The sequence below is a fragment of the Zalophus californianus genome, chromosome 2, assembly GCF_009762305.2.
Source record: "Zalophus californianus isolate mZalCal1 chromosome 2, mZalCal1.pri.v2, whole genome shotgun sequence".
NCBI classification, from domain to species: domain Eukaryota; kingdom Metazoa; phylum Chordata; class Mammalia; order Carnivora; family Otariidae; genus Zalophus; species Zalophus californianus.
In genome coordinates this window covers 184,814,684-184,958,862 of record NC_045596.1, presented here as the reverse complement: position 1 = coordinate 184,958,862, position 144,179 = coordinate 184,814,684, and positions in this window count along the sequence as shown.

The window sequence follows — 144,179 nt, the reverse complement described above, 5'->3', positions numbered from 1 at the left end:
ACTCCACAAGGAGAGGGTAGTCTCCCTATGATCTAGTCTGCCAAACCTGCGAGTAGTAAGCAGGAAGTGAGAGAAGGGAATGTCTCAGGGACACTGTTAAGTTTACAAGTTTAAGAAAAATTATCTACCCCAGCAGAAGTTTTGATCTGCCTTGGTATAACTCCAAGATACATTTGTAATAATGTGGGCTATTGTGCAAGGAAAAAAAAAGAAAATTTAATTTTACTACTCATTCTTTTGTTCTCTTGCTAAAACTTCCAGCTATCCTCCATCCCAGGATTCTACTACCTACTTTCCCAACTCACATCATTTAGAGATTGTCTTCAGTTTTCCAGTGTGTTCCAAGTTTTCTCTTTCTTTCTTTTTTTCTTTTTTTCTTTGTTTCTTTGTTTCTTTGTTTCTTTGTTTCTTTCTTCCTTCCTTCCTTCCTTCCTTCCTTCCTTCCTTCCTTCCTTCCTTCCATTTTTCCTTCCATTTTTCCTTCCTTCCTTCCTTCCTTCCTTCCTTCCTTCCTTCCTTCCTTCCTTCCTTCCTTCCTTCCTTTCTTCTCCCTTTTTCTTTCCTTCTTTCTTTGGTCTTTCAACTTTCTTTTTTCTCTTCTCTCTCACTCGTTTTTTGTTCTGATATCTTTTATTTCTCTGCATCTGTAGTTTCTCCTGGATTGTTTTGGAGAAAGACCCGCATACCTGCCGGACCCACAGCTGCTGGGCCCAGGAGGGGTTTTCAATCAGTTGGTTGGCATTGGGAGGTAATTACAATCAGAATGCATTCAAACTATCATATCCCTAGAATCCTTTTGATTTTAATATTTAGTGCAATAATTTTGGTCTAGAAATTAGATCACTAGAGCAAGTTTCATGGTTATATCAGGAAGCCAAATCATGGAACTTTTCTTGGCTTCCAGCATCTATTTTTGGTGAATGCTAGCATGTGTCTTACTAGATGGCTCTTGTTGAAAGCAACTGCAGAGATTAAGGCATACAGAATACTAAGTTCTGGAACATACTATCTTTCAAATGCAAACTAAAGATATATTGTCTTTGTCCAGAAATCCTAATTTAAGATCAAATAGTACCAGTATTTTTCTTCTTTGTTTTCCTAAACCACAAGATAAATAATCCATAAAATAACTTTTGGTTTTGAGCCTTTCCTGGTCCCTACTTGTGTCTCTTGTTTTGCTTTCCACTACTTACAGTCTCTAACTGTACCCTCCAGGCATAATCCCTAAATGGTTTCCCTAAACAGCTGATACTCTCCTTCACTTCCAGGTGCTTGCAGATTCACCCTCTGTATGGAATACTCTGCTTTTTTCTATGTTACTTCATTTTTCTGCCTATCATCTGCTCATGCTGAAGAGACTCTGATGCTTTTTTATGTGGCCTCCTCTAGCAAGCATACCCTCATTCATCTTTCCCAGCTGGGTTTCACAGTCAAGTTTCCCTGCATGTTACCATCATACTCTGTGTGATTTTCTAAAGTAATTTTCGACTTTCCTTCCATAGGAATGTAGAGTCTTTGAAGTCAGGGGCTGTGTGTCTTGTACACTTTTACACCGATCCTTAGCCCCAAATAGTTATTGGGCAATTGCTGAAGGGTAGTAACCATTCTTTGGGTTTCATTGGAAGTCTGTTCTAAAACACAGTTGAATTTAATGACCAAGAGCTTGGGCTCTAGTGTCAAATCGGGGTTCAAATCGCTCCTCCGTTACTTACTAGTTGAATAACTGTATGGCTATCTTATTTAATCTTAGTCAACTCTCTGAGTTTGCATTTTCTCAAAAGCAAAATGAGGCTAAGTAGACTTAATATAACCAAATTTTAAGAATTAAAAGATAATTCATGTAAAGTGCCAAGCATTTTGGTCTGTAACACAGTAAGTTATCAGTAAAGATTAGCTATTATCATTTGATCCACTCAGGTTCCTTCCATGAAAAAAAAGTGAAATGGATTAGATTAATCTTTGGTATTCTCAAAACTCTTTTCAGCAACTTCTCTGTGTTTTCATGTGACTCTAGATACCTTTTGTCAGGGGAGAAAATAATCTAATAAAAGATTAAATTTGTATAAAGGCATACACGAGAATGACTTAATAAATTGTCTTTGTTAGTATAGTCAATGCTAATCGAAAGGAGAAAATCCCTAGTGCTGGAATTTCAAGCATCAATATCAAATAAGCTACTGGAAATAGTTTTGGGCAAGATGGCCTCTTGGGACTCACACTAGAAATTTTACTATGTAAAGAATCTGCTTATGTATTTATTCATTTAGTTGAAAATGTGTACTGAATTCTTTCTGTATCCAATATCCTATTGGGGGTGTAGAAATATAAAGATTTATATTACTTATTCTTATCCCCAAAGATGCTTATAATGTAGTAGAGCAGATAACACCTTGTACTGATATTGCTTTAACATACATTATCTTGTTTACTTATAACACCTGTCTTGTGATGAAGGTTGCAAGTTTTATTCTCAATATGTATATTTGGGGAAATTATCAAGCTTACCTCAGGTCACACAGTTAGGAAGAGGCAAAGTCTGGAATCAGAAGTGGTTGTCCTGAATAGAACTTCTTTTTCTTTTTTCTTTTTATACCACAATGCCTCTACAACTACAATCTAAATAAACTATAAGTATCATAAATAACAAAGTGGTAAAGACATTTATATGGGAGCAAAATTAATTTTTCTAATTAATTAGCAAGGGTTTCATAAACAAGGGGCATTTTTCAGTACATGGGGACTCGAAGTATGAACTGGATATTGATAGTAGAGGGGGTGGAAAGGACATTCCAGACTGCGACTTGACAGGTTATATTTGGAAAGCCAGAGGTCCTGACTGACTGAAATATAGGACATATGATGAAGTGATTTTGATAAGATTTAAAAGATAGATTGAAGCCAGATTACAGAGAACTGAAAGTGTGCACTTTTCTCCACAAGCCAATAGCTCTCAGCCCTGGCTGAGTATCAGAATCAATTTTACAGCTTTTTTGAAATGCCCATGTCCTGGCAACCCTCCCAGAGATTCTATTCATTAGTTCTCAGGGGCAGAGACATCTACGTATTTTAGAACTTGCCTATTGATTCTGCTCTATAGGCCCAGCAGAGATCAGTGACATGGGCACTGAAGTGGGGTCCACTCAACATGCTGTCTATGCATGGTGCTAGTCTTCAAACTGTTACCATCCGTGATGAGCACTGACAGTGGGAGTGTCAAAACTGTATAGCAATTTAATAGGTTTATTTTCTATCTGTTACAACATAGAACTTAAAAAGTGGTGCTGTACTTTGTCTTTTTTTTCTATTCTTGTATAATTCATTTTATTATATCTTATAAAGTTATTTTTTCTTGCAAATTGGAAATTAAAAACAAAACTGGCCTTCAACGCAAACAATTTAAGAAGTATTGCTCTGAGCCACGGTGCCCTCTGTGAATATGAAACAACATTTTGAAAGTGGTGTTTTCACATTAAAGAGGCTCTGCCATATCAGATAGAAGAAAGTGAGGGCAAGTAAGGCCAAGTGGTATGATGTGCTTGGATTCAGCTATGTCAATGGTAACAGAAAGAAGCGGAAAAGGAATCAGAGAAATATACAAAGAAGAAAAATTAGAAATTATCAATATAATTTAAGATAAAACAAATGGTCAAATGTAAACTGTTTCTGATATTTCATGCTTGAGAGACAGAAAAATTAAGTGCTACTGTTAAGAGATATGTGAATATCAGTAAGAAAATTTGGGGAGAGAAGTGCAGTGTGTGTGTGAGTGGGAGGGAGGATAACGATTTTGGTTGTAGAGCATGTTGAATTTAAATAAAGTGAGGGTTGCTGGAGGGGGAGGGGGTGGGGGGATGGAGTAAAGGGGAGAGTAGGTGTTGTAATGAGCACTGGGTATTATATAAGACTGATGAATCACAGACCTGTACCCCTGAAACAAATAATATATTACATGTTAATAAAAATAAAATAAAATAAAATAAAATAAAATTTAAAAAGTTTGAAACAAATCAAATGAAAATGTACGCAAGCCAATTGAAAATATGGGACTGGAACTTCTTAGAGAGGTGGAAGTTGGGGATAATGATAATAATAATAATAATAATAATAATAATCCAGTAATGCAATTGCTGGATCGTATGATAGCTCTATTTTCAACTTTTTGAGGAACTTCCATACTGTTTTCCAGAGTGGCTGCACCAGCTTGCATTCCCACCAACAGTGGAGGAGGGTTCCCCTTTCTCCACATCCCTGCCAACTTCTGTCGTTTCCTGACTTGTTAATTTTAGCCATTCTGACTGGTGTGAGGTGGTATCTCATTGAGGTTTTGATTTGGATTTCCCTGATGCCGAGCGATGTTGAGCACTTTTTCATGTGTCTGTTGGCCATTTGGATGTCTTCTTTGGAAAAATGTCTGTTCATGTCTTCTGCCCATTCTTGATTGGATTATTTGTTCTTTGGGTGTTGAGTTTGATAAGTTCTTTATAGATTTGGATACTAGCCCTTTATCTGATATGTCATTTGCTAATATTTTCTCCCATTCTGTCGGTTGTCTTTTGGTTTTGTTGACTGTTTCTTTTGCTGTGCAAAAGCTTTTTATCTTGATGAAATCCCAATAGTTCATTTTTGCCCTTGCCACTCTGGAAAACCGTATGGAGGTTCCTCAAAAAGTTGAAAATAGAACTACCATACGATCCAGCAATTGCACTACTGGGTATTTACCACAAAGACACAAATGTAGGGATCCGAAGGGGTACGTGCACTCCAATGTTTATAGCAGCAATGTCCATAATAGCCAAACTGTGGAAAGAGCCAAGATGTCCATCAACAGATGAATGGATATAGAAGATGTGGTATATATACACCATGGAATATTATGCAGCCATCAAAAGGAATGAGATCTTGCCATTTGCAATGACGTGGATGGAACTGGAGGGTGTTATGCTGAGTGAAATAAGTCAATCAGAGAAAGACATGTATCATATGACCTCACTGATATGAGGAATTCTTAATCTCAGGAAACAAACTGAGGGTTGCTGGAGTGGTGGGGGGTGGGAGGGATGGGGTGGCTGGGTGATAGACATTGGGGAGGGTATGTGCTATGGTGAGCACTGTGAATTGTGCAAGACTGTTGAATCACAGATCGGTACCTGTGAAACAAATAATGCAATATATGTTAAGAAAAAAAAAGAAGATAGCAGGAGGGGAAGACTAAAGGGGAGTAAATCGGAGGGGGAGATGAACCGTGAGAGACGATGGACTCTGAAAAACAAACTGAGGGTTCTAGAGGGGAGGGGGGTGGGGGGGATGGGTTAGCCTGGTGATGGGTATTAAGAAGGGCACGTTCTGTGTGGAGCACTGGGTGTTATGCACAAACAATGAATCATGGAACACTACATCAAAAACTAATGATGTAATGTATGGTGATTAACATCACAATAAAAAATAAAAAAAACTAATGATGTAATGTATGGTGATTAACATAACAATAAAAAATTTAAAGAAAAAAAATAATAAAGGTGCTATTCAACGTATCTAACGAATGGAGCACAGCTCCAAGAAGCCCGAAAGTACAAGGCCATACGCACATGGTACTTCCAGTGCCCACCAGGCTATGAGACCATGTGTAAGGGGTGAGTGGACAGTGGGATCTCTGGGGGAGAGATACAGAGAAGAGGAAGTTTGCGGATAACCTCTTAGGAACCATCCATACCTTGCAGATTTCAAGTGAAGAAGAGAAAGGGAGATATTGAAAAGATAAGAATGTGATAAGAAATTGATTTTCTCATAAAGGCAGGAAGAGGAGAAAGTTTAAGAGGGAAGAAAAAGATGATAAATTTTGCTGAATTCTACAGAGAAACTGAAGATGATGAGAAGCAAGAAAAAGCATTTGGATTTAGTGAACATGAATAAATAAAAAGCTCAAAGAAATCAGTTTTGGTATGATAGGAAAAAATTAAGATATAGAGCAACAAATAGTGATATTTGGAAAGAAAGTGTAGCCAGTGAATATAAATTCTTTCATAAATATTACCAAAGGAATGAAGCGAAAAGACAGAATTACAGTGTAAGAGGAGAGAGGGGAAGAAAGGCAATATTTGAAGAGGGAATGCTGAGAATTTTCTAGGATTGTTAAAAGACACCAACTCATAGATACTAGAAGCACAAGAAATTACAATCTAAAAAATCCACATTTTACTGAAACTGTAGAGTATCAAATACATTGAACTCTTAAAAGCAGCCAGAGATAAAAGACAGATCACATGTAAATGCTGCATAAACTGAAAATAGATTTCTCAGTAGAAACAATAGGAGCTGGAAAATAATGAATCATATTCTCAGATTACTAAAACTCAGAAATCCATAGCCAGCAAAAATCCTTGAATGGGAATGAAGGTAAAATAAAGATTTTCAGGTAAACAGAGTTGAGACAGCTTGCCACTAAAGAAAATTTTCCTGGTAGAAGGAAAATTATCCCAATTGGAAAGCTGTAGTTACAGAAAGGACTCAAAAACAACACTAGACTGGTAAATATGTAGAAAATTTAAATAAACACTAACTATATAAAGCTATAATTATGTCAGGTGGAGTTTAAAATATAGAGAAAGCAATTAAAGTACATGATAGCAGCACATAAGTCCTGAAGGGGGAAAGGTAGTTGAAGTGTTTTACAGTCCTTGAAAAAAAAAAAGAAAGAAAGAAAGAAAAAAAAAAAACTGACTGTGGAGGAACCAAGGCTTCTTAATGTTCTAGAAAGGTCAGCATTACCATGGTGGAGTCAAGGTGTAGGTAAAGCCAGTAGAAAACTAACACCTGGAAGAAGGAAATGTCAATGTCACCTTGAAAGCGAAGAGAGGAACTGTCATTATTAAAAGAAGAAACAAGTCCTGAGGAAGATGAATGCCATTGATCTAGCTTGGTCAAAGGGCTTTCTATATATTATCTTAAATTATTTAGTTCTGCTTACTATAAGGCATTTATTATTACCTCCATTTAACCTCACTGTGTGAGGTGAGCTAACTTATCGTGAAGAAAAGTAAATTTGCAAAGTAGGGATTGGTATGCCCCAATGCACCATCATCCCCTCTAGAAAGAAGTCTGTTTGGGGATGAGGGAAGAGATCCATGTTCACCATTCTTTGGGTATCAAGAGGTTCGGGCTTGCAGGGTAGGGTTATCCTGTTTCTTCTGGGCCCCAAGAAAATGAAAGCCAAATGTGTGAGGACAGAACACTTCTGAGGCTTTGACAAGTTTTGAGAAAGCCCCATTCTCTGGAATCCATTGATCATCCTGATGAATCATTTTTCCTCCCAGACAAAAATCCACATCTATCAACTACTCTTTTGTAGACTTCATTGCCCCAAATTTCCTCCCTCATTAGATTTCAAAAGTGGCCATCATCTTACCTACTTCCTTCTTTGTTGTTTTTTTCTTAGAAACTAAGTATCTCTGGTTTTCTTTTTAACCTTATAGTCACTTGCTTCATATTTATCCTACTTTCTCCTCCCTCTTTGTTTTCTTTCTCCAAGCAAATAAGACTTTGCTGCTGTTTAAAAAAAATTGCTATTCAACCAAAAGTCTAGGGTATTACTCTACCACATCTACAAGTTCTCAGGAATTTACTAGAAATATGCCAACTATTAAATGACACTTTATTTCTTGGCACAAGTAGGGGCTCCTGTTGCCCAAGCTCAGTCTGGCAGACAGAGGCAGGATTTTTAAATGTCCACTGCCAGCCACTCTCTCTGATGGATGCAGCTCAGCCAATATATCAGGAATATGATCATCCAAATTAAAGTCCATGTCTTATTATAATAGCTGTCCATCAATGACGATCCTCCACAGAGTTCTTTCATAAGAAAGAAAAAAAGTAAAAATTATACGTTCATTAGAAGAGGTAAGACATGGAGATATAGCTAGAAAAATATTTTTTTGTGTATGTTTTAGGAAATATGGTTAATTACCCAGTGTTTTAATTACTGTGAGGTTGGACCTTCAAACCAAAACTCATAATCTAATTAAGGAAGTCCATCATATAGACAGAGCATAAAGCAACATGCAATTAACATTTCCTAAAAAATGAAACTGATGCAAGAACATTTTGATTTACTCTAATTATACTGCTAATCCTGTACCTAATGCCTTCACATTAAAAAAAAAAAAAAGAGTCCAGGGCGCCTGGGTGGCTCAGATGGTTAAGCGTCTGCCTTCGGCTCAGGTCATGATCCCAGGTCCTGGGATCGAGTCCCGCATCGGGCTCCCTGCTCCTTGGGAGCCTACTTCTCCCTCTGCCTCTCTCTCTCTCTCTCTCTCTGTGTCTCTCATGAATAAATAAAAAAAATAAAAAAAAAAGTCCTTTAAAGGTCTTCCTCCAAATTGCAGTAGGCTTATATTTCTCTCACTGTAGCTGCTCGTAATGTACATGAAAGGGAGAATAACAAAGAATTCTCAATCCATGGATATTATAAAGTATAGATGACAGAAACCTGGCCCTGATCGTTCCCACAAGAAGAGTTTGCAGCAATCATACTACAAAGAGTTTTTATGATAGCACTTTGATCAATCTGCTTCATTCACCTGCATGTACTTTAAAGAAATGTCTTAGAAAGAGCTAAGAGCCAATATTCCTGAATTCCTAAATATAGGCTTGCTCTTGGCACCTGATATTGAGCCTTACTACAGTGCTATGAGCTCACGAACCCCCTCAGGCAGCACTTCTTTCTAAGCAAGGAGGTGAGTACTTTCCCTAACAGGATATACTATAGTATGTAAGTGACCATTTGGAAAGTTAATGAATTGCACGTCACTCCTGGTGTTCAAAGTTTCGAAAAGCAAAGATATTATTTTCCGAACTCTGAAGATTCAAAATGAATAAAGTGGAAGAGAACTTGAGGGATGACCTAATTGGTTCATTTTTACGAATGAGGAATATAACACCCGGGGAGGTAGGTGATTTTGCCTATTCCTGGAACAAAATTTCTACACCAGGTGGGAACCAAATCAGCTCTATTGACCTCTAAATGTTTGGAGTCAGAAAGATCTGGTTTTATTTTCTTCTTAAGGTTTATTCGTTTATTTATTTGAGAGAGAGCACGCATGTGTGAACAGGGGGCTAGGGAAGGAAAAGAGGAAGAGGGCGGGGGAGGAGCGAAGCAGCCTCCCTCCTGAGCACAGATTCCCAACACTGCTTGGGTGGTACTCCGGACCCTGAGATCATGACCTGAGGGGAAATCAAGAGTCAGACACTTAAACGACTGGGCCACCCAGGTGCCCCAGGAAGATCTGGTTTTAAAACTGACTTTTGCATTTAACATGTGGACATGAGCAAGTTACTTCCTTAACTCTTGGTTTCTTCATCTTTAAAATGGAGAAGGTAAAGTCACACCCATCAGATGTAATGATTTGTAATGTTCTTCCTTCTAATGTGGTACTCTAAGATGGTTATGAAGGAGCAAAATCTGAGGTAAAAATTTGTCAGATACTTGATCAAGAAGCAAACTAGAGGAGAACTTTCACATACTCAAAATCATAAAGTTGACATCTTATCTAAAGTACTCAAGTTGACTTTTCATATAAGCTGTAGAGCTGGGGCTTCATATTGCACTTCACTTTTTTTAGTGAAATAAGAGGAAAACTTATATTCCCAAATACAAATTTACTGTCAGTTCATGAGGTGAAATAGGATAAGTAATTTCTTTGGACATTAACCAAGAACTATACTAAGTAAGTAAAGAGAAGTTTGGGTGCTAAGTTAGAAAAACTAACCACAATTTTTTAGTTAATAATTATCCTACATCTGTCTGACACCTTAAGGAATATGTATAAGGCATTGTAACATCATAACTTAATTAGATATGCTGTGTATTGCATAGCCTGAAGAAAAGACCATATAAAAGATAATAAAAATAGGAATTTAATAATAGGACCCAGTATAAATATCTAATTGACTATCAATTCATGTATTAATTTTTAATAATGCATCTATTGAGTCCCTTCTTTGTGCCATAATTGTGCAAGTTTAGGGAATATAAAAATGAATAAAATATAATCCCAGCCGTTAAAGAATAAATGACTCTAGAATGATAAAGTAAAATCTTGTAGCACTGAGATATTTTCCTGGTGAGACTTTTCTGCTATAGAGTCCTTCTGCCAATATTGCAATGCCACTGTCAAAGTTCATACAAAATCAGAACATATTTAAAAAAGAAAATAAATACTCATATTTCACACCCACACTCAAACAAATACCATTTCTCTAGTAAGTATAGGGGTTTTCAGATGTCTTGAGTTAATAGTCTTTCACAATAAATTGTTTACAAAAAAACTCATTAACTTACACAAATTTCTTTTGTAAATAAAATAAAATATTATTTCAAAGAGTCTCAATTTTGATACACGTATTTTACATAATTATACTCACAGGGTACATGCAATTTTGTGGCACTTGTTATATACCTAGTTCTTTATTTTAAACTTGTCTCCAAGTGATAAATTACTGTTCATTTTAGGGCTGCACTATATTCAATTTAAGTAATTATTTACTTAATATCTCCTTATTACTGATTATTTAGAATTCTTCTGCTTCGTCGTTATAATAAACAATGTAATTGGTACAAAGTTTTAAAATGAGAGTACTTTGGCCTTAATTTCACTGAGGTCCCTAAATAGTAGATATCATATTCCAAAATGAAGTGCAAGAAACCACGAAGGGCTTGTAAACAAAGGGTCCAAGGGGTTTGGAAGATTAGGGGAAGAGAAATGGATTTTTGGAAGTGGAAAGTGCTGTCATGAGCTATGACATCTCCCTGCACCCCATGGATAAAGGTGAGGGTGTTTTCTCCTCACCTCAAGCCAAGGAAAGGGATCAGAGAGCTTGCTATGAGGTCGCTGGAGTTTGGGATCCAGTAGCCTGATCTGACTCAGACATGAACAATCGAAAATACAAGAGACTATGGCTGGCAAGGAGAGGTTCCTGCATTGTTGGGCAAAGGATATGTGAGAATTATCTTAAGTACCCTCTAGAGAATGTCAAAAAGAGAAAGACTGCTGGATGCTTCAAAGGTTAGGAAAATAATCAGCGATCTGTCATTAAAGATACTTCACCAATATCAAGAGAACTCTAAGTAAGAGACTCTTAGAAGTAAGAGAGTCTTCCAAAAAGCCACGTGAACACTCATTGAGAGATGTGTCAATTGAAAGGCCTGCCGAGCCCAAGGAGGGTATATGTCTTCTCATAACAGTATTGGTCAAGGAAGACATTTTGTGCCCCCTTTTAAATGAAAGATGGTGTGTGAAGGACAGGAGAGGAAAACTAGATGCGAAAAGGAAGGAAAGGAAGACAAAATCTGGCATGCCCCCCCACTTTCCATACCAGGATTGAGATTGGGGAGAAGAGAAATAATAATCTTGAATAAATATGGAGTTGTAATTATTATACTAAATTAATTTCTAAAATAAAATGATAGAAATTTTTAAGACATAATTTTGAAATTATTTTTATTTGTTTTTGTAAAGTCAGTAGGACTTCATTACCTAAAAATGGCTGGGAGAATCAAGGGACCTGAGCTAATTACCATCCAAGAAGATGGCAAGAATTAGTCTCACAAAACAATTTCAATAATTTGATATCTGATTATATCCCATGAGTCTTGCTTCTCCAATATAGCGGTTAGACTATAATAAAAAATTGTTTTGCAATTAAATTTTGCATTCTTTTAGTATGTCTTCTTTGGATAAATTCTCACAAATAAGAATGCTGAGGATTTCTTGTAGGTGCTGCAATTTGCTTAAACAAACCCCATTTGTGACTGTTCTGGGTTTTTTATTTATTTTTATAATCATGATCAATGACACTGAAATAGAAGTAGTTTTATATAATAGCTATTTCCTACTTTTGAATTATATAATTAAAATAATACCGATAGTGAGGTTTATGGGCCAGTGGCTGTGCATTATTTTTGCTCTTGATATGTATTACCAAACTGCTTTCTAAAGAGATTTCACAACCTTTACTACTATCAGTGGCCTATGAGCATGTCTTTTACTAGAATTAGATGTTACTACTTTAAATGCAAGATTAAGGTTAAATGCAAGGTTAATAGATATAAAATAATACCTATCTTTTAAAGCTGAATCTTTTTAATTACCACAAAATAGTCTCCCATACATTTACCATTTATAATTTCTCCTCTGTGGAGTGGTTTATGGTTTTGCCAATTCACGCCAATGGCATTTTCTGAGGACAGGATGCTCATGTGTTACACCAGCCCCTCTAGTTGCATTTCTGTCATCAGGAAGGAAAGGGTATTGTAGGGGGTAAGACAGTCATAAATATTTATAGAAATGCCACTGCCCTATTCCCCAGGGCACTAGCACTTAATGCTTAGTGAAAGACAACAGAATTTTTAGAAAGACCCTCTTCTCTTCTTGGGAAAAAAAATTAATTTCTTTTCTTTTGTAAAATATGTAATACTTTTAGGCATGATTTAGATCAAAGATGGAAAAAGAAAAGGGAATTTTTCATTTTGCCTGTAAAGTGCTTCTGATACATTTTATCAATCTTAGAATTATTGACTTCTTTTCAGAGAGAGTTGAAGTAGGACACTGACCTAAAGTAAAACTAAAGTAAAAATTTATTATGAAAGAATACTAACTAAAACAGAACAAGAAAACTCTTTTAGAGCTATTAGAAATTCTGCTTTCTTAAGGATAGTTTTGGTTTTGATTATTAAACATAACTTTGCACTTTTCTAAAAGTGAAGATATGTTTTTCATCTAAACAAGAGGCACTTTTATGGAAACATTTAAATATTGAACCATTGCAAATATTAAGAACACAATTCTCACAGAAAAATGCAAAAATTGCAGAGAAAACAGATAATGATAGCCACACACGCATACACACACAATGGTTAGAAAGGTATTTCACGGTAACGAACAACATAAATATTTAGTTGTAATAATCATAAAGAAGAACTATATTATCAAAATCAGTGATATTTACCAAACATTTAAGTCTTAGTTAATAATACATTTCTAGTCAAATGAGCTTTGCAATTATATCTATATGACAGTTGCCAAATTGGCCTGGAAGGGAATTTGGCTGATATGATTTACAAGAGTTCACCCATTTAGTTTAAGCAAATAGCAAGAACTAGAAATATAGACTCAGGACATATCTGATTGCAAAGAGCAATTCACACTGATCAGTATTTTCTTCTACTCAGACCTGCATGGTTTTGTAACTTTGGGCTAGGATATAATCATAGAGGCTTTGACTTCAACTGGCATGGGGTTTGAAGTGTAAGATGCCAGTCCTCTTACAGTGGAAACTGCCACTTTCCTCACGGGCATCAGAGGAAGGTCAGAAAGAAGAGAAAAACACAGTTTCCTCTCCTTGGTCTCCTTTGGTTCCTAAGAGCTTCCCCCTTTTCTCCAGTATTCCTGATGCTCGTTCTACCCTCCTACCTAATTTCTTTGACCTTTATTTCATACTCTGACCTGGCATACTCATTATGAGTCTTAGAAATAAGAATTCTAGAGAATTATTTGATAAAATCCACCCTCTTCAATCTTTCTGCACTATTGGTAGGATTGTAAATCCAGCCACCATGGAAAACAGTATGGAGCTTCCTCAAAAGCATTAAAAATGTAACTACCATATGAACCAGAAATTCCACTTCTGAGTACATATCCAAAGAAAACAAAATCACTATCTCAAAAAGATACCTTCACCCCCATCTGTGTGTGTATGTGTATGTGTGTATATTTCTCAGCAATATAAAAATAATGAAACCCTGCCATTTGTGACAACATGGATAGACATTGAGAGCATTATGCTAAGTCAAATAAGTCAGAGAAAGACAAATGTATGATCTCACTTATGTAAAAATCTTTTAAAAACCCACAAAACACAAATAGATACAGAGAACAGATGGGTGATTGCCAGAGGTATGGTAGGGGTCAAGGAAATGGGTGAAAGTGGTCAAAAGGTATAAACTTTTAATTATAAGATACATAAGTTCTGGGGATGTAATGTACAATATGGTACCTACAGTTAACAATACTGTTGTATATTTGAAATTTGTTGAGAGTAGATCTTAAAAGTTCTCATGGCAAGAAAAAATATTGTAACTGTGAGGTGATAGATGTTAACTAAACTTATTTGGTAATTATTTTGTAATATATTCATATATTAAATCATTATGTTATACACCTTAAACTAATACAATGTTATATATCAATTATATCTCAATAAAACTGGCAGGAAAAATCCACTCTCCTTCCTTAATGCAAACAAATAAACTGGCAAACCAGCAAACAAATTTAGCAAACAAAAATAGGGGACAACTTCTTTACAAAGTGTAGATACAGTAATATTTAATCTGCATCATACTTAGCTAGAAACATTAGAAGCACTCTTAATAATATCCCCAAAACAAGATATAAATACTCACTATTATTAGTGCCACTCTTCAACACTGTACAGGAAGTCCTGCCAAATAAAATACAAGACAAATACATTTGTGAGAGAATCATTGGAAACAAAGAAAAAAAAAATCTACCTAGAAAAGTCAAGAAAATTGACTGACAAAATCAGTGATTTTGGCCAGCTCACCATACAAAATAAAAGCAGACAAAAATTAATAACGATAACAATAGCAATAGTCAATTTGAAAATATCAGTAAAAATACTCAATCACACTAGCAACACACATATTTAATTAGTTAGGAATAAATCTAATGAGAATAATGTGAGTCCTGTTTAAAGAAAACCATAAAATTGTATTTAAGACCATAAAGGAAGATGTATATAGTCTGATCCAACAATTCCATTTCTTAGGGTCTGCCCTAGATAATACTCTAATCTTGCAAAAAGATATTGTTTATAACTGGGGAGGTAGAGAAAACTCTAAATGCCCATAAATATAGCTAAATGAATAATGGTTCATGGTCCAATTCAACTGTTGAATAAAAGAACAAGGTGTATCTATACACACTGCCAAAGAAATTTCAAAGTCAAACCATTTAATTTAAAAATAAATTGAAGAACAATACATAAAAATTGATCCCACACATTTTAAAGCCCACAATATCGAACAGTATGATACATAATTTATATATACACATATACTATATAGAGTATATTTAGAGGACACGTGTAAAACTATATATACATGCATGTATGTATAAAACACATGAAAACAGTGGTTAATTCTGGGGGACAGCATGTAGATGTGGTTATAGGAAAAGAATTTTATTGAGGTTGATTTTTATTTTCTGTGTATTAACTGAGTAATACACAATGAGAATGCATTCACTTCTTGATTGTGAAATTTTGAAATTTAATAAAAATAATGAGACCTGGCATATAGAAAGCACTCAATAAATACTTGTTGTAGATATGAATACAACCATCTTAAAACTGTGTACTAGTCTCTTGCTCTCAAGGCACCGAGAGCCCATTTTCTGACCACCAGACTGCCACTCAAAGCCCTAAACACATTTTTCAAACCAGTTTTATATCACTAAAGCAAAATGGAAGCTTGCATACTTTCCAAGTGACCAGGAGCAGCTGTCTAGATTGATTTAAGATGAGAGAAAAGCTTCAGTCCTCTCTCCTTCAGGAGACCTGGCCCAACTAACACAGAGCTTGGTACCTGCGGAGAGAAGCACACTTTGAGATATAAAGAGCAAGAAGAGAATTTACATTTTAAAGGTTGTGTCTTTTTCTATCTTATTTACTTACACTTTATCTTCATTTGAAAAAAATGAATCTTGTTAATATGTTACATCTGTGTAGCTGACAGAAATGTAATATATTTGAGAAAGACAAAAACAAATTGTCACAGTGTTTTAATTTTGACTGTTAAAAATAGGATACAGCTAATGCTGATTTGAAACCTCAGAAGACAGATTCTGCAAAATTCAAATTATATTCAGATAAAATGTTACATTTTTCTATGACAAGTTTATATCACAGAAGCATCAGTAACTTTGGGTCTGCCCTTCGGCTCACTTCACTGAAATTTCAGTCTTGGTCTGTCCTTCAGTAATAGAGGTAAGGTCAACAGTTTGGTCTATTATACTTAATGTAATGGTTGTATCTAATTTATCCCTTTCTCATCTAATGCTAATTCTTATTAATGTAACTTATGTGGAATAGATGGAGTCAGGCCATTCCTGAACTCCCTTGACTGTAGTTATGAGATATGCTCAACTTCCTAATGATGGCAAGTCATATCTGGAAATTCTGAGGGTATCTTCAACTTGGAAGTTAACATCTTTGAGTAAATTAGGATTGTCCTTGGCAAATGGTGAAGGACCTCACTAAATGAAATGCATAATTAGATTTACACTGACAGAAATGTATTTCTTTATGCCTCAATTTATTCAATTGTAAAATGAGATGGATTAGATGATCTAATCCTTTCTTCCAGTTACAAAAAAACCCTCTAAATCTAAATATGAGATTTCCTTATAATCATTCCATATAAAATTACACCTATTGTGAATAAATGTTAAAGAAGTAAATAGAATATAGATATATCCTTGATGAAATTCCAGAACAGATTATCAAAGATGTGGTTCGCTACTACTTGACAAAGAAAAGTAAAATGATAATAATGATTTAACAAGGGTTGCATAAGAAATTTTATCAAACAATAGTTTCCTTTTGAAGGAGGGCAACTGGACTAATCCATGAAGAAATAGCTGGAATCATTACCTGCCTTCAAGTTGTTATCAAGATGAAGGCAGGTAATAATTCCAGCTATTTCTTAAAAAAAAAAAAAGATACCTGAAGATTTTTAATATGAAAATTGAAAAATGCAGACATTGAGGTCTTCTTGTGGCTGTGAGATTGATTGCTGGTTCCTTTCCAAGTTGAAGTTCATTACCATTTTCAAGGGTTAGTTATTGTTTCATTATGTTTTTTCTTTTGAAGGTCTTGCCCATGGTCTTGACCAAGTTCACATTTTTATAAATCAGTAGCTTGTAGATATAGATCAAATTTATAAATCATTTAAATCAAGGAAGCATGACTAACTGTATGTACATCCAGTGACAAAAACATGATTCCAAAAACTTAATGGCCTAAAATGATGAAATTAAAACAATGAGATGAAATGTGGAAAAGATAAAAATCTTGCCTAGCAGGAAAAAGAAAAAAAATTCTAGCTGATCAATAGTCCCTAGGAATAAGACATAGTTCTACATTTTATATGTAGAGAACAATCTCAGTATGAGTCAGTAGTGTGATTGGCTGCCCTTCCTTCTCTTGCAAAATGACTGCAATTTAAATTCAGCTACTAGCGTTGTAAACATAAGTATAGAGAGGCACTTGTTTGGTTAGTCTACATTGGAAATCTTTGTTTAGTTCTGGTTACCATATTTGAAAGATAATGGTTACCTTTTTAGTTCTGGGTACCAAATTTAAAAGTATATTAGAAACACTTTTAGACAAAAGGTGATTTTAAATACAGTAACTCTATTGGGAACTGTGTCACATGGAAGAATTAAAGATGGTTTTAACTCAGAAATGTGCATTTGTGTTTGCATGCATGTTTTTTGGAGAGGAAGTAAAGGGGGCCATGACTATGTCAATATTTATAGGACTCTAAGAAAACAAACTTGTTTTATATTTACTTGTTTTTCTCCTGTCTTTCTTTTAAACAGAAACACTTAACAAAGAAATAAAGAAATATTAACATTATTTTTCACAGCCACCATTTTTATAATCAGGAAGAGAGAAGGGGCAAGAAAAGATACATAAGCTAAATCAAATCAAAACAAAACATTCTAATAGTGTTCATGTTTCTTCAGGTTTATTCATCTTTATGTATTCAGTGTCAAGTACATTGACAGGCAAATGGTAGATATGCAGTTAAATGAGTCCATAATGAAAGAATGAATACATAATTATGGAGCGAATGACTTGCGAGGTCCAGTCACTAGAAATGTCCCAAGCGAAGCTGGGTAACTATCTATCAGGGACCTCTTAGAAAGGACTCCTAAAAAAGAATGGATGGGCCTAGAGGACTTTTAAGATGTCTTTTACATGTAAAATCATTTAAGAGATCAAATAAGTAATTATTCTCTACAGTTCTGATGATTACTACAGGTTAAGCATTAGAATTTGCTCAAAGAAGCTTGCAAAACAAACTCTTATCTATCAAGGGGAGAGTGATATAAAAATAAAAAAAAGTTAAGATTTCTGCTAAGTAAATCTTGATAAAGCCTTTCGGTATATGTAAGTAGATTATGTTGATTTATTTTTATCTGCAAAATTAGAATGCCATTCAGAAAGCAAATAAAGTATTTAATTTGAATGGCAATGTACTATTCCACTTTTGTCATGAACTACTGAATGCTTTCAACAGTTTTGGCAATATACATAACAATTAAATTATAATATTTTTAAAATAATATATCTGTATTTCATTTGGCATCTTAACCATGTAGTTGTTTAAGTTTTTTCATTACAAACATTTTAATGCTATAACTCAAATGTTATATGCTATTAGTTTTATTTGTTAATAAAGAGAATTTTCTGTTCAAGTATTTAAAATTAACAAAACATATTACAGACATTGTTAGTTAAACAAGGGAAATATAACTTAAGATAACCAGAGGTTTTAACCATATCCTGTGGGATATTGAAAGGATTTATTTTTTTTAAGTACATTATTGAGACGTTGCATGGGTTTGGACATACAAAGGATAATAACTTTAATTTAATCAATAACAAAAATCAGTAATCTGAGAAGCTTTAGAAGAGAATAATTATGTAAAAAAAGACTGTCATTACACACATACAGTTTAATGATGTTTGTTTTTTGCTGGTGGGACTATGGGTGATTTTTTTTCCCCATTCTTTCTAGATTTCTACAATGAGTCTCAACTATTTTAACAAAAGGTAAAAATGGTTTATTTTACTTTTTTTGAAGAAAACCTCCATAAAGTAAGAGTAAAATAACACAGCAATAGTCTATTTAAAAAGCAAAATATTGATTTTATGCTCCCTACAAAATTATTATCTAGCTTGAATCTCTTTTGTGAAACTGATAAAAAGTTCTCCAATTGCACGTCTTAAAGAGACCTGGGTAGGGCGAAACTCAGCATCACTAGGAAATTAATGATCTCACTAACCTGAATTCTCTAAATTAGCAAAATCACTTTTTTAAGCAGTAAAATTGTTGGAATTAAATGAATTTGTAAATTTTTTTTCATAAATCATTTTAAGCTCCCTTCTTGCTCTCTTGATGTGATCAATGTCTTTCAAATTCCTCTTAATGACTCAGAGAGCCTTGTGACTATCAGTAACTCTGCACTGAGATACTTGGTGCCTGCTGTGGTGGAGGGGTCATTAACTATCAAGGCTTTGTTTTTTTACTTATAGTGTTTATTCTTGACAGAGTTTCTGTATTAGATATGATGACTTACTAGATATTATTACTTCTTTTTTTTAAATTTTTTATTGTTATGTTAATCACCATACATTACATCATTAATTCTTGATGTAGTGTTCCATGATTCATTGTTTGTGCATAACACCCAGTGCTCCACGCAGAATGTGCCCTCTTTAACACCCATCACCAGGCTAACCCATCCCCCCCCCCCCTCCCCTCTAAAACCCTCAGTTTGTTTTTCAGAGTCCATCGTCTCTCATGGTTCGTCTCCCCCTCTGACTTACTCCACTTCATTCTTCCCCTCCTGCTCTCTTCTTCTTCTTTTTTTTTCTTAACATATATTGCATTATTTGTTTCAGAGGTACAGATCTGTGATTCAACAGTCTTGCACAATTCACAGCACTCACCATAGCACATACCCTCCCCAATGTCGATCACCCAGCCACCCCATCCCTCCAACCCCCCACCACTCCAGCAACCCTCAGTTTGTTTCCTGAGATTAAGAATTCCTCATATCAGTGAGGTCATATGATACATGTCTTTCTCTGATTGACTTATTTCACTCAGCATAACACCCTCCAGCTCCATCCACGTCATTGCAAATGGCAAGATCTCATTCCTTTCGATGGCTGCATAATATTCCATTGTGTATATATACCACATCTTCTTTATCCATTCATCCGTCTTCTTAATAAATATTACTACCGTTACCATATCTTTCTCTAGGCTTCTCCTTTTTTTCCCTCAGCTTCCCCTGGTTTGTAGTTTCTAATATTCTGTGGTGTGAAAAATAAGTTAATAATGCTTATGGTTGTGTTTAATAATAACATTATTAATGTAGTCACCAATAAATATCTTGTAGAGCCAGGCACACTTGAGGGTCATTCACCAGCTGTGAATAGAATCAGGCTAGGCTTGAGAAAGTCTGAGTGGCCGGAGCAAAGTACAGACAGGGTGGTGTAGTAGATGATGAAATAAGGCCCACGTTACGTGGTGCATTGTAGGCCACATAAGGATTTTGGTCTTTAACTCTGAGTGGGGAGCCATTGAATGTTCTTAGACCAGGAAGTGATATGTCTGATGTAAGTTTTTAAATACTACTGTGATTTTTCTATAGTAAATATATTTTAAAGAAGTGGGAGTGGTAGACATGAAACAGATAGAAATAACAGAGGTTTGACTACGGTATATGGCAGATATCATGGCAAGTGCTAGCATATAATTTATGTTTTGAAAATCAGGCCCACAAGACTCCACTGGATTAGCCATGAGATAATGACAGAAAGAGAGAAAAAAAGATGCCACCCAGGTCTTTGGCCTGATTAATGGTGGTGCCACTTACTGAGAGCAATGCAGTGAGGAAAAGAATTTGGATGGGTAGAAACTGCTAGGAAATTGAGAGTTCTGACTTTGATATGTTAAATGTAAGTGCCTGCCAGACACGAGAGCAGGGTTAAAGGTACAATTTTGCAAGCCAAGTGGAAATTAAGACTGGAGGTATTAGTTGGGGAGCTATCACATTAGTAATAGAATTAAAACCCATAAGACCGGATGCTACCAGCTAGAGGTAAGTCAAGATAGAGAAAACCTAAGTATAAGGGAAAAAAAACCCCACAAAACTTGAGCAGTTCATTATTTAGATGTCATGTAGAGGAGGAAAATCCATCAAAGGAGATGGAAAAGATTCTAATGGGATAGGAAAAAAAAACAACAGCATGTGAGGTCCTTTAAGACAAGAGAAGAAATCCTTTAGAGATGGGGAAAACAGATGAGCTGTGTCATCCACAGCAAAGAGAATGAATGAGGTGAGTCTATGAAAATGGCCATTGTTCTAAGTTACAGAACCTGAGTCTGAAGGGTTCACACATAAGACTTAATATTTAAAATGTGTAATACTTAGATAATGTCTTATCCATCTCCTGAACTTTCTCCCAAATGCACGCTTCCTTCAGTTTTCCTGTCTCAGTAAGAGGCTCTTGCTGACCCATTTGTCTGTATTCATTATATGTATGTATGCATCACAAATCATGGTGGTTCTAACTTCCAAAATATGTTTCAAATCTAGTCCTTTCTCCCCATCTTCACTGTCACCATCCTGTGTGAACCATATCCTCCTCTGCAGGAACTACTGTATTTGCTTTTTAATTAATCTCCCAGTATCCATTCTTTCCACTCTTGGCCTTTAAAATCTGTCAGGTAGCACTCTCAAGATTTGTTGATGTGTTAATCATGAAGTATTACAGAAAAAAAGACATGTTTTGGTCTGACAATTGCATGACTGGTGGGGTCATTAGTAGAGACAGGGGCTCTGATGAAGATAAATCTGGTGAGGCCAAAGGTCAACATAATTTTGAAAAATAAGAATAAAGCTAAAGAACTTACACTCTTGAATTCAATACTTCCACAAAGGTATATCAGGAAGGTGTAATATTTATGTAAATACAGAAATAAAAATCAATGAAATAGGTTTGAGACTCTGGAAATAAACTCTTACATATAAGATCAATTAATTTTTGCCAATGTAATTCAATGGGGAAAGGATGGTTTTTCAACAAATGTGTTGGAACAACTGGATAACTTCATGCAAAAAGAAGAATTTAGACACTCTACTCACACACTACACAAAAACTAACTGAAAATGAAACATAGACCCAGATGTAAAAACTAAGATTATAAAATTTTTAGCAGAAAACAAGAAGAAATTTTTTGTGAACTTGAGCTGGACAGAGTTCTTAGATGTGACACTAAAAGCACACCCATAAAAGAGAAAAAATGACACATTGATCTTCATCAAAATTAAAAACTTTTATGCTTTCAAAACTCACTATCAGGAAATGAAAAGTTAACCTACAGGCAGGAAGAAAATATTTGCAAATCATATATCTGATAAAGAACTTGTTTCCAGAATATATAAAAGACTCTTACAAATATATAAGAACATAAGTAACTCAGTTAAAAGTGAGCAAAATTTGAATAGACATTCACTAAAGAAGGAATATGAATGGCTAATAAGCATATGAAAAGATACTTGATGTCATTAGTCAATCAGGGAAATTCAAATTAAAGCCACCAGGAGAAACTATTCGTTATACTTATTATAATAAAAAAAATTGAAAATGATAATATGATCCATACCATATGAACCAGCAATTCTACTCCTAGGAATTTATCCCAAGAAATGAAATATACAGCCACATAAAAATTTGTATGCAAATGTTCATACCAGGAAGAAATGGCAAACCTTATATACAGAGAAAGTAGATTAGATTAGTGGTTTCCCAGGGCTGGAGGAAAGGGGGAGGATTAACTGAAAATGGGCACTGGAGATCTTTTTGGAGTGAAAGAAAAGTTCTAAAATTGGATTTCAGTGATCACTGCATAAGTCTATAAATTTATAAAATTTATTGAATTGCACCCTTAACTCCAGAGAAGCTTATGGAATAAAATCACAGACCAATAATGTTTAAAAATATAACAGTCTTCCCACACAAATATAGTCAACTCATTATTGATAAAGGAATAAAAGCAATTCAGTTAAAAAAATAATCTCTTTAACAAATGGTGATGGAAAAATTAGACATCCATAAGCAAAAAAATTAATCTACACACTGACTTTACACCTTTCACAAAAGTTAACTCAAAACAAATCTTGAACGTGAATGTAAAACAAAATGCTAAAAAACTTCTAGCAGAAAACACAGGAGAAACATCTATGTGACTCAAGAGAATAAAAGATAAACCACAAACTGGAAGAAAATTTGCAAAAGGTGTATCTGATAAAAGACTATTATCCAAAATATACAAAGGGCTCTTAAGTTCAACAATAAGTAAACAAATAACCCAATTAAAAAATAGGCCACAGATCTTAACAGTACCTCACCAAACGAAGATATACATATAGCAAATAAGCATATAAAAAGATGTCCTACATCATATGTTTTCAGAGAAATCAAATTAAGACAGGAGTGAGATATCACTACATACTTACTAGCTTGGTCAAAATCCAGGATGCCTCCAAGGATGTGGAGCAACAGGAACTCCCATTCATTCCTGGTGGGAATGCAAAGTATATAGCCACTTTGGAAGACAGTTTGGTGGTTTCTTACAAGGTTAAGCGTACTCTTAGCATACAATTCAGCAATCATACTGCTTGGCATTTACCCAAAGGAGTTGAAAACACAGGTCCACACAAAAATCTGCACATGGATGTTTGCAGCAGCTTTATTTATGATTGCCAAATTTTAGAAGCAACCAGGATGTCCTTCAGTAGGTGAATGGATAAACAGCAGTACCTTCAGACTATAAAATATTATTCAGTGCTAAAAAGAAATATACTATCAAGCCATGAAAATACAAGAGGAACCTTAAATGCATATTATTAAGTGAAATAATCAAATCTGAAAAGGCTACATATTGGATTCCAACTAAATGACATTCTAGAAAAGACAAAACTCTGGAGACAGTAAAAACATCAGGGGTTGCTAGGGGTTAGGGAGGGAGGGATGAATAGGTGGAGCACAGAGGATTTTAAAGGACAGTGAAACTACTCTGTCTGACCCCATAATTACGGGCAGCTATCATTATACATGCACCCAAACCCATAGAATATACAACACCAGGAGTGAACCTTCATGTAAACCATGGATCCTGGGCGATTCTCATGTGTTGATGTAGATTCATCAGCTGTAACAAATGTACCACTCTGGGGGGGGTGATGAAAATGGAGGGGTCTATGATGTGTAGGGGCAGGGAATATATGGGAAATCTCTGTGTCTCCTGTTCAATATTGTTGCGAACCTAAAACTGCTCTACAAAATAAATTTCACTTAAAAAAAATCTGTGTTACCTTGAGTTTTTAGATACAGGACCAAAACATAATCACTGAAATTAGTAAGTTGGATTTTATTAAGATTAAAAATTTCTACTCTATGAAGATAGTTAAAAGAATGAAAAGACATGCCAGAGACTGAGAGAAAATAGATGCAAAACAGATATCATAACAAAGATCTGTATCTAAAATCTGGAAAGAACTCAACACTTAACAATAAGAAAAAAAGTGAAAAATGGAAACAATTTCTGAATAGATACCTCCTCCAAAAGAGATGGCAACTAAAACTAAACGTATGAAAAGACACTCAAAATCATGTCATTAGGGAATTGCGATTTAAAACAGCAAAGGGATACCTACTAGGGTGGCTAAAATCTAAAAACCAAAAACCAAAAATTTCACATTACTAAATGTTCATTAGAATGCAGAACAATAGGAATGCCTATTCATTTCTGGTGTGAATGAAAAAACGCATAGACACTTTAGAAGACGATTTGGCAAATTCTTACAAAGGGAAGCATACTCTTACCATATAATCCAGTAATTGTGCCCAATTTTAGTTCAAAACTTATATTCACACATAAACCTAAGTGTTAATGTTTATTACTGCTTTATTCACAATCACTAAAAACTGGAAGCAAATAAGTCTTTCTATAGGTGAATGGATAAACAAAATGTGCTATATCCGTGAATAGAATGATATTCAGGGATAAAAAGAAACAAGTTATCAAAATACAAAAAAAAAAATAGAAGAAATTTAAATGATACTGTAAGTGAAAGAAGCCAGTCTGAAAGGTTACATACTGTATGATTCCAATTATGTGACAAAAAGGCAAAACTACAGAGGCAGCAAAAAGAGCAGTGGTTGCCGGGAGAGGAAGAAAGGTGAATCAGCAAAGCACAGTGGATTTTTAGGAGGGTGAAACTATTCTGTAGGATACTGTAATCGTGGATGGGTAACAATGCAGTTGTTAAAACTCATAAAATTTTATAGCTTCAAGAGTGAACCTTAATGTATGCACATTTTTAAAAAATTGGAGGCCAGGGATCCCAGAAATAAATGCAAAATATGAGAAGAAAATCTTATTATAAATACATGATATTACCTCACTGAAGTGTGGGGGTCGGGGGAAGGTGCTGACCTAAGTGTCTTTGGAACTAAGTGGAGTCCATAAGACTAAAGGAAAAGGAACAGCACATAAGCACTTTATTCTGTTGATAAAGCTGTTTCCCATGAGGGTACAGTTGAACAATTCCTATACTGTTACACATGTTTACTGGAACTGAACATCTATGTAAATGGATCGTGAGAGGGGGAAGTCAGGTTTCTTTCTTTTTTTTTTAATATATTTATTTATTTTAGAGAGGGAGAGAGAGCACACACGTGTGTGAGTGTGCAAGCAGTGAAAGGGACGGAGAGAAAGAATCTCCCGCAGACTCTACACGGAGTGCGGAGCCTGATGCAGGGCTCCATCTCATGACCCTGAGATCATGACCTGAGCCAAAATCAAGAGTCAGACGCTTAGCCGACTAAGCCACCCAGGTGCGCCAGGAAGTCAGATTTCTTACAGCTGAGGTGAGAATTTACAGATAAGGAAGAGGAGGATAGAATGACGTATGTGCTAGTGGAGTTGGCAACATCAGTGTAAGGTCATGATTAGCTGAGTGTAGGTACAAATATATACATGCGTGAGGACATACACATATATTTCTGTGCTTTGTCAGCGGAGAAGATCTAACAGAAATAGCATTCCAGTAGCAATGAACACATCTAGCACCCAGATCTTGGCTTTCTGGTACCTTCTCCAATAAAAGGAACCAGGGCTTTGGGGTGAAATGGTTTCTTCTAGCACCATGGCAGGAAATATAGAGGGTGAGCCTGAAGCGTCTGGTACTAACAGAAACTAAAGAAGCACCCCCTCTGCCCAAAATGAAACTCCACAGTGTGAGTACATATTAAAGGGGCACAGAAGTCAACTTCCAATGTCCAAAACTGGAATAATTTCAGCAACACAATGAGTAAGGTAGTATTGGATTATAACCGAACGTATAAAATAAGTATCCAAGCGTCCTCACTGGTATAAATAAATGATTGAATAAATTAATAAATGGGGGAGTAGAGACAAATTTCCGATGCAGAATAACTCCAAATAATTTATGCAATTACTCTGCTCTGAAGGAGGTGAGGTATAACATCCTCTTCTAAGTGTGAGCTGCACATAAAGACTGCCTTCCAAAGAATGGATTATGGAAAGTGGGGGTAGGAGAAAAATAACTGTACAGAGGAAAAAGAAAAGTTGACAAAACCACCTCGGTCAGGTGATCAAAGTCACAATCAACAATCATAAATCACATTGAGAGTAAATGCGTATGATAAGATGTGATCAAAATTTAGCACATTACTTACGTGAGCTTCCTCCCAAAAAACAACCCCAGCCTAGTTGTGAGAAAAACATCAGAAACATTCCAGTAGAAGGCATCCTATAAAATTCCTGAGTAGCACACCTTAAAATTGTTAAGGTCATCAAAAACAAGGAAAGTCTCAGAAACTATTGCAGCTGAGAGAAGCCTAAGGCAATAAGACAAAGAAATATAATGTGGTATCTTGGACAGGATTCTGGAACACAAAATGGACATTAGGTAAATACTAAGGAAGCCTTAAAAAACAATGACATTTAGTAAGAATTTAATGGGGCGCCTGGTGGCTCAGTCGGCTAAGCGTCCAACTCTTGATCTCAGCTCAGGTCTTGATCTCAGGGTCATGATTTCAAGCCCTGCATAGGGCTCCATGCTGGGCATGAAGACTACTTTAAAAAAAAAAATTAACTTTAGATCATCAAATGTACCACACTAATGTAGGATTTTAATAACGGTGGGACTAGTTTGGAGTATATGGAAATGATCTGCAATATTTCTCAATTTTTAGTAAACCTGTAACTATTTTAAATAAATACATATATACATATACATGTATATATACACATGCACACTAAGTACATTTATCTCAGTCCTGCCTACTCTACATCCTCATCTTTGTACTTCTTTTTTTTTTAAAGATTTTATTTATTTGAGAGAGAGCACGAGAGGGAAGAGGGTCAGCAGGAGAAGCAGACTCCCCGCTGAGCAAGGAGCCCGATGCGGGACTCGATCCCGGAACTCCAGGGTCATGACCTGAGTCGAAGGCAGTCGCTTAACGAACTGAGCCACCCAGGCACCCTGTACTTTTTTCTCTCAAAACTTTGAGAAATTACTCCTCTGCCTGGAACGCTCTTTCCCTTGCTATTTGTATGACGTACCCCTGATCACTTTTTGGATCTCACCTTAAATTACATATTTTGTATGATCTATATGTTATTCATTGGTTGAAATATATCATTTCCATAAACTATGAGCTCTGTGAAAGCAAGGGCCATATTTGCTCCCAGTAACTAGCCTGAGAATAATATTCAGTATTCAACAATTTTAATGAAAAAATGAAAGAATAGCTGACTCTTGACCTCTCAAAGATTATTTACTTACTTTTGCTTCCCTTTTGGCAGTATACAGGGTTATTTATATTCTAAATTATTGATGGTGACTTCTATATAACCAATATGGTGTTATAAAAGACATTTTAACTAATTGTATATGACTCATATCTGGGATAACTAGGCATCAATGTCTAGTTGTTTAACCTCCATGAATACATAATATTTTGGTCCTTAATTTGTATTGTCATTGTGTCAGTACTTTATTGAAGCCATGTAAAATCTCTCAATTTTTAAAAAATCTGCCGAAAACTTTCCAACTAAAAAACAAATAAAAAATAATGGACTACCCAAGCAGCATACTGGTTAGTATGAAAAACAAACAACAAAACATCCAAATCAAAGTGGATAATATTTACTTCTTCGTTGATAATGACGTGTGCATCAACACAGTTGAGTAGTTCTTTAATCAACATTACAGCTACATAATAACAAAAAAACTTTATTGTGCATTTGTAATGGTTGGCAACAGGCAGTTCTTAAAGGCAGGTGACAGTAATAAATGAAATTGTGCTAAATGCAAAGTTTCTTCTATTATGAAAATATCAGGAAATTCCTGATGTCTGTGTAAAGAAAAAAATAAATGTAACCTCTTTTGAAAGAAGAAGGTAGTTTAAACTTCAACATTGCTTTGTTTAAAATTGAGCTAATTTAAATAAATGGCCCGTGATATAAAACTATCATTTCAGGGACTCTAAAGTTATTTCTTAAGCTCTCAAAGCAGGATTCCTTAAAACTGTCTAACTCCATGAACTAGTTTTGATGCCTTGAACTATGTGTCCTATTATTGTGAGAATAAGATATGGAGTAGAAGGAGGAGAAAGCTGTTGAACTTAATAGAAAATATAATATGGAAAATAATGTTATGATCACCTAAACAAGGTTGTAAACATTATTAAACACCAGAAAGATTTTTATATACCAGCTACTGAAAGAAATTCGAGATTAGTTGTGTATACACTACTGTCACTTGGCAGACCTTAAATCTGAACGTCAACTGATGGTTAGATTTGGCTGATATCAGGGCAGGAATTAAGGTTTAACACAGTTCAGTCAAACTGTCATTATGCCTACTTTTTTCTTAGACTTGACAAGCCTTCATTTAGAATCACTCATGACCAGAACGAGGACCAAAAATATAAATAAATCAACCCCTTCACTGGTTTGTTTGGCAAATGACCCATTGCTTGAGGTTTGCTTGTGAGATCAAAGAAGAAATACTGCCACACCAAAAGAATTTATAATGATTAATGTGAGCAAAATGAGCACCAAAGGAAGCGATAATAATCTGCTACTTGTAAATGTCACCCAGTTTTCCAGTGTGAACACATCACTGTTTGCTTCTGCAAGAGGAAAAGAGATGCAGGATATGTTTCTCTTTTCCTGAGAACGCTATGTTCCCATGATGAACACATTCAAGCCACTACCTGTGTCTCTCACCCACCTCACTCCTTTGCCTGGTCTCTAACTTGTGGAGAACTGATTCCCTGTCAATTCCGAAGCTGCATTCCTGGGGTGTCCCGCTCCTACCTGCTACCCTTTGGGCTAAATAACCTCTCTGCTCTTATGTCATAAGTTCTTTCCACAAAATTACCATGGTGTGTTTGCCAGCTAACCGTGCCTAAGGCTTCTGTTGCGCCTGCAGCAAAACTTTGTAAAATATTTGAGGATGAAATGGAGACTTTGAAGCTCCTGACGCTCAGTCAGCATTGAACAACTTTGGCAAAATAACGATTTGAAATTTGCCTACTCTTCAATTTAGGAGCAACTGTGATGATATATTATTTTAATGAGTTCTAAGTTCAAAGGTAGAAAAGAACTTTTTTCCTAGACAATGCTGGCGAGAAGGAGCATTAGCTGTTCCTCAATTCTTCCTGCCAATTAAGCCATATTTGAATTGTTCCTGCTTCATGTGATGTGAATGTCTAAAAATGCTAACAGAGTCATCCGTTTATTTTCAGAATTTGCAAAAGCCACAAATGTTGCTGCTGAAAGGTGGGTTCCCACAGGAATTCACGTAATTCTGTGGTACACCACTGACTTTAAATGGCCCCAAATACTTTCTTAAAATGCCCTGATGTGATCCGTATTTTTAGTAACCTTCTACATAAAGTGCTGGTACAGTGCAAAATATAAATATATACTTAATAGGAAGTTGCTAGCTTGAAAATGAGTGCCTTGCATATATGACACTGGATATATCAAGAAGCTCTCTTGCTTGGGCAGAAAACAAATTTTAAAAGTGAATGCATTATTTCAGGTAGCCAGATAACGCCAGTTTTTAGTAACATCAATTTCAGCTTAGAGATCTGAAATAAATCACATCGCATTCAGAGTTTTGCAGGTTATTATTTGGGCTACAGAGAAAAGGTTTTGATTGAAGGATCAAAGTGTGTCTACAGGCCATAGTGTAAGAGAGCTCCCCCAGGAAATGATTTCAGTAGTCATTAGTAATGATACTGCACATGTGATTCATAAAGTATGAAAGAGTCTATAGCAAGAACTGCTCATTCTATATTATAAGTTTTCTCTAGTTTGGAATCCCAGAGCCTGTTAGTTTTAAGTTATTTCTCAGAGTATGGCATTTGAAAACTTCCCCACAGGATTAATTTTCAATATATATGATGCATGTCCTTCCTTCTTGTAGAACCATATAATATACAATTTAAGGTTTTCAGTTAAAGACATTAGTATGGCTGACTTGTTGCCTTCAAGAGAAAAAAGCAGCACAACCATCAAAAAAATGTTGTATTTTTCTTCTTTTTTTTTCAAAGAAGGAATAATCATTATGAAAGACATAATGACTCTTTTTACTTTTAAAAAATACATTCCACTTTTCTGAGATTATCATAGTTTTGGTTACCATATTATTCCTTTACTCTCAAATTTTTACTTGCTATTTTGGAACTCATGTTTTATGTCTTTAAATAGCTATGACTGGGCAAAAATGCCTTGAATGTCTGTGCTTTCTTGTTTGTTTGTTTGCATTTTATACAGTAACATTTACCATAACCTTGGCCCTCATGGCAGATAATTGCTAGTTCTCCAGCTGTCTCTTCTATGTATATAAATAAATGCTGCCATCTGATATTCAAATCAACCAGTCTGATTTTTTGAAAGAACAATTTGCTGGATTTTAATTAGTATAAGGAAATAAATTCAGTTTTTCATGATTTTTAAAATTTTTCTTATGTTCTGGCCATCTATTATATAGCAACAAGAACAAAAACTTCAGCTATTTTGGGATTTTTTTTTTCAAAATTATACGAGTTTCTGAATTTGACCTGTTACTTCATCTTATTAATGGACACCATCCATAAATATTTTCAGTATTCTTAGTCCTAATGTCTATTCAATTTTCATTTGAGAAATATAAATTAACTTAGTTATTCCAGACAACAATTAAGCTACCTTTCATTTGCTTTTATGTTATTTTGGGCATATTTTAATACCACTTTGTCAGCTGACCCAAGTAATTTCCTTTCCATTATGTTTCAATGTCATAGTATGCACTGTCATTATAATTTACTGTAAGGTATATAACGACAACTTAGGGCACTGTAACTAATTCAAGGTCGTTTTTCAAAAATACAACTTTGCTTCAAAAACATTTTTACAAATATCTATCTATCTATCTATCTATCTATCTATCTGTCTATCATCTATCTCTATCTACTTATCATTGAACATGCTGTTTTAAATACCACCACAATAACCTATTGCTCAAGCAAAGCTGAGTTTACTGCTTGTGGTAATAAAAAATATCACTAACTTTTTTTTAAAGATTTGTTTATTTATTTGAGACAGAGAGAGAGAGAGAAGGAGAGAGAGAGAGAACACATGTGCAAGAGTGAGGCGAGGGGCAGAGTCAGAGGGAGAGAAATCCTCAAGCCGAGTCCCTGCTGAGGGCGGAGCCTGTGGAGGCGGGGCTTGATCCCAGGACACCAAAATCATGTCCTGAGCCAAATCAAGAGCCAAAAGCTCAACTGACTGAGCCACCCAGGCACCTCAAGAATATCACTAACTTGACAGAATCTTAGTATTTCTTGGAAGGGGCATAACAAAGATAAGGTATTTAAAAGATTTTGAAATAATTAGTGTAAGATGGGACTTTCAATACAGAGGCTTTATTAAGCGGTGAGTAGAGTTCATGATATAATAATTTAGAATAGTGGACACAGTGAGATGAGGCTGACTTGAGGTTACACCAGTCTTGGAAAATGAACAATCTTATGGGGCTGTGGATTGGAGGTTGAGAAGTCCAATGTTCTTAGAGTTTGAGGAAATTCCCTAAGTAAACCATACAGGTATTTATAATGTTTAATTTTTAGACAAGAGTTTCTTGAAAAAGTCACATCATGTTGAGAAAAACAGTTTGAATTCTTTGAGGCTAGAATTCAAATATATAACTGAACCTTTCAAATGAAGTACTATTTCTTTTTTAGGGTTACTCTAGAGGTTAATTTATCCAATATATCACCTAAATATGGTTTGTTTTCTAAAATTATAAGTTACTAAAGATAGAATCAAAATGTTTTTAAAGTCCTTATACATCATAGAGTTTAATTCCCTAAGCACAAAGCTTTTTCTCTTTTCCTTTCCTTTCCTTTCCTTTTCTTTTTCTCTTTCTTCTTTTTTTTTTTTTAATTGAGTGAATAGACAAACATTCTGATTCTGGGAAAGAGAAGCACATTTCCTTTATAAATGATGTGTATCTTACCAATGAAAAGCCCTCTCTATATTCTATGTATAAGCAGTATTGAATCGATGACTGACAACTCTCCAAAGTTCTTGTTCATCCTGGAACGATCTGGTTCTGTAATTCTCAGAGCAATCTTCATGTAATTATGGGATCTATGCTAAACTGAGTTGCAGGTTGGGATAAATACCAGTAGGTGGCAATGCTTTTCACTGCATACTCTTTCCCATGGATGTATGTTATTGATTATAGAGAACTCAGGAACATGTCTACACAAATATCCTCTTTGTCAACCCAAAGGATATAGATTAATCAAATAAATAGGTAAAGAAAACAATACTTGGAAACCGAAAAACAGTCTTAAAAGAGAAAAATCCTTCTTTAAGTTCTGCTTAATTGGCTACTTCATTTTATGGACTCTGCATCTGCCTTGCAGCCCCAAGTTTAGGCTTGGCAGCATCCCACAGGAGGTCCTAAGGTTTCATTGGTGTTCAAAACTTGGGAATAATCTCTTAAATTTTGTCGTAAAACCACTGAATTTATGCATCTTATCAAAGACAGTTTCACTAAAGGCAAAATAAATTCAGATTTAATTTAATCAGAGAGGCTCAAGAATTACTAACTTCTTCCTCAGTAGGCCCCCCTCCTACCTCACAAGCTCTGGAGTTAATAGTTTCTTTTTCCCTCCCCACTCCCCAACCCAGAATACCACAGTTAACAGAAAAATAGCAGGTTCTCAGGATTTTCAGATGGCCCCAGGAGTTCCTGATCCTTCAAGGAAGCATGCTATCACTCTAGTTTGGTGACATTCTCTCTCTTTCTGATATAGTCAAACTGATAAAAGATATGCACTGATTCAGGAATATTTGCTCTTCCATTAATGGCTTTATGAATTTAATCCAACATTCTGAAACGATGGAGGTTGATTATGTAGTCTTGAAGTTTCCTTTTTTACAAATATAGCCCCAAGATACTTGTCTATCTGTAACTTCTGCTCTTATTGTGAGCCTGTGGCTACACGGGCTTAATCAAGGGCTACTTGATTAAGATTACATTAGGATCCTTGTTCATGGAGGTTTGGCATTATGTCAAATGCTATTTCTGCTCTAAACCAGCTTGTCTTTGTAATGGAGCTCACCCCCTTTCTTCCCCATTTGAACAAATGTTAATATTTTAAGTGAACATAAGATGAACAGAGAATATTTTAAGTGATTAAATAGTGACTGCTATTGGGTGGAGTGGGAGGAAATTTATTCAAGTTAGGAGGTCTATGGAAATTTCATAAAATGGATAGCAGTTCTAAAATTAAAAGGCAAAAATCACTAGCATAGTTTATGCTCCAAGAATGATGAATTAAGTTAGATCTTAAAGGGAAGTTTCTGTTATAATGACCACTACTCAACTCTCATTTGTATTTTATATTTTCTGGTGGGGCCTCTAATAGTCCTATGATTTAAGTTTATATTTTATAGTATCCCCATTTTTTAGCTGGGGAATCTTGGGGGGAATGTTTAAATATCTCACCCAAGGACACACAGTTAATTCTTTGGCAAAGGCAGAAAAATTGCAACAAGTCTGCATTTCTGCAATGTATTAACCTGAATCACACTTTCTTGGAAGACTAACTCAATTATCGTAGTATTTCTGCTCTAATAGCTCACAGCAGACGGGAAAAAAAAGGTGAAAATCTGAAGTTAGACACACATCTTGGAATCCTTTAAAGTAAATGAAATATTTATAATAATTCAGGCTGAATCCAAATGAAGAAAACTGTTCTGTTAGCAGTTGGGATATTAGTCACAGGAAATGAGTGATGAGCAAGACGGCCAATGGCCACACAAGAAAATGAAAGCTAAATTAGAGTGGGATGGATTTTCATTGCGGCTGGCAGTAAGAAGTGCCTGGTGCAGAAGAGCTGAGACAGGAGTGCTGTGAGAGTGGCAGAATGACTCTTGCTTTCGATTTTAACACTCCCATTGGCACAGCACTGAGTTCCACTGTGAAGGTGGCAGCTCGCCTTCCCTCTTTTTCTTTTTATTTTTTTTTAATTTTTTATTTTTTTTATTATGTTATGTTAGTCACCATACAATACATCATTAGTTTTTGATGTGGTGATCCATAATTCATTGTTTGCATATAATACCCAGTGCTCCGTGCAGTACGTGCCCTCCTTAATACCCATCACCGGGCTAACCCATCCCCCCACCCCCTCCCCTCTAAAACCCTCAGTTTGTTTCTCAGAGTCCATCGTCTCTCATGGTTCGTCTCCCCCTCCGATTTCCCCCCCTTCATTTTTCCCTTCCTTCTCCTAATGTCCTCCAGCTATTCCTTATGTTCCACAAATAAGTGAAACCATATGATAATTGACTTTCTCTACTTGACTTATTTCATTTAGCATAATGCCCTCCAGTTCCATCCATGTCGATGCAAATCGTGGGTATTCATCCTTTTTGATGGCTGAGTAATATTCCGTTGTATAAATGGACCACATCTTCTTTATCCATTTGTCTGTTGAAGGGCATCTCGGCTCTTTCCACAGTTTGGCTATTGCGGACGTTGCTGCTATGAACGTTGGGGTGCATATGGCCCTTCTTTTCACTACATCTGTGTCTTTGGGGTAAATACCCAGGAGTGCAATTGCTGGGTCATAGGGTAGCTCTATTTTTAATTTTTTGAGGAACATCCACACTGTTTTCCAAAGTGGCTGTACCAACTTGCATTCCCACCAACAGTGTGAGAGGGTTCCCCTTTCTCCACAACCTCTCCAACATTTGTTGTTTCTCGCCTTGTCAATTTTTGCCATTCTAACTGGTGTAAGGTGGTATCTCAATGTGGTTTGGATTTGAATTTCCCTGATGTCTAATGATAATGAACATTTTTCATGTGTCTGTTAGCCATTTGTACACCTTCCCTCTTGACTGGAAAGAAGCTTATAGCAAACAACTGGAGGTTTCATGAGGGGAAATGTCAAGAGTTAGAGACTAGAGAATAGAATTCAACTGGAAAACAAGAAGCGAAGAAAAGTTCCCCTTGAAAATAAGTACATGAATATAAGTATGCTTTTATTTTATTTATTTATTTTATTATGTTCAGTTAGCCAGGATATAGTACATCATAAGTTTTTGTTGTAGTGTTCAATGATTCATTAGTTGCATATAACACCCAGTGTTGGGATCAGCACTGAGAGTTATAAGTATGCTTTTAAATGTGTGTAGATTTGTATTTTGTCTTAAGTAATTTTCTTTCTTTACAAAACTATTCAATAAATACTGTATCTTCTACATTTAATTCTTAACTGTCCTTAAAAGAGAACATCTTGTCTGAAAAATTTTACTTTTCTGAGATTTTCATATTTTACTTAAACATTTGATCAAATATTAGTCTTCCTCAATTATAAAATTGTTTTTAACAAGTCATTCAAAGTTACCAAATCATGCATACGATGATGATCATATTGAATTTTAAGACTGACAAGACATAAAAAATTGAAAACTATATATACACACATACACATTATTTTTATTGCAAACTCATAATAGATCAAAACTCTACAAAATTTAGATTTGTAATTTCTTTGCTTGTTAATTTGCAAAATCCCATAAAAATGCATCCCAATTTTATTTCACGTTTTACTTCATAACAGTTTTTTACTGATTTTATATTAGCAGATCAGCAAAAATAATGTGATATTCCAGCAGGAAACAGTGATTATTTTTTGTGCACTGGAACAAATGGAAACTTACTGATAGCTGTATTAAAAAGCCACTTTTGCATATAAAATACTTCTTTCACACTCCATCAAAAATATTACTGCTTTCTGTTATTTTATATAAAAGTCTTCTTTGAATACTTTTAGGTGGGATGATCAGTTATTTATCTTAAAATTTCTAGGTTTGTTTGTTAAAAAAAACAAGATTGCTGGTTAGATAATGGTTGAATTGTTTGCTCATTTTTATATTGAAAATAACAGGAAGAAGTTCTAAAGGGTTGGAGGAAGCAGAAAGAAGTTGTTCTCACAAAGTGCTTGTATTCATAATTGGGAAATCTGTTAAAACTGCTTGTCAAATGTCTTAATTGATATGAAAGTTGATTGGGTCCTGGGGGAAGTCATTTTCCCTGGATGATTTCTTAAAGAAATTCTTAAGTAAAGAATTGTACAAAATGTGAAGTTGAAGAGAAGCACGTAGAAGTGATCAGGTTGTGCCTTTGATGTGGAGCAAATCAAATAGTTAAGACTTTTATTGATAAAAGAGAATCAGCACAGGTGGATTGAAAGAAAAAAAATCTACTGAAAGTAAATTCTGCTTTTTAAAGTATTTGAACTTAAACAACAACATAGCTGAGCATAAACTGGTAGGAGGAAATAATGAAGCAAAATTGTAGCTGAGGCGATTTGTCTTCCAAATTTCTTCACTACTTTGCTGTGCAAACATGAGTTTAAATGACTGCAGGCAATTCTCTGCCGGAAAATTGGTGTCTTCATTTGTTGGTCATTCATTTGGGTGTACATTCTCCAGAGCCCTGATCTGCCTCAGGCACTGTGTCCAGACTCTCTCTACTCACATTTGTGCAACTGAAAGCTGAACCAATGAAATAAGATATATTTATGATAATTTCACAATGTACCTCAACCTTATAGGCTGGGGTAGGGAATCTAAGGATAAATTCTAAGGGGATGGATCACTTAGGGGCATATTAAGGAATAGGGGATGGGGAGAGGCAAGGAAAACAATTATTTTGTGAAAATAGAAGAGGCCATTTTAGGCATATAATTTCTTTCTTTCTTTCTTTCTTTTTTTTTTCCAAAAGAAATTCATGGGCAGGTAACTATAACAGAATCACAAACAAAGTAATGTGATTTAAAACTAGTTTACACAATGTGTCCTGGGGGAAAAAAAATCAAACAAACAGAGTGATAAACTACAGGGATCAGGCCCACACTCTGCATCTTTCAAAACTCACAGGTCTTCCCTTTGTGGGCCTCCTGGCTCCTATATGAGATGCCAGGGGAGAGTGGCAGCAATATTATCTTTGAGCAAATTTAGTTATGGCGACAGGATAGATAAACGTACCATATCAGGGGTTTATTCAGCTTTGTGACCATGGTGCTCAAGAAGGATTCAGTATCAGTGGTTGACTTATTTATTCCCTACCAGAAAAGGTGCTTTGGTTGCAGACTTCACATTTAGAAGAAACATGATCTTTTGGAAAATTTGCCACGAACTACTTAGTCTCCAGTTTCGATCTATCAATTGAACGATCTGTCCAGGCTTGTAATAATGTACTGCTGCTCTAGTCAGCCACTTGCCAGTTTTGCTATCTTATGACCTTTTAAAATTCTGAAAATAAAGTTGCAACTGTCTTGCTTTGTTAGCTCTTAAATCCCCAAATTTCTACATACCAAATTGTTCCAGCTAACCAATATTTAGCAAGGGATGTAGTATAGTGATAAATTAGTATTTCTTTCTTTTTTTTTTTTTAGTATTGCATTTAATTTTCTTTAAAAATAATTATAAGAAAGGTGGGACTTTTTTTTTTAATGTGAGTTCTTTTTTTTTTAAGATTTTATTTATTTATTTGACAGAGAGAGAGAGAGAGAGCACAAGTAGGCAGAACAGCAGGGAGAGGGAGAGGAAGAAGCATGCTCTCCGCTGAGCAGGGAGCCTGACGTGGGGCTCGATCCCAGGACCCTGGGATCATGACCTGAGCCGAAGGCAGCCGCTTAACCGACTGAGCCACCCAGGCGCCCCAGAAAAGGTGGGACTTTTGACCACAGCTAAGTGAGATCAGGAAATCCTCTCCAAAAAAAAAAAAGCAACTTGAAAGCTGAACAAAATTGACAAAAACATCCATTTCTGTCATCTAGAAACTGACAAAAGGCTTGCAGATTTTAAGAGGCATTGATGCTTTAAAAACTGCTGAACTAGTAAGAACAGTGGGAACCCATTATTTTGGCCTGGGCCTGCTCCCATTTCCCCCAGAGTGGGGCTCACTGTAGAGGCTGATAGATTTTCTGCTGTGGGTGAAGGGGGTTCCCCACATTTGGAGCACTGGGTGACACCCACATCCAGTAGTGTTGTTGATAGATTTGGGAGGATCAACAGCTCTACCTTGGCGATAGGCAATCGTTTTTCTGAAAGAATCAGATATAGTAGATATTTTGTGTTTTGTGGGCCATATAATGTATCTTTTTTCCCTTCTCCTTTTTCCTCCCTCTCCTCTCTCTCTCTTTTTTCTTTTTTAAGATTTATTTATTTTAGAGAGAGAGAGAGCAGATGGAGGGACAGAGGGAGAGGAAGAGAGCATTTCAGTCAGACTCCGTGCTGAGCACAGAGCCTCAAGTGGGGCTCAATCCCACAACCCTGAGATCATGACCTGAACTGAAATCAAGAGTCAGATTAACCAACTGAGTCACCCAGGCGCCCTTTCCCTTCCCCTCTTGCTATTCCTCCCCTTTTCCTTCTTCCTATTTCTTTTTCTCCTCATCACTTGAAAAATGTAACAACGGTTTTGAGTGCACAGGTCATACAAAAACAAGTCAAGGACTAGATTTGGCCCATGGGCCATCATTTACCTGTCGCTAGTCTTCTGGCCCAAGGTTGGCACAGTCAATGCACACAGCTGCCTGTAGGCGCGCTGGACACTAGAGAGGATTCAAACCAGCCAAACACTCCTCCCTGATCCCCACGCTGAACAAGCGTGACGTAAGAGATGTGAAAGGGTATTGAAAACAGTGAAAGGCAAAGTAGGCTTAGAAATTATTTGAACTCTGAATGTGTTTCTTTACCAACTCACAGATACAATGGCAGGGCAGAAAGCCTTCCTAAAACTAAGGGAAATACGATGAAATACTGTGAACAACCTTATGGTAACAAATTAAACTACTTAGATAAAATGTTATACATTTCTAAAAAGATACAAATTCCAAAACAGAGTCAAGAAGAAATAGAAAATCTGAATACAAGTATGGGAAATGCAGAAATTGAGCTAGGAATTAAAAATCTTCCCACCAAGGAAAGCCTATGCCCAGTAGCCTCAATGGTAAATTTTGTGAAATATTTACAGAAGAAATAACACCAATCCATCACTTAGCATGATGTTTCAGAATATAGTGGAGGGAGGAACAATTCCCAAATCATTTTATGAGGCTAGTATTAACCTAGCAAAGCTGAAGACATCACAAGTAAAGAAAACCACAGACAAATCTCTTTTATTAACATGGATATAAAAATCCCTCCCAAAATGCTTATAAAGTGAACCCAGCAAAATATCAAAAGGATTACATACCATGACCAAGTGAGGTTTTTTCCCAGAAACGCAAGGTTAATCTGACATCCCAAAACTAATTTAATGTAACGTATCAATCATATTGAGGTCTTAAAGGACAAAAGCCACATGATCATTTCGATAGATACAGGAAAAGAAATTTGACACGATTTATTCATGATTAAAAAATCTATTAAAAAGCTAGAAATAGAAGAGAACTTCATCAAATTGACAAAGGGAGTTTATGAAAACACTACAGACACCATACTTAATGGTTTAGGACTGAGAGTTGTCCCCTAAGATCAGTAGCAAGGAAAGGATGCCAAGTTCACTATTTCTATTCACACTTACATTGGCTTTTCCAGCAACTTCAAGGCTAGGGGGAAAAAAAAGAAAAAGAAAAAGAAAGAAAATATTAACCAACCAATTAGTTAGTTAATTAAATGCACCTATACTGGAAATAAAGAAGTAAACTGTCCTTAAAGAGTAAATGATTCTAAATGTGGAGAACCTCAAGGAATGCATAAAAAAAAAAAATACTAAGAAGTAATCAATGATTTTAGAAAGGTCTTGGGATAAAAGAACAATGCACAAAAATCAATTGTATTTCTATATACTAGCAATGAAAAGTACAAAAGTTAAATTAAGAACACAATTCCATTCATACTTGTATAAAAATATTAAATGTTTTAAAAAACCTTAACAATAGAAATTTAAGATTTATATACCGAAAACTATATAACACATTGCTGAAAGAAATTAAATAAGATCTAGAGACATTCCATGTTAGTGAGATGGAAGACTAATATCGTCAAAATGGCAATATTCTTCAAATTAATTTAGAAATTCAACATTTCTTTTATTTTTAAAGATTTATTTATTTATTTGAGAGAGAGAGCATGAGTGAGGTAAGGGGCAGAAGGAGAGGGGGAGAGAGCCAAGCCGACTCTCCACTGAGCAGAGAGTCTCACATGGGGCTCACTCTCATGACCCTGAGATCATGACTTGAGTCAAAATCAAGAGTCAGATGCTTACCCGACTGAGCCACCCAGGAGCCCCTAGAAATTCAACACAATTTCTATCAAAGCCCATCAGGCTTTCTATTTTGTTTTGGGGCAGCAATTGACAAGCTGATCCTAAAATTTATTGGGATATTTCCAGACCCCAGGTTATCCAAAATAATTTTGAAAACACAGTACTACCTGATTTTGAAAATTTACCTTAAAACCACAGTAAATAAATAAATAAATATAAATAAAACCGCAATAATTAAGCCAGTGTGATATTGGCATGGGCATAGTCATATAGATCAATGGAAAAAAATAGAGTCCAGAAATAAATTCATATATTTATGGAAGATTGACTTCCCACAAAAGTTACAAAACAATTCAATGGGGAAAGTATAGTCTTTTTTTTTTTTTAAGATTTTATTTATTTGACAGAGAGAGCACAAGCAGAGGGAGAGAGAGGGAGAAGCAGGCTCCCTGCTGAGCAAGGAGCCCAATGTGGGACTCGATCCCAGGACCCTGGGATTATGACCCGGGCCGAAGGCAGCCGTTTAACTGACTGAGCCACCCAGGCGTCCCAAGTATAGTCTTTTCAACAAATATTATTGGAACAATCGGATGTCCACCTACAAAAAAAAAAAAAAAGTATTTCCATACCTCACACTATGCACAAGAATTAACTCCAAATGGATCTTACCTAAACATCAGACCTAAAACTATAAATCCTCTAGTGGAAAATGTGGAAGAAAATCCCTGTGACTTTGGGCAGAGCAAAGAGTTCTTAGATCTGACCAAAAAAGCAGTCTATAACAGGAAAACATTGATACACTGTACTTCATCAAAATTAAAAGTTCTGTGCTTTAAAATACACACACAAAAGAAAAAGAATATATACATATATCTGATAAGCACATGAAAACATACTTAACACTGTAAGTCATTAGGGAAATATAAACTAAAACTACACTACTTTATATCCACTAGATGGGCAATAATCAAAATGCAGATAATAACAAGTAGAAAAACTATATCTTTTATACATTGCTAAAGGGAATTTAAAATAATATAACCATTTTGGAAAAAATTGGCCATTTCTTGCAAATTAAACATAAAATTACCTTATGACCCACTCCTAGGAATTTATGCAAGAGAAATGAAAATATATTTTCATACAAAGACATATGTGGAAATATTTATTGCAGGCTTGTTTATAATAGTCAACAACTGGATACAATCCAAATGTCTATTTAAACTGGCAAATGGATAAACAAAACACAGTATGTACAACCAATGGAAAATAGCCAATAATAAAGAGAATAAACTATACATACATGATAAACACGGATGAACCTCAAAAACATTATGCTAAATGAAAACAGCCAAATGCAAAAGACTAAATAATTTTTTGTTTTTATTTATAAGAAATGTCCTGTAAAGGCAAATTTATAAAGACAGAAAGCAAATCAGTGGCTGCCTAGAGCTGGGATCAGGAGTATATATACTAACTGGCACAAGGAAAATTTGGGGGAGTGATGAAATATATTCTATAATTGGTTTGGGTGATGGTTGTACAACTTTATAAATTTACTACTAATCACTGAATTGTGCACTTATGGTGTGTGATAGGCAGAATAAAGACCCCTCAAAGATGTTTACTTCCCAATCCCCTAAACCTGTGAATATGTTACTTTACGTGGCAAAAAAAGAAAATTGTGGATATGGTTATGCGGACAGACTTTAAGATGAAGAGATCATCCTAGATTATCTGGATGGGTTCATCTAATTGCTTAAGTCCTCAAAAGTTGAAAAGGAAAGCAGTACAGTGGGTAAGAGATACAACATGTTTGATCTTCCATATCAGGAGGACCATTTAAAGATAAAGAGTGTGCGGCACCGGGGTGGCTCAGTCAGGTAGGTCAGCTCAGGTCATGATCTCAGGTCATGGGACTGAGCCCCATGTTGGGCTCCATGCTCAGTGTGGAGTCTACTTCAGACTCTTTCTCCCTCCCCCTTTGTGCCTCCCTGCTTGCACTTGAACACTCTCTCTCAAATAAATAACAAAATTTTTTTAAAAATGCATAAAAATGAAGAAGGGGACCCATAAGCCAAGGACTGTGACAGCCTTGAGAAACTGGGAGTGCTTCTCAGCTGACAGTAAGAAAATGGAGACTATATTCCTATAACCATAATGAATTCAGTTCCGACACGAAACTGAATGAGATTGCCCCCTAGAGCCTTCAGCAAGGAATAGAGCTTGGGGACGTTCCAATTTTAGTTTGATGGGACCCATACCAGACTTTTCATCTACAGAAGTGTAAGATAATGAATTTGTGTTACTTTAAACCCCTAAGTTTGTGGTAAACTTGTTAAGACATCAATAGACAAGTAATATACAATAGGAGAAAAGTATAAATATAATTATATAAGGACTTATGTGAAGCATATTAAGGAAAATTATTTTGAAAAAGGGCAAAAAGATGGACATGTACTTTCAGTGTTGTACTGGAACATTCTAGAAGGTTGCGCCCATTTTGATTTTGCTAATTTTATTAAGAACTCAGATTCTCTGAAGTAACATACCAACTTGATAGTTTTTTGTTGTTAGAAAATAAATCTCCAAAGGTTATGTTTTCAATGCCCTGTAACCAGTTTTGTACTAACCTAGCAACCTATGTCAAACCTTTTAAAAAATGTCTATAAATACCTTGTCCTTTAAATGCTTTTAGAAACACTTTATATTTCACTAAATTGCTCATTCTTGAGTTGATAAATCTTGACATATATTAATTTTATATTCGAATGAGTCATATTTTTAACCTTTTTAAAGCATTGTAACAATTGGGCAGGTTTAAAGTATTACTTGTAGGGATAAAAATTGGGGGATATGCCAAATTAGACTTACTAGTGAAAAACAAATAATAAACATGAAAAAAGTTATTCCAACATCTGAATAAACAGACAGAGGATAAACAAGGACTATATAAAGGTTGACAGGAAAAGGCCTTGATAATTTTGAAATGTTACCTGATACAGGAATCAACTTTTGCTTTCATTTTTAATATACTCATTGCTATCAACATGAGATTTTTATTAGCATAGATATATATTGGGAATCTGAGGAAAAAGTGACATTGTTTTAAGTGAAGTTGGGAAATTTAATAGGAAGATTAGGAAAACATATAAGCTTTCCACTTAAGAACAGTATTTATAAGAAAGTTAAAATAAGGAAGCATGGTGATCCCTAATGTTAACAATGACAGTTTTGACAGAACTTCTCTGGAAATTGATCAGTAAATTTGTCCTAAATGTCCTAGAGACCTTATTGTAGTTGAAAATTTGAACAGATATGTAATAGTTTTTAAAGATGTTTTTATTGACATACATTTGGCATGGAACATTGTGTAAATTTAAGGTGTTCAACCTATTGATTTGATACATTATATATTATAATTCCCATTGTAGTGATGGTACCTCTATCACATCACATAATTTTTTTTTGTAGTGGAAATAATATCTGGCCTCTTAACAAGTTTAATTATTATAATACAATTGATTATGTTATAATACAATTATTATAATGATTATAATACAATATTGTTTCTACTATAGTATGCACTTGAGCTTCAGGACTTACATGAACACGAGTTGCAAGTTTGTACACTTAAACTACAGTTCTATTTTTATGAGCTTGGCTTTTTTAGATTCCACATATAAGTGGTATCACACAGTATTTGACTTTCTTTGTTCTGTCTTATCTCAGCATAATGTCCTCAAGTGATATTCTTCTTTCTCAAAGCTGAATAATAATTCCACTGTATGTGTGTGTGGGTATATATGTACATATGTATACACACATACACATATCACATCATCTTTATCCAGTCTTCTGAGGTTGTTTTCCATATTTTTGGCTATTGTGAACTATGCTGCAATTAATATGGGAGTGGTGATATGTCTTGAATATCTTATTTTCATTTCCTTTGGGTATATACCCAGAAGTGGAAATGCTGGATCATATGCTATTTCTGTTTATAATTTTTTGAGAAATCTCTACATTGTTATGCACAGTGGTTGAACCAATTTACATTCTCACCAACAGTATATAGTTTCCTTTTCTCCACATTCTTGCCAAATGTGTTAACTCTTGTCTTCTTTTTTTTTTAAGATTTTATTTGTCAGAGAGAGAGAGAGAGAGCGCGCATGCGAGAGAGCACAAGCAGGGGGAGCAGCAGGCAGAGGGAGAAGCAGGCTCCCCGCTTAGCAAGGAGCCCGATGCTGAACTCGATCCCAGGACCCTGGGACCATGACCTGAGCCGAAGGCAGACGCTTAAGCAACTGTGCCACTCAGGCGCCCCTACTCTTGTCTTTTTGATACTGGCCATTCTAACAGGTATGAGGTTATATCTCATTAAGCTTTTACTTTGCATTTCCCTGATAATGAACAATGCTGAGCATCTTTTGGAAAAATATCTATTTAGTTCCTCTGCCCATCTTTAAATCAGATTTTTTGTTGTTGTTGTTATTGAGCTGTGTGAATTATTTATATATTTTGGATCATAACCCCTTATTTGATAAATGGTTTACAAATTTTTCTCTCATTCTCCAGGTTTCCTTTTCATTTTATTGATCAATTCATTTGCTGTGCAGTGGAATTTTTTATGGTATTTCCATGGCTAATTCTTGTCTTAAAGATCTTCCAGGTAGAATTTTAAAGTTTAACACATCTCTGTAGCCAAGATTTTATTCTTCCTCAGACTAGATAGATTCTTGTGCCTAAAACAGTAGCTCTGTCAGAACATCTTATGTTTCATATTAATTCTATATTAATACAATGTTGCTCGAGTGATGGATGATGGGTTTTCCTGTTAAATTTAAAATTCTCCTCAATTTTGTAGCTGAGCCTCATGGTACTTTATATTTACATCACAATTACAGCTGAGAGAATAATAGCATAACTATGAGGGTCTAGGGATTGCCTCATTCTTCTACCAACTTAAAATAGTTTGGGAGCATTTTTAGTCCAAGATGTTGCATCGTATTGTCTATTTTCCTTGACTCAGTCTCTTGACTTGTCCTTTAGTCTTTGACAAAAATTATTCAAGCTAAATCAATATCATGAGTAAAACATGAGAAAATGAATTGTAATTTTAGTTGTTCAGTATGCCTCTTTGCCCAGTGAGCCTAGAAAATGGCCAGTCTTAGTTAATGCTTTTAAAATAAGTAACTAAGGACTGGGTGTTGACCCAAAGAAAGCAAAAACACTCATCTGAAAAGATATATGCACCCCTATGTGCATCTGAGGCATTTTTTATGGCAAAATGGCAAAATGACATTTTGCCATTTGCAACAACGTGGATGGACCCCCAGGGTATTATGCTAAGTGAAATAAGTCAGACAGGAAGAGACACATACTGTATGATCTCACTTCTATGTGGGATCTAAAGAACAAAACAAATGAACACACAAACAAAAGCAGAAACAGACCCATAAAAAACAAAGAAACAAACTGATGGTTGTCAGAAGGGAGGGAGGGAGGGGATAGGCCAAAAAGGTGAAGGGGAATGGGCGGTACAGACTCCCCGCTATGGAGTAAGTTACATGAATAAAAAGCACAGCACAGTGACTACAGTCAGTGGTATTGTAATGGTGTTACATGGTGACAGATGGGAGCTACACTCGTGGTGAGCACAGCATAGAGTTGTTGAATCACTATATTGTACACCTGAAACTAATACAAATTTGTGTGTCAAATATACTTGAATAAAAAAATAATAAATAAAATCAGCAGCTAAGAAAAAAAGGCAATTCATCTGTAAGCATTTCTTTTACTATAACCGAGCTTACATCACGCTTATGTGCTGTCATAAGTACGGCTTCCGGGGATATTACACACATTGGGGGCCTGTCTTAGACATTTTATGTACATTTCTAATCTTCGAAGCAAACTTAAAATATAGGAACAACTATCTCTATTTTTTTTTTTTTTTTATCACTAATGAGGAAAGATTGGCCCAGAGAAGTTAGGCAAGTTGTGTCTGAGGTCACAGAGTCAACATCCAAATCCACCTCTGTCTGAATCCTCAGGCTCTGTTCTTTCCACCAAAGGCAGTGATTGGGACACCTGAGTCTTAGCGCTGCTTTGTGACCTGGAATTAATCATTTTACTTCTTTAGTCCTTTGTTTCTTTAACAATAAGAGAATGTGGTCAGGCTAAGTCAATGCCAAGCATCTTTTCTAATTTGAAATGCAGATACAATGCATATTGCTTTGTTTACAATGTACTCGTAGTGCTCATCACTAGATCCTTTAAGGAAAAAAGGAAAAAGAAAAAAGTGGGTTCACCCCTCCTCTTAATTGCCTGGACAGCTTGTTTTCCTCTCTGGAAAGTATGCTATATCACAAAGCCATTTTCTTCCACATTGTTACCATATTAAAATTATCCTAGGATTGTACTATTGACCCCATAGACATGCATTGGGAAGACTCACATTTTGTTGTATGAACAGGTAATCTTAAACAAAAACACTGTTTTAAAATAAATGGTATTAATAATCACTTTAAAATCCATACCCATGAACATCTATAAATTGTTTGAAAGAAATATAATCCACTTTTTAAATATTTTCTCATTTAATTTGAGAGTTGATGTGTTTAATACACCCTCCATGAAGAACGCTTCTTATTTCCTTAAGAATTGTTCACAAAAGCATGTTAGGTAACTGGCAAACTCCGTGAAAATGAAATTAAAGCACTAAGAAATAGATAGTGGTAAAAATAAAGAATTCATTCTGGGGGGGGAGTTAAGATTGGACTTAAAATAATTTACATGTACCCACTCGGAGCTGAGTTTAACAAAATATGATTTATATGCAAAGCATTTTTTTGCTGCATAATTTATGAAGCAAAAATGTGGAATATAGTCAGCATATGGTGACTGGGGTTTTGGAAGAGAGATTTAAGCATAATAATTCAGCCTCTAGTTATGCCATATTTCAATAAAATATCTGGCTTCCTTTGGTCCCTCCCATCCCCAGCACTCAACCCACTACAGACACACATGCCATCACATCTTACACATTTTCTGCGTTGTTTTCTGTATTCATTGTTTTCAACCTTAGAAAAGCAATGGCTTCTTATTATGCACTTTGCTTTCACATACCTCGAGTTATAGCAGTATGCTTCACTGAAAATAAATAACTAGCGGGGCTGATTTGTTTTTATTTATTTATTTATTTATTTATTTATTTATTTATTTATTTATTTCAAATCCCAGCTTTCTTGGGGTCTTTTGTGAAGTAAAGAGAAGGAATAAGGAAAATAGGTCTGGCAACTCTGTTTCATTATTTCAGACATGCATGGCCTTCTATAGAATTTGCTTATTGATCTCAATAATGAAGACCAGAAAATTACATCCTCTCTTGTCTGTGCAGCTATGAATCACAGATTGCTCAACCGCTGTCAAATTAAACAACTTGCCTGTGCCTGATAAAGGATTCGCGTAGAAACTAAAGTGATCATCAGTCTTCTGTTTAACCCAGTATATCACTTATGTTAAATAGAGTTAGCCTCATGGTAGACAGCTGTGTCCCTCCTTCCAGTCAATTCAAGAAACTGTCTTCCTTCTGAACCACTGGTGTTTCCATAAGGTTTGAACCCTGTCTTTCTTGAAGATTATGCCCAATATCTCTTTTTACTGGACAATGGTGCTCAAAAACAAACAAAATAAAAACCAAGCCATACAAGGAGCACTGAAAGACTGTGGTTTCTGTCTGTAGGAAAGGTCCCAACTGGTACCAGAAATACTGTTTTTTAACTCTAATTGAATATCCAAGGCCATTCATAGATTTATTCCATCAAATCCTTACCATTAAATTCAGCCTGAGGTTGATCTTCAGAAGTAGGCTTTCATTCTAAATCACACAATTGTATCAAGAAGCTGAGTGTTTAAGGGGACAGACTGACAACGGCTATCTGGACTCCCAGTGTAACCGCACCTGGAAGTGTATTACTCATTCAAAATCCAAAAAAGGAGAGCAAGTTTATGAAACTTGATTTGGGGACTAAAAAGCTACCAATTTATCTGGGTCCACTCTTCTCTCTAAATGTGGGAATAATGATAGAAAATGCAATGTGCAATTTTAACGTGAATTTTGCTTAAAACCAGATAAATCATTTGGGACAAGTTTCTTAGACTTCTGACTTCACTTTCCTTATGTAAACCTGAGGGGTTTATAACATCTTAGATGATTTTTGTACTTTTAGCTTTCTATATTTTAGTGCCTAGATAATCTCTGAAGCCCATCTTTATACTGAAATTTAAATATATATGTATATTTTCTTAAAGATTTCAATGAGTTTGGATAAGTTCAAATTTACACTTAAATTTATTATGTAATTATTCACACAAATTTAAATGTGCTAGCTCTGCCTATGAGATCTTAAGTTGGGATATTCATCTAGGCTAGGTAAATATTTAAGTATTAACATACATCTGCCGAGACCCAAATGAAATTCAATATCAAACTTCTTTTGGTCAGGAAGTCCTCCTACTTTGTTGGTCTCAATTTTCTAAGTTTCTGCTCAAACATTCCTTATTGAAGACAAAGAATGTTAGTTGCCACCCTCTTTAAAATCCTTAAAATATAAATTTCAACAACTAATTTCTATAACCTTGTCTCATCAAAGTAATAGAGCATCATTTATTTAAATATAAAATCATTTGAATTTTTTTTCATGTCTTTTAAAAGGCAGAAGCTGCAATAGATAATATAGATGTCACGGTGTATATAAAGAACAATGTACACAAATTGGATTGACTCTTCATATGAATTATCAGCTGATTATACAAAGAGGGAAGCTGGAACATTAAGAAGAAAAATAATTATGAGGACTTTGTCCGTAGGTATGTCAGTAAATTCCCAGTTTTAAAAACAACAATGATATTTTTAAAAAAACTATTCAAAATGTTAATACCCACAAGTGAAATTATTCAAAGCATACACACCAACTTTTGTTATCTTTATCAAACAGCATCTTGTCTCCAGGTTAAAATGAAATTAAATTTATTTTCAAAAGGATGATTATTCTTTGGAGCTTAATTTTTTAGTTGCCTAGTGACATGATTGTTGTTCATATTTAAAAAGTAAACAAACCTCAAGTGTTATGTCATGGTGAGATATGCCATTAAATTACTATTAGAGATCGCTTATATGCAGTTTAAAGCCAGTTTTCACTAATGACTCTTGTGGAAAACATGAAACCAGCAAGGACTCCTTGTAGTAATGAATTTTTCCTAATTCTTAGATCACTACAAAACCAATGGGATGCTATTGTACACTGGCTACTGGAAGATTTTGATAAAACTTATGTTTTTCATGTTAGAATAAGGTTGTATATGCCTGTATAAAGCAAAAGCTCCCAAATTTCCCATGAAGAACTCATTTTATTATTTCATGTCTCTTTCATCTTCATCATGCCCAAGATATGATCAAGACTTCATGCTTTAACTAACATAAAACGCTTTCACCTTCCACTTCTTTCCTTTACTTTGGCATTAGCCTATAAAGACAATGTTATCATACCTATCTCCTAGGACACCACTAAGGGGGTAACCTCTGGAATTTAGAATAACTTATTTGTATATTTTAATCCCAGGTTAGGAGAAAATCTAACTGACCCTTGGTCTTCTTCTTTTTTGGGGGGGAGGGGCGGGTAAGATTTTATTTATTTATTTATTTATTTATTTATTTATTTATTTATTTATTTATTTGAGAAACAGAGAGAAAGAGTGCATGCACACATGCTCAAGAGCAGGGGGAGGGCCAGAGGGGTAGGTAGAGGAAGAGGGAAGGAATCCCAAACAGACTCTGCATGCTGAGTGTGGAGCCTGAGGCAGGGCTCCATCTCACGACCCAGAGAGCCTGACCTGAGCCAAAACCCCAAGAGTGGGATGTTTAACTGATTGAGCCTCCCAGGTGCCCTGATCCTTGGTCTTTTGAACTGTTTAGCCGGTTACCTTCAGGTTTGGCCTCCCGGTTTAGGACCATTATTTTTTTTAAAAACAATATACTCAATAGGGTGATTCTGTCTCAGTGTTTCAAGGTGATTTCTAATACTTACAACCTTGATAAGATATAAACTTTCAATAGGAAATGCCTGAGAATTCTCCCTCCTGCCCTTCCTTGTTACTCAGGGTGGCCTTAAATACTTTCCAGTTGCTATGCCCTTTCTTCAACATGGGACATGACAACCAGGAAATGTCCTTCCTGGCATCAAGGGACAAAACCACTAAATACGAAAAGACTGACTCCTCATCAGTGATGCTTTCAAGGAACAATCTTTATCTAAAAGGGAAAATGTGAGAATGAATAAAGAAAACCTCATTCAAAAGGGAGTCAGGAAGCCATGAAAAGGGAGCTCTTACCCACTACCACTAGTCACAGCTTACACAGTCTAGGAGGAAGAAGGAAGATTTTCTATTGGCCCGGCAACTGCAAGCTGCCCTCCCTTATAGCCAATGAGAAGCCACCACCACTTTGAACTCTCATTTTCCTCCCATGAACTTTTGTTCAAAACAACTTCTTCCAGATTCCTTCTTTCCTCTATAAAAGGATGCTCCCCTCTTTTGTTCTCCAGACTTGTTTAGGGTTTGCCATAGTTTGCGTGTCCTGAATTGCAATTTCTTTGCTATTCTCAAATAAACTCATTTGCAGCTCGATAACCTTTGTTGTTTAATTTTTAAGGTCTTACTGAAAATATATTTGATTTTTAGCACAGTGCAAAAAAACCCCACAAGCCCCCCAAAAAAGACCACCAAAAGCTTTAACATGCACACAACTTTTTTCTTATTTCATTTTGTTTTAAGCACATTTTAAATGTAGTTTCCTGACTTAGTAAGCATCGTCTAATTTATATAAAAATTAATAAAATAAAAAGAAATAGATAAAAGATTTAGAAAGGAAGAGACAAAATTGACAATATTAACATTCAATATAATTTTTGAAATAGATAACCCAAGAGACTATAAACATAAACTACTAAAACTTAGAAGAAGATTTGACATAGTTGCAGGATTATTACATAACTATGTGAAATGATATTATATAAAACAAATAGTCCTTTTATGTGCCTATAATAATTGAAAAAGGACTTCCACTTTGACAACAATGGAAAAAACTAGGACTAGATTAACCCTCCACCTAAAATCACTAGAAATCATACAAATACATGTTTTTAAAACCAGTTTCAGACTTTGAACAGCAGGTAGCAAGGACAGTCATCCTTAAGAAAAACAAAGGAAGATGCTTTAGGAGAGCCCCAGATCATTGCCTGTAGACAGTCAAAGCTGCAATATAAGGAGTAAAAACAAAATGGAGTCTAGTGGTTTTGCTGAGTTGAGGAGCAGGTTTTGGTGTTCAAGGCAGACTACTGGAAGAAGGGGGTGCTGCGAAGGAAGAGAATTCTGGAGTACTATATAAGGGTGTCCTCAGATGCCTGCTGAGTATAGGTCTGCTCATGCATGTACAGAAATTACACTGGATGAAGAAACAACCACCAAAAGAGAGTAGTGTAACAAGTCTGAGAATTCACAAAGCCAGAGTAGAAAAATTTGCTAATTAAGAGGCATTAGGCAGAGTCCTCAGAGGGAATTCCCTCAGTAATGGGGATGAATTAGCTCTAAATTAAAGATCTTTCTGCCTGATACTGCTGTAACAAAGCTTAGAAACAACCCTGAAGGGTCTAAACTGATTATAAGAAAATTAATTGTATCCCAGTATACAGACCACTATGTTTAAAGGAATACAATATTTTGTATAGTATATAATATATATACCATAGTACTACCTCAAGTTAGAATAAGAAGGTGAAGATGTATATTAGAAACTCCAGAGCAACCACTAATACTATAAAAAAAAACAAAAAACAAAAAAACTACAGCTAATAAGCAAATGGAGATAAGTTAGGATAGTAAAATATAATCAATCCAAAATAAGGCAAGGGATAGAAAATAAGCAAAACAACAGCAATAAAAACATGTGAGACAAGTCGAAACAGATTATAAGATGATAGGTTTCAATCTAATTATATTGTAATGACATTATATGTAATAGTTTACTCCAATTACAAAGCAGGGATTGTCAAGTGGGATAAAAAAAAAAAGACAAGAAATCCATTTTAGATTTAAAGACCAAACATGCAGTAATACAAATTATGGAAAAAGATACACCACATGTTAAAAATAAATGTCAGAAAAATTTATAACATGCTAAAACTAGTCAAAAAAGAGCTGGAATAGCTATATTAATATCAGAAAAAGTAAAAAGAAATCAGAAAAATTAGATTTCAGAGCAAAGAATATTACCAAAGATAAAGAGGTTGAATTCAGGGGCGCCTGGGTGGCTCAGATGGTTAGGCATCTGCCTTTGGCTCAGGTCATGATCCCAGGGTCCTGGGATTGGCCCCGTGTCGGGCTCCCTGCTCGGCGGGGAGCCTGTTTCTCCCCCTCCCTCTGCTTCTTGCTCTGCTCCTTGCTCTGCTCATGTTCTCTCTCTCTCTCTGTATCTCTGCTTTTCGAATGAATAAATAAAAAATCTTAAAAAAGAAAAAGAGGTTGAATTCATAATAAGTTAAATCATTGAGAAAAAAAAGCAATCAAGGTGCCTCGGTGGCTCAGTCAGTTGAGCAACCAACTCTTGATTTCGGCTCAGGTAATGATCTCAGGGTCCCGAGATCTGAGCCCCTTGTCAGGTTCCATGCTCAGCAGGGAGTTTGCTTGGGATTTTCTCTCTCTCTCTCTCTTTCCCTCTACCTCCCTACCCCTTGCTTGCATGCACGCACTCTCTCGCTCTCTCTAAAAAAAAAAAAAAATGTTAGAAAACCTGAATAGCTCCACTTTTATTAAATCAGTTGAATTTGTGGTTGAAAATCTTTCCAAAAACAGGAACGCCTGAGTGGCTCAGTCATTAAGCGTCTGCCTTTGGCTCAGGTCGTGATCCCAGGGTTCTGGGATCAAGCCCCACATCGGGCTCCCTGCTCGGCCAGGAGTCTGCTTCTCCCTCTCCCATTCCCCCTGCTTGTGTTCCCTCTCTTGCTCTCTCTCTGTCAAATAAATATATAAAAAATCTTTAAAAAAAATCTTTCCAAAAATAATTCCAGACTAGGGTGGATTCACAGGTGAATATATTTTAAAAAGAAATAAAACAAAGTGAATACATTTAAAGAAGAAATAAAATTAATTGTACACAAACTATTCCAGAAAACAGAAAAGGAAAATATTACTTCTCAATGCATTCTCTGAGTTGAAAAACATAAAAACTTTATAAGAAAATTAAAGACCAATATCTTTCAGAAACATAGAAACAAAATCCTCAATAAACTATTAAGAAATTGACTCAAGCAAACATAAAAATGATAATACATCACAACAAAGGAGGTTTATTCCAAGAATGCAAGACCATCTCAACATCTGAAAATCAATCAATGTAATTCACTGTTTTAACAGACCGTGTAAGAAAAAAACATATGATTATCTCAAGAGTTGCAAGAAAGGCATTTGACAAAATTTAACACCCACTCCTGATTTTAAAAAACAACCCCCAAAAAAATCTCTCAGCAAACTAATGAGAGATATCTATAAAAACAAACAACAACTTCAGCTAGTATCATACTTAATGTTGAAAGATTAAATGCTTTCTCCCTTAAATTAGGAACCAGGGTCATATGCTCTCACCACTCCTAGTCATCATGTTGCTGATGTTGTGCAATAGGCCAGAAAAAGAAATTAAAAATGCATAGATTGGAAAAGAATGTATAAAATGGTCTTTGTTCTCAGACAACATGACTATCTATATAGGAAATTACAAAGTATCTACAAAAAAGCTATTAGAATTAATAGGTGAATGGCAAGAATTAATAAGTGAATTAGCAAGATCACAGGATACAAGAATTCAAATACCAATTGTATCTTTATGTGATAGCAATGAACAATTTAAAAATGTATCTTAAATAAGTAACATTTACAATAGCATCAAAAAATGTCAACCATTATGTAGGGATAAATCTAACAACATATGTGTAAGATTTACATGCCAAAAACTATTAAAAAATGATAAAAGATTTCAAAGAGCTCATAAATGAAGAGATACTGTATTCATGGACCAGAGACTCAATATTGTTTGGATGTCAGTTCACACCAAATAGATCTACTGAGTCAGTTCAATGCCGATCAAAATCCCGAAAGACTTTTTTTTTCTAAGAAATTGATGAACTGGGGGTGCCTGGGTGGCTCAGTCGGTTAAGCTCTGCCTTCGGCTCAGGTCATAATCGCGGGGTCTTGGGATCAAGTCCCGCATCAGGCTCTCTGCTCAGTGAGAATCTGCTTCTCCCTTTGTCTGCTGCTGCCCCTGCTTGTACTCTCTCTCTAACAAATAAATAAATAAAATATTAAATGACACCCATCTTAATCATATTTTTTGGAAGGTGGTACATATCTTATTTGCACTGCATTATTCACAAAGAATAACTTCAGCCTCGTATAACTTTAATTATAAGTCCTCACTGTCCAGCATTGCTCAGGAGATTTATGAACCATTAATAAATAAATTAATTAATCAATCGTTCCTGTCTCTCCAGTAGGAGCCCTGCTGTTGGGGTTGGGCATGGCCAGCGAGTCATAGCTGGGTCAGCAATCTATGACTGCATCTGCCCGGGGAGGTCACTGCCAGCCCCTGTCTGGAGCCCCTTTCCCACATGAACTTGCTCTCTGCCATGTAGTTTATATTTTAAGTCAAATGATTCCAAACACATCCTTTAACATTTCTATAAAATCTGTCTAGTGCTTTTTTATTTTGTGACAGAAATACCAAGCAAAAATGTTTATTTATTCATGAGAGACAGAGAGAGGGAGAGAGAGGCAGAGGGAGAAGCAGGCTCCCAAGGAGCAGAGAGCCTGATGTGGGACTCGATCCCAGGACGCTGGGATCATGACCTGAGCCGAAGGCAGACGCTTAACCATCTGAGCCACCCAGGGGCCCTACCAAGCAAAAATGTTACATTTCTGCAAGTAGAGAGTCTTTACTCAGAGGCTTTTCTTTAATTCACAGTTACCCATATGCCAAGTTGATTTACTGTGCCTTATTCAGGGACTCTACTGTTTATGACTCAGATCATTTTTGCCCTCATGGAATTTGCTTACTGAACATTTGAGCGGCTCATTTGAACCCAATTATCTCCTTCTTACTAGTTTATATATTCTTTTCACCAAGTATGTCAAAATTATAAATGTTTCCTAAATTGCTCTTGATTTTATTAGTTGGAGGATATTCTTCATACTGTAAGAGTTAATTATAGTTAAGGAATGAGGACCTTTGTATCTTAAGTTTTAACTGCTCAACAGATTAACTTTAAAAATACATTTATGGAGATTTCTGATCTTCTCCACAAGCTTTATCAAATGGGCATGATAATATTCCTTCCTTGATTTATCTGACCTGCCCTCTTCTTGGTTTTGTTTTGTTTTGTTTTTGGTTGCTTCATTTCAGATTTCTTTGCTGTAATCTTCTGCCTTTTATATATTGGTATCTTTGGGGGTTCTAACATAAACTGTATTCTTTTCCCAGTCTTTACATTCTCTCTGGGTGATTATCCACTTGATTGTTTTTGATTACTATATATATTATTAACTCCAATGTCCCAGTCTTTATCTCTGCCTATTCCTTTATTTTTCTAAGCTTCAGACTCGTCTGCTTGCTCAAGCAAGCATGGGATTATCCTGCATGTATCTCAATCTCAACCTGTCCAAAATAAATGCAATACCTACGACCTCCCTCTCTACACTTGCTTCTCTGAACATGTTCCCTATCTCAGTGAGTGGCATCCCAGATGCTCAAATCAGGTTTCTGGGGCCCATTCTTTGCTCTTTCTTGCCCCACACCCTCCATTCCAGCAGTCACAACATCTTGTCATCAGTAGATAAGCCAGCCTGTCTTTCTTCCCCATTGGCATCACCACATGTCATGCTCTCATCATTTCTTGCAGCCTCACTGTAATGTTCCCTCCTGCTTCTAACTTGGCCCTGCTCCAATCCATTTAGTAGACAATGTAGTCCAAGTGATCCTTGGAAATTTCAGATGCCATTCCTTTGCTTAATACCAATCAATGATTTCTCGTGGCTCTAAAGTAAAATCTACTTAAGATGGTTTACAATTCCTACATGTCTCTATCCCAAACTTACCTGTCTAATCTCGTTTCTCTCCCATCAGGATAACCTTTGAACTCAACAGTCCCACTATTATGAATTATTTTCATTTGCTAAATATACTATTTCTCACTTTCAACACTTAACAGTTGCTGTTGATTCTGGCTGGAGTGCTCCTGACATCCTCCCCCTGCCTGTGCCCACTTCCAGCTAACTAATCCCACTTATCTTTATCTTTCACAGATCACCTTAGATATAATTTCTTCTGAGATTCATTACTTTGATGCTCAAGGCTGATCTAGGTTCTTCTAATGTGCTTTCTTAATTTCTTTATAATATCAATTTTTATTCTATATTTCAATGGTACTCAACATTTTTTTCTTCTTTGTTATACCTGAAACACGATCCCCTATCTATATTGAGATTCTTTTTTTCTTTTCTTTCTTTCTTTCTTTCTTTCTTTCTTTCTTTCTTTCTTTCTTTCTTTCTTTCTTTCTTTCTTTCTTTTCTTTCTTTCTTTCTTTCTTTCTTTCTTTCTTTCTTTCTTTTCTTTCTTCTTTGTCCTTCCTTCCTTCCCTTCCCTCTCTCTCCCTTCCTTCCTTCTCTTTCTTTCTTTTTCTTTCTTTTTCTTTCTTTCTTTTCTTTCTCCTTCCTTCCTTCCTTCCTTCCTTCCTTCCTTCCTTCCTTTCTTTCTTTCTTTCTTTTTCTTTCTTTCTTTTCTTTCTCCTTCCTTCCTCCTCTCTCTCCCTTCCTTCCTTTCTCTCTCTTTCTTTTTCTTTTTTCTTTTTTTCTTTCTTTCTTTCTTTCTTTTTCTTTCTTTCTTTCTTTCTTTCTTTCTTTCTTTCTTTCTTTCTTTCTTTCTTTCTTTCTTTTCTTTCATTCTTTCTTTCTTCTTTTTCTTTCTTTTTTCCTTCTTTCTTTTCTTCTTTTCTCCTCCTTCCTTCCCTCTCTCTCCCTTCCTTCCTTTCTCTTTCTTTCTTTTTCTTTTCTTTTCTTTTCTTTCTTTCTTTCTCTCTCTTCCTTCCTTCCTTCCTTCCTTCCTTTCTTTCTTTCTTTCTTTTTCTTTCTTTCTTTTCTTCTTTTCTCCTTCCTTCCTTCCCTCTCTCTCCCTTCCTTCCTTTCTCTTTCTTTCTTTTTCTTTTCTTTTCTTTTTTCTTTCTTTCTTTCTTTCTTTCTTTCTTTCTTTCTTTCTTTCTTTCTTTCTTTCTTTCTTTCTTTCTTTCTTTCTTTTTTCCTTCTTTCTTTTCTCTTTCTCCTTCCTTCCTTCCCTCTCTCTTCTTCCTTCCTTTCTCCTTTTTTTTCTTTTCTTTTCTTTTCCTTTCTCTTTCTTTCTTTCCTTCCTTCCTTCTTTCTTTCTTTCTTTCTTTCTTTCTTCTTTCTTTCTTTCTTCTTTCTTTCTCTCTCTCTTTCTTTCTTTCTTTTTTTCTTTCTTCCTTCCTTCCTTCCTTCCTTCCTTCCTTTCTCTCTTTCTCTCTCTTTCTCTCTTTCTCTCTTTCTCTCTCTCTCTCTCTCTCTTTCTCTCTTTCTCTCTTTCTCTCTTTCTCTCTTTCTCTCTTTCTTTCTTTCTTTCTTTCTTTTTTCTTCTTTCTTTCTTCCTGTATAGTTGACACACAATATTACATTAGCTTCAGGTATACAACTGAGTGATTTGACAAGTTTATACATTATGCTATATTCACCACAAGGACAGCTACCATGTGTCCCTTTACATCGCTATTACAATATCATTGACTGTATTCCTTATGTTGTGACTTTTATTCCCATAACGTATTCTAAAAGCCTGTACCTCCCACTCCACTTCATCCATTTTGCCCAACTCCCTACCCCCCTTCCTTCTGGAAGCCATCAGTTTGTTCTCTGTAATTATAGGTCTGATTCTGCTTTTGGTTTATTTATTTTTTTTTTTAGATTCCACTTATGAGTGGAATCATATATTCCTTTCTCAGTCTGACTTATTTCACTTAGCATAAGGTCCACCCATGTTGTCTCAAATGACACAATCTCATCCTTGTTACGGCGGTGTAGTATCTCACTATATATGGTTATATATGTGTGTATATGTATATATGCATATGCACACACACACACACACACACCCCACATTTTCCTTATCCATCTGTCTACTGATGGACACGAGTAGATTGCTTCTATATCTTGGTTATTATAAATAATGCTGCAATAAACATAGTGGAGCAAATATGTTTTCAAATTAGTGTTTTCATTTTCTTTGGGTATATACCCAGTAGTGAAATTATTGGCTCATATGGTATTTTTATTTCTAGAAATATTTTGAGGGACTGCCAGGGTTTTCCACACTGGTTGTACCAACTTGCATTTCCACCAGCAGTGCACTGGGGTTCTTTTTTCTCTACATCCTCACCAATGCTTGTTATTTCTTGTCATTTTGATGTTAGCCATTCTAACTGGTATAAGATGATAACTCTTTGTGGGTTTGATTTTCATTTCCCTGATAATTAGTGATGTCGAGCATCTTTTCATGTGTCAGTTGGCCATCTGTATGTCTTCTTTGGAAAAATGTCTAGTTAGGCCCTCTGCCCATTTTTTTAAATCAGATTGTTTCTTGTCAGTACATGAAATTTCAGGTGTGCTTTAAGGGAAGAAAACAACCCCAAAGATGTCAGGTGTGTGTCCACATAATTAATTTCTGCTATTATTCCAGGAATGTGACCCAAATTTATTAGAACTGTGCTTAAGAACAGTAAAGGCCTTAAAAAGTATCAAAAGCCTTAGAATATGCATACAGCAATTCTAATTCTGGGAATTTATGCTGGTGGAATAATTAAGAATTAGCATCAATATTTAACTTCACAGCAAGCATTTTTATAATGGTGAAAAGTGTGAACAGCTTAAATAAGCAATAATACAGGATGGATTTATTAATGTATGTCACATTTATATAATAAACTAAAACCAAACAATAAAAATCATATTTTAAAAATGCATTTATTGGTATGAAATATATTTTAATGATACATGATAGCCAAAAAATATTGCCAAATAGTATGCATATGACTTCATATACTAAATTATATTTAGGTATTTAATATATCATATAAAAAAGAGTATTCACTAACATTTGATCTGATTCACAGGTTTTGTCACCCCGGGATAAAATAATTTTTTAAATATTCTCTTTACGATTTTTGTCTTTGGTTATTTTTTTTACTCTGAGAAGTGTGTTTCAAGTATCATAAAATGTTCCGAAGTATTAAGGAATGTGGGAACCATAGAGGAGTCTAGCTCAGATGTTTACTGAGATTTTCATTCATCACTTTTCTATTAACTCGGGTTTTTCCCAGGAGGACTGCCCAATTGCCTCTTAGCAGCAGAAGGTCCTTCTAAGAAAACTGAAGGGAACAGTTATATGCTTTGTTGCAGCAGTTTCAGACTTTCATAGTTTCGTGTAAACTGTGGATATTTCCTGGAGGATAGTGTCTTGTTAATGGAAGTCCATTCTTGTTTGATCAGGTGATAACCGAGGGTATGGTGTCAACGAGATTAAACACACAATCCGTGGCTGGGCTGTTACAGTAGGAAATACTTTAAGTTTGAAGCATTTTCATAACCAGAATTTGCATGACAGGGTTTTTCAGTAATATATAAAGAAAATGGTGGCTTTTTAATACTTCTAAAATACTGGACTTCTTTTAGAAGAATGTTACTGTCAGTGTTACTAAAATTTAAATGATCATCCTAAGATTTCTTACAGAAAAATCCTTAATTGTGTTATTTAGACTCATTGCCCTTAAACTTTAATTAAATCCCTTCTGAGACTTCTATTACAAATATACTAGTAAGGGTTTATTACATACTTTACCAAAACTTTTGCTTTAGGGTAAAATAGATATTGAATAGTTCAGACTAAAGGAGCTCTAAGGAATCATTAGCGTGATTCATACAAAGAACCTACTGAATTAGGGATTCCTGAAAGGACAGTGGTATCTTTTGAGCTCACTGTGGTATGGAAAGAAATTTAATGACTCTACTGAAATAATATTCAGCTTCAGTAAATTTGTCTGCCAAGCTATTTTGCTAAGAGATTAATTAATTAATATAATTAATTAATATAAATGCATGTAAAATCATGTAGTTTCTCAAACTCCAGAGCACTTGGTTTGTTAAACAATAGTTACGATTTCTATTTTGATTGAGACCCTGATAAAATCCAGCCAGATTCATTCACTGCATAAGTTCCTTCCAGGGAATTGAGAGAAGTATTTCTGCAGCTCCAAGAACTCATCCAGGCTAAATAACTCACTACAGGCAGAACTTACTAGCTGGTAACACAGGAACCAGAGAGACGTTGTGGATCTACATGCAGTTTGGGCATTGTCCTAGAGTCTGTATACAGATGATTCAAAGACACGTGACTGTCCACATGAATATAATGACTCACCTGAGATGATCCATCTAGTCTGCAGCCCCCAAACATGCTGCAGATACCTTTTCTGCCACGTATGTGCTAGACCTGCCCACTTCATTCTCTACTTGCTTTTAGCCATGACTCTCTGTGCTTCCTTCAATAATTCAGAGCTAGGCAGTCACCCCTATCTGACATATCCAGGAAGTAAAAAATATATTTAAATGCAATCAATGAAAAATGATGAGGAAATGAGTAGGGATGCGAATAGCTTACAAGGTACTAAATATTCTTTCATTTCCCAATTTTCCACTACAGTTGATTTCCATGTTCATCTTCAACTTGGGCTTTTAAGATAATAATGCAATGCTGATACATAGCCTTAGATTATGCGAAGATAAAATAGCCTATATTGGATGCTATACTCAGCCCAGGTGCCTCCTCAGCACTGAAGGACATAGTCTCTCAGCTACTTAGAGGACTGCTGAGGGTCCTTAACTATCAACTCTCTTGGAATTGGCTTTTGATGAGGAAAGCTAGACCTGTTGATGCCACCATCCCCTCCCAGGGTCAGCTTTTCCTCAATTATGACCAGTACGCCTGGTCATCTAGTTTGTATAGAACTAGATGTAGCCTCAGGTTGGAATTTAAACAGATTTGTGTGTGGGGATGAATAACCTGGAGAAATAGTCAGGGGCCTAGAGAGAGAGATCAGATCACAGACAAGGATATCTGGAGTTGTAGCATGTAGCTGGAACTATGGGAGTGGGTATAATGTATGAAAATCTTTGAACTGCATTTTAACACCCACCAGAAAGCATCTACCCTGAAAGGGACAACAAAACCAAATGCCTCAGCCAGCTTCTGTCATTGGCAACGTGAGTGGTAGCATAAGGATACATAAAAGGAGTACCTCTGGTGGAAGGGGTAGAGACTGTACATGCGATTAACAGCAGGGGCTCTGGCTCAGTAATCTGGTCTAGTTCTTGGTGCTACCAAACCAAATATCAACCTACCAGAAACAAAGACTAAATTTTGGTCCCCAATATCACATCATTCCTTGAGGAGATCAGTTAGCCACCTGGTACAAGTTGCCCACAGTGTACTCCTTTCTTCCTGGAAGAGGCAGTGACTTACCTTGACAGTAACAGAGATATATTCTGAATATGGATTTGTTTTCCTACCTGCAGGGTCTCAGCTAACATCATTTCCTGAGAGCTTAGAGTATTGGATTCAATGATAGTCATTTCATTTATTATGTCAGTCCAAGGGACCCACTTTAAAGCAAAGCAGGACCATCAGTGGGGTACATGACGATAGGATCTACTGGTCCTATAGGATCTACATGCCACATAACTCAGAAGATGCCAACTGGACAGAGTGACAGAACAGCCTGTTCAAACACAATGGAGGTGCAAACTCAGGTATGTTTCCCTGTGAGATGTAATAACATCTTCCAGGACACAGCATATACTCTAAATCAATGAGCATGATATGGCTACAGGTCCCTAATAAGTAGAATACATAGGTGAGAACCAAGGACCAGAAGTAGAAGTGGTACCTTTAACAACATTCCTAATTACCCCTTTGAGGAATGTGTGCTTCTTGTTTCTGAAACTCTAGGGTCTGTGGTTTTAAAGATCTTGGTTCCCAAAGGGATAATGTTTCTGCCACAGGCATATCATCATCCCATTGAAATTTAACCTCTGGTAGCTGCCTGGCACTTTGAATTTCTTATGGCAAGGGGCCAGCAGACAAGAAAAGAAGTCACCCTCCTGAGAGACATAATCAACCCTCATTGTCCGTGTTCCTCCATCTCAGGAGGTAGAGCTGCCACTACAGGGAGGCCACAATGGACTGGATGTCTGTGTACACTCCAAATTCACATGTTGAAATCCTAACCCCCAGTGTGATGGTATTTGGATGTGGAGCCTATGAGAGGTGATTAGATCATGAGAGTGGAGCGCTCATGAGCAGTATTAGTGCCCTTATAAAGAAGACCTTAGAGAGATCCCTCACCTCTTCTGCCATATTGAAGACACAGGGAAGACAGCATCCATGTATGAACCGGGAGGCAGAGCCTCACCAGACACTAAATCTGTTGCCACCTTGATCTTGTACTTCCCAGGCTCCAGAACTGTTATTGTTTAAGGCACAATACCAGTCCATAGTATTTTTGCTATAGTACCCTGAACAAACTAAGAGGCATATGTTGGGCATTCAGGTAATCCACTTTTAGAAAAAGTGACAATTTGTGTTAGTAAATGGACATGTTCGACAGCCACAGTCTGAGGAAAGTATAGCACCCAGGGTCTCATAGCACCAGATGATCCATCTAGAAGAGTGGAGGTTATATTTGAGGGTTAGGGGAATCTGGAATGAATAGTAGAAGATAGAAAGTGAGTATTGGGTGTGACCTTTAGACCAGTTGCAGTGATGAGGTCTATAATTTTCCTCCAGGAAGCCCACTGGAATCCTTGAAGGTCCTACTCCAAACGTATACAAAGAAGTAGAACACTCACAGCAAGGAATGAACTGTAGTTGATGCCGCTGTGCTGCCCAGACTCTTTTTCAGACTGAAGGACCTATGCTTACCCTGCCTGCTGATTGCACTCAGCTCTCGAGCCTCACCAAGATTGGCCTTGACTGAAGAAAGCCTCTCACCCAAGTTCACACTGCCTTCCCAGGGACAACCTAACCAATGACTGGTCGATGTAGGTGCATAAATTCTCACTGTCTTTGCTTGAACTCGAATTCTAAAGGGCCATCCCAACTTCAGAGATCCTCATGGGGATAGCTGAAGAAGCTATATTTCTCACTCTTCCTAATCTCATTTCTTTCCTTACCCCACATGTGTTAATTTTAAGAGTATTCACCAATAAACATCCTGCATGCTCATCTCTGCCTCAATTTCCCAAGAACTTCCCTGCATCAATGGTTTTGGCTATTAGACTACTGTGCAGTTGGCAATACAAAGTCTCAAACCTGGAACATTCTCCAGTTAACTCAAGTTCCCTGACTACACAAGTAGTAAGCCTTCCTTTTTTTGTGGGGTCAAAGGCTCTACTGAAATCACAGACCCACTCCAAAGGGCTCTTGCTTCTCAGCCCAAGGTTTGACTCTATTTCTCTGGCTGGGAGTGTACTTCCCAGACCACTGACTTGAAGACTTCAGTTCTCTGTTTTCCAAAAAACCATCAGAATCTTTCCACCAGTTTTGTTAGTGCAGCACTGCCCAACAGAAATCCAGGGCAAATCACATGCATCATTTATAATTTTCTAATATCCACATTCATAGTTAAACATGTGAAACTAATTTTAGTAATATAGTTTATTTAACCAAATATATCCAACTGTCATCATTTTAACATGTACTCATTATAAAAAAATATTAATGAGATATTTCACATTCTTTTTTTTTTTTTTTGGAACTAAGTTTTTTGCATCTGACATGTAGTTTATTCTTACACCATATCTCATTTCTGGCTAGATACATTTTCAGTGCTCAATGGGCACACGTGGCTAGTGGCTGCCTTTTTAGACAGCGCATCTTTTAGGGCCTTAGCTGAATCAGTCACATGTCTCTGAGGAAGAAAGGACTCAATATTCATATGCAGATGATTGTAGAGTCAGAGCCTTAAATCAGACTCAAAGTGTCAATGCTTGCTTTAAAATGGTAATCTTTTCTTTGCCCAGGAGACTCACTCTAAATGTGAGTTTAGAATTTGATTTGGAGTGCACTTTGGGACCTAAATTTTAGGGTGTAGGCTTGACCTACAGCGTTATGGTGATGAATACACTTAAGGAGTGGTTGAAGACCTTGTGATTGAGTCATGACAAACACTTTTAATTATAACATAGCAGTGTGTTGACTCTTCCTGGCTTTTAGATGATGTATTTGTTAGAGTCATGAAGTTACCTGTCTTTAAAATCACTGGGAGTTAAGTCCAAGACAATTTATTTGACTCAAACACTACAATAATCATGTTATGTGACCTATGGGAATAGGTATCAAATACTCTATTAAAAAACGAATTATGTCATTTCATGAAGTCATCTTATTAAGGATGACTGCAAAACCCACGAAATAACCCTGTTTTCTAAATTTATATGTCCTAGATTTATTATTATTCCCAAACTAATTTTTAAGAAAGTAATTTTAGTTTTTGGTATAAAAATAATAATTATACATTAAATTATACTAGATTTGTGTTATGACTCTAAAGTTATATTTGCTTGGATATATTTGGGTAGTAATAGTAAGATGTTTAAAACTGCTGCCTGGGTTCCTATCCCGGCCTCACTATTTAGTAGCTGTGTGACCTTAGGCAAGTCACTGATACTTTCTGTATTTGAGTTTCTGTCCCATATTTGTAAAAATAAAGTAAAATAAAAATACTATACCTTCCTTTTAGAGTTGATGTGAAGATTATATGAATCAGTAGATAGAAGCCATTTAAAAAGTGCTTGGCACAGGGGCTCCTGGGTGGCTCTGTTGGTTAAGCACCTGACTCTTGATCCCAGCTCAGGTCATGATCTTAGGGTCCTGGGATCAAGCCCCACACTGGGCTCTGTGCTTAGCGGGGAGTCTGCTTGAGATTCTGTCTCTTCCTCTCCCTCTGTCCTACACCCCACTCATTCACACATGTACTCTTTCTTAAATAAATAAATAAATCTTTTAAAAAATTAAAATAAAATAAAAAGTGCTTGGCACAGAGTTAAGTGCTTAATCCATTATTGTTTTTGAATGCCTATTATACGTAGGACAATGAGAAGTTGCACTTGAATAACTGCTTGAACAGACATTATCCCATTTAATTCACACAATGACCCTGGGATGTAGCTGCCTCCACCTTACTTATGAAGAAAACAAAGGCCAGAGAAATGGAGCCATTTGTTCAAGGTCACACTGCTATTCAGTGGTCAGGTTAAGGCGGCCAAGTTCAAAGCTAGTGAACACAATCCGGTAGCTATCTTGGTATTGCTTCATAGCCTTTTTTTCTCTCCCCCTCTCAGATTTATTATGAATCTTTCAGTCTGGCCATGTCATCTGTTTGGTCCATTCTCCAGAAGTCAGGAGATTAGATCTGAATCTCAGTCGATCTTGTCCTCGATGCAACAGGCAACTGAAATCCTTTCTTAGAATATATATCAAAATAAAGCTCGGTTCTTCCAGAGGCCCCGTGGGCCGTCTTTGAGTTTTTTGTTGAAATACCTGTTCTAGCTTACACCGCAGATATTGCTTTCCGAATTTTTTTTATTCAAACGAGTTTGCACACTTTTATTCATCTGAGAACAAGATTTTCTGCAAATCCATCTGAGACCTACAATATATGCATGTGGATTTGTATTAAAAACAAATTCACCACTTTGCCCTTCAGTCTTTCCTCAAAGTCTCAAGGATATCAAACTTTGTTACCTCACTGGTTGAACACCACTTCTATGTTATAAAATAAAGCTGCACATTTAGTCACATATAGTTTTCAAAGTATCACAGAGTTGTTTCCTGCGCAGCAAGATTTAACTTTCAAGATCCAATTAGCTGGTTCATCACACTGTATTTAACATTACATCGTTATTGCTTCATATCAGACATCCTCCTTTAAGCCGAGTCAATCAACAGTAAAAACCCACCTTTTAATAAAAAATTGTAAAACACACAAAATTAAAAATCTATTAAAGAGAAGCTCTTGATTTGCTAAAACCTGTTTTTCAAAGGAATATTTCATCAGTTTTCCTACAGCATTCTGAACTGAGGGATATCTAGTACCTCTTCATTAACAGAAAATTACTAAACTTTGTCATGATGCTATGTAAAACTATAAATGATAAATTCTTAGAAACCACAGACAGATAATAATGAATGTCAACATTTATAAGAAAGGAGAATAATGCTTAGCTATATCATAATCTATTAAAAATATATTTTTAACTATAGGCTTGTGGATTACTTTATTTAAAAAAAGAATTTAAAGGGAAAATCAGTTTAATTATCAACACAAAATATTGTGAAATGGAGTTCATATCATTTTTAATGTTTCTGGACTTCTTTTTAAGGGCCAATATTTTTTTAAAAAAATAGAGAAACTGCAGTAGCCATCAGGAAATTCAAATAAAAACCACAATAAGATGCCACTAGGGTGGTTAGAATAAAAATGAGAGATAATATCATGTATTGACAAGGATGTAGAGAAACTGGAACCCTCTTATACTATTGGTGGAAATGTAAAATGGTACAACTGATTTGGAAAACAAAGAATCTGGCAGTTCCTCACATGGTTAAACATAGAGTTACCATACAAGCAATTTCACTCCTACATGTATACCCAAGAGTAACAAAAATATATGTCCACACAATCATTTGTATACAAATGTTCATAGAAGCATTATTCATAATAGCCCAAAGTGGAAACAACCCAAATGTCCATCTGATGAATGGACAAATAAATGAGACATATCTATATAGTGAAATATTATTTGGCAATAAAAAGGAACTAATTGCTGATACAACATAAGTGAACCTTAAAATCATCATACTAAGTGAAAGAAGTCAATCACAAAGACCACACATTGTGTGATTTCATTTATATCATGTCAAAAATAGGCAAATAGATAGAGTCAGAAAACAGATCAGTGGTTGCCTAGGATTGGGGAAGATAGGGTTTGGGGGTGGAGGCTAAGGAGTACAGTGTTTCTTTTGAGGGTAATGAAAATTTTCTAGAATTAATTGTGGTGATAGTTGTACAACTCAATGAATATATTAAAAGCCATTAAATTGTACTTTTTAAGGGGCGCCTGGGTGGCTCAGTCAGGGAAGCAACTACCTTTGGCTCAGGTCAGGAACTCAGGGTCCTGGGATCGAGCCCTGCATCGGGCTCCCTGCTCAGCGGGGAGTCAGCTTCTCCCTCTGCCCCTTCCCACAGCTTGTGTTCTCTCTCTCAAATAAATAAATAAAATCATAAACAAATAAGTAACTAGTACTCTTTAAATGGGTAAATTGGATGGTATGTGAATTATACCACAACAAAGCATTCTTTTTTTAAGAAACAGCAAAGTAGGTCACTATTTAATTGAAACAAATCTTGTTTTCCCTCCAGATTTGTGTGAAGGTCTTTCCAAAGTCTATTGTATGTAACACATTGAATTAATATAAAGGACTTAAATAATACTGGGTTGTTATTATATTTTACTAATTCTTAATCAAAATATATGCTAGATACATGCTATTTAATATATAATTACTCCTTGCATGGGTTATAGTGTTTTTAAATAGTATTCAGATACTACAGTTATGTAAAGTCTCTGAAATGAATATTCTAGTTATAGAAGTATATCCTTTAAAATAATTAAGCATATGTATAGTTATTTCATTTCAAGGATGTTCACTAATATCATTTTTAATAGTGAAAATTTAAGAAAACTAAAATGTCCATCAATAAGTTTAGACAATATCACAACATTCAATGATACAATACTCACCATTTTTTAAAACTTGTGGAAATATTGATTGGAATGGATGTGCTTATAATACAGGATGTGGTGAACAAAACAGGTTTTAAATGAGCATGTATAGTATGATCCTTTTTTTATTAAAGATATGCTCAAAACAGTGATCTGTTAATAGCAGTGATTATCTCTGGACAGTAGGATGATTATGGATGTGTGCCCTCCCTTTCATTTGTCTATAAGTCTTTCTCAAATGGATATCTGTTGATTTGGTAATCTGGAAGATATTTTTGTTTTTTAAGTAACTAAATAGCATTTTAGTGTTTACAGCAACCAGCACAAGGCCCTGTATCACTCCCCCAGTATTTCACCTGAGGGGTTAGCTCAGTTTACCCTGAAAAGAAAAAAAACCTGATAGACTATATAAAAAAGCAGAGGAGCAGTCCTATCTACCTGTTTTTCCATGAGGACAGTAGATGATTCATCATGGACTGATGGTACTTAACATTATTCAGGCTGTTTTCATCCATTATGATGTAGTCCCTGAAAACCCCCTACCATCCTCATCTTGTGGGAGAAATGACAGACTGTGTGTTTCAAACAAGGTTCCCAGTTGTAAACAACAACAACAACGAGTTTGGCTATTCTAAGGCAAAGGAATGGACTGAAAGTATATAGAGGGCTCAGAGAATGAATGGGAGGTAAGAGCACCTGCCTAGAAAACCAGCAAGAACCAAAGGGATCTAGAAGCTAAGAAGTAACAAAATTCTGGATGGGATATCGCCACCCAGTACCACCCTATGTCCAGGCAAGAAGAGCCCTTATCCTAAGCTCTGGGTTTTAAAGGACACAACCTGGCCCTCTTCTGAATACGACCTTCTCTATGAAGCAAAAGTCTATGAAACAAAGGGAACACCAAGTTCTGTGTTCTTGACCATACTCTGGATATATAAGACCCCAGAATTCCTTGCAGAAATAGTTCTGAATCCACCGCCAGAACTATGCAGGCCTCCTCACAGGCTCTACCCACTCAAGAATGGACCACAGACCGGGGTGGCCAACGTAAAACTTTCTGTTGAGGGATATAAATGGAGATTGGATCTGCAGTCCAGGGTGTGCCTATGCATGGGCACAAAACCCCTTACAGAGCAGGACAGAACCAGGAACACAAAGAGAAACAGAGACGGCTGGCCGACTAAGACCAAGCCCTAGGGGTCCACTTTCCTCAAGCTTCCAGCATCCAGCATGCTGCTCCAAGGCATCTGAGGATTCTAAATTCAAACCTGGTCACCTTGTCTTTATGAAAATAACACTCATCAAGGTATAAGAATAAAAATATTATGCATATTATTAAACAGTTCATTAGACTGATTTATAACTTTTAAATATTAAGTTTTATGATATACAGGCTTCCATGGGTATTGCTGGGCCTTGCAAATGCTACCATTGTCAGACACACCTAATAAAAGCATATTCTTGTCATTCCTTCATCTTTGGATTTTTTTTCTCAAGATTCTGTCTTGAAATTAAATCAACTGAGCCCAGCTAATGAGCCACACTCTTGAGAAGAAGGGGATCTGGCCCTTGACAGTTCCTATAGTGGGAAGCAGAACCCATAGACCACACACATGGTGATAGCTTGCACCTCCTCCATTAATTAGGAAAGGGAAGTGCATGCTAGAGTACCAAACAAAACCAAACACAAATACATACACATTTTGGGGGAAGAAGAAAATTGTTAGTTACTTAACTCTCTTGGGTCAACTGAAATCAAGCCCCCTTTTGCTCATACATGACATAACCATAATAACGCCTGTTCTTGGGATGGTTGAGAGCATGAAAAAGACAACGCATGTAAAAAATGCTCTGCAAAGTACTATCTGAATTATCACCTTAGTGTTATCACACTCTGGGGACAGCTCTGGAGGCTGCTAATCAAGAGTTAAGAGAAATATACTAAATAGGGGAGACACTGACAATGAGCAAGAGTGATAACAGGCATGACTGTACCTGTCTAAACACTGTCTTATTCAAATCTTTACATTTTGCATGCTCCTGCTCAGCCCTAAATTAGAATGAATACCTCTCATACAATCTGCACAATTTCCTTACAATAAATTTTCAGGCTTCATTTGGTCATCCCCATAAACTCAATATACTCTAAGCAGATTGTTAAGTATATTCAAGGATTTCACAATGAACAGCAGATATCCAGGCACCATTAAAATGAAGTGCTGACATTGGAATAAGGCCACAAGGAAGTGTTTACTGCTACTGTTCTGGAATTACAATTATTTCTTTGTTTGGCCTTTAGAGGACTGAATCATCTGATGTAAATCTATCTTGTTTACTAATAAGATATTTGGAATCAAAATGTTGAAATGGTCATGTATGTATGTTTATCAGCACTAGAAACCATCTTAGCATTGAGTTTACAAAAAGATAGCTTCTTTGTTAATTGCCTACATTTATTATCTATGCTGGATGCATAAAATTTTATGAGATAGTCATTTTCCAATTTAACAGAGGATAAGCTAAAATGTATTGGAGAGTTTGAGAGAAACTTGACATGGAGTAGGAGGTAAAAGATAAAAAAACAAAAATGAAAGGTTTTGTTTTAGGAGAAGATGTATATCCAAAGAGACTGCTGTCTTAGGAGACAGAGGAATTTTGCTAAGAAGCTCACCTCAATGTGAAAGAGATGGGAGACAAATATCCCAGGCAATTAAAGAATACACATTTGAAAGAGAATGAATCGTGATGGATTTAAGACACTTCGAAGAAGCCAAAAATGAACACTGGACTAGCGTAACCTGAATCTGGAACCAGGAAGATCTGTCAAAATCTTATTTAATCCTTAGGAGTAGAAAGGACAAATAGTTCAACATGCAGTATCCACAGAGACCTCTGTAAAATAAAACAAATTTGCTGTTCCGCTGTCTTTCCTCATCCTCTTTGGAAGAACAATCCTGATGCCTTGCCCAGGGAACACTAAATTTGTTTTAACCTTGTGTTGTTATAGTGTTGGGATCTAGGAAACCTAGGTTTATAAAATACTACTTGACAGGTCAATTTAAATGTTACCATCTTGGATGTTATGTCTTGCTCTTCTGTTCCATATCAGCAGAGTTTTTCCAAATCCAATGCATGGGATAAAATGTTCTGGGAAACATGGTGGTTGGACAGATGGTTATTGTATTCAAGAGGAGCATGTTATTATCTCATTAGACATAACATCAAATATTATTTACGAAAGCACGCATAACTGCCACGGGTTTCTGGTCTATATCAGTAAAAACATCCCTCCAGCACAGAATCACAACAAAGGTAACACGGCAATCCAAAGTCAGAGTAAAGCCACTACCTAGAACACTCTCCTTTCAGACACCTGAATGGTGCTTTCTCTTTTATTCAGGTCCCTACTCCAATCGGTGAGGTCTTCTGTGATAGCCCTGTATAAAATACCAACTCCAGCCCCCAAACAAGTGCTTTTTCTATTTCTCACCCCAGATTATTTTTCTCTATACTACTATGGCCACCTGATGAAGTATGGGTGCTTTTGTTTCCATATTAGAATTAGATGTCTCTCTCTCATGACAGCCTTGCACGTCCAGCACCACTGGCCCCAGCAGTACGCGTGAGCAGGACTTTGACAGCACTCAGTCATGGCTCTCACATGAAAGTGAAAGTTGGTGAGTCCAGCGTGTCTTGGGATTTGAAGTGCCCTGTGTTTGACACTTCACTGTAGCCCAGCAGAATGAAACTTGTGGCTCCATTGGGACAATTTAAAAAAGATCACCATAGCGCGCCTGGGTGGCTCAGTTGGTTAAGCGACTGCCTTCGGCTCAGGTCACGATCCTGGAGTCCCAGGATCGAGTCCCGCATCGGGCTCCCTGCTCAGCGGGGAGTCTGCTTCTCCCTCTGACCTTCTTCCCTCTCATGCTCTCTCTCTACCATTAAAAAAATAAAATAAAAAATAAAAATAAAAAAGATCACCATATTCAATCTTAAATATTGTTACCTCCCTTTCCTTTTTTCTTTTAATTCAAGATAAAGCTCTTTTTTTGAAACAAAAGTCGACTGACAAAAATCTTATAAAATAAATTTAAAAATAAGATCAAGCAATTGATCATTCATTATTTGTGAAACAATTCATTGTCAGAGTCTTGGAATAAATTCCCACCTTTTGCCTGTATTTTCACACATCTGTAGTTTGGAGGAGTAACCTCATGGGTTGTTACAAACAGTGAATAATTGTCTGTTAGTGTGTTTTAAGTCTGTTACTTTGGAGGGAGAAAAAGGTTTTCTGAAAATGTCGTAATTCTCAAAAGAGCAAGAGCCTAAGTGAAGCAGATAGTTACAGGGCAACTTGATCAAATATCTGTACCTTACTTGCTGTGGAGCATTTTATGATTTGGGCCAAACCACTTTAAGCTTCTTCTCTCTCATGTCTTATTATTTCCCTCACCTCCTACCCTGCCCAGGGAGCTCAAAGTCAGCATATTTAGAGAAGAACTTCTAGACTTTCCAGCTGTAGGAGCAATGTGATGTATGTTCTCTATTGCAGAAAGCAAAACTCCACTGAGTGAGTCTGAATTGTAAAGTATGATTAAATCTCTTCAGTTGGGTTCTCCTGATATGGCCTGTGTCTTTCACTTACGTCCCTCAGTGTTTCCTAATCTGGATACTCTTGGACCATCTGTGAGAACAGTTTTTCATTTATCATGACTACTTAATTTTATTCTTGCCTTTTCTTCACCTTAAATGCCCACCCCTTCTCACAGCACCCACAGCACACACCACTCAACAACTCTGTCCATGTTGTAACATTCTCTAAAATGGTATTTCTCGAGTTTGGTATTGATAGATCATCTGCTTCAGAATCACCTGGAGTCCTTGTTAACAGTTCAGAGTCAGATTCCAACCTGTTCAATCAGATCCACTGAGGGCAGGGCCCCGAAATCTGAATTTTAAACAGGGTGGTTTGTTGAAGCCCAGTTACATTTGAAATCAGTTGTTTTGTGTTTTCTGTGAAGCCTTTCTTATTAATCCAGTTCACCAAGCAATTTCTTCATCCTCCTCATTTAGAGGTCTTACTCCCTAAACCTCTTGGAAGAAATTTCCAGTATTCTGCCTGGAGACATTTCTTACTTCACTTAGTGGTTTTGTAAATGTTTGTATTAATCTTAACTTCTTGTTTGTGTGCATGCATGCATTTTTCTTCCCAATATTCTGGGGGGGTGGGGAATTCTGATGTTTTGCTACTTTCTTGCATCATCTCTATGGTCCAACACATTACCTTGTGTGCATGAAAAGCATAATTCATACTGATGGATTGTCTCCACACTAGACTCATCCTGGATACTCTTGTAACTCCACTCATGGACTACCCTCCTGCTTAGTACTGTTTCCCAGTGTTTTGTCTTGACCTACTCTTCTTTTTACCTTATACTTCTCTATGGGTGAATAGCCATTTATGTGGCTTTCTGTGACTGCCCTGGGGACGAGTCTCCAGCCAAGTCTCTTTTAAACTCTAGATAAGTATGAAATTACTCAGTGGCGTCTCTCCTTAGATGTCCAACTGGCAGCTCAAATTCAGCATATCCACAATATAGCTTATTATGTTTCCCCCAAAATTCTGCGTCTGCATCTGAATTCTTTTTGGTGAATGACAGAATTGTCTATTAAGTGACTCTTACCATTGACCTTGAAAGTATTGCCTGATCCTTCCTGGTGCATGTATTTTGAAGTCAAACAGACTTTGATCCAAATTCTGGAATAGTTATGCAATCTCAATCAAGGTATCTAAATTCTCTGAATCTCTGCCCTTTGTCTTTAAAATGGGTACTTAATACCTACTCTAGAGGTTTCTTATGAAGATTATATGAGATGTTTATAAAATACTTAACATACTACTAGCCTATGATACATATTCAGTTAAGGGTAATGATTATTTTTCGGGGCCCGATCATTTCTTGTATCGATTCTGTTTTCTGAAGTGTTCTTCCGGCTCTAGTCTTGTTTCCCCCAAACCTTCCACACAGCTGGTAGGGGCTATATTCAAATTACATATGTAGGCAAGTCAAGTCCTTCAGTGACTCCCCAGTGCTTTCTTGATAAACAACGAAGTCCTTAATTAGCCCTGAGTGGGTGCCCATCATTCCTCTAACCTCATCTCTGATACAATGTTTGCAATTTCTGCAATAGGCAGACCCAACTGCTTTGAGTTCCTCCAGTGAGTCACACAGATCAAGCCTCCCTACATTACACCTGCAGGCATAAGGCAAGATCTGTTGTTCGAATTTATCAAGTTAATGCCTACTCAGATCTTAGGGAAACTTCCTTGATAATTTAGATACTCGTGATTTATCTCTTTGCATTGTGGCTTATGTTCCTTGTAGAGATTATTACATTTTGGTGTGGATGTGATTGGCTTGCTTATTTCTCCCAAGTAATTAAATCATGTCCAATTCATCTTTTGATCCCATAGTGTTAGACACTGTGCCTGGCACATAGTAGGTGCACAATGGCCATCTGTTAAGTAAGTGGGTAAATATGTTAAAGTGAATTCTAAGCTACAGGGATAATAAACTTGTCTTTCCCAGCTCACTGAGATACTCTTTTCCTTACTTAGTTTGGTTCACTCCAATAGGATCCAACTTTGAATTTTAAGATTGGTTGGGGCATTCAAGGTAAAGTAGTCAACTTTTTCCTCAGAAATAAGAATCCTCACTACTACCTGGCCCCAACTCACTTTATTTCAGAAATGAGTGTAAAGGAAAATATCTTAGGAAAGATTATCAGTACTCCTGTCTCTTATCAGCAAGATAAAATCCACTATACTTCATTTAGAACCACATGGTAATCGCCTGCTTCTAGGAGAACAATTCAACTGCTATTTTTCACATATGGTACTGATAAAACTCAAAATGGGCCACAAGGCAGAATATCATGACAATGACACCAGATTTTAAGAGGTCCAAGTACTTCTATCTCTGCAGAATTATTTATTAGATGCTAAACCAGACTTAGAATGTGTTCAGCTTTTGTCTTTTCTTTTATCAGTGTGGGTCAGGAAGATTTGGGGAGCAGATCAATAGATTGCCCCCCCTTGTCCTACTACATCGGTGTACCTTGCGGTGGAGAATAGACAATTTACTTAAGCTCTGCATTTCCTGAACTTCTTTGGATCAATAATTCATTATCTGTTATATTTGCCAATATGCAAAATGTTCAGGATAGTTGCTATAATTAAATAAAAACCTACTGTTTGCAGACTGTTATATGATTTGAGATTCAAAAGGTTTTCTTTTGCTTGTACTTTCATAGTATTAGCTTTGACCCTATTCTGCTTGTCAGTTTTTCTTTAAGGAATCTGCAATTCCAAGTGCTTCTCATTTAGATAGTAGACTTGACATATAATACAAGGAGACCACTCACTTTTCCAAAATAGTTGAAGTACTTACCAGAGTTCCTGGCTTCTCAAACTACTGTTTTCTGTCAGGTAGGAAGGACTAACCTCTTGGGAGATCAAGGGCCATTAGATATCATTAACTTTCCCCATTCCCTTTTCTTAGGAGATGGATTTTAAACAACTACTATGCATCCCACCATGGTTTGTGATTACATTCTATTAGACGTGATGAAGCATCTTCAGAGAAGAGAGCCACCATTATGAAGTGAGTTTAAAAACAAATTCCCACAAGATCTGATAATCATCTCATAGAGTAGAGATTGTCTGCCTACAGTAAGAGGATTTATTTCGTTCATTATTGTTCTCATAATGATAGCTTGCAGCATGATCTAAAAAGGAGAGGAAAGCACAGAGTCTCAGGAGAACAGAGACACCATTTCAGTTCTGTAGAGGAAATCAGCCACAAGGAGATGAAAGCAGAGGGTAAATAACAATCATACTCTGGAAAAGAACTTGATCAACCTTCAGTTATTTTTTGTGGTTCACACTGATATAATTAAACAGAATAGCTAATTGTTAATATTGTTCAGTATCTCTGGCTTTCATTCCCACATGCAGTTTACAAATCAGCAGGATGTGTTTAAACCAAAGCACTTCATTACCTTCCCCAAATGAGGGATGTAGTGATGAGAAGACTCACTGAGGAGAGAGACCAAGAGAGTGAGAGAGAAAGAGAGGACAGGGGAAGGTTGCCATACCCTGACACTGGTCATGAGGAAGAGATGAATGTGATCTAGCTATTCCACATGGGGTAAGAACCCAGGAACAGCTTTGAGCAGAAGGCAGGAAGAAAAGTCTTAGAATAAGACCTCATCCTTTTGTTTAAAGCACATTTCTAAAATCTTATATTTGTCTGTATGTTAAAATACAACATGGCATTCTCAAGCTAAATGTATCTTGTATGCTGTAGCACTTCAAATACATAAATAAAGAGAATGGATAACTGAGACCTGTGAGCTCTATACAAACATTCCCATAAAGGAATCTGGATCTGAACATCCCAGAAACATAGCTATGGTAAGGCTCTATGAGAGCATTTGGTCCCACTCTCTCACTTTGCGGTTGAAGACTATAAACCAGAAAGGAAAATCTTAACACTATTAAACCCAAACTGATTGTCCTTTCCCCATTAAGTTATGTCAAGGTTATGTTTAAGTAACAGGCAAGTAAGTAGCCTGTGTCTGTGTATGTTTGCATGTGCTTTCTTGAATTTTTTGAGTATAGTGTTTCCTTTTTTAAAATATTTTATTTATTTTTGAGAGAGAGAGAGCTCATGAGTGAGGGGAGGGGCAGAGGGAGAAGCAGACTCCCCACTAAACAGGGAGCCCAATGCAGGGCTCGATCCCAGGACCCTAGGATCATGACCTGACACATGACCTGAGCTGAAGGCAGACGCTTAACTGACTGAGCCACCCAGGCGCCCAAGAGTATAGTGTTTCTATGGGCCTGTTGCAAGTATGTTGTGTCTTAGAACATGAAAAAGGTTTAGAATCCTAGTGGATGGAAATAATATAACAATGTTTACTGCACACCCCATAGTTATGCAACTAGGTATTTTTTCTATATTATCACATTTAACCTTCACAGTCTTATGAGAAACACCCCATTTCCCAGGTGAGGCGCTGAGACTCAGAGCAGTTAGGTGCCTCTTGCCACATGGATGAGAAAATGGCAGTAACTGAGTTTAAATCTGGATCATTCAGATCCCACGGTCTTTCTCTCCATCATCGCACCACTTCCAGTACATCCATTAGCTTGGCCTCAGGAAATTCTATTTGTGAGGTTCCTGCCTGTGTTTCAGTAAGTGAGGAAGTAGCTGGAAATAATAGCACCATGACTCCAACTTGTGACTTTTCATGAGATGACGTGTTGGCAACATTCAACAAGATGGATAATCCTGAGGGCTGTCTGAAAAGTACCAGCACAGAGTTGGTTGCAACTTCAAACACCAGCCTTCTTTAGTGTCTCTCTAGGCATCATTCACACTTAGAGTATAACCCGATTTTTCCCAAGAGAAGCTATGGCTGTAATCGTAAAAGGACAGTAAAGTTGGAAGCTGTCTTGGAAGCTTGTTCACACGTGCCTGATGCTGAATTTAAGTGTAGAGAGTGTTAGGACTCTCTGTATAGCAGTCTTAATAAAGTAGCTGATGAGGTTTCACTTGTGAATAATGAAAGACACAAGTCGGTCTTTCTTAGTTGTTTTTCTGAGAAAGAAAACAGGTTGGCTTGCCAGTCTGACTCTGGAAAGAATAATTTAACAGGTGATCTCATGTTTGGACACAAAGATAAGAGTTAAGAACTCTGAAACTTGGTCAGCATTAATTTTCTACTAGCAAACTATTCCCTGTGTCTTCAAAAATGCCAGTCAAGACATTGAATGGGATTCTACCACGGAAAAACAGGTATCAGACATAAGCTCATTCATTGTCTTTGTCTCACCCTTGAGGGATACTGGAAAAATTGCCTTTCCAAATCAGTTACATTTATGTTAAGATTATGCAACATAAAAAGAATGATCCAATCTAAAATCAGCTAATTTATCTAGAACAGGGGTTGACAAACTGTTTCTGTAAAGATCCAGATAGTATTGTAGTCCAAATTTGATAAATCTGTATCTATTTTTTTGTAGTTATTGGCAGCAATATCTTTAACATGAGAAGGGCTTATTGATTTATACTTAAAAACAAAGTAGAAAGGGAATTTGAGTGAGATTATTTGCTTGGGCAAAATTGTGGAAGTCATGGTAGAATGTTTTGGTGTGAATGTCTAGAATGTTCTAGAATGTCTCCATTCTGTGGAGGATTTGCCTTCATGTTTTCTGCCTGAGAAGAGATATTTAATGAGTCTCAAGATCAGACACACAGCACAGGTGATTTGTTAAAGATTCCTCAAGGGTGAATTAAGGGAGAGCCAAAAGGTAAGGGGGCCAGAGTTATTCTATCCTGGTAACCTCTGCCTGTTCAACACTCCTCAGTTCCATCTCTATGTTGTACTTTTCTGGAGATGTCAGTACTGTTTTCAACATTTGAAATAATCTCAAAGTGCATTTTTTTTTTACTTTTTAAATTTACTTGTTATATAAAGTGATAATTTCTATATAATTTGCTTACTTTGCTTTGAATATTGTCACACCGTATCTTAACCTTTCGCTAAATAGTGGTATCCTACAATAGAATGAGGCATCAAGAGACAGAGGAAAGATCATGGTCTTTAGGGTCCAGGCACTTGCACGCCCACAGTTCCTCTCTGAACTCCAGTGGCCTCATGTATGAAATGGGTCAATCTTTTCTAACTTCTAAAATGATTAAGAAAATTAGCACTAACAGAAGTGAGGTGCTTGACATAATGTCTAGCCCGTCACAGACACACAGTGGTAGCTGGTATTGTTCTAATATAGCAGGGTGTTACTTTATCTTTTTAAAAGATTGGTTTATCTATTTTAGAGAGAGAGAAAAAGAGAGAGAGCGCACGAGCAGGAGGAGGTGCAGAGAGGGAGGGAGAGGGAGACAGACAGTCTCAAGCAGACTCCCCACTGAGGGTGGAGCCCAACACGGCGCTCTATCTCAGTACCCTGAGATCATGACCTGAGCCAAAACCAAGAGTCAGGCACTTAACCATCGAGCCACCCAGGTGCCGCAGCAAGGTGCTACTTTTAAAACTATGTCAGGTTTATTTCTATCGCTTTGTAAGCAGTTGATGATAATGGCCACTATCTATGTGTTCTCTTTTTTTCTCTGAAGTAATACAACTCTAAAAAAAATCATATGAATCTTTGGGGTAGGGCTTTACACTGTTCATAACTCACACTATTCTTTAACTTCACGTTTCCCTCTTTTGATCCGTTATGTTTGATAAATCAAGTTTCTGGTGAAAGTTCAGGAGGCAGGGACCTTTTTCATGCATAGACACAGTGGTTCTGTGCTATCCAGACATCAAAAGACTGAATTTTATGTCACCATACTTGATTTTTTCTGAACTCTATTTCTGCCATGTTGATGGGATGACGGAGTTTCCTCTGTGTTTACATACAGTAATCTATTTATTTATGACAATCAAAACTACGAATAAACCTTGCTTCCTTTCAAATCCAAATAAGAATCTTTTCCCCTTAAAGTGCAGACCTCCCATGCAATCAAAATTGGCTGTCTTACTAGGTTAAAAACCCCTTTCATTTTATAATGATTGGACTAGTAGACCCATCACCTCGTTGTCACTCATCTGTTTCTTGTCAAATTTGTTTTGAAAAAAATGAATAAACAAACAACAACAACAAAAAAATCCCCTTTATAAGATCCATATATTCAAAATGCTAGAAAGAACTGTACCTGTTGAAAAGACCAAAGATGACTAGCTATGTGCTAACCTTTGGCCGTACACAATGTACCCAGAAAAGAGACTTTTTATCTTTGGAAAGTGAGCATTATGTTCCCTTGCACTGTGACCCGGGAGCTACAGCTGGGTGCATCCTTGGCAGTGTAGGTCCTAAGGCCGTCCTCAGTGGGTGCTCCCCCTCTTCTCCCAGGAATGCTGTCTACAGGGAGAACCACGATAAATACAATGACCAGGAAAGGCCATTCTGGAGGAGAAAACAGTCTGAGATGCATGTAAAAGTAAGAAGATAGAGTCCCAATGGTGTTTTGAGGAAAGGGATGGAAAAGTTGTGAGCAAATTATATGCATGGGAGTCTTAAACGTCTTTATTATGTTTTAGTACAACATGATTCACCTACCTGACATGTGACACGGCTCAGTGTATACCTCTGAGCGCTCCCCTGAAACCAAAGGCCCAGGGAAAATAGCCCTGGATTTGAATACCCTAGTAAAGGCCCCACCTGTTACTAATAGCATGCATTTTTCACTAGAGAAGACAGACTCAGAGGCATCTGGACACCACCCAAAAAGCGGCCTTCCAGAGGAGAGGTGTAAGTGCTTCTCCACAGTCCACCATGCTTCCTGGGCTCACAGCGAAATTCCCTCTTGATGCCAGAGGCACCCATCCACAGTTTTCTTTCCTTTTCCAGTATCTTCAATTTCTCTTTCTCCTTCCTTTTCATGAAATAACACCCCAAAATTCTTTCCAAATTTAAAAATACCATCCCAGTGTCCTACTGTACTTTTCAGTTTTTTTGGCTAAAAAAACTGCTAGTAATCTTAAAGAAATGGTTTATGAGTGTTGACTCTATTTTCTTCCATCTACTCTCTTCTCAACTTTCTATAATCAGGGTAATTTTCTCACCAAGCTCCCAAGGATGTGCCCAAAATCACTAAAGCATCATCTTCTTTACAGTTGCAGGACATCTCATTTGTTCTGACTTTTCTTCACATTTTAAAAGTACAGGTAGATTCCGTTGGCTCTCTAGAGCTCTTTTCTCTTCTACATCAAGAGGAACAGCCAATAGTTCAAGGTTTTCATTTGGGCTCACATCTACATTGCACATGCATCGTTGTCAATTAGTTTTGGAAACCAACCGATTAAAAGGTATGGTGAGTACTCTGTTCTGATAATTAATAAGATTAATCAAGAAACATGTCCAAAGTTATGGCCTTTCAAGCCTGTGGACAGAGAGGCAAGCCATGTTTCACAGCTCAGTGTAAATGGTATCCGTTGGAATTGGGCAGTTGCATCCTGCATGGTCACTCCATGCAAAGAGGTGAACTCAGATAATGCTTATTAAAGGCATGGCTAAAATCTGCCTCAAAAGCATCTCTGGGTCTGCCATAATACATGGTTAAGCTGGTGACCAAGGCTTCTATGGAGTGGACAATGTCTCTAAATAGACACTGATGAGCAACTGTGAGCCACAGAGAGTGAGATAAAGAGAACACCTGAAGGAACACGCTGCCTGATAGGAAAGTATTGCTACAATCCCATTCTTTACAGAGTTAGAACCAAATCACAGATTTCAGCCATAAGTAATTTTTTGCTTGATTTCTTCTTTGAAGGGATCATTTTGGGAAATGGCTAATGGCACTAATATTTCCTGCAGATTAATTCTACCTTCAAAGTGTTCATACATGTCAGGATTAAGACTATTATACCTATTGGTTATATTATAAAGAAGAGTATTTGTCACATACTCATTTGTTTCTAATTAGAATTAGGCACTGTTCTTTTTTGGAGGATACAGAATTCTAGAACTTAGAATTTATCTTCAAGAGCATTCATTCTTAAAATCTTTTTTAAAGAAGTGGGGTGCCTGGGTGGCTCAGTCAGGGAAGGGCCTGCCTTCAGCTCGGGTCATGATCTCAGGGTCCTGGGATCGAGCCCCGCATTGGGCTCCCCGCTCAGTGGGAAGACTGCTTCTCCCTCTGCCTGCCGCTCCCCCTTCTTGTGTGCTCTCCCTCTCTCTCTCTCTCTCTCTCTGTCAAATAAATAAATAAATAAAATCTTTTTTTTTTTAAGAGCATTCATTCTAACCCTTACAAAGGAAGTACAGAGTAAAATTTCCAATGTATTCTTCGACCTAAAAATATTATAAGTCCCCTGAAAATTTGATCTAATACTCAACTCTAGTGCAAGAACTTTAGGTTTTTAAAATAGAAATATATTATATGGAAGATATTGGTCAGTTCTACTGGAATACCAGAGGAGATCCCCTCCGGCTAACTAGTGCTGATCTGTCTCTCTTCTTCACCTTCGTTTGCAGTACGTACAGTTTATTATCAGAATAGAGTCCCTCACCTGAGTTCGAGCAATTCTTTAACTGTCAGAAACATTTCTATTTTTGAACTTTTTTTCAATGATAGATCTATTCAGAAAAGAAAGGAATCCTGAAATTTCAGAATAATTGCTTCATTGTATTTGTTTCACACTCTTTTCCCTATCCCTTGTCTCCAGTACACACACATACTGGGTAACACTCTCCAGGGATAACACATTATCTTCCCTTTTTTTCTTGTCTCTCTCTTTTGTGTGTGTGTGTGTGTGTGTGTGTGTGCATTTATATATATCATCTATGCTGCAGATTTATCCAGAATCCAGTTTCTTTCTCAGTGGCCCTCTAAGTGTGTGTCAGAAATTGTAATCAGTGTGTATTCTACCCATCCTCTACACAGGTCACCTTCATTTCCATGGATTCCATTTATAATTCTTGGCTCATTACTATAGTTTTCTATGTAACTTTCAATCCTTTAGAGCTTCTTACATGCTTAGCATATTTCCATACATATGTCTCTTTAATTCCCAAATGCAAAGAAAACAAATGCTGACAGTGTTTTCTATCTTTGATCATCTTGCATCAGGAAGATTTTAAAACTCAAGTGACAAATGAAAGATAATGAAAAAAATATTTTAAACAAATTCTTAAAAAGTGCTGAGGAATGCTCTTAAATGTTTAGGGAGGGAAGGCATAAGGAATATGATGGTTACATTATTTATATCTATTTAGCAATTGGCTATATGGGATATACAGTTTTTCCTGGGAGATAAATCCTGATTTCTGCCAAACTCAAGAATTGCTATCTATAGAATAGGAGGTGGAAAGGGAGATAAACATTCTCATATACTTGTGGTAATAATACAAATTAGTAAAGCATTTCTTGAGGACAGTTGGGCAATCTGTGTTGAAAACCTTAAGACAAGCAATGATGAGCATGTGGAAGAGGTAATTCATAAGTAATTGAACAAAAGAAAAGCCTTTCATGGACACAGGATATAAATGAGCCATGAATTGACAAGTGTTAATTTTAAATTTTTCTAGAGAAGGAAAAAAAGTAGCTGTCCTCCAGGAAACAATTCAAATCAAAGATAAAGGAGGAGAGAGGCTGACTTGGTGTGAGTGAACAAAGCAGAAGCAAAAGTAGCTGCCAGCTGGCTTAACTACAAGCATTGGCTAAAGATTCTGCATAAAAAATTCAGTTAATTCAGTGAATTATAAGTAGAGAGGAACAAGAGGTGGGCTATAGAACCTTCTCTTTAGTAATCAGAAAAATTAAGGCACAGTTGCCGTCAGGCAGGGAGTTAAGATACTAGTAATTTTGGTGTACCTGGGTGGCTCAGTCGTTAAGCGTCTGCCTTCGGCTCAGGTCATGATCCCAGAGTCCTGGGATCGAGCCCCGCATCGGGCTCCCTGCTCTGCAGGAGGCCTGCTTCTCCCTCTCACTCTCCCTCTGTGCTCTCTCTTTCTCAAATAAATAAATAAATAAAAATGTAAAAAAAAGATACTAGTAATTTTCTTTTACTTTCATCTTTCTCTTCAACTCATATGTTATTATTGCAAATATATCTTTTTAACAGCATTGTTGAGGTATCATCACTATATAAATAACTATACATATTTAATATGTACAATTGATGAGTCTGGACATATACAACATATGCAGAGTGATAGCAACACTATCAGCATAATCAAGGAAATATATACATCCAACACCTTCTAGAATTTCTTTATATCCCTTTGGTTGTTGGGGGGTATGTGTGCAGGATAGTAAGGGCACTTAACATGAGATCTACCCTCATAACAAATTTTGAAGTGCACAATACTGTATTGCTAACTACAGACACTATGTGGTACCACGGGTCTCTAGAACATATTCATCTAGCAAAATATCTTATACCCTAATACCTTTTATTCATGTTTTAAAATTCCTTATGTTCCTTCTGTGCTGAAGTATCTTAATTCAGTTCACCTGACATTCACAGAAAATCTGTAGAATGAGCCAGTAACCTTTGAATATCAGAATTTTAGCAAGTAGAACAGAGATGGAGAGGCACCGAGCAGGTGGGCACTTCAGCCTTGCTAGGCGCTAGCATGAGTGTGCAGGTGTGTGAACCCCGTGTTTGCTCATGCGTGTTTGAAATATTCAGTATAGAATAACTCAAATAGGACAAAATCAACACTAATTTTCATTAAAGTTAATACCACTAACCACTGGAACTCCAGAGGCAGGACCAACCCCAGACAAACAGCTCCCTTCACTACTGTCCTTCCATTCTCCCCGATTGTTCTTTGTGCCCTCATTTATTCCTTAATTATGTTGCACTCTCAACAACATGGGGCACATCTTGCTAAGTTTTGGGGATATAGATAAAGAAGCCGTGACTGCTGCTTGCACAAGTACACAGACATCTTTGTAAACAGAGACTTACACATCAATATAAAAGAGTCAAAGCAAAGGGGTAGAATAGCATAATGATCGAGTCTAGACTTGGTGGGCTAAGGAGAGTTTCAGGATTCCCATTTGTCATTTATGTCACTTGGGTAAGTTATTTGGCTTCCATATGCCTCAGTACCTTATCTCTAAAATTGGGTAAAATGCCTACATTAGAAAGTTTTTGTGAAAGTTAAGTGAAATGAAATAGGATCGATAAAAGAGCTAGCATAATATTCCGGACACTGTAGCAACCAAATTATTGCTTCACTGTTACCATATATGTAAAGGGTACAATATGTTGCTTGGCCACCCTTTTTAGTGGAAAAACTGTGAAGCGGATCCAGTCCTCTTGGTGGAGCGGGGGTGGTTGGGGAGAGGTTTCCTCTCACACCTATACCACCATACAAGATAGAGAGGTCCCATATATTCTGCTCCAGGCCTTTGTGACTTCTCTTAACCTTCTCCACAGACACACTTACCAAGCTTGGGGAGCAGAAAATGTCATTCCACAGGTTTCCCTACAAATCCTTCTCTCTCACTTAGGACCAGCCTCTCTCTGTCTCTGTTTCAGTGAGCGAGCGGATGTGGGGAATATATAGGAAGCACACACAGACTAAGTTTGCGATAAAATCCTCATAGAGGTCGGTTGAGTGCAGAAAGAACAGAGGAGTCCCTAAATCTGCCCTGGTGGTGGGAGGGGTGGGTCAGAAAGATTTCCCAGAGAAAACTTTTAAACTGACGACTGTAGGAAAAGAAGGAATTTTCTGGGTGCGGTAGCCACAAGACATGGGAGAGTATCTCATGCAGAAGAGATAAATCACGGAGAAGTACTGAGTCACTAATTATGTGTTGGTGTATAACCCATTAGTCTCCAACTGGTGCATGCAAATGACACTTTCATACCTAACCCACCAAGGTCCTTACCGGCCAAACTGAAGAGCATCAGCCAGCCCTTTCCTCAAATGTTCTCACTTGCCTGCCCTGTATCGGGGAACCTCTTAGGAAAATGTCAAAGACACTCAGAGAGGAACCCACTTACATTTTGTTGTTCTATCTTCCAGTTCCCCATGGAAAGGCACTGCGTGCTCCAGGGGCGGTAGCCACCGAGCTGACCGTCATTGCCGCTGTGGACCCAATGCCATGGGGCGCGGAGGCTCCGGATATTCTACTTTGTGGCAGCGCACCCACGTTGCAGCCACGTGGTTTAGATGCAGAAAGAGCGATCAGAGTTACACTTCAGAAACATCATTCCGGCTTCTGGGTGGGGACACGAATTTAGGAACTTGTTCCCATAATCCAGGCACAGAATCAGAATGCCCAAACTGGGGAGTGGCCCTGGTGATGAGGAGAAGCGGAGAGATCTGAGAGATATTTAAGAGGAGAATCAATAGCACTTTGTGATCGATTAGACACCCAGAGCTATAGGAGGGCAAAGTCATGGATAATTTACCAGTTTCTGGATTGAAAATTGGAGGCACAGTGGTGCTGCACAGTTCTATTGGGAGGGGTGTGTGTGTGGATGGTGGGTGGGTATTTGGGACACTGAAGCTGAGACAGTAACTTAAGGTTTATAGTCAGAGACTTGGAAGTGCCTGCAGGACATTTAAATAGAGACTTTCCTCCAAACATTACAAGCTTGATCCATTTCCAAACACCTAGAATGAGGCCTTACCCTTTAGGGCACAGGCCAGCTCTTTGCCTATTCCTTGTGAGCCACCTTCCCCAGCTGCCCCCGAGCATACTGGCCTCCTCAGCACCTGCACTCCTGTGGCCCCGGTGTGTGTGCAGCTCACCTACCACCTAGCACATGCTACCTTGTACTACTTATGCTTGTATTGTATATACCACCTTATGTCACAACACTGAAATAGCCCCTCTCCTAACCTATAAGAAGGATGAGAGCATAGAACTGGAATCTTCTCCTTTTTTCATTATTTGCTAAGCTGTTGGAAAAAATCAGAACATGCAAATGTTCCAAATGATCAAAGACTTGGCAAACAGATTCTAGATTCTTCAAGGTCGGGGAGAAGAATGAAGAGTTATATTTGAGCATGACACATTGAAGGAGACAAAAAGACTGAGCTTTATGTATCGTAGGGACCATTCCTGGCAGTGGAGAAGGTAAAGAGTTCCCCTGTAAAAAAAAAGATCTCTGTTGTAAAAATGCAAAATATGCGGAGGGTGGTGGGAGAGAAGTAATTAAGGAGAATAGGTGAGGATGATCTTTATAAAGAAAGGCTGGGAGAAATTATAAAAATACTGAATGTTAATGATATTAATAGCTAACCATTCTTTAATGTTTGCTACATGCCAGGCATTATTCTACATACTTGACCTATCTTATTACTGCGATCATTACAACAATGCTATGGAGCAGGAACTATTATTGTCCTCATTTTAAAGATGATAAACCAGAAGCACAGAGAAATTAAGTCACTGTCAGTCCATTCAGGCTGCTAAAGCAAAATACCATGGACTGGGTGTCTCATCAATGACAGAAGCTTGTTTCTCACAGTTCTGGAGGATAAGGAGTTCAGGCTCAAGGTGCCAGCACATTTGTTGTCTGTGGAGGGCCTGCCTCCTGGTCCATAGGTGAATGGCTGTCTCCTCACTTCATCCTCACTCGGTGGAAGGGGTGAAGGAGCTCTCTTGAGCCTCTTTCATAGGGTCATTAATCCCACTCAGGACCTAATCACCTCCCAAAGGCCCCACTTCCTAGTAACATCACCTTGGGCATTAGGATTTCAACCTAGGAATTTGGGGATACCAGCACATTGCAGTCACTTCTCCAAAACCACACAGCCAGGATGTCTAACCAAAGGCAGGATTCTAATGTAAACAATCTAGGTTCTGGACCCAAATAAGCCTAGTTTTTAAAGGAATAAGCAAATGTGAAGGAAAATTCATTCTCAATTTAGAGAAGAGGGTTGCAATTAGAAATATAAGCACACTCAGTGTTTTAATGGGTATACCTTCCGTGTGACCCGCTCCCGAAAGAAGTAAATGTTCTACCGTATGAAACCTAGCATAAAATTCTTAAGAGATCATAATGGCTACCATTTATTAAATGTATACTGTGTATCAAGCATAGTACAGTGCTACGGAAGCTAAGGAGCTTCCATATATTATTTCTAATTTTTGCCTGAGTTCTGTTAAATGATTATTAGTCCTGTATTATGCCTAGGAATATTGAGTTTTAAAATGGTTGTCATTTACACACAGCAAGTGGAAGGACAGAGCTGGGGCTCAAATCTCTATGCCTGAGCAATCTCAAAAGCCAACCTATTTCCACCACCTCTTCTGTTCCAGAGTAGATGTTTGTGCCCTACCAAAATTCCTACGTTGAAACCCTACCCCAATATGTGATGGTGTAAGAGGTGGGGCCTTCAGAAGGTAATCAGGATTAGGTAAGGTCATGAGGAAGGAGCCCACATGAATGGCATGAGTGCCCTCATAAGAGACACAAGAAAGCTTCCGTCCTCATTCTCTGCCCATATAAGGACCCAGCAAGAAGTTGGCAGTCTGCCACGTGGAAGAGAGCGTCACCAGAACTAGACCCTGCTGGCATCCTGAGCTCCAACTTCCAGCCTCCAAAACTGTAAAAATTAATTTGTGTTATTCGTATACCACCCAATCTGTGGTACTTTGTTACGGCAGCCCAAGCTGACTAAGACACCTTGAAACAGTCTTCTATGACTATGGGTTTATGAAGCTCGCAATCCCTTGGGGACACAACCCGCGGTCACTGTAAACTCCTGCAGCTCCTTGAATCCCATCTGTGTTTCAATGGGTGAAGAAGATTTTTCTCCACGTGTTGTTGGAAATAATTCAGTGTTTTGGGCAAAGGTGGCTACAGCACTGAACACAGACTGTGAACAACGTTCCTCCTGAAAAGAATAAAATCCAACACATAGACGTGAGAGATAATGGGAGGTAACATATAGAAATATGGAGCGAGCTTATAAATGTTAATATTCTGGATGTGTTTTTTTAAAAAGGTGTTTTTTTATTATTAAGGGTATTCTGTACATTCTGTCAGGACAGAGGAGACAAAAGGGACTCCAACTTTTAAAATTGAATGGCATCCACATTTTTAGCTTGGATAGATGGTAGAAAATTGCTGCATGAATCATGTGAATAGATGGAAAGGTAAAGTGAACAAAACAAAACAAAACAAAACAAAACAAAAAAAACAGAGCAAGTCCCAAATTTGAAGATTGAGTCTGTTTCCTGAGTTCAGCAAAAGAGCTGTGTGATATTTGGAGGAGATTCCTAACTTCTTAGCACTCTAGTTTATTTGGTTATAAAGTGCAGATAACAACAGTCCCTATTTTATAGGCCGAGCAGACAAATACTATACATGCAAGGCTTATGTGTAAAACAGAAAACATTCACTCTACAGTTATTGTCCTTAACTCATATTTCCCCAGTGTTACGCCTACATGCTTTTATATGCATTATTTCATATGGCCGCACAGTATTATAAAATGTTGAAGGATGTGGTCCCAGGATATAAAGTTTCCAATTTTAACATCTGAAAACAAGAACCATAATTTAAAACCATAGTATTAAGAGAACAATAACACCTCTTTAAGACTGAGCCAAGTTTATTTTTAAGCACATTTTTTACTGTTAGCTTCTAATTCGCTACACTGTATTCTGAAAGAACAATTTTAATAATCTTTCCAACTGTCAGCAGTTCTTTTATTCATTCATTTGTAGAAGATAGGTGCTGTTATGTTCTTAACTGTTCATTTTTTCTACACATAATTATCTTACTGTGAAAGATTGTGTTTTGCAAGAAACAGTAAAGTAACTCTATCTCACTGCTTACCACAAATTCTAGCAAATCAGACAGTGAAATGAGACCCACCTCACATGATTAAAGAGTTAGGAAATATGGCCTAAGTGGAAAGGTTAACACAATTATTATACTGGATAATTCTCATCTTTTTTTAAAAGTCTGGGTTGGTTTCATACTGCCAGTAATATTCTCTATCTTCATTTTTCACGATTCAAGAAAAATGGAATCGTCACTATTGTATGGGAAATCTAGTTTAGGAACAAAAACTACTTTTTGACAGCATTTATATAGAGTCCACATAATTTAGCTGAAAAGAACTGGGTATTGGAAGACTTGTATTAATGACCCCAACTCCCCCTCTTGTTCAGCAACTTGATCTTGGCCACGTTTTCAGAGGAGCTTTCCCTTGCTTATCTGTAACTGGAATAAATTGCATGTGTTTCCTGCCTCAACAGTTGTGAAAATCCAAATGAGAAAACGTATGAAAAGCACTTTGTAAACTGTAAGAGCTAAACAAATAAAGCTGTTACTGAGTGTGGGAATTGGTGACAGAAATTCTTTTAAAAAAAAAAATCTTCAGAAGTAGGTCAGAGTCTCATCACCCTGGGTGGTTATATCCAGTCTTCTGCAAAAATAGCAAGAAAGATTAGGTCTGTGCTATGTAAATACTTTGCCACAAAGGGATATTATTCTAGTTGCATAGGTAGGTGGGAACATAGAGAATCCTTATGCATTTACTTGACAACAAGATATCTTATTACTAGTGCTTTGATTATCTCCTATAAAAGCCTTATAGGGACAGCTGTCCTTTCCCCAAATCTTTCTTTTTCAACTCCTCTCTCTTACAAGTGTATACTTCTTTCGTTGGGCCATACTACACCTTAGTGTGCTGCAATCATCCGTGTCTCCTCCCACACCTGCCCTCATTCATTCAGTGAAACCCTTATTCATGATTGTGAGCCAGCTGCGCCCCCCAGCTACTCTCCACCTCTGTCCTACTGTGGGCACATACCTTGCAGTGATTCCTCCTTCTCTATTGCCTGCCTCCACAGCAAAGTGGGGGTGTCCTGGAACTACCCACATTCTAAAAATTGATTTTCAGTCTAAGAGTATATGAATGTCCTGCCATGGCTACCTGGTCACTTGAACCATGAACTTTACAGGTCACATACTTTTTATTCTTTCAGAAATTCTTTATGTTTTATTGAGAAATTTCTTGTTATCTGGTTAAGTACTGCCAGGAAGATCATTCTGCCAGGATATCAACTATCACCTTATCTTAGGCATTTCTTGCTTTCTTTCCCTCAAATCCATGCCACCAGTCTCATTATCATCTAAACCTGAAAATATTGTTTTTCCTTCCAGCACCGAAAACACTGGTATTTTGAAATATTTTATCTATTAAACTGTATTTTATGAAGTAATATTTTTTCTTTTTTTATTAATCAGATATATCTATTTAAATTCACCATCAGTGTGGGACAGTTGTAACCACAGAGTTGATAAAAAAAAAAAAAAAGGGCAGCAAAGAACTTTGTGTTTTTTATTAGCCTGAGTTGCTTTATAGAGGGCAAATATGTGAATCCCATTTCACTGTTTGGAAGTGTTTAAAACAGCTCTGTTATAAACTGAATGCCTGGGTCTCCCCTCAAATTCATATGCTTAAGCTCCAGCTTTCAATGTGATGGCATTTGGAGCTGGGGTTTTTGGGGAGGTAATTAGGTTTTGATTAGGTTTGGGAATTAGAGGTAAGATTAGAAGAACAGGAAAAGAGAGTGTCCTTATAAGAAGGAAAAGAGATCCTCTCTCTCTCTCTCTCTCTCTCTTTCTCTGGATATGCACCAAGGAAATGTGTTGTGAACATATAGTGAGAAGGTAGTCATCTGTAAGCCAGGAAAGAGTTCTTAGCAGAACCTGACCATGCTGGCACCCTGATCTCCAACTTCCAGCCTCCAGAACTGTGAGAAAGTAAATGTCTGCTCCTTAAGCCACCCAGTCTATTTTGTATTTTTTATTTTGTCATAACAGCCCAAGCTGACTGGGACAAGCTCATGCAACCCCACTGTTACCCATAAGATTGAGGAATACCAGGTCAGAAACTGCTTCATTGAAACAAGACTTCTGAAGCAACTTTGCGTTTTTAATTCTTTAATACTGACCATGCTGTGTGCATTAAAATATGTGGCTTTCAGTCACCCAAAATTGGCTTGGACCATTCTATTTAATTAAACTGTCGGTCAACATATATAAGTAATTCAGTGGTCTCAGGGAAAAAAGAGATACCCTAAATATTTTATTGTTCTTGGAAAGAAATGTTGTTTACGATAAAGTATCAATAAATGCTCCTTTTTATGAAAATACTTTTTTGAATAAAATTATAGTTGAGCTTTATTGAGAACCTATGTACAATGGGTATTTGCATGCCCTTCTCCTAATCGCTCCCAAAACTTTGAAAGATAAACATTCTTATATGATGAATGAAGAAAGTGAGTATCGGAGGGGAAGATATTTCTCCAGAGCCACTAGGCTAGCTGGTGGTGGAGCTAAGATTTGTTCCGTGGGTTTTCTTGATTCTAAAGTCCCCAAACTTTCAAGGAGATTTCACAGTCATTATAGAGCGCAATCTGAACCCCATTCAGAGCAACATTAAATTTAGTCTCTGGGAGTCAGGCAGATTCTTAAGGAAACTATTCGTATTGTATGCCCTAAACTCAGACAGATTTTCTAGTGAAACTAAGAACTTGGGTCACAGAGGTGATGACCTTTAAGTCAGCTCATCCATTCTGGGCACACCTAAGGTCAGTGACCAATCATCCAGGAGAATGTAAGAGTCGGAAGGGTCCTTCTAATTATCCATGAAGGACTGGGACAATTTTGTCTGGAGAGGAGAAAAATGACCCCATACAATTAACCATGAGTAAACCTTGATCTTTCCATCTGACTCCTAAATAACATTCCCATTAAGCTTCGGCAGTGATGATTTCACAAACCACACTCTTAAGCCACACACACAGAGACACACAATATGGGGACTCTTGGCCCTGCTACCTCCTATCTGTGTGATCTCTGTCTCAGTTTTCTTGTCTATAAGTTGGGACTTAATAATAGTACCTGATATTTACAGTTATTATGAAGATTATATTCCATAATACAAATAAACCTCTTAGAAAGTTTCCTGGCACAGTAATTAAATATTATAATGGTAATTATCCTTTTTAGAATGTGTGCTGTGATGTTTTATAACACCTCAGTAGAAAAATATTTCTCTGATTTTTACTTGAATTGGTCTAGATTGTACTATTACAATGTTCATTTACTGCTCCATTCTCTCTGTAATCACCACTTCCCCAAAGAATGATCCTTCCTCCCTTGAGGTCTCTGACGGAAAGAATTGGAACGAGATTTGAAATCACTGCCAACAAACCCCCATAGACATAGGTTAAACACTTATTGACCCCATCAAGTTAACAAAATAGATACTACTCAAGTTGAAGCAAACGCAAAGGTCAAATTAACATAAAGAAGTGTTTGCTAAGATAAGAAATAAATATCAGCCAAAATAAAAATAACTGAAAAATGCAAAATAGATATTCTGAAGGGAACAAGGTGCTAACATATAAACTAGAAAGATGCTTCAAAAAATCCAGAGAGGATGGGAATACAAGATGAGCTTGGCCATAAAGCAAAAAGGGGTCTTGATCTTTGGAACTGCATTGAAGGAGCTGTGAAAACTCTATTTTATAAGTTTCTCAAAAGCATTGCCTTGGTCTTTAGTATGTATCTCACTGTTATATACATTTTTCTGAACTACTTGGCTGAGGTATAATAGTAAGAATAGATTTTAAAGCCATGACTCTGCCTTTACTTTGTTTCCCATTATTGTGCCTATGTGTGCCAGTCAGTGAATGACTGACTGTTATAGTCATCATATTACTTCATCCTAAAGAATTTGATCCAGTTGAGAAATAGCTGGGGAATCCGGCACACTTAAAAACATCAGCTTTATTACTTGTAAACTGAATGAAGACAACTTGATTTTGGTCTTCAGCCTGCTGACTCCTCTTTTCCACTAGATACACTCTCCCAGTCCACAGGCACAACTGTCCATGTACCGTCTCCACATGGGGTTCCCGTTGAAGGATCTGACCCTACTGCTTTAATCCTGGATTACAGGAAAACACAGCAGGTGGATCACGGATCCTCAAAGCCAGACCGACTGGGGCATGCATATCCTGGCTCTGGAGTTTACCCCTTTTAGGATCTTAAGTAAGTTCTCTGAGTTCCCTCAACCTCAGGTTACCCTTTTCTAATGTGGAGATAATAGAATCACAAACCTCAAAATCCACTGTGGAAGGTTATAAATTTGTTTATTATGTAACTGTGCACAGATTTCTGATGTTAAGCTGTTGTGTCACGGGCCGGCGGAACACTCAGCCTCACACTCAGCCTCCATCACATTGACGGTTTCTGCCCATTCATCGGCTCCCAGGTCATCAGTACCCATGTTAACAGTAGAGGTTGCCATGGGCTCATTCCGCACAGCCCCATCCCAGACCAGAGTTTCCGCCAATTCCCTGCCACTGTGGGGGCGAGGAGACCTTTCTGGGACTCCCGCTATTTTTCTCTGCCCCCCTGCTTCGCGTAGCCACTCCTTTGTGCAGGCTGAGAGCCGGAGCACTCCTGATGAGAGGGCTTCAGAAAGCAGGTCCCTCTTCCCCTTTTCCCTCAACCAAGGCGCCCCCCCCCTTTTTTTTTCTCGTTTGTGGTGGAGGAACAGCCCTTTCTGCTGCTTGTGGTTCCAAGTTACCCTTCTTTAATCCATAAATTCTCTTTTGCAATTCTTCTCCTATTTCTCCTAAGAATTTAGACTTTGTGACATGCCCTCTCCTGAAACACCGTGGTATCTTCGTGAATGGAAGGTGAATGGATGGGGGAAAATGCTGGTGTAGGGGGAGCAGAGCAAAACTCACCCAGTCACACACACACACACGCATACACACCAATATCTGAATACACTAGCCAGCCATTGCACCTCTGTGCTGTCCGTTGGGGATAAGGTAGGAAAATGTGCTTTGCCTATAGGACGTTAATGGCATAAGGTGTATTTTATTAGAAATAATGCCATGTAAGTGATGGATCATTTACACTGAATGTGATGAAAACCACTAGAGTGAAAAGAGAAGACTTCAGATCTGAAAGTGTGTTTATGTATGTGTGCATTATTGGTGTCTGAATACACATGTAGAATATTTAAAACAAATGTAATTTATCATGGCTTACTGACGCCCATGCGGTGTTTGCTATATCCCTAATATCGTGCTACCATGTTGATTGATATGAATTAACACTGATAAAATGTTAAAATATAAAAATATTCTTTGGCTATTATAAGGAACAAATACTGAATTATTTGTCAGAGCAGCTTTGATTTCAGTCTCCAAAAAACTCTCTCTGAAGCCTTGACACTTTTGTCAAATAGATTCACACATCAGACCAACATGTAAGGGGGAACCTGCACCAACATGGAATCCAAAATAAGAAAGTCCTTCTAAATGACCCTGAACTGCCAGTCAAACCTCCTTCAGATGACTGGCTGCTCTACAAGAACTTCAGACAGCTCCTGACAACTCCAAGAATAGAGGGGACATTCACACAGAAAAGGGACAAGGTTTCTGAATATATATATATGTATTTTTTTTTCCTAATGTGACTCAACATCTCAACATTCTATTTAGAAAGCCATGGCAAGAGTGAAAACTCATCAGTTATTTGTGATCATTGTTCTTCTCCATGCTTTTCCCTTCACTAAGATTATATATATATATATATATGGTCATATATATGGTTATATATATATATAAGGGTATATGTGTGTGTGTGTGTGTGTGTGTGTGTGTGTAAGCAACCCTTATATACCAATTAGAGGCAAAAGGAAATCAAAATACAGCATCTACAGAAAGAATCACCAAGGAATATTCGGTCAATACAAGTTCAAAGAAGAAAACAAATAGTAGTTGACAATCTAGAAACAAGTCATTTTTCTCCAAAGATATAGTTGAAAAGGGAAACAAACGATGACTACCTACCTACCTAACAGATTTCATGGAAATAGAGGCATATTGAGGTCACACAAAAAGTGTTACATTATGGCAAGTCAGTTACTCACAAAAATCAAAGTGAAGTTTCATCTTTATAAACTCCAGCCATACTATTTAAATTCTATTATGTTGCTGGATTCTATAGTGTTTTTTTTAGTTATTATTATTGTTTAATGGTTTGGGGCTATGACTTGGGGTTTAGTCATCTTATTACATAGAACTTCTCTTATTAGATACTTTGTGAATAAATATTCTTTCATGTATTTTCTGTGTCATATTTCAGAAATTTTGAAGGCAGATAGCAAACGTTGCTCACCTCTTTCTCAAATGTTTAATCAGAATCAATGCCTAGTTTGGGCTGCTAGTAGCTTTCAGACTTTGTACTCATTCAAGAAACTCTGAGGGGAGAGTCAGAGATTTTAGGGGAGGGTCCCTTTAGAGGCATGCATCTCTTATATAATCCAGGCCTTGCTTGCAACCAGATGTGGAAAGAGCAAAATTGCAAAAATTCAAAAACCATTATAATCATAATGCTCAAGGGCATTTTATCCCCATTCAGAGGACAGAGGCTCACTCCCTCCTCACTATAAAAACACCTGCAGATGATTTCCCGGTGTAGATTTACCAGAGCTCCGTTTCTAACCCGCACGGTAGAGAACAAGGTACTTTGTTACAAACCTTAAGGGCAGTGTCAACATGCTAAGACCATGTCCCTGAGCTCTTGTTCCCTACAGCATAGAAGAAAATGACCCTTTAATGTGTACTCAGTCAAAAAAATATTTGTATTAAGATATTTCTCTGAGACTTCTATGCTGGGAATTAAAGGTATATCTATCCACATAAAATAAACAAACTGCCCCATGGCTGATCCGCTCATTTCAGCTGTCTTAATGATCAATGTGGATTGTTGTGCAATCGATTCAACTGCAGCAATCAGTGTTATTCACAAACTCCAGGAAATCTGGTGCAAATAAAATGGCTGGGATGTTGGAAAGTGTTCTCACTTAGCAGATATTTGACTTAAGGAACGTTGACATACTAAAAATCATCAAATTTTCCTTACTGTTTTGTACAATTTGTAACTTAATCTTTTTTGAGTCAAAATTTTGGATCTTTACATAATTGTAAATTCAAGATAATCTCTTTGAAATGTAATCACTAATAATTTTTCTGAAATATTCTCAATAATTTATTATAATTTCTATCATGTGAAATACATATTTGATTTAAGGAAACTTGACATACAGAAAATCATCAACTTCTACCATTTCTTTTCTTACAACTTGCAATTTAATCTTTTTTGAGTCAAAAGAGTCAAAGTTTTGACTCGAATTTTGAGTCAAGTATTGGGTGTGTATGTAATTTGAAATTCAAGATAATCTCTTCAAAATCTAATCACTGATAATTTCTTTAAAATACTATCAGTAATTTATTATGACCCTTACCATGTGAAATACAAATGTAAAACTCAGAGGAAGAATTCCATCCTAATTTCCAAGGGAGTACAACCTAAATGTCTAAAAACACATTGTTTAGTTCACAGAAACTTAGATCAAAGCCCAGCATCTTGGGGGGGAAGAAAATCTCTTTGGAAAATTTTCTGTAGTATGTATCACATGCAAACATGTCAAATTTGGCAGCTTTCTCTAGGTACTTTTCCAATAATCAGAGTCCGACAGCAACCTAAAAGGATTAAAAAATTCTTATATCTAGGTTTTTCAAAGACTGTCTTGTAAGAAACTTTGATTTTGTTCTATACTGTGAATATCAAAGAAATTAATTCCAATAGAAGCCACTTTGTTTGGTAAAAGTAAGTATACTTAAGCAAACAAAAGGCCTCCAAGAAAGGCATGTAGTACAGGGATCATTCCTGGCCACACAGTGAAGTTTTAACAGGATCAAATCTCTCAAAGTCAAATGAATTTCAAGTGGATTTCTGTGATACTGAATGCAAAAGAGAAAAGAAATATCTGTAGGTCTTCATGAAAAATTGCTTACTAATTAAGGTAAATGTAACTGGGGCTCCTCTGCTGGACACACAAAGGCTATCCTCCAGGAAAGTTGGATTTCTCTGTTAAAGTACAGAAGAGGCACAGTATACTAAGATCACAGAATATCTGTATTGCCAATTCATTTCTACTAAAAAGGAGCTGTATTCCTTGTGGAATACAAGGAACGTATTCCTTTGAGGCAGCAGTCGTCAAACTTCTTGGTCTCAAGATCCATTATACTTTTTGAATATTATTGAGGAACTCAAAGGAGAGAGAGAGAGAGGGAGATTAGGCACAAGCAGGGGGAGGGACAGAAGGAGAGAGCAGACTCCCTGTTGAGCAGGAAGCCAGACGTGGGTCTTGATCCCAGAACTCTGGGATCATGACCTGAGCTGAAGGCAGACACTTAACCAGCTGAGCCACCCAGGCGCCCCAAAACTAAGGTTTTAAAACAGAAGAAGCACACACTCCATTACCTGTCAGAGTGATGACATAATCACTTAAGCAAAATTTGGAAACTTCACTGTACAAGTGTGGGAGAAGGGAAACGGCAAACAAATATCTTACTAAGATAGTTTGACCTCAAGGGGCGGGTGGGTGGCTCATTCGGTTAAGAGTTTGACTTCGGTTCAGGTCATGATTCTGGAGTTTCAGGAGATCCTAGAGTTTGACCTCAAGAACTCCCTGAAAAGATCTTGGGGAACCCCAGGTTTTCACAGACCATACTCATTATGAGAAATACTGTTCTAAGTTCTCTTTTTCTCCCTTGTCAAAGAAAAATCATCATCACCACAAAGATTTGCTGGGAGGATCAAAATAAAATGATGTCACATAAGGTGAAAGAGTTTTATTAATTTTGTGTTACATAAATACAAGCTTCTACAAGCTTTAGATTTATCAACTGAAAAAATGGATATAGCAATATTTGCCTTTCAGGGTTGTTGTGAAAGTTAGTATTGATGTCTGTCTAACTCAAAGTAGGAATTAAAAAATTGTAAGACTTGCCTAGTTTATTCAGCTTATTTCTAATTTTTAATTAATTATGAAGCAAAGTTTTGAAAAATACATAATCACAGGAAAAGATTTTTTCTTCCTCTACCATAATGATCATAAATATATAGGAAATGTATAAGTAACCATCACCAGATTATTGTTGTTGCTAGCCAAAATGTTCTGGATGTTCTGTACTAAATATTGAAAGAAATACGAAGAAGAGTTTTCAGGTTCAATCCTGAAAAGAAATGAAGTTTATTGGACATAATTAAACATGAATATAATGTTCATACAAAGTGTAGTATGCAGTAATACCTGACTGAGGCAATCAACAAAGGCTTCATGGAGATTATACCATTTGTGGTGGACGGAAGGAAGAAGATATTTGGGCACGTAGCACTGGCACGAGTCGAGCGATGGACGTTTCAATAGAAGGGAACCACCTGAACTGGAATGCTATGAATAGTCAGGGTTGCAAGCATTCCCTGCTCCCCACAAATCCTATTTGAGCTGATAGCAATAGGATTGGATTGGAAGTTTGTGTTAGGAGCAGTTAAGGTTCCCCAACCCCATATAGTTTAGGAGATTGCTTCTCTTCACCCCAGAGGATGTAGGTTTTCTGTATGGAGATGCTTTGTCAGAGAAGCTCTGTGGGGGTACAAGGTACAAGGTGCTACTCTGAAAATAGAGGGATTCAATTCATGACTGCATTCTGAAGACTGACACCCCCACCCTGTGCCTCTACCCTGACACTGGCATCCTAGACAATATCACTGAGGCAAAAGAATGACTCAAAAGAAATGAATTATGGATACGGCATTTGAATATCTACCAAAAAAATGACTGATTCTCTAATCAACCAATGGGTAGACCCATCAATCAAGAAGCCCACCCAGCTACAGAGAGTATTTGAAAAGTTTTTATCATCTCACTCTTAAATTTGATTAGTGATCTGAAAAACAATGATTACTAGACATTTCAGAATAGCCTCTACTAGATAAGATGAAAAGCACAACTCCTTATACTTTGATAGCTAGATAGGTAGCAATATGACAGGTGATGGATGAACGGATGGATGGATAGACAGATAAACAGATGGTCATAGAATTCTGGAGTCAGGGTGCTTCAGCTGAAACACTGGTTCTGCTCTTTGCTGAGTGATCCTCAGCAAGTCACTCAGATCTTTAAGTCCTAATTTTCCTCATCTGTGAAATGGGGATAACAACAGTTTCCATCTAATAAAGGTGATGATTACATGAAATTAAATATTTTGGGAGGACTAAGCACCCAATATATATTTTCATTACAACTGACCGAAACAGAGTAGGATATGCTTGAGAAACAGAATTTTTTAGGTTGGTTGAATTACTGGGAACATAAAGTAAGAAGAGAATATGGAGCCAGATGGTCAGATATGTTTACTATTACACATGACCACAGTGTTAGGATACATGTGAGCTCTTTATAGACAAAAAAAAATGTTTACTTTTGCCACCCAGCAAAGTTTCCAAGGGTCACTTCCTCACACCCTTTGCCCTGAACAAGAAACACCCCTTGACTCTTCAATGTACAGTGTATGAAAAGACCATAATGGCCTCATATGTCTCTCTAAGTACATTTGATTGTTCACTTTATGCTGTGAACACTCAATAAATGCAAAATTAATATGTGATTAATTAACAACAGTGAAAAGCCTCTTCTCCCCCTTGCACAAATAGGGATTCATAGCTCTTTTAATTTTTTTCTTAAAGATTTTATTTATTTATTCATTTTGAGAGAGCGAGACTGAGAGAGAGCGAGAGAGAAAGCACACGAGAAGGGGGAGGGTCAGAGGGAGAAGCAGACTCCCTGCTGAGCAGGGAGCCCAACGTGGGACCCGATCCCAGGACTCCAGGATCATGACCTGAGCCGAAGGCAGTCGCTTAACCAACTGAGCCACCCAGGTGCCCCATAGCTCTTTTAATCTACTCGGGGTCCCTTTCCAAGCCTCAGAAGGTTGGATATTGTGGCAATTAATTGTTTAAACACATTATGAAGGATTATGATGAGAGACAAACATAAAATGTAATAAACACTTGGTAACCAATTTACTTTAATAGCACTTTCTCTGCCAAGCCAGCAGATTTATCTAGGACATCACGCCCTTCCATATTCAGCTAAGAGAGATCAGGGGAATTGCCTTTAAACGGACCCACTCATCATTCCCTACACAATCATGAAAAGCCCACTACTGGACCATTTATATGGCCTGGCTGAAAGAAAAGTTCAGCTTCTTCAACTCTTTGGAGCATAAAGGAACTAGTTTCATAGAACAACGTAATTAGGCATTTCATTAAGAATATCAGCAAGGGGGGTGCCTGGGTGGCTCAGTCGTTAAGCGTCTGCCTTCAGCTCAGGTCATGATCCCGGGGTCCGGGGATCAAGCCCCGCATCAGGCTCCCTGGTCTGCAGGAAGCCTGCTTCTCCCTCTCCCACTCACCCTGCTTGTGTTCCCTCTCTCTGTCAAATAAATAAATAAAATCTTTAAAAGAAAAAAAAAAAAAAAGAATATCAGCAAGGGACAAAGAAAGCAGGAACTGACACCAAGGAGGATTAGAAAACACTACCTAATAGGAGAGCTTTTATTCATGAATGATTGAAGGCTTTAGATATGTGTCTCCTCCCTTAGCAGAACATCAGCCTTAGAACTAAAATGGTAGCAGGAGCAAATATAGCATTCGGTTAAATCAATCTCAAATTCTTCCTCAAAAAGATGTCATCACGAATTGATTTTCCACCAATAGCTTAAGTCTTTGCAGATACTTAGGCTCCCGGGTCTCAGGTTTTCCTGCTCCAGTACATTTATTTTTCCCCAGAGAACTTTTGAAGGGGAGGGAAGTTGACGTAGAATTAGAGCAGGCGATGCTTGATGGATGATTAGTTACCACCACCGTAGGCCTAAAAATGCATTTTATTCCATTTCATTCAGAAAATTGTATGGAAAAGCAACTAATGAAAGATTTCTGCCTTGGGTGGGCTAATGCAATATGTATGTGTATACGCCAGTGTGTGTGTGCCTGCCTGTGGAGAGTCTCCAAGTCCTCAAACACTGATTTTCTATAATTGTGTACATTTCTCCCATGATCAAAAATTTAATAATACATGTGCACAGATAATTGGAAAACTTGGTGAGCATCTGTCTTATACAAAACTCTCTATACCTGTACAGAGAGACTGGACAAATACTGTCTTGCTAAGAATCAGGTTAGAGCTGAACACCAGTAAGTTATTGTAAAGGAATAGTCTTGATTTCACTGTATGGGTTTTATTGAAAATGTTGTACTCCACAAAAATTACAAATTGCATGGAATAAGAAAGTCCATGTCAAGAAAGTTCCTCTTTCCCCAGCCCCAATAATCTTTGCCTGCTAAAACACTACAAAAACAATAACACGTTAATAGAAAAGTGAAATAACAAAATGGACCCAAGTAGGTTAAGTATGAGCTGGTGAGATGAAAAATTTGTAGCAACTAAGTTTCTTCCACAGCTGGGCCTCAGCTTATTAACATCTTGTTCTATTTGCCTGCTCCTGGTTGTTGCTAATTTTTAACATTTAGAATAGTAATCCATCTAAATATAGTATGTTTATCTTTCTTTATAATGAGTTTTGAAAATGTGAAAAACAGAAAGTCGTTCCCTGAAATTTGTGATTGTTGAAATCTGATGGAAACAGTGGACCAGACTTTGCAATCAGGCCTGGGGGAGCAGTGAATTCTACGTAAAGCCTTCATCCTTGTTAGTTAGCTGCCCAATACTGACAGGACTTCTATGCAGAATGAATGGCTTGTTTTAAAACAGAGCTGCACAGTCTCACACACACACACACACACACACACACAATCTTTTTTATGTAACTGAATGTTTTAGAAAGTCTAGAATTTTCCAAGACTGTTCTGATTTCAAATATCTTGTCCATTGTTAAGTTATATCTGACCATGTTTCCAAATATGGCTACTCTATAATTTGTGTGTTCTTATTACTGAGATAGAGCCTCTACACTTGAATCCAACACTCACAGACTGATAAATCCTTTGAAAATCTTTGATAATACTTCTAAACAAATATAATGAATAGTAATGACTTAAAGGTCAAAAACTCAGCCACTCTCATATTTTCTAACATTCCTCTGCAAGTCAATATTCATTAAACAATGGCTAAATATACATAGCATGTTTTAGAAGATGATTTCAAAATAAGAAGCATTTGGGGTTTGCAGAAAATCTTCCCATGTCACATTATTTTTTTTTAAAAAATGCTTGAATGCAAATATGAGTTGACCTATACTTGATGATCCGTTTTGATTTCATTACCCAATGTCTTAACATGGAAGACAGTGACAGTCCAACAATTCATTTTCTGTACTCTTTTCGGATTTCTTTTATTTTTAATTTGGAGAAAGAAAATGGCATTTTATTTCCTGCTTTCTATGGACTCAAAAGCCATAAAATTGTAGAGGAGAAAAAATTGTCAATTTTTTAAAGGTTAAATGCCTGAAAATTAGAGTGTCTGAAAGGGCAGACTCTGAATGGATTCAGTGCTGAAAAGTAGATAGCACTGGAGAGCAAACTCAAAGATGAGTATTGAACAAAAAGATTGGGCAAAGGTAAGTATGTAAAGACAGACTCAGTGACACCCTTCCAGTGATTTCTTTTGGCATTATGGTTGCATTGAGCTTCCCCAAGTATACACATCTATTTGACCACATAATAGAGAAATGAAATCATGATTTGAAGTGGACCATTAACTCTAAAGGGGAAATCTTCAGTGAAGTAAAATGTCCCTTTCCTTCTGCCCAAATCTTTCCTTTTGAAGTACAGGAGGGGAGCTCTGTAGGGGAAAAGAAAATCTCAGGACATCAGACAGAAAACCAGCTACTAATTGCTGAGGGAGGCAGAATTAGTGCACTGTTTGGATTTCCCACAGAATTATCTAGAACAAGCTCTGCAGATAGGCTTTTTTTTTTTTTAAAGATTTTATTTATTTGACAGAGAGAGACACAGCAAGAGAGGGAACACAAGCAGGGGGAGCAGGAGAGGGAGAAGCAGACTGCTGGCTGAGCAGGGAGCCTGATGTGGGGCTCGATCCAAGGACCCTGGGATCATGACCTGAGCCCAAGGCAGGCGCTTAACGACTGAGCCACCCAGGTGCCCCTCTGCAGATAGGTTTCAATGTAGGAAATGCAGGATGTTCTGGCAGACAAGGTGGATATTTTCTATTCTTGTCATTGCTGAAAACAGTGGGGAGCACAGGGAAGAAGAAAGGAAGATTACTCCTCGTGGGACCCTTCAACCATGAAGGGTTTCCTCTTCCCGCATAAAAATACAGGCTCAGGAAGATTTCTCTAGAGCAGATCTCTACCTCCAGCTATCCTTGCAACAAACATGGTTATTGGGATGCTTAGGAACTTGGTCTATCCTGGCAATGTCTGCACATTTGCTGGGGTCTACCTGCACTCTGCACTTGGTCCTGTTCCTTTTCCCATATCAGTGCTGAAATGACCCTTTGTGAGTATTTTAAAACTATCCAAAAAAGAATGATATTTTTTCCCCAGTGTTAAAGATGCTAGAAGTCACTGAAGTATAATTTGGTGCAAAGCTGTCACCCTATGAATCTTTAAGCAAATTCATGCAGAAAATGTGTAAATACCCATTTAATGAGCCAGATGTTTCTGGTGTCTAAACTATTCCTTGGGAATAAAAGGAATCTTTAGGACACTTGGAATTCCTTCTGCATATTCCAGAGCAACTGCCTTATTTCCTTGGAATAACAGAAATATTCATGTAATTTGAATTAATTAATACTGAAAAGTTGGGGAAGAAGCCTTCCAAAGATATGTATCAGCATCATCAACAGAAACAAGATTTAGAAAATCTGCCCTGTATGGGAGATCATGCTCCATAGGACCCTGGAGAAAATATAATAACATATGACACAGTGTCTGGCTTCAGGGAGCTTGTTATCTAGGTGAAGATACAATAAACATCTAAAAAGAGAATGGGTTAGCCTGGTGATGGGTATTAAAGAGGGCACATTCTGCATGGAGCACTGGGTGTTGTATGCAAACAATGAATCATGGAACACTACATCAAAAACTAATGATGTAATGTATGGTGATTAACATAACAATAAAAAATTTTAAAAAATGAGAGGTACTATGATATTGTGATTTATAATAATAAATATATATTTGGTTGGTGTCCCCGTTTTTAGCACCGAGCTCCTAGGACCATTAGGATTTCTTAAGTGATGAGAGAGATAAAAAGTATCTTGTTTTGTTAGTAAGGTGACTTTTGGAAAGCACCTAATGACAGGGGTTGGTTGCCAGGGGAAGCTACCATGTGATTAGAGGGTTGGAATTTACTTTTAGTCCCACCCCCTGATTTCCAGAGAGGAGAGGAAGTGTTGAGTCAATTGCCAGTGCCCATGATTTAACCAATCAGGCCTATGTAATGAAGCCTTTCTATAAAAACCTAAAAGGAGGGGCACCTGGGTGGCTCAGTTGGTTAAGCGTCTGCCTTCAGCTCAGGTCGTGATCCTGGAGTCACGGGATGGAGTCCTGCATTGGACTCCCTGCTCAGTGGGGAGTCTGCTTCTCCCCTGCCCCTCACCCTGTTCACGCTCTCTCTTGATCTCTCTCTAATAAATAAATGAAATCTTAAAAAAAAAAAAAACCCTAAAAGGATGGATTCAGAGAGCTTCCAGGATGGAGAACCAGACCACTTGCACATGTCACCATGCCCCAAACTCCATGAAGACAGGTTCCTTTGTTTCAACCTCAACCTATGTATCTCTTCATCTGGCTATTGTTTAATACTTTTTAATATTTTTGGTCATAAACCAGTCATCTAGTGAGTAAACTAGTTTCTTGAGTTCTGTGAGCCATTCTAGCAAATTAACCGAACCCAAGGAGAGGGTCTTAGGGACCTTTGATTTATTGCCAATGGGTCAGAAGGACAGATAACAACCTAGACTTTTGACTGGCATCTGAAGTGGGGGCAATCTTGTGGGACTGAGCCCTTAACCTATCAAATCTGGTGCTATCTCTGAATAGACAGTGTCAGAATTTAGCTGAATTGCAGGATCCCAGGGTGGTGTTAGAGAATTGCTGGGTGATGCGGGCAAAACCCGTACACACTGAAATTGGGTGCAGAATTTCAAGTACGAAGACCTAACTTAAGAAATAAGAATAGTATATAATACTGAAATTGGAAAGGACCTTCAAAATTTTCTAGCCGAATAACTAATACTTGAATCCACTTTAAAGATAAGAGTTCACATTTACTAAATGTGTGTTATTGCACCAGGCACTGTGCAAAGTATCTTGAACATATATGTTGAAAAGATTATATTCATTATTCACATAATTTCATGAGGTGAGATTTTTCTTTTCAAAATGAGGAAATCAAAACTCAGAAAAATTAAATAATTTGTCCAAGATCCCACTGTTAGCAAATGACAGAATAGTGATCCAAACTCAGGTCTTTCTTATCCAAGGTCTGTGCCCTCCATCGAGGGTTAACAGACTCACCAGCATGAATGAGAATAGTCTCTGCTCCTTCCCCCAGTTAAAGGAGACATAAAACCTTTCCAGCAGATTGTTCTATTACTGGTTGCTGGGGACCCTAGTAAAGTTTTCACAGAGATGAATGTTCCAGAAAGAAGTTCCAGAAAGAACTTCTTGTTTTCAAGAAGTTCATGAAAAAGATACTAATTAAATTTAAAAGAGCGAATTCCGAACCACACATGCAATCTGTAGCATGCAGATTTGTACTCTAGTTGTTGCAATGGCTTTAGAAGGAATTCAACTTTGAACACTTAGAGTCAGCCCTGGGTTGCTAAGAATTGCTGATTAAGAATATTGTTATTTTTTTAAAGATTTTATTGTATTTATTTCACAGAGAGAGAGAGTGTGTGTACAAGCAGGGGGAGAAGCAGAGGGAGAGAAGTAGGCTCCCCACTGAGCAGGGAGCCCGATGCTGGGCTTCACCCGAGGACCATGAGATCATGAGCTGAGCAGATGCTCAGAAGGCAGACGCTGAAACTACTGAGTCACCCAGGTGCCCCAAGAATACTGTTATTTTTTTTAAAGAACTTTGCTTCTGTGACTTTTTAACAGGTAATCAAAATATGGAGGAACCCAACAGGAGGTGAGTGATATAATCCGAAGAGCTACAAATGTAGATTTAGAGGATTTAAATTCATTATTTAGGTATGCAGTGATAATTATCGACCATTTGACTTAAGTCCTTTAGTTTTGGAATTTATTTTTTACTCAGCGACTTATCCTATGCCCATAGTTCTCCCTTGAGTTTTATCTTTTTCTCTTATTCTTTGGTTTATTTAATTTCAAAGAATACTAGATAAGCCAAAGTAATGATTCTACAGATGTATAAGTGTACCCTGAGATGAGGGAATTATTGACATTTCAATAAAGCAGCAAATGGAATGGGAGTAGTTGGTTGCTTGTATACAGATGGGTTATTGGTTGGAATAAACTTCATCTTATCTTTTTTTTTTTTTAACTAAGCAATATGGCCTCTTTTGTTGCTTTGAGAACGATTAGCCAAAGAGCAAATTCTTGATGTACTGGTCTTTGATAGCCATCACTAAATCTATGATTCAAAGTGTTTTATTTTTCAACGTCCTAGCTATGTGGCATGAATCCTTATGTGAGTCCTACACGTAAGGAAGCCTGAGAAAAACATGCTTCACAGCCTCATGAAAAAAATATACATATATGATATGAACTCTAACTTTGTGGAGGGCTTTTCTACAAATGCGAATGAAAGACAATGTTTTCTTTCTTTCTTTTTTTTTAATTAATTTATTTGACCGAGAGACACAGCGAGAGAGGGAACACAAGCAGGGGGAGTGGAAGAGGGAGAAGCAGGCTTCCCGCGGAGCAGGGAGCCCGATGCGGGCCTCGATCCCAGTATCTTGGGATCATGACCTGAGCCGAAGGCAGACACCCAACGACTGAGCCCCCCAGGCGCCCGAAAGACAATGTTTTCTAATACAATCTTTCCCTCACTGTCTTAGGCTCTTCTTTGTAAGGCCCAATTCAGTCTGGCTATGTAAACTAGTAAGGCATGCAGTGGTGGAGTATTTGAAGAATATTTGTATAAATAAGAAAGGTAGGATTCTTGATTAAAATACCTTTCAAAAAAAAAAAAAATTCACACCACTTCATTGCTCCAAATAACCATGGACTCACCATTCTATACAGACAAACATAAAAATTTCCTGACACTACATGTCTTGCATCATCTGACCACTCCACATGGACCTGGGTTAGTTATAGAGGATCTTAACTGGTATAATATATACAAAGATTATTTAAGGGGAAACAGAAAAATAGAGGTTAAGAGCTAGGGACCTAGAATCCATTAGATCTTGCTTAAAATAATGTAGCCTAGTATTTGCTAGTTTAGTAACTGTAAGGCCATTAAACTGTCTAAGCCTTGTTTTCCTCACTAAATGGGGATAGTGATTCTACCTTTCCTATAAAGTCATAAAGAAGATTAAATAAGATAATGAACTTAAGTACTGAGCTCAGTGCTTGGTTTTATGTTCAGTACGTGTTCTGCTTTGCTTTTGTAGGCTGTACTATTTTCATTGGGATTTTTATTCTCTGATTTCTCGTATATTTGCCCTCGAAGTTCCATCTGACTGGAATGCTATTTTGTCATCTTCCTGGATGGTCAAATTCAGTAAATCTCCCAAGACTCAGTTCATTTACCATCCATACCACTATGTCTATCAGTCTAACTAGAAGTTAATTCTCCTTCCTCAAAGACATGACAATTGTTATCACCAATGACAGACATTTGCACTTAATTCTTACAGGTTTCTTTAGGTACTTATCCCTTCATGCATTTTTCAGCTACATAGCAAGCTCCTTGAAGGCAGGTACTGTAACTATTTCCACATATCTAATTCAGTTTCTCACACAGAGTTGCAAACAATGAATATTTGTTGTCTGATCAACATACAATAAATCCAAAGTGCTTTCCTCATTGCATGAAGTGGCCATAAAATGTGATTAGCTAACATTTGTTATATGTCACTATTAATGCTCATTATGTCCCAGGCATGTTTTCTAAACAGTTTAATGTTTTATTTCCTTTGATTCTCCCATTGACTCTGTGAGGTAGGTATTTTTTGAATCACTTTAGAACTGAAGATATTGAGACACAGAAGCTTAAAAAAGCTTTTGCTAGTGTGAAATAATAAAGTATATGCATACATATTTATCGTTGCCCCAGTTCCTAGCACAGAATTTGTAAAACCCTTGTAATTTCCTAAGTAATAAGAGCACTAGGAGCATTTTTGTTCTAATATTTGGTCCTTGATTCCAGTTCCTGACACGGAGGTCCTAAATGCCTTGGAATTTCTTGGGTGATAAGAGTGTCTTTTGTTCTAATGAGGCAATTTCTGGTGGGCTTCTGGGAAGCATCAGGATGGGGGCTATTCACCAAGAAAACCAAGCCACGATTAGACTTGGAACTTTCTTGGGCACCTGGGTGGCTCAGTCCTTAAGCGTCTGCCTTCAGCTCAGGTCATGATCCCAGGGTCCTGGGATCGAGCCCCACGTCAGGCTCCCTGCTCAGTGGGAAGCCTGCTTCTCCCTCTGCCTCTGCCCCTGCTGGTGTTCCCTCTCTTGATGTGTCTCTGTCAAATAAATTTTAAAAAATCTTAAAAAAAAAAAAACTTGGAACTTTCAGCCCCATCCCAATCCACTGGAAGGGGAGAGGGCTAGAAATTGAGTTAATGATGGATTATGCCTATGTGATGAAGCCTCCATAAAAATCCCAAAAGTATGGGGTTTAGAGAGTTTCTGGGTTGCTGAACAAGTGCAGGTATTGGGAGACAGGTGCATCTAGAGAGGGCATGGAAGCTCCATCCCCCTTCCCGCATCCCCACATGGTCTACCCTCTTCCCTACACGTTTCTTCCACTTGGAGTTTCATCTGGGTCTTTTATCATATCCTTTATAGTAAACTGGTCAATGTAAGTAAATGTTTTCCTGAGTTCTGTGAGCCATTCTAGCAAATTACTGAGGCGAAGGAAGGTTCATGGGAACCCGATTTATAACTAGTCAAGCAGAAGCACGCGTGACAGCCTGGGGACTTGCAGCTGGTGTATGAAGCAGAGATGGGGGACACTCTCGTGGGACCAATCGCTTAACTTGTGGGCTCTGATTCTATCTCCAGGTAGTATGAGAATAGAATTAAATTGTAAGACACCCAGCTGGTGTCAGAGAATTGCTTGATAATGTGGAAAACCTACATTTCTTGTGTCAAAATATGAAGTGTATAAGTAAAGGAGAGACACAGAGATGTGGTTTTTATTTTATTTTATTTTATTTTATTTTATTTTATTTTATTTTATTTACCTTAAGGTTATATAGTCAGTACAGGATTAATGCAGGATTCAAACCCAGGCAGACTACTTCTAGACAGACACACCATGCTCCTAACCTCTACTCAATACTGTCTAATAATATAGTCAGACATTATCCATAATTAATATTAGTGCAAGAGCATTTAAATTCAGAATTTGAAAGCAGTATAAGACCTCCTGATATTATCATCTTTTCAGTTTCTTCTAAATTGGGCTAGAAACCAGGAACCAGAGAACTAATACACCATATTATTACTTAATAATATATTTTATATATATATCATTATGGCATTGTCCTACCTGAATGCTTCTTATAAGATGCAGGGAATGTGACCCTAGTTCCCTAATGAGAAATCAAGTGTAAACATAACATAAAATAGGACTGTCTTGCCAAAAAACACCTGGGCACATGATGAAAATAACAATACATACTTTGAGGTAACAGACACCATCTTATGCTATTAAAGTGGATTTTCTTTTTAATTAAAACACACTATGGTTATTCCCATTGAGAAAGAGAAAGCAGCCCCCAGCAGCTGGGGGCTGGCCTGGTACCATGAGCTAGGCCTTGATGTTCTCCTGATAAATGTTAACCATTTCACAGAGAATCATCAGCTAGTAGCCAGGATGGATCAGCATAAAAATATCACCACTCCAGAATCAAGTCTGAATCCAGACAAAAACAAGAACATTTCCAAACCACGCAAGTAACCAAGCATCCTCTTAGACCCACTAAACTGAGTAACTGCTGCCTCTTTACTGATTATAGCTTCGCCCTCCCCCAGGCCTTCCGTCCTCCAGATAAGAATTATTAAGATGTGGGCGCCTGGGTGGCTCAGTTGGTTAAGCGACTGCCTTCGGCTCAGGTCATGATCCTGGAGTCCCGGGATCGAGTCCCACATCGGGCTCCCCGCTCAGCAGGGAGTCTGCTTCTCCCTCTGACCCTCTTCCCTCTCGTGCTCTCTATCTCTCATTCCCTCTCTCTCAAATAAATAAATAAAATCTTTAAAAAAAAAAAGAGAATTATTAAGATATGAATAGTAGAATAACCCCTTCCCCAAAGCATCCAATCCAGAGCAAACTTTTCTTCTTGAGCCCTCGCCAAAATCAGTTGACATAAGCCGAAATCCTGTAATACTTCTTTCTACTCTTCTCTTCCTGGTGTGTTCCATAGCTCCCTGCGGCGTGCATTCTCTCTTCACTGTAACATGTCAATAAACCAGCTTTGTTCAACTACAGGTTTCCTTGAGCTGCATGAGCATTGATACTGTTACTATCACTATTTCATTGATGAAGAAACTGTGCCTCAGAAAAACTAAATGACTAAAGAGGCAAAACTATTGTCTGAGCCTGGATTTACACCCCGTTTGCTTCTTTTGTTGTTATTTTTGTTTCTGTTTTGGTGTGTTTTCCTTAAACCAACTCCAGAGCCTGCTCTCCTAACCACTACGGGACATAGCCTCCCTTAAGGTTACTGTAAATAAACACATATGAGTAACAGGGCGCTCCACGAAACTAACATCTACTGCATTCTTATTATGTGCTGGCTATTTTGTATGTATTTCTTATTTAAATCTCTTATTCAAGTATCTTATTTAGATCTTAAAGTTAAATAACAATCCTTCTTTTGAAGAAGCTCAACTCAACAACTGAAGATGTCTCTACTTAATAAATGCTAAGTAATTTCTCTTAAGTCAAATGACCATCAAGGTTTAAAGTTTCGACTTCGATATTTCACATGGCTACACCGCACTGGCATAGTCCTTACCTGGAATGGCGTTTAGGCAAACATTCATTCTAGGCGTCTTGTAGTCTAGGCTCACTCCTTATTTCTGGATAAGTTTCAGCAAGAAACTTATGCTCTGAATGCACTGTCTATATTTCTAGTTGCTGTTTGGGCTTTCTCACAAGTTTTAGAACCTGGGGCTCCCTATTCCTGCTTCTATTATATAAACTACTGAAATCAACCTGATTTTGAGAGCATGTTGATTGTTATGGAAAACTTTTGCTCTCACACATATAATGGCACTGGCTTAAAAGTTTCTAGACAAAATGAAAACTGGAAAATAAAACGTGCTATTTCAGGAAATGATGTATGTACACCCTGTAGTATCAGTGAATACTATATTGAATTATCCTTATCCTAAAGAGATGCCGTCATTCCCCTGAACTATAATCAGAGTATCTTGCATTACTGGGATGTTTCTGCCCCAAGCGTATACTAAGTCCCGGTTTCCTTTACCTTACTGCTCTTCTTTACCAAAATCATTTTCTGAAAGGAATGTAAAGAGAAGAAAGCAGAAATAGAGCATATCTCATATGTCTCATCTTTCTATAATACCCGTTTTCAAAAATTATTTGGTGAAAAGCTACTCAAATCTGCATTTGAACAGGAATTCAGCGTGACAGCAAAGAAAGCTACACATTAGGTTATTCCTGATTTCTTAGACTTTCTGATAACCTGCTCGTCAGTATGTCTAACGTCAATGCTGAAGTTTTAACTAGAAACTAATAGTTTTAACTATTTGATTTTTCATACTGTTGTTGAAAATGAAATAGTAGTAAATAACTTTTGGAATATAATTAAAATTCAGGTTATACACCTCTTAAAGAAGATGACATCATCAACAATGTCAAAATTTGTAGACTGATATTGCACATTCACGGTGTAGATAATGGGTATCAATATGTACTAACAAGATTTTGTTTCCCGAAAATATGAACATTACATAAATTACAAGTGATAACAAATCTTCATATGTTCAGGCATTTACACTTCCTACCCATGGACACTTACACGTATATTCAATAATGTAATTTTCAATAACATACTAATTGATTTTTAAGTGTCATTTAGTCATAAAACTTGAGTCATGATTTCACTTTAAATTGGATGGTACAATGCAAAAGAACCACTGAAGCCGAAGGGTCTCATACCGTAGGAAGCAGTCTAGGCAGCTATGTGATATTCCTTCCAAGAATGAGCACTCAAGATCCAGGCCCTGCAACAAAAATTTTACACACTTAATTAAGATATGGGATTATGGGATATTAAAAGTTTTATTTGTATTTTTATTAATATATTTCTCATTTTTGTTCGCTAATGAACTAAAAATTTTCTACACAGAAAAATTTAGTATAAATGTAGAGATTTTTCAGAGATTTGGCAAACTTTACTTCAACAGAGCCCCCAGTGCTAACGTTAAGTAGAATGGCTCACAGGGAAGTTACAGATCGACAGAATTTAATGTTAAAGCTCAAGTCTGGGATTCTAGCTCCACAGACTCTGAGTGAGGTCTGCTTCATTTCTTAAAACAATAAAGGATAAAGAAATAAGAAAAGACTAGATTAAAAGGCCAACTGGATTCAGCATAAGAACACTTAGGAATTAAACATTTTGATTAATCATCTCTTTGACCATTAGAAAGCCTGGTAAATGAGGTCTGACATGATTATGACATGGGCTTATTTATAATGACTGAATATTTTGGGAGGCAGTTTTTTCATAAATAGAATAGGAATTCATATTCCTATGAATGGAATTCAATCCCTATGAATTCCAGAATTGTGGAATTGTGTTCCTATTTCCAAAGTTTGCCCTTTTTTTTCAGATGTCAATGAACTCATGAGAAACTTGTCATTCTAGACATAATGTCCATTTTCTTAAGTCCTCTTCAGTATTTCTGGCTTGACTTTCTTTTTTTTCAGCTTTATTGAGATATAACTGACATATAACATGGTGTATGCTTAAGGTGTACAACATGGCTTGATACATGTATATGTTGTGAAATGATCACTACAATAAAATTAACACATCCATCACCTGACAAAATTACAATTTTTCTTTATTTTGTGGAGAAAATATTTTTTTTAATTTTATTTATTTATTTATTTGAGAGAGAGAGAGAGCACACGAGAGGGGGAAGGGTCAGAGGGAGAAGCAGACTCCCTGCTGAGCAGGGAGCCTGATGCGGGACTTGATCCTGAGACTCCAGGATCATGACCTGAGCAGAAAGCAGTCGCTTAACCAACTGAGCCACCCAGGCGCCCTTGTGGAGAAAATATTTAAGACCTACTCTCCTAGCAAATTTGAGTACACAACACAGTATCGTTAGCTAAAGTCACCATGCTATACATTAGATCTCCAGAATGTATTCCTCTTATAAATGGATATTTGTATCCTTGGAAAAACACCTCCTCATATTCCCCACACCCCTGGGCCCCTGCAACCACCATTTTGCTCTCTGTTTCTGAGTTTTGCTTTTTTTTTTTTTTAAAGATTCTACATACAGTTGAGATCACACACTATTTGTCTTTACCTTATTTCACTTAGCGTGATACCTTCAAGATCCATCCGTGTTGTTGCAAAGGGCAAAGTTTCCTTCTTTTTTAAGGTTTACTAATACTCCATATACCACACTTTCTTTTTCACTCTTTTCTCAGTGCATACATGGACGATGAGCTTGTTTGCATGTCTTGGCTACTGTGAATAATAAGGCAATGAACATGGGGGTACAGATATCTCTTCCAGGTAGAGATTGTGTTCCATCAGATATTTACCCAGAAGTGGGATTACTGGATCATATGGTAGTTCTATTTTTAAATTTTGGAAGAATCTCCATACTCTTTTTTCATAGTGGCTGCACCAATTTACATGCTTACAAACAGTGCACAAGGGTTCCCTTGTCTCCACAACCTCACCAACACTTATTTAATTTTTTAATTTTATTATGATATGTTAATCACCATACATTACATCATTAGTTTTTGATGTAGGGTTCCATGATTCATTGTTTGCATATAACACCCAGTCCTCCATTCAATATGTGCCCTCCTTAATACCCATCACCGGGCTAACCCATCCCCCCACCCCCTCTCCTCTAGAACCCTCAGTTTGTTTCTCAGAGTCCATAGTCTCTCATGGTTTGTCTCCTCCTCTGATTCCCCAGCCCTTCATTTTTTCCTTCTTGCTATCTTCTTCTTTTTTTAACATATAATGTATTATGTTTCAGAGGTACAGGTCTGTGACTCAACAGTCCTACACAATTCACAGCGCTCACCAGAGGATACACCCTCCCCAATGTCTATCACCCAGCCACCCCATCGCTCCCACCCCCCACCACTCCAGCAACCCTCAGTTTGTTTCCTAAGAATTCCTCAAATCAGGGCGCCTGGGTGGCTCAGTTGGTTAAGCGACTGCCTTCAGCTCAGGTTATGATCCTGGAGTCCCGGGATCGAGTCCCGCATTGGGCTCCCTGCTCATCAGGGGGTCTGCTTCTCCCTCTGAATTTCCCCCCTCCATGTGCTCTCTCTCTCTCTCATTCTCTCTCTCTTTCAATAAATAAATAAATAAATCTTTAAAAAAAAAAGAATTCCTCAAATCAGTGAGATCATATGATATTTGCCTTTCTCTAATTGACTTATTTCACTCAGCATAATATCCTCCAGTTCCATCCACGTCATTGCAAATGGCAATATTTCATTCCTTTTGATGGCTGCATAATATTCCTGTGTGTGTGTGCGTGCGTGTGTGTGTGTGTGTGTGTGTGTGTGTGTATCTCACATCTTCTTTACCCATTCATCTGTCAATGGACATCTTGGCTCTTTCCATAGTTTGGCTATTGTGGATATTGCTGCTATAAACATCTGGATGCACGTAACCCTTCGGATCCCTACATTTTTATCTTTGGGGTTAAATACCCAGTAGTGCAATTGCTGGGTCATAGGGTAGCTCTATTTTCAACTTTTTGAGGAACCTCCATATTGTTTTCCAGAGTGGCTGCACCAGCTTGCATTCTCACCAACAGTGTAGGAGGGTTCCCGTTTCTCCGCATCCCTGCCAACATCTGTCATTTCTTGACTTGTTAATTTTAGCCATTCTGACTGGTGTGAGGTGGTATCTCATTGAGGTTTTGATTTGGATTTCCCTGATGCCGAGCGATGTCGAGCACTTTTTCACATGTCTGTTGGCCATTTGGATGTCTTCTTTGGAAAAATATCTGCTCATGTCTTCTGCCCATTTCTTGATTGGATCATTTGTTCTTTGGGTGTTGAGTTTGATAAGTTCTTTATAGATTTTGGATACTAGCCCTTTCTCTGATATGTCATTTGCAAATATCTTCTCCCATTCTGTTGGTTGTCTTTTGGTTTTGTTCACTGTTTCCTTTGCTGTGCAAAAGCTTTTTATCTTGATGAAGTCCCAATAGTTCATTTTTGCCCTTGCTTCCCTTGCCTTTGGCGATGTTTTAGGAAGAAGTTGCTGCGGCTGAGGTCAAAGAGTTTGCTGCCTGTGTTCTCCTCTAGGATTTTGATGGCCTCCTGTCTCACCTTGAGGTCTTTCAAACATTTTGAATCTATTTTTGTGTGTGGTGTAAGGAAATGGTCCAGTTTCATTCTTCTGCATGTGGCTGTCCGATTTTCCCAACACCATTTGTTGAAGAGACTGTCTTTTTTCCATTGGACATTCTTTCCTGCTTTGTCAAAGATTAGTTGACCATAGAGTTGAGGGTCCATTTCTGGGCTCTCTATTCTGTTCCATTGATCGATGTGTCTGTTTTGATGCCAGTACCATACTGCCTTGATGATGACAGCTTTGTAATAGAGCTTGAAGTCCAGAATTGTGATGCCGCCAGCTTTGCTTTTCTTTTTCAAGATTCCTCTGGCTATTCGGGGTCTCTTCTGGTTCCATACAAATTTTAGGATTATTTGTTCCATTTCTTTGAAAAAAGTGGATGGTATTTTCATAGGGATTGCACTAAATGTGTAGATTGCTCTAGGTAGCATTGACATTTTCACAATATTTGTTCTTCCAATCCATGAGCATGGAACGTCTTTCTATTTCTTTGCATCTTCCTCAATTTCTTTCATGAGTATTTTATAGTTTTCTGAGTACAGATTCTTTGCCTCTTTGGTTAGATTTGTTCCTAGGTATCTTATGGTTTCAGGTGCAGTTGTCAATGGGATTGACTCCTTAATTTCTCTTTCTTCTATCTTGTTGTTGGTGTATAGGAATGCCACTGATTTCTGTGCATTGATATTATATCCAGCCACTTTACTGAATTCCTGTATGAGTTCTAGCAGTTTTGGGGTGGAGTCTTTTGGGTTTTCCACATAAAGTATCATATCATCTGCAAAGAGTGAGAGTTTGACTTCTTTGCCGATTCAGATGCCTTTTATTTCCTTTGTTGTCTCATTGCTGTGACTAGGACTTCTAGTACTATGTTGAATAGCAGTGGTGATAGTGGACATCCTTGCTGTGTTCCTGACCTTAGGGGGAAAGCTCTCAGTTTTTCCCCATTGAGAACGATATTTGCTCTGGGTTTTTCATAAATCGTTTTTATGATATTGAGGTATGTACCCTCTATCCCTATACTCTGAAGAGTTTTGATCAAGAAAGGATGATGTACTTTGTCAAATGCTTTTTCTGCATCTATTGAGAGGATCATATGGTTCTTGTTCTTTCTTTTCTTAATGTATTGTATCACATTGATTGATTTGCAGATGTTGAACCGACCTTGTAGCCCAGGAATAAATCCCACTTGGTCATGGTGAATAATCCTTTTAATGTACTGTTGGATCCTATTGGCTAGTATTTTGGTGAAAATTTTTGCATCCATATTCATCAGGGATATTGGTCTGTAGTTCTCCGTTTTGATGGGGTCTTTGTCTGGTTTTGGGATCAAGGTAATGGGGGCCTCATAAAAAGAGTTTGGAAGTTTTCCTTCCATTTCTATTTTGTGGAACAGGTTCAGAAGAATAGGTGTTAATTCTTCTTTAAATGTTTGGTAGAATTCCCCTGGGAAGCCATCTGGCCCTGGGCTTTTGTTTTTTGGGAGGTTTTTGATGACTGCTTCAATTTCCTTAGGTTATAGGTCTGTTCAGGTTTTCTATTTCTTCCAGGTTCAGTTTTGGTAGTTGACACATCTCTAGGAATGCATCCATTTCTTCCAGGTTATCTAATTTGCTGGCATAGAGTTGCTCATAATATGTTCTTATAATTGTTTGTATTTCTTTGGTGTTGGTTGTGATCACTCCTCTTTCATTCATGATTTTATTTATTTGGGTCTTTTTCTTTTCTTTTTGATAAGTCTGGCCAGGGGTTTATCAACTTATTCTTTCCCAAAGAACCATCTCCTAGTTTCGCTGATCTGTTCTACTGTTCTTTTGGTTTCTATTTCATTGATCTCTGCTCTGATCTTTATTATTTCTCTTCTCCTGCTGGGTTTAGGCTTTATTTGATGTTTTTTTCTCTAGCTCCTTTAGGTGTAGGGTTAGATTGTGTATTTGAGAACTTTCTTGTTTCTTGAAAAAGGTTTGTAGTGTTATATACTTTCCTCTCAGGACTGCCTTTGCTGCATCCCAAAGATTTTGAACAGTTGTGTTTTTATTTTGATTTGTATCCATGATTTTTTTTTAATTCTTCTTTAATTTCCTGGTTGACCCATTCATTCTTTAGTAGGATGCTCTTTAGCCTCCATGTATTTGAGTTCTTTCCGACTTTCCTCCTGTGATTGAGTTCTAGTTTCAAAGCATTGTGGTCCAAAAATATGCAGTGAATGATACCAATTTTTTGGTACCAGTTGAGACCTGATTTGTGACCTAGGATGTGATCTATTCTGGAGAATGTTTCATGGGCACTAAAGAGGAATGTGTATTCTGTTGCTTTGGGATGGAATGTTTTGAATAGATCCGTGAAGTCCATTTGGTCCACTGTGTCATTTAAAGACTTTATTTCCTCGTTGATCTTTTGCTTAGGTGATTTGTCCATTTCAGTGAGGGGGGTGTTAAAGTCCCCCACTATTATTGTATTGTTGTCAATGTGTTTCTTTGCTTTTGTTATTAATTGCCTTATATAATTGGCTGCTCCCATGTTCGGGGCATAGATATTTACAACTGTTAGATCTTCTTGTTGGATTGACCCTTTATGTAGGGTATAGTGTCCTTCCTCATCTCTTATTATACTTTGGTTTAAAATCTAATTTGTCTGATATAAGGATTGCCACTCCAGCTTTCTTTTGGTGTCCATTAGCATGGTAAATGGGTTTCCACCCCCTCACTTTCAATCTGGAGGTTTCTTTGCATCTAAAATGAGTCTCTTGCAAACAGCATATCGATGGGTCTTGTTTTTTTTATTCAATCTGATAGCCTGTGTCTTTTGACTGGGGCATTTAGCCCATTTACATTCAGGGTAACTAATGAAAGATATGAATTTAGTGCCACTGTATTGCCTCTAAGGTGACTGTTACTGTATATTGTCTCTGTTCCTTTCTGCTCTATGTTCTCTCTCTTTGCTTAGAGGACCCCTTTCAATATTTCTTGTAGGGCTGCTTTCGTGTTTGCAAATTCCTTTAGTTTTTGTTTGTTTTGGAAGCTTTTTATCTCTCCTATTTTCAATGACAGCCTAGCTGGATATAGTATTCTTGGCTGCATATTTTTCTCATTTTGTGCTCTGAATATATCATGCCAGTCCTTTCTGGCCTTCCAGGTCTCTGTGGATAGGTCTGTTGCTAATCTGATGTTTCTACCATTGTAGGTTCCAGATCTCTTGTCCTGAGCTGCTTTCAGGATTTTCTCTTTGTCTCTGAGACTTTTAAGTTTTACTGTTAGATGTTGGGGTGTTGGCCAGTTTTTATTGATTTTGAGGAGGGTTCTCTGTGCCTCCTGGATTTTGATGTCTGTTTCCTTCCCCAAATTAGGGAAGTTCTCTGCTATAATTTGTTCTAATATACCTTCTGCCCCTCTCTCTCTTTCTTCTTCTTCTGGGATCCCAATTATTCTAATATTGTTTCATCTTATGGTATCATTTATCTCTCAATTCTGCCCTCCTGATCCAGTAGTTTATCTCTTTTTCTCAATTTCTTTATTTTCCATGATTTGGTCTTCTCTATCACTAATTCTCTCTTCTGCCTCATTTATCCTAGCAGTTAGAGCCTCCATTTTTTTTTAAGACTTTTTATTTATTCATTTGCAAGAGAGACAGAGAGAGAACAAGCAGGGGGAGAAGGAGAGGGAGAGGGAGAAGCAGACTCCCTGCTGAGCAAGGAGCCCAATGCAGGACTTGATCCCAGGACTCTGGGATCATGACCTGAGCCAAAGGCAGATGCTTAACCATCTGAGCTACCCAGGCACCCTAGAGCCTCCATTTTTTATTGCACCTCATTAATAGCCTTTTTGATTTTGACTTGGTTAGATTTTAGTTCTTTTATTTCTCCAGAAAGGGTTTCTCTAATATCTTCCATGCTTTTTTCAAGCCCAGCTAGTATCTTTATAATCATCATTCTGAACTCTAGTTCTGACATTTTACTAACGTCTGTATCGATTAGGTCCCTGGCAGTTGATACTGCCTCTTGTTCTTTTTTTATTTTTGAGGTGATTTTTTTCCATCTTGTCATTTTTGTCCAGAGGAGAATAGATGAATGAGAGAACAAAATGTTAACAGGATAACAACGACCCCAGAAAAATACACTAAGCAAACCAGAAGAGATCTGAAACCAGGGGAAAAGAAAGGGAAAGAAGGAAAAAAGAAAAAAAAGAAAAAGAAAAAGATTAAAAAAAAAAGAATATGATCAAATATGATCAGGCTGGTGAATAGATCAGTGCCACACACTAGATTTTGGGCGTATTTTGGTCTGTTAGAAGAAACTGCCTCCCAAAATTTTAAAGAAAGAAAAGCTTATATATGTACAAAAATAAGGGTAAATACGATGAAGGGATGGAATATGACTGTAAAGATGAAAATTATAAAAGATTTTATAAAAGGAATTGATAAGAAGTTGGTTGAAAAAAGAAAGAAGAGAAATAAAAAAAAAAAGCAGGAGAGAATGTGATCAGGCAGGAGACTAGAACAAAGACATACACTAGGGATTTAGGATATATTTTGGTCTGTTAGAAGAACCTGTATCCCAAAATTTTAAAGAGAGAACAACTTATATATATACCAAAAATAAGGTTAACTATTATGAAGGGATAGAATATGATGCTAAAAACAAAAAATAAAAAAGATTTTTAAAAAAGTGATTGATAAGATGTTGGTTGAAAAAGGGAAAAAAAATTCAAAAAAAAAAAGAAAAAGAAAAGTAAAAAAATTAACTTTGAAAGACTAAAGAATCATGGTAAAAAAAAGCCATGAATTCTATGTGCTGTGTTCCCCTAGCGCTGGAGTTCTGCCGTTCTCATTGATCAGTAAACTTGGTCTTGGCTTGCTGGCTGTTCGTGTTGATCTTCTGGGGGAGGGGCCTGTTGCCGTGGTTCCCAAATGTCTTTGCTGGAGGCGGAATTGCCCCGCTCTTGTCGGTCCGGGCTAAGCAAGCTGCTCGGGTTTGCTCTCAGGAGCTTTTGTTCCCTGCAAGCTCTCCGTACAGCTTTGGAGGACCAAGGTGAAAATGATGGCCTCCCAATCTCCACCCCGAGGAGCCGAGAACTCGGGGCTCCGCTCCTCAGTGCGCCCCCAGAGAAAAGCAGTCAGTCACTCCCGTCTCCCCGGTCTCCGGCCGCACTCCGTGCTCACCCGGCCTGTGATGGAGCATTGCTATCTCTGGCACCCGACCCCGTGTGGAGTCTCCAAACCCAGCAGATCCCTGCGGTGCGCTCTCACGCCGCTCCTCCCGGGGGAGGAAGGGGAGTCTCCCCAGCTCTGCCGCTTGTTGGGTCCCTGCTGGAGGAGCAGTGGCCCGACTGGGCCGCGGATCACAGTTTAAGGCAACCCCGAGCTCAGAGCCCACGCCTGGGCTCTGTCTCTGCAGCCGCCTTCCCCGCTCCGATCCCTGGGAGCTCTGCCGCACTCAGGCACCCCCGGTCTTTCTGTGACCCCGAGGGTCCTGAGACCACACTGTCCCGCGAGGGTTCCACCCCCCGCTTAGCCACTGGAGCGACGTCCCTCAGCGGAGCCGACTTCTAAAAGGTCCGATTTTGTGCTCCGCGGCTCTAGCACTTGCCAGAAGCGGCCGACGGAGGCCCCCTCCCCCGCCGTCTATCCTCCCGAATATCGTCTCGGATTCACTTCTCCGCACGTCCTACCTTCCAGAAAGTGGTCGCTTCTCTGTTCAGAGTTGCTGCTCTTTTTTTCTTCAATCTCCTGTTGAGTTGGTAGGTGTTCAGAACAGTTTGATTCCTATCTAGCTGAATTCCTGTGACCAGACAAAATTTACATCTCCTGCTCCTCCGCCATCTTGCTCCTCCCCCCACAACACTTTTATCTGTTCAATTCTGATAATGGCAATTCTAAAAACTGTGAGGTCATATCTCATTATTGGATTTGCATTTCCCTGTTGATCAATGATGTTGAATATCTTTTCATGTATCTGTGATCATTTGTACATCTTTTTTGGAAAAATATCTATTCATTTGTCCATTTTTAAATTGGATTTTTTTTTTGGTATTGAGCTCTATGAGTGACTTATATTTTGGATATTATTAACCTCTTATTTGATATACAGTTTGCAAATATTTTCTCCCATTCCATAGGATGCCTGTTTATTCTGTTGATTGTTTCTTTTGCTGTGCAGGAGCTTTTTAGGTAGTCTAGTCCCACTCATTTATTTTTCCTTTTGTTGTTTATATTTTAGGTGTCATATGTGACACACACACACACACACACACACACACACACACACACAGAGGCCAGACAGTGCCAAGGAGCTTTTTCTCTGTTTTCTTCTAGGAGTTTTATGTTATCAGGTCATATGTTTAAGTCTCTAATCTGTTTTGAGTTAATTTTTTTTAAAGATTTATTTTTATTTATTTGAGAGAAACAGAGAACTGGCACAAATAGGGGGAGGGGCAGAGGGAGAGAATCTTCAAGCAGACTCCCCACTGAGCAGCAAGCCCAATATGGGGCTCCATCTCACAACCCATGAGATCATGACTTGAGCTGAAACTGAGTCGGATGCTCAATTGACTGATCCACCCAGGCACCCTTGTTTTGAGTTTATTTTTACAAATGGTGTGAGACAAGAGTCCGATTTCATTCTTCTTGCATGTGAACATCATTTACCCAACATCACTTATCAAAGAGATTATCCTTTCCCCATTGAGTATTCTTGGCTCCCTTGTCAAATATTAGTTGAGCATATATGTGTGGGTTTATTTCTGGGCTTTCTATTCTATCCCATTGGTTTGTGTGTCTGTTTTTATGCTAGTATCATACTGTTTTGATTATTATAGCACTGCTGAATAGTGTGAAATTAGAAAGTGTGATCCCTCTAGTTTTGTTCTTTTAGGATTTTTTTTTTCTGTGAAAAAGCCATTGAGGTTGTGATAGGGAATGCAGTGAATCTATAGATGGCTTTGTGTAATATGGACATTTTGGCAATATTAACTCTTCCAACCCATGAACACAGGATATATTCCATTAATTGGTTTCTTCTTCAATTTTTTCTTCATCAATGTCTTACAGTTTTCATTGTACATATCTTTCAGTCCTCTGGTTAAATTTATTCATAAACATCTTATTCTTTTTGATGTAATTGTAAATGGGATTGTTTTCTCCATTTCTTTTTCAGATATCTCATTGTTAATGTATAAAAATGCAACTGATTTTTGTATGTTGATTTTGTATCCTGCAACTTCACTGAATTTATTAATTCTAACAGTATTTTGATGGAATCTTTAAGGTTTTCCATATATAATATCATGCCATATGTGAACAGAGACAATTTTACTTCTTCCTTTCTGATTTGGATGTTTCTTATTTCTTTTCCTTGTCTAATCGCTCTGGCTGGGATTTCATGTTAAATAGGAGTAATTAGCACCCTTGTCTTAATCCTGATTTTAGAGAAAAAGCTTTTAGCTTTTGAGAATGATGTTAGTTATGGGTTTGTCATATGTGGCCTTCATTAGGTTGAGGTATATAAAAAGTGTAGGTATGTAAAAAGCTGTCAAACACTTTTTCTGAATCCATTGAAAGGATCATATGATTTTTATCCTTCATTCCATTAATATGGTGTATCACATTTCTTGATTTGTATATGTTGATCTTCATTTCATCCCAGAAAAAAAATCCCATTTTATCATGTGCATGATCCTTTTGAATTGGTGTTGAATTTGCTTTGCTAGAGTCTTGTTGGGACTTTTCCATCTATGTTCATCAGATATATTGGCATGTAGTTTTTTTCCCCTTGTATGTCTTTACGGCTTTGGAATCAATGTAATGCTGGCTTCATAAAATGATTTTGGGAGCACCCCCTTATCTTCAATTTTTTTGGAAGACTCTGAGGATTTGCACTCATTCTTTAAATGTTTGGTGGAATTCATGGTAAAAACCATATGGTCCTAGGCTTTACTTTGTTTAAAGGTTTTGATTACCGCTTCAATCTCCTCAAATGTTATTGGTCTATTCAGATTTTCGACTTCTTCCTGATTCAGTCTTGGTGGGTTTTATACTTCTAGGAGTTTATCCATCTGTTCTCAGTTGTCCAATTTGTTGGTGTATATTATTCATGGTAGTCTTTTATGATTCTTTGTATTTCTGTGGTCAATTGCAATGTCTCCTCTTTCATTTATAATTTTGTTTATTTGAGGTCTCTCTTTTTTTCTTGGTTAGTCTAGCTAAAGTTTTGTCAATTTTTGTTTTCAAAAAAAAAGAACACTTATTTTCATTGATTTTTTTCTATTGTATTTCTAGTCTCTATTTTTGTTCTGATATTTATAATTTCCTTCCTTCTGCCAACTTTGGGCTTAGTTTGTTCTTCTTTTTCTAATTTCTAGAGGTGTAAAATTATATAGATCTTTCTTTTTTCTTAATGTGTGCATTTATCACTATAAATGTCCCTCTTAGAACTGTTCTTGCTGAATCCCACACATGTTGGTATCTTGTGTTTTAATTTTCCTTTGTCTCAAGATACTTCCTAATTTCCCTTTTGGTTTCTTTTTAGCCCATCGGTTGCTCAACAGTGTGTTGTTTAATTTCCAGGTATCTGTGACTTTTTTTTAGTTTTCCTCCTGGAGCTTTTTAGTTTCTTTTGGTGGCATCATATTTGCTTGATCCTTCATAATCTGTGTAGCCTTGCATTGATGTCTGTGAACCTGAACTATCAAACACCTCTTCCAGTCTTTACAGACTGGTTTCAGCAGTTAAAGACCTTCTCTTGCCTGTTCCCTGAGTTGATTAGTTTACGTCTGGCATTGCAGTTGTGCTGGGTTGGAACCAATTATAAGGCTGCTGCCAGATCTGCCCTGGGGTCCACAGTCAGTAGGCTTCTTACCAGGGGCTTGGGCAGAAGGGGTCCTGTCCCTGGGTCAATGAGACTGCCTTCAGTAACTTGTTCAGTAGGGTAACACTGGGACAAGTGTCCACTTCAAGGCCCATAACTGGGTTCTCAGACAGTGGACCTGTGACCAGATGCTCCACTGGTGTGACTCCTACCAGGTTCCTAGGAGGGTTGGACTGATCCTTCACCATGACTGGAAAGTTTGGAGCTGAGCAGAGTCTTTCCAAGGTCTCCTGAGACAGAGATGTGAGTTTCCTGCCTGGTCCCAGTGCTGGAAAGACTCTTACCAGAAGAGCCTAGAACCTGTAGGGCCCTTTCATGGTCTCAGGGCACAGACAGGAGTGTCTTCCACTGGGTTCCTGGGCTGGCAGGTCTGTCAATGGACTGCAGCTGTGGTATGGTTCAAGCCAAGTTATAGAGCCCTTGTGAGATAGGGAAACTGAAGGACTCCATAAAAATCTGCTTTTTGCTCCTTTTCTTGCTTCTATGCTTGCTAGCACCCGACCCTGCTTTACATATGCCTCATAGTACAAATAATGTATGTCCTCCTTGTAAGGGACAAGGATTTCATGATTTCTTCAGAGTCTTCCAGCCCAATAGGTGACATCTCAGGAAGGATCAGGTAAGAATGACCAGACAAAGTCATTATGTATGTATTCCAAACTACTGGCACTAGACATCTCAATGCCAAGATCCTCTGGATCCAAGCAATGAGTGACTTATGGAAGATACTGGACCCTTGCTCTTGTTCTGGCCAGTTCTTGGATGCCTGAGAGGACCTGTGCACCAGACCACAATTCTCAATAAAAACCCTGACCCTGAATGAAGATGAGAATCTCCTTTTCCTTCTGAGTCTCCCAGATGCTCTATCTTGTATTTGCACTCTCTTTATATCTTCAGTAAACTCTGCTCTTATCCCCTCCCAGCTCTCATTTGATTTCTATCCTGCATATAGCCAAGGATCCTCTTGGCTTGTCTTCTGGGACCCCCTTTGGGTTCTTAGACCCAGCCTGCTTACATCACTTGGTGGACAGTACTGGTAACAGACCCAAAGTCAAGCAAGGCTATAGGTGAGTCTTCAGGCATATGGAGCTGTTTCCATTTCTGTCACCTGGACCATGGTGTTAGCCTCCCTTCTCCAAATGGTTCTCCTCAGTCCTGGGCTGCGCTATGGTTTCACAATACCCTACCTGGATCCCAAACCTCCCACAAAGGCACTTTTGTCCATGGATATATGCCAATTTATTTTTGATGGGGGGAGGGGTTACATGCAGGGAATGTCTTACTCAGACATTTTGCTGACATCACTTAGAAAATCATTCTGAAACAATATGGGAAAGATTTAAGAGAATTATTTTAGAGCTGTATACACATGTATTATTAAAAACTGAGAATTGTGGCTATAAGATAATAAATCTGCTTTTATACTAAATTTATAATAAAACATAACTCATCAGAAAGAAAAGAAGGGAGATTCGTTCATTCACAAATATTTATTGATTGTCCTATTCAACTCCCAGGGGGGAAAAATGAATAATATGCATAATAAGACATTGTTTAAAGGTGATAAATATTATAGGGAAAAATGGGAAATGAGTCAAAGGGAATTGGGAGTGCTGGGGCAAGGAAGTGATGGTGTGACTGAAGTTGAATAATGTGGGTGGGGGGCGCCTGGGTAGCTCAGTTGGTTGAGCGACTGCCTTCGGCTCAGGTCATGATCCTGGAGTCCCGGGATCGAGTCCTGCATCAGGCTCCCTGCTCGGCGGGGAGTCTGCTTCTCCCTCTGACCCTCTTCCCTCTTGTGCTCTCTCTCTCATTCTCTCTCTCTCAAAAAATAAATAAAATCTTAAAAAAAAATAATGTGGGTGGGGTGGGTTTTGTTGAAACACAGACATGCACAAACACACAAGAATTGGGAGATTTTCCATGAGGATATGAAGAGAGATATAATTGTAAACAGAGGCAACAGCCAGTGCAAAACTCCTACAGAGGGAATGTGACTGTTCAAGGAACAAAGGGGACCATTGTGCTGAAGTAGTGGGAAGAGACAAGGGAAACTAACTGGGAAAGATGGGGCAGGGTTGATCATTAAATGTCTTGCAAGGGCGCCTGGGTGGATCAGTTGGTTAAGCGACTGCCTTCGGCTCAGGTCATGATCCTGGAGTCCCGGGCTTCAGTCCCGCATCGGGCTCCCTGCTCAGCAGGGAGTCTGCTTCTCCCTCTGATTCTCTTCCCTCTCGTGCTCTCTATCTCTCATTCTCTCTCTCTCTCAGGTAAATAAATAAAAAATCTTTAAAAAAAATAAATGTCTTGCAAATCACTGTATTTCTTGGACTTTGAGTTGAAGAGAAATGGGGTCCCACTGAGACTTTAAGCTGAGGAATGACATGGTTTGTGCTCCATTATTTAAGGATTACTGTGGCTGTTGTGTTGAAACTTTAGGAGAGGCAAGACTGGAAGTACTGGAAAACTAAGAAGCTATTGAAATAATCGAGACAAGCCAGGAAAATGGCAATTCTGAGCTGTAACACTGAGGGGGACTAAGGAATCTGTGGTCCCTAGATATGTTTGGAAAGTAGAAGGATATACAATTTCCTTTAAAAAAAATGGATGTGGAGGGGAAGAGAAAGAGACGGAGTCCATTGTTTTGGCTTGAGGAACAGGAAGAATGGATTTGCAATCAACCAAGACAAGTAAAACTCATAAGGAATAGGTTTGGGGGAAAAGATTAGAAGTTTAGTTTTGGATGTATTGATAAATATTATAGTAAAAATGGGAAATGAGTCAAATAAGGGGCATTGGGTATGCTAGGGGCAAGGAAGGGATGATGTGAAGTACAATAATGTGGGTGGGGTGGGTTTTGTTGAAAGTTTGAAGATTCTCTCAGAAACCTGAGTGAAGAAGTTGCACAGAATGTTAAATATATGAGTCTACATATCCAGGGTGTGATTTGAGCTGAAAATATAACACAAACTTTTACCACAAACTTTGTAACTTAAATCAACACAAGTTTGTTTCCTACAATTCTAGAGGTCAAAAATCTAAAATGGGTTTTATGGGGCTAAAATCAAGATGTCAGTAGGGTGTTCCATCTGGAGGCTCCAGGACAATCTGTTTCTTTGCCTGTTCCAGGTGATGGCCCTCTCTTCCAGCTGCAAAGTGTTTCACTCCAGCCTCTGTTCCTATGCTTCTATCAACTTCTGCCTGTCACCCTCTTGCCGCCCTCTCATAAGGATCCTTATGATTACATTGGGCTGATATGGACAATCCAAGATACTCCTCCCATCTCAAGACCCTTAACTTAGCCACATCAGCAAAATCCTACTTGTCAAGGAGGGTAACATATTCAAATATTTTGGGGATTAGGATTGGCCATCTTTAAGAAGCCATTATTCAGCTACCATAAATGGTCTATGAAGCCATGGGACTGGATGAGTTCACCCAAAGATAAGGAGAAAAGAGGACAATCACCTTCTGAACCTGGGCACATTCCAACATGAAAAGCTAGACAAAAGAGGAGCAACTATCTAGTCTTTGATAAAAGACTAGAAATGGTAAAATAGAAAAGCTGCCCCCCAATGACAAGAAACTGTAGAGTATTCTCAAGAGAGGGTCGAAGGAAAAAAGATTTGTAATCTATTGTGTCACCATGATTCAGTCTAATAAACTCATCCTGGTACAAGACATTGGTCTAAACACTGAGGATACAGGATTGTAAAAGACTTCTGAAATTCATTCCTTAGGAATAGACATAGAGCAAGAAGGAAGGCAGTAGTGGAAGAGAGATGGAATGCTTTGAACTAAGCGAGAAGTAGTAGAAATGTGAAGTCCAGTAGACTTAGAACATGTTCTCCAAGTGGAGTTAAGAAGCTTTGCTGATAACCTACACCAGGGGCATTTATTCTTTTTATTAGTTCTGTGCCTCACAGGAATTAATTTGCAGCATTTGTGATTTGGTAAAAACAATGCTGTGCTCAGATGGTTTCAGATCTGTCTGTTACCTGGTTAATCCTACTGTATACCTATGGCCAAGCTACAAATTATACTCAATGTACTTTAGACAACTACAAAGTTTCCAACTAAAATGTGATTAGCTAAACAGGTTATTTTGATAATAGTTTTGTCTGCATTTTTGTTGTTGTTAAAAAAGTAACATTCTGCTGATTAGTTTGAGGACAGATATTATTAAAGAAGTATGTTAGAAAAAATATTAATAAATTTCCCTCTCAAAAATAGTAGATATAGACAATAAACTTTGGAAGAATCATAAAGAATAACTAGCCTAAAACCCTGTAAAGATAAATCTTCAATATGTGGAGATGAGAAGGTTTTGCTTTTGTTCTGTTTCATTTTGTTTTTAGACAACATAGACAAAAAAATGAATGGACAGTAAAACTGCCAAAACAATCTGGTTTTATTTTATTATAAGTTACAAAGAAAAAATAACTTTGTTTTTCTTTTTTGAGCTTATCTATCCATAAACACTAAAAATAGCAAAAGAGTTTGATGGCATGCCATTCCCATTTAACATAAAATTTAAGGCATTCAATGGTAGCAATCATTTAGATAGCATCCATCAGAAAATTTCCCATTGCTGCTCATTTTATTAGTTCAGTTGAATAACAACAATAGCCAACTTGCATTTAAAAAGTTAAGGATGGGTTTATTTTCTTTTTAGCAAGGAAAAAAAAAAAGGAAGCTCAAATGCACACTGCTGCTGGAGTCAAAACAAAGAAAATTCATCAAAGCATACATGAAGGCCACCCTGGAAACAAAGAATTCACACTCTAGAGAAGACAATAGATATTGGTCACAATAGGCTGCCTTCAAATTCTTGGGGAAAAGTCAGTGTGAGCACACTACAGTGCAGTTGGCTGATTGCTCAGTGTTCCATACATGGATGTCAAGGACACACTTCTGACCTAAATTCTGATTGGTTAAATTTAATTTAGACGTTGAGATAGACGGTAAAATGTATTCTTTCCCAAAGTTCCCAGGCCCGGTCATAGTAACTTATTTGATCTCAGCTAACAAGTATTCCTGCAAGACTCAATTTGATTTCTCTCTTAGTACAGCTACTGTTCTTCAATAGAGCAAAAGTATCCTTCTGCCGTGTCACGACAGGACAATAATAAAGAATTGGACTCATGACTTTAAACAGGAGCCTGCTGTTACTTGAGTATATTATTTCATCATTAGGGATCTTGGAAAGGTTCTTACTATTTGGGTAGTAGAACCAGAGTCATGTGTATTTTAGAGTATGGACAGTCTCCCGGTTGCAATCAGGAGGCGATGCAACAATGTACCCGGAAAATAGGGGAAAATGTACTTATTTTACACTTCATAGTGTTCTATTGCAGATGTATTGGAAATCACAGGCAAGAAGAAATTAATTTCTCAAGTGGAACTTGGCTAGGAGGAAAAAGGGAATTTTAGAATAGCACCGTAAGAAATTTTATTTTTTTCCCTTAAGTATTCAATTTACACTAATAATTCTAATAAGCAATGAAACTGAGCACCAAGGTCAGGGTCCAATATCAGCACACCTCTTGAATGTGTCAGTGCTGCAGATATTCACACTAAATAATCAATCAAGAGCCTACAACTGAAGCTATCAAAAATTACAGGCAAGGGCACCTGGGTGGCTCAGTTGGTTAAGCGACTGCCTTCGGCTCAGGTCATGATCCTGGAGTCCTGGGATCGAGTCCCACATCCGGCTCCCTGCTCGGCGGGGAGTCTGCTTCTCCCTCTTACCCTCTTCCCTCTTGTGCTCTCTATCTCTCATTCCCTCTCTCTCAAATAAATAAATAAATAAATAATCTTAAAAAAAAAAAAGAGAATTACAGGCAAATGTGAAGAGAGTATTTAGCAAGCTCCAGGAAGATTTCCTTCACTGATGGATGTTAAAGACACATGCCTTGGACGTTATAGGTGACATCAATACAATCACATTCAAAATTAATGATGAAAAGACTGTTCTTTTTTTATCTACCTCACCAATTTCCTCAATATCAGTCCCTTTTAGAGTCTTTCTGTTTGTTATTTCTTAAGTCTGGAAAATACTGACTCTCAGCATCATTGTGACTTAAGACAGAAGGACCCTCATTTCCATGACCCTAGATTGATTGATTATATCTGTTTATTCCTAAAATGTTCATTTGGCTTAGAAATAGACACAAGTTGTTAACATGTGTGATTTTAGTTTCCTTGCGTTACCATTGAACAATTTGTTCTAGGTATGCTAATTCTCCTGAGGTTCTGCTAGAGAAATTAAAAGATAGTGTGATTTTTAGAAATGTCAATCAAACCAAGTATATTCTATCATTGTGAACACATCTCAGCACTTATTTCTCACAAGATGTAGGGGTCCTCTTTCTGTACAGTAACAAGAGAAGTTGCAAATTAGCAGGAGTAAAATTAAATTAGGTTGAAAGTTATCAACTGTAAATGGCAACTAGGCCACACTGCGCAGACATTATGCGGGAAAAAAAAAAAAAAATGGTTTCAGCAGACTGGCAAACTTACAGAGGCAAGCCAGTGGCTACGAATCAGAAGTCAGCCTGTTGGAATGCTACCCTTTGGGAAACTTCACCCAAAAGAAAGCCTGCATGGCCAAGCGGTTAGGAAAGAAACTAGCATCTGAAAAGACAATTGAGGACAGCACCAGCAGATGCACACCATAAGCCATCCTTTGAGACCTGCAATTTGTACCCATGTGTTAAAGGCTCTGAAAAGTCCTGCAAAGAAATTTGTTTAACTTTATTTAGCCAAATGATAAACATACTTATTTGGACAAGGAAATGCCCTAGTGTTTATTGAAACACAGTTTGGAAAAGCTTGTCGGGTTGGTAAATCAAAGTTTTGCCCGAAGTCCTACTTCGTTCTTTCTGGAATTAATCGATGTGCTGATATATGTCCATTGCCTGCCAGACCATGTGAAAATCCAAGTGGATCTATAAATGTGGTCACACGAGTAGTGCGAAATAATGTAAATTAAATTTGATCTCACTTTCTGATATTAAATGTTCTTTATGTGTTACCTTGGGGGAGAGGGACTCAAATGAGTTGAAGAGTGTGAAAATCATTGTCAACTGTTATCTTTCAAAAATGTTTAAGCTTCTCTTAAAGTTGTGTCCCAAATGGCATACAAGAATCTAGCAAGGGATCGATCAGTGAATACCATCATGAGTTTTTAGTTTAATTTAGCAAACAACATTTGCTGTGGAAAAAGCCTAAGTGGTTTTTATCTGAAGTCGCAAGCATGCCAGTTGCCATAACCACTTTTGCGATCATTCCTGCCAGTGTTTGCTAACTGCACCCTGTGCTGAGCACTGCATTTTATCAAAAACATATTAAATCCTACTATCTAGTAAGAGAAGTACTGAATAATTTTATGCATACCTAGCTGCCCATGTTTGACAAAGTATTCAAGGTGAACCTAGACATTATTTACTTTAGATTATAATAGATTCTACTGCCATTCTGCAAAACTGGTTAAACCTGGGAGAGGGAGGAATTCACAGTTTGATTTTGAACAACCACAAAGATGTCATCAAATGGCAGTAGTTCTACCTGGCTCAGGCCTGATTTTTGCCAAGAAAATGTTTTAGTGATTCAAGCCCCATGAAAGACAAACTTGGGAGCTGGAAATTTTTAATAAGTATTTTTAACAACGGCAAATCTTTAATTTCACTGGGTTTGATGAAAGCAGATGATAAGATGGATAATTTGCCTGCCAGGAGCTTTTACTCTCAAAACAAGTGTGTGTTGCAGGAAGTTAGTACTAAAAAGTTTGTAAAAAGCCTGACTCCAAAAATTGTATGCTTCATCAGACTGTTTCTAGTGGGAAGACACTACTTGCTGTTTTCAAACAATAAGAACAATGATTCAATAAAGAGCAAAAATATCCTGAGGCTAGAAAGCAACCACAATAAAAAAATTAACAAAACAAAACAAAAAAAGTATCCCTGGTCAAATAAGCTAAAACATTTTCTTAAACTTGTAATTCTGAAAAGTACTTTCAAGTTAATCACTGCTGATAACTAAGTTCTAGAGAAGTCGCTGTACGACATTGTGCCCATAGTTGATAATATTGTACTGGGCACTTAAAAATTTGTTGAGAGTAGGTCTCATGTTAAGTGTTCTTACCACAATAAAAATACATGTATATATAATTTGTAAGACTTAGCTTCTGCAAAATGTGACTAAGTTTTTAAGATAGAGATTTCTTGAGATTTTTAAATAAACTCATTACATAGTTAATTATCTTGTCTGGTGCCCGTGTATCACATAGGTGATATCAGTTTATTTGCTTAATGTCTCACAACTAAAAATCTTGGTTAATTCATTCATTTGAGCTTTATATTTTCAAAACAATATTTGGAAAGGAAATAATTTCAAAAATGTCAGTGCTATTTCTGGACAGTACACAAAGCATCTTGGAGCTGATATACACGGCAACAGACGTATAAACTATTAGGATGCCTAATTTTAGTCAAGGGAGAAGAGAAATAAATATCATCCTATAGCTATTATACAAATGTTTATCGTTTTCAGATTATCTCCCTGTCCTACACATACACACACACACACACACACACATACACACACAATAGCAGAGTAAAACTCCAAATATATTTTAATCCAAACATGTGAAATGAAACAGCAAGATCCTGATGTTGTTTTGTTCGATAGGTCATGTTTGGCATCTAATTGAATCCCCCCAAATTGCTTTGGTATCATCGCTATAATACCAATGCTTGACAGGATTCCATAAGTATACCAGTAAGTATTTATTGACTACTGACTATGTGTCTTTGTTGCATTGAGACTTGTGAAGAATAAGAAAGTGTTCTTAGGGGACATATTAGCTGTTAAAAAGATTTCCTAATACTAATTTCTAAAGCATGTCAGAGCTGTCCACAGTCATGTAAATGCTGGTAAAAAAAGAAAAAAAATCATGTCACACAAGATGCCACACCATATTCCAGGTTAGAAAAATTAATGATGAAATTAATGTAACAAATTTCCACTGTGTCTCCTATATGTAATCAGCTTCTAGGATCTGAGGTTTTGTTCCTGGCACACAGAAAGAATAGAACATGATATTCTTTGTTTAATGACTCGAATATTCTGAACACATTTTAGTAAAAAAAAAAAATACTATACTAACATGGTTTTAAAAATAAACTCCATTCAGGCCTTGTGACTTTCTAGGTTTATCAAGAACAAATTTTAATATGTTTCTTTCAATAAGGTGCATGAACTCTTTTGGGTTTTAAATGTTGTTTGTGCAGACCTGCATATTAAGATAAGCCTATCTTTCCAAGATTAAAAGGTTTTACCAGTAGAATTTTTGCTCAATTTGAATGAGTTAAACTCAGAATTACAGCAACTTCATTTAATGCTCCTGATTTTAATGACTGCATGTATATATCTTTAGAATATATTCAAAACGGTCTAGGGAACTCTTCATTGTTGAACAGCAAAGCGGAAAAGGAGGACTATTTGTGTCATGTACCACTTCCTCCCTAACATAATTTTGAAATATAAACTTTACAAGGTTGTTTTTAGTTGTGTGGGAAACCAGTGTTTTCTGTGAGATAAAAACACGGAACTAATTGTTTATAATAGAACCTTTAGGACTGGTGATATTTTATATGCAAATTTACTAGAGCAATTTGTTTTACATGTGTATTAAGTCAAATGGATCAAATTATCTGAGTGGGTTGAACTAAGATGATAGACCGTTTCATTCTATTTGAAAAGAATTTGCGATTCAGCATTTTATACAAATCTAATTGAAATGTATTCATGCCTCTGTAGAGCAGTGATAAACTTAATAAATTAGGACAGTTATTATGTGCCAATAAAATATCAAAACCCAGCAAATTATAAAATAGTTATCAGGATGACTGCTTAAAATTACATAACTAGCTCTAAAGTTGAGTCAAAAATAATCATTTCAGCCATCAGGAGAACAATCTAGCAGAATGAACTACATTTTTTCTGCCTGCAGATTAAGTATCCCTGTAGATTCTCTCCAGTAATAGGTTCTCCCCAGAGATGGACTGTGTGCATCACAGATGAGTGTTCAGGATGGTCATTCCTGGCACCAGCTGTTGGGCCCACACGCAGGACTCACCATTCCTCCACAGCCTGCAACAGGCAGGCCCATGGTCCTTCATGAAGGGAGGGTTTTCCTATCATGGCAGCGAGATAGGTAAAATAGCTTTTTTTTTTTTAAAGATTTTATTTATTTATTTGAGAGAGAGAATGAGAGAGAGAGCACGGGAGGGGGGAGGGTCAGAGGGAGAAGCAGACTCCCCGCTGAGCAGGGAGCCCGATGTGGGACTCGATCCTGGGACTCCAGGATCATGACCTGAGCCGAAGTTAACCAACTGAGCCACCCAGGCGCCCTAAAATAGCCTCTTTTGATGATGAGGTCATGAGGTATTTAATACTGTGTGACCAGTTATTTTCAGCAGTTTTTCTTTTCCCTCTCTCCCTCTTTTTAGTCAGTGCTAAAGCGAGCTCTTCCTTGCTGAACAGGACTGAAGGGCAAGAGCAGTCATGGCCGTGACGTAGGACCACGACCTTCAACAGTTTCGTTGCCAGAAGACTCACCAGGTTTTAACAAGAAGATTTTAACACCCTAGATGGCATCTTGTGTCATGTAACGGGGTATTTTCTTAAAGAGCTTCTTAGTGCTCTTTTGGTTTTTTACAATAATCCTCCTTCAAAAAAAATATGGAATCTAACTCAGTAGCTCCATATGAAACTTTGACTTGCAAACAAGATAACTAAACGATGGAGCAAACTGCAGAGATTTTCATTCAACATGGTTGAATAGTTCGCAAACTGGTTGCCTTTGCAGTGAGCTTTGGAAAAATTTTCAAGTTTAACAGCTCTTAGTAACAGGTTTAAAAGTGGTGGCAAATATTAAGGCCAATTTACAAGAATGTTATATTCATCCTTTTAAGTCCAAAATTCTAACACCAGGTTGGCGACCTCCCCACCTAGAACACAAAGCAACCCCATGTTAACCACTGAGTGCTACAGTTGAAGTCTAGATGCCCACCTTCATACATGGGTAGACTACTTGTTTTAAGTGCATGGTGTGCTAAAATCCTCATAATCATCAAACTTTGGGATATGTCCATCTCAAAATGTTGGAAGAACATTTGAGAACAATCTATTAGCTAGAGTCCTCTGTTTTCATTCTTTGTCTTTCCTTTCCTTTTCTTTTTTTTTTTTTTTTTCATGTTATCCTGGGATAAGAAATTAAAACAGCAAAGCATATACATTTATGAGTCTCAAAAATAAACACTAAATGCAACTAAAAATGGTTAAGATTATCACTCTCATGGTGCTCCAGGCAACATCTTCTAATTACAAAGGATTTTTGTGGGGTTTTTTTTCACTGTTTTGGTTTTTCTTTTCAGGCGTATTCATAAACTTTTGGCCAGGTGGGAGAAACCCATGAAATAAGTCCTTAATTCTTATGTGCAATAGATGGAAGGAATTTTTATTCCTATATATATGTCTGCAAAAGACAAAAGTGACTTCCAAGGTATATTCTAGCTCTCTGTTTGGATGAACCTACGAGTTTTGATTAATGAAAATGGGCGAGAATCCCTGTCCCAAGAGAGGTATCCGAGTGACATCAGTGGAAGTTAACGATTTGTAGTTGTGTCAATGCAAGGACAATTAACAGGGCTGTGAGGTACCACTTCCATCTAGGGAAGAGCAGCGAAAACAGTTAACAGAACCCAAACCTTTGTGATGTCAACAGTGTTTAAAACAAATTCATGCTTAATTATGTGCAAAACACACTAACACTTTTGGATGATAAAAACTATTGAAAAATATAAAACTGAGCTTCACCTCTTTATAATTTCTTTTCATGGCAATGCCTCAATTAATGAACTATTCTGCACTTGCTCATTTGTCCTCAGATAAATGTATTTCTCTAGCATTTTCCCTTGTGTGTCCTCATTATCTTCAATAGGGAACAGCACCTAGGATATTTTGATAAATTTTGTTTACAGACAAATACAAGCAAAGCAGCAAACTGAAGGAAGTGGTCATTGCTTTTAACAGTCTGTAAACAATAGGACTTGCTGTTAACAGTCATATCAATAAAAGCAAATTTATCTTATAATCCAAACGTCAGGATTTGACCAAAACTCCAAATAGGACAGCCAGTGTGGGAATGCAAAATTCAGTGTTGGTTACAGATCAGAGTAGAGAAGTTTAAGAAATACTTTAAACAGATTTGCAAAAACAGGAGAACCACTTAATGAAGCAAATGCTCTAGTAAATAAAAACCTTAACTGTATACATGTTTGAAATTGAGAATAAGTAGAAAAAAAGAGGTTGGAGATGATAGGGAGATATCTGATTATTAAGATAACATTAAGGTCTTAAGTGGGGCAAGGAGTCCAAGACCCAGTAACAGGCAAGCTCCCACTTCTCTAGGATGTTGGTTTCATTCCTGCCTTGCCAGGCCATCCCCATCAGGTGTAGAAAGTCAGGGTGGTTAGTTACAAAGGTGACAGTCTCTAAACTAGAATTTGTGTCTGAGCTCTCATACAATAGCCCACTGGAAACCCTAAAGATCCCTATGACATAGAGATAGATATAAATCCTTTTATTAGAAAATATTTCCCTATGTGAGAACAAAACTAACAATTATGCTTTTTATTATTTTTATTTTTTTTCCAGGCTGAAAAATGAACTGGTCTTTATTCTAAACAGTACCAGGGTGGGGTGAACAATTATGCTTTTTGATTGCCAGATAATATAAAACTCAATATGTGCTTTTTTTTTTTTTTTTTGTAGAGTAGGGAAGTTACTCTGTGCAACCATGTGAAATATTAACTGTTCCTTTAGCTAGTCATCTCCTGGCTTGGACATGACTTTTATTTTAAAGGTTAATTTTCAGAATTCTTTTAGAGGATGTTGTGTTTGTTATTTCATCACATGGTCCTATGAGATTTGTACAGTGTCTGTAAAATTGTGAAGTGTGCATAAGTTTTTTAAGGATCACATATAATTAAGATTAAATATTCACATTATTATGAGCCTGTTCTTGCAGACATAAAGCAAAGCAAATTCCCAATGGATAATACTTCGGGAAATATTCGCATCCTTAATTTTTGTAGCATTAATTCTGTCTCACTGAGTTAAAGCTAAAATTGCTCTAGTGACCAACTTTGAATGAAAAGGATATATAAATAAATCCAAAACATGACCTAAAAGATAATGAACTGTGCAAAAGAAATAGGTATACAACATAAATTATTGATTGCATTTTCATATCTTAACTAGCTGTTTTGCCAATAGCAAGTATAATATATGCGTGTCTATATGCAAGTATATTGCCACTGTTTAAATGCAGGTGTTAAGGCAATTTAAATACTTTATGAACTAAAAATGATAAAATCTTTATCCCAGAAAAACAGGAAAACTAAAACAGGGAAATATTCTCTCTTTTCTAATGGTATAATTCTGTATTATCTTGGTGACTTGGTAATCTTCAGGTTTTCCTCGTGTTTTGTAATCACTGGAGACAACAGTAAACATGAACTCAATCTGTGATTTACATACTGCTGGAAGAGGCCACTGGGAATACATGATCAATCGCTTGGCTCCAAAAACACTTGAAAGAGAGACACTCGCTGATCTAACAGAACAAATGAAAATGTAAATCTACAGACGGGGTTCCTTACATAGAGATCAATTCAACAAATACATTCTTTCTGGACATCTTCTATGACAATGTACAGTACTAGGTCCTTTTGAAGATGGAGCTCAAATGGAATCCTGGCCCTCAAGGAACTTAGAGTATATATGCACTTGGGAAAGGAGATGCCTATGTTTCTAGTAAAGTTGTTTTGCCTCAGACAATTTTATATAAGAGTGCTTAAGACTTTATGTAAACCACATAAATGCAATGCCTTTTCTTTTAAAAATGGTGAAAACTAAAGATATTTATAGGGAAGAAACTGCATTTATATTTAAAGATAATTGAAATTAGCTGGAAGTGAAGTCACATAAAATGCCATTAACATGAAATTATACTATTAGAGCCTCAAATAAAGAGATATGCCACATTGTTAAGTGCAGTTCAAGAGGGAAATGGCACTTTTACTTTTAACAAGCACTTTTTTTTTCAGTTAAAAATATTTTTAGTAATTTTTCAATGTTTCTTTTAAATATAAATTAACAAAATATGTATCAATCTAAATATTTTCTGAGGTACTTAAAGTTTTTAAATTCTGATGGTTTAATGTGAGAAATGCATACATTCAATACAAATTACATACATCCCATCCTCATTATATTTCAAATTTCTTAAAGGAACAACCATACCATATTCATCTTTATGTCCTCAATGTCTAGCAAAGAGTCATGCACACAATAGGAAAGCAACAAAAGTTGCTAACCATTAGAGCTGTTTCTAATATAATCTACTTGGTTATCTGCAGAAATAATTTTCACATTCTCAGTATTCCTTCTACTATCCACCATCCATACCAGCAATCCTTCTCAGATCTTGCTATTAACAATACAGAAGGATGAAGGAGCAGCAGGGTAAACTTTGGAAACATGAACAAAAAAATGGCTGGGGCAGGTTTTACAAAGGATCGACAATGTTGGCAAGCTTCTGGCAGCCACTGCGATGTCATGTGGTTGGGAAGTATTCATCACCGTTTCTAACTATTTTCATGATAATGCTACTCAATGAACTGCTCAAATTTAAATCATCATATATAAACTAAAGTTATAAGCACCTCGTCCAGCACAGCCAATGAATGGGCATAATATGTAATTAATTTTTAATAAATATTTTAATGATTAAGTAGATGAATAAATGAGAGGAGAAATAAAAAAATGAAATAAAATAAGGCATAAAATGAGTATGGAGTGGGGAAGGGAAAGAAGTCATGTAGTAGAGGACCGGAGGTGAGAGAGAGGGCCATCAAAATTCCATATGAATACAACTGTATCAGTCATACTGCACCAGTTGACTTTGTTCAGGGCACTGCCTAGAAAAGAATAGGCAGTACCCCTGTGCCTTTATATGATGCTGCACTTCTTCCAGAAAAAACTAGCCAACTTTTATTTATACAAGCTTAGGTGTTTACCTCAAGCATTATCTTCTGGAAATTTCCCGTGATGACCCTGTTCTTTGTCTTGCTTTAACTCTATCATAGCATTTATCACACAGTATCATCATTATTTACTTCTCTCTTCTCCCAGTCATTGAACATTCTTATTCTGTTTTTGTATCCTTATTTCTTTTTCTTTTTTTTAAGATTTTATTTATTTATTTGACAGAGAGAGACAGAGCGAGAGAGGGAACACAAGCAGGGGGAGTGGGAGAGGGAGAAGCAGGCTTCCCACGGAGCAGGGAGCCCAATGCGGGGCTCGATCCCAGGACCCTGAGATCATGACCTGAGCCAAAGGCAGATGCTTAACGACTGAGCCACCCAGGTGTCCCCCTTATTTATTTTTCAATGCTATATTTATTGAGTATCTTCTGTATCATTTCCACGAGGCACTGGGAATAGAAGAGTGAATAAAGAATTTATAGTCCAATACAGTAATGCACTGTAATGTAAATCTTTGTCTCCTACATTAATTTTTTCATCGCATAAGAGTATTTTTGATAATCGTTTTTGCAAGTATAAGTAACCATTTTATAAGGACATTTTTAAAGTATAATCGTGTGATAGAAATTAGGAGTGGTTAGTAATTCCTAAAATGTATTACCTACACATGGAATATTTGGAGAAAGTCTGATATTCATTTATTCTAATGAAAGAAATAAAGAATTGACTAATTTTCTCATTATATATTAAATGTGAGGTACATTAAATGCAAAGGGCTGGATTGTAATTCTTTGCTATATCTCCTAACATTACATAGGAGCTCAAGTCAAGTTTGCTGAAAGAATTAACCAAATAAATGAAATTAATAATCTAAAGAAATTTAATGTAATATCTGTATACAACTACCTTATAAAATCCAAAGGCCATTTTTAATCACCACTTTAAGTGAAATTCTACTTTCTGAGAAAAATAGCTACCATGAGCTTCTAATTAAAAAAATAAATAAAGCAAACACTGTTCTTTTTATCAGGAAATATACCTGATTTAGTGTTTTGCCTCTGTGATACAAAAAGACAAATTTTTATACTTGAAGGATGTCTAGAAAAATATTTTAACCTCAATAAAAGACTAAGAGCAAAAATACATCCTATTTCTCTGAATTGTGAGGTCCTCTCAATATACATGAGAAATCTTGCAGCCAGTCTAAGCAATTCCTTAAAACATACTTCCAGTTCACGCAAATAAATGTATTTTCCACATGCTTTATCTCACATGATGGCTTTTCTTCCTTCAAATTAAGCAATATGTAATAGTGGTTCACTAAACAGGCTTTAGAATCCAACATCTGAGTTTGAACTCCATTTCCTCACTGACCAGGTCGGGTTCTTGGGCACTTCACTTGACTTCATAGAGTCCAGACTTTCCTGTCTGTTGTTTCTGGAGAGAGTGCAACAGTGAACCAAGCATTGTGCTCAGTCTCTAATACAGTAAGGGCTGAATAAATGATACACATTATTACTATGTGTTTGCTCAACTTAGAGTATTTCCACTGAGTGATGTCAATTTTTGACAAATATTATAGGATAGTTCATTCTACATGGCTTCTAAAATCTCCAGGCTGATTGAATAATATTAAAAATTCATTTCTCATTAATAATTTCAGTCTCAAAATGTAAGTTTTTCTTTGCCCCTCACTTAAAGAAATATCATTCAAGCTTAACATAGAAGGAACTCTGAGGAGGCATAAGCAGAACTTTACCCCCATGTCTGAAAAAATAACCTTCTTATTAAGACACTTGTACTTTTTTGCCTGATTTCATTTATATTTAATAATCTTAAATAATACAAGAAAATTAACTACAAAAAGAATAGTTAAACTTGCAGCAGTGGGGTTGGTAGATGAGTAGGAATAGGCTTGTAGTGCATGGAAAGAGAAAAACGAATTCCTTAACTCGTGAAATAAAGCCAAATTGTAGATATTGAGGAGTTATATTTTGGAGTACTCTGCAAGACGACAGCAACATGAGCAGCTAGGGTCTATTCTCAAGTGCCTTTTGTCTCTCTGCCCCAACACTGTCAGGCTGACTTCTCCTTGCAACACTCTTTTCCCCGAATAACCTGATTCTCGTTCAGTTACATTCTCATTCCTTCAGTCTTCGTCTTGACATGTTATTTTCTGATTCATTTTTGGTTTCTATTTGATTCCCATCCTATGTAGGTCTATTTTCAGCCTCTTCTGTCCCTCTATATTTTTCCCCATTATGGTTACTTTTACATTTAGAAGTTCCATTTCTTTCAGAAAAATCCTCAGTCACTCCATCACTTCTGTTTGTTTCCAATTAGGTATTCGGTGATACCTGGATTCAAGGATTGCTATGAGGTGCCCTAGCTGAAAGGCCAGGAGCCCAGGAAAGAGGAGGGAGAATATTTTCTTTCTTTCTTTCTTTCTTTCTTTCTTTCTTTCTTTCTTTCTTTCTTTCTTTCTTTCTTTCTTTCTTTCTTTCTTTCTTTCTTTCTTTCTTTCCTTCCTTCCTTCCTTCCTTCCTTCCTTCCTTCCTTTTTCTTTCTTTCTTTTTCTTTCTTTCTTTCTTTCTTTCTTTCTTTCTTTCTTTCTTTCTTCTCTTTCTTTCTTCTCTTTCTTTCTTTCTTTCTTTCTTTCTTTCTTTCTTTCTTTCTTTCTTTCTTTCTTTCTTTCTTTCTTTCTTTCTTTTTAAGAGGAGCCAATGCAATGGCTAGTCTTTATTGGAAAGAAGAAACTTTACAGCACATTTTAAGTTAGTTAGTGCGGGACTTAGTGGCCCAACTGGTGGGACCAATTGGTGGAGTACCATCTTGTAATGGGTTCCACAGTCAGGGCATCTCTGTGTGTCACTTTCATGCAGGCAGAATCAGATGGCAGACCATGGTCCTCCTCACAGATGCAGCCCACTATTTGCTTGTTGGTGATGGAGGGGACTGAATTAGGGTCTTCCTTGGTGCCTGAAGCTTCCTGTGGGGCTAGCATATTGAAAGGGCCCAATTCATTCTATGCTGCCATCATGATCTACTCTGGCCCAGTGGTCTGCTGGTCACCAGCAGAAACTCCACCTCCAGATGCCATCAAGCATACTGCAGCAAGCCGACTGGGGCTGTGGGCCCTCCAGGCCTGATCAGCCAGCATTCTAGCTCAATAGAGAAACTCTGAATGGTTTTGTTTTTAAAAGAAG